Source organism: Cyprinus carpio, chromosome B7 (genome assembly GCF_018340385.1).
Source record: "Cyprinus carpio isolate SPL01 chromosome B7, ASM1834038v1, whole genome shotgun sequence".
NCBI lineage: Eukaryota > Metazoa > Chordata > Actinopteri > Cypriniformes > Cyprinidae > Cyprinus > Cyprinus carpio.
In genome coordinates, this window is record NC_056603.1 from 32,659,030 (window position 1) to 32,803,208 (window position 144,179).

The 144,179-nt window shown below is 38.1% G+C and overlaps 1 protein-coding gene, 1 long non-coding RNA gene and 2 other non-coding genes across 11 annotated transcripts; 1 reads left to right on the forward strand and 3 right to left on the reverse strand.

Annotated features, from left to right (window-relative positions):
• Positions 1 to 3,267: 3,267 nt before the first annotated feature.
• On the forward strand, positions 3,268 to 94,000 carry LOC109059989 (nuclear factor 1 B-type). Of its 8 annotated transcripts, none has more exons than XM_042728368.1 (12): positions 3,268 to 3,537; positions 22,180 to 22,711; positions 64,717 to 64,770; positions 66,087 to 66,155; positions 68,313 to 68,433; positions 68,641 to 68,753; positions 72,058 to 72,189; positions 72,526 to 72,701; positions 74,904 to 75,042; positions 75,265 to 75,347; positions 82,786 to 82,865; positions 87,978 to 94,000. In XM_042728368.1, the coding sequence occupies exons 1-12, from the start codon at positions 3,442 to 3,444 to the stop codon at positions 88,105 to 88,107; spliced, it is 1,725 nt and encodes a 574-aa protein (XP_042584302.1). In that variant the 5' UTR covers positions 3,268 to 3,441; the 3' UTR covers positions 88,108 to 94,000. The 8 variants fall into 8 exon arrangements, with proteins under 8 accessions (XP_042584302.1, XP_042584301.1, XP_042584305.1 ...); XM_042728367.1 differs by having other exon boundaries at positions 3,274 to 3,537; positions 72,055 to 72,189; XM_042728369.1 differs by lacking the exon at positions 3,268 to 3,537 and adding an exon at positions 16,219 to 16,610.
• Positions 11,285 to 14,738, reverse strand: LOC122138008. The gene is made up of 3 exons (XR_006155238.1): positions 14,573 to 14,738; positions 11,761 to 11,969; positions 11,285 to 11,523 (listed from the first exon to the last, which is right to left on the reverse strand). It is a non-coding gene; the product is annotated as an uncharacterized LOC122138008 (long non-coding RNA).
• trnah-gug lies at positions 11,772 to 11,843 on the reverse strand. The gene has a single exon. It is a non-coding gene; the product is annotated as a tRNA-His (tRNA).
• Positions 12,301 to 12,372, reverse strand: trnah-gug. The gene has a single exon. It is a non-coding gene; the product is annotated as a tRNA-His (tRNA).
• Positions 94,001 to 144,179: the final 50,179 nt, after the last annotated feature.

The following is a 144,179-nucleotide window of genomic DNA, read 5'->3' on the forward strand; positions in this document are numbered from 1 at the left end:
ATAGAGCATCTCTGGACATTGGTTATTATTAATTAGTAACAGACAATGGCTCAGCCTTAACTATGAATAAACCTTAAATGACCCTTAGCCATGACTGCTGTATTTGCTGTATTTGAAATGTGACTGTAACATGACATTTTAGAAGCATTATGAAGTACTCTGCATATCTTTTTCATCCTGAATTGTTTATAATAATGATATAAATAACATATTTTATACATTAGTATAATTAGATTTAAATACATAGATTTATTGAAAAAAGCACTTAACTGTATATGTCACAGTTGTGATTTGTACTAAGTAGATAGCACAAACCGATTTATGTACACAGTAAGTCTGTAGCAGCTGTTCACGTTACTTGGATCAATTCAACAATTTTCACTTCCCAGCCTTTCAAATTATTGATTTGCCTATTGATTTTTCATATAACTCTTACAAATACTAGACAGAAAGAAAGTAGAAATCCAATTAAAACTACAGTCTAAAAATGTAATCCTAATCCAATCAAGGCAGTGTCAAAATCAATATGGCCCAGGTGATGAAATTCAAGTGAAATGTTAAAAGAATGTCTTTCAAATGTTTGAAAAGAACGCATTTTCAGAAGACAGTGAAAAAAAAAAATTGATATAGCAGTGAAGTTGTTCTCTGCTTTCTTCAGTCTGTTTGCTTTCAGTTAGCATCCTTTTTATGGATCAGTCACCTTGTACTTTGGTTTATTATTATTCTGCTGTTTATTGGAATTATTTGTCTAATGCTTCCATCGAACATAATTTTTTTTAGGATTTTTGATGTAACAAGTTATGACCCTGATGTTTAAGAAAAGAGAATAACCTCTTTGGGAATCTGTGTGGAAATGTGGGAAAAGTTTCGGAAATGAATGGAAAGACACAACGCAAAAGGCGAGGAGGATAAACAACACTCTAGGTATTTTTCTGACCATAGTGCTTCTGAAATGCCACCTCGGCCCCTGAATGCCAGACGCGCTGTGCCCTGACTCGCGGGACGTTCTCACACAATCCCACAATTCACGTGGAGGGAAGCAGCTGCAGGCGGGAACATTCTGTGAGGAGGTGGAGGTTGGGAATGCGCTGCCGAGGGAAAAAGGTCTGGATAGGTTACAAAGAGAGTTCCAAACATGGAACAAAGCTGGCATTCAGCGTTAAATCCCACTACTCACAGCAAAGAGTCAGGTTGATGCGTAAATCTGCAAATGTCAAAAGCATGACTAGAGCTTCATTTGTTTGTATGTATGTTTATTAAATGTAATTCTGAAGGAGTGGGATGTGAGCATGCTTTACAGTGCTCAAACATAAGATTGTTGTGTGACTCGAATAAGAACTGTAAATCCGTCGCACCAGCACATCCATTACATCTCTCAGCCTTCTGATGCAAGAGATTCCTTATAATTGGTTAATGTCATCAAAGGTTGCTTTGCATTGCTTTAAACAGCCAAAGCTGTGCTAATGCTATTAATGCAAGCCAGTTATTACGTGCTAGCTGATGCCTTTGCACCGCACTTGTTTCTAGAATATTCTGATGACTTAAATATCTGTAACCTTCTAGAGGCTCATCAGATTTCCCAGCTGTGTTTATCTTCAGCTGTCCCGGGACTGCTGAGGGTTTTACATAGAATCTAGATCCAAGATGAGCAGCATAATTGGCCGTTATCATTATCAGTGCTAACAGTTTTAAAGCATCTAATCTGTAAATAAATGAAGTGACTTTGGGTTTCACAATCAGGTTTAAAAATGTGAATGTCTTCTCTTTTCCATCAAGTTCAATTGAACATTTTACATTTCATTTATGAACTGAAAAGTTTATTAACCATCCAGAGTGATCTGAAAATAACTAAATACTTGTGATATTCACTAATACATTTGTTAGCAAAATCTTTTAAAAATCTATTAAACATAACTTAAAAAAGGTAATTTTAGGATATGAATGTAAATGATAAATATATGATAAATATTGAATAAATATAGAAATATTATAATTATGCAAAAAATTATTCACAAAATTTTCAACCATTATAAGAAAGAACCTTTCTTAGAATCTACACGTTTTTTTTTCTTTCCTTTTCCCCCCCAAATAATTGAAAAAATTGTACAGTTCAGTTGGTTTAACAGTACTAACTTTAGCTTAACAAACCGTTCACTATTCCATTATTCTTTCAATCCTTTTACATCTATAAGGATTTTTCAACAGTACACCCATTGTCTTCTCCATCTCAAGATTCATCCCTCCATGTTGCATCAGACTACTCATTCTTAAAACTCTTGACATCTGTCAAATGTTTAACTAATAATGTAAAGATTATTTTAGAGCTTGCTTCATTGTTTATTTTTATATACACTCAATTTTATTAAAAAAAAAAAAAAAAAAATCTAGTTCTCTTTTTAAGGATGAATTCTGTTGACTGACTTTGAGCTCTAACTATTTTTCTGACAAACCATCTTTCTTTACATTAGCAATGTTGTTTGATTAACACTTCTAATGCGCGTTCCAGAGCTTTATAGAGTCATTTATAAAGAATCATCACATGGAAATGTTTTATCAACACCAACCTCATGTTTCAGTTCAGAATACGTCAGGGTAAACAATTTTCCTCACTTTTCCTTAAATTCATTGGCATAGCAACACACCTTAATTTGATTAACTACACTGTAAAAACAACTATAATTTTTTTTTTAAAGTATCAACTATTGAGCATGTTTAGTTTCTTTAATCCGTCTGTGAATGAAGATATTTAAATCCTCTTGCTTCTTCTGAATCAGTAGAGTTTGTCCTTTAATTTTTAGAAAGTGATGGTCAAAGCTTGGTGAAGTATGCCAGGTTTGTTAGTGAGTGGACTTGGAATAGGCTACCTGTTTGTGTTTGCGCCTCTCTTTCTTTCTCTCTTTCCTGCTCCCTCTCGCTCTCCCTCCCTCATTTGCTGTAAGTCTGTGATATCTGAACCGTGCCCGGCTCTCATGTCTATGAAACTCCCCAGTCTTTGTTTGGGGAGTATAATTCCCATTTGGGCCTCCCTTCATCAACATGAAGAGTGTATGGGGGAGGGGGGCCAAAATGTGTGTGTGTATTTATGGGGGGGGGGGGTTCAAAAACCATAATCAACAATATATAACCAATGAAAATGCAAAAAAAATTTGTATGCTCCTGTTCGGCGCAGCTTAAAAAATTAAAGTCCTGGCCGAGGTGGGGGGCTTTCTCTCTCTGTGTGAGTGTGTGTGTGAGGGATTCAGATCCTGATCCTGTCATTATAGGCAGCACTGGAGGCTGGAGTCATCGCTGCAGCACAGGGCTGCTTGCGCGTGTGTGTGTGTGTGCGTGCACTTTTTTCTCCCATAATGCAGTGTGATAAGGATTGGCCTACATGGGGCTGAGAGAGTGGCGTCTGATGAAGGCTTGATTAGTGTGTTATCTACTCCTGAGCTGCTCCTGATGAAAGCTACTGACGGGAGAATGGCTGGGAAAACGGCAGACAGCTCCATCAAATGGCAGCTATGTTATGACATGACAGCCAGGACCTGGTGGATGGTAAGTTTGGTGCTTTTTGGAGTTTTTTTTTCTTCGCTTTTTCCCACCAATTTTTTGAGTGACGTAACTCCTCCTTCGGTGCGATTCATAGCATGTCTTAGAGAAAAGGTTTTGCAGACTAGATGTTTGAATTTGAATTCTTTGTTTTCTCATTTGAAAAAGTTATTTAGCAGTATTTATATAATTATTTACAGAATCTTTTTGTGATTTGTAAAACCATATATGTGTATGTATGTATATATTTGCTTAATTTTTTTTTCTGCTGTAGTTTCATTTCTTTTACATTTATTTTAGCACATTGCGGTTTGTAATCCTGCTTTATACCCAGTCTTCTAATGTGTTTATATTTAGCAAAATGTGTGTTGTATACGGATGTCACTGGTGTCAGGTGAGGTCAGGACCCTGCGTTAAACTCTGTGTCAGGAGGTCAAGTTTTTTTCAGAGTCCCTCTTCTGTTTGCATACTGCGATCTATATTAATCTTAGGTTATAACTCACCTTTAATCATGTTTAAGGGGTCAATCCCAATTCTTGTTGTTATGGGGATTTTGAGAGTATATCGGTGATGATCCATCGCCACTTCAGATGAAAATTAAAATAAGAAGTATAAGAGATAAAGTGTTATTCCAGCTGATGTTTCTTGCATCCATTGCTCAGATGATTTATGATGTTTTTGATGTTGCTCGGTTGATTTTGTGACTTACTCCACTAGTTTTGCTCATGCCACTTATGAACACTGTCGCACAAGATGTGGTCTTGCCCTGCACTTGTTGACATTTTTCTCTGTGTTTGTCTATTTTCCCTCTTCACAGACAAAAGCCTCTTGTCTGAGTGTTGCTTTCAGTGAAGCTGCTGCTGGTTCTTATTCCACTATATGTTATTATTATTTATTTAATTTTTGAAGTGAAATACTTTTTTCCTTTTGCCAGCCATCTTGTGAGTTAACAGTTTATCACTGTTTTAATAGGGCAGTTACAACAATTAGGGTATAAAGGGATGCTTCAAAATTAATGTTTTAATTTTAATTTTATTATTATTATAAACATTAGCATTATAAACATTATTAGCATGATTTAGCTTTATACACATTTTAGAGCTAAAACAGTGTTTAGAAAGGAATCATTGTTGCACAAGATGAAGTCCAACATTTTATGATAACCTGCTTTACTTATTTAGATACAATATAACACTTTTGTGTTTTCAGTTATAGTTGTTAAGTAATTAGTCATTCATTTTGTGTAAAACTGTGGCTTCTGTCTGAGCCATCTGTCTTTGCGTCTATGGGACTCATCGACAAATGTAATAACAGATAAAAATTAAATTGTATAAGGCAGTGGTTCCCAACCCTGGTCCTGGAGGCACCCCATCACTGCACATTTTGCATGTCTCCTTTCTCTGACACACCAATTTCAGGTCTTGAAGTCTCTACTAATTAGCTGATAACCTGAATCAGGTGTGTTTTATTAAGGAGACATGTAAAACGTGCAGTTTTGGGGTGCCTCCTAGAACAGGGTTGCATATTGTATATTTTCTTACTGAAAATTAGAAACAAAAACGCAGTAATTGAATCTGGAACACTGCCACTGCATTTGGTTAATCATTAAGAGTACAAATGTGCCCCTGGCTGTAAAAACCCAGCTAAAGTCTCTATTTTTTCCTTTTTTTTTTTTTTTTAAATGTGTGATTTACTGTTTTCTAGATAAAATCATCCTTTATAAAGCAAAGAACATTCCGTGAAAATGTTACCTTGATATTTTTAATATTGACTGAGTAAGGCTGTGTCAAAGTTTGAAATCAGTGAAATTAATGGTTGAAATCAAACTTTGATGCTTGTAATCTAATAATTAGATTTTGAGACTTTAGCCTGGATTTCACAGACAAGGTCACAAATATTTCAGTTTATATGAATATTATACAGTAGACTTGTAAAAATTAATAAATTATATATATATATATATATATATATATATATATATATATATATATATATATATATATATATATATATATATATATATATATGCCATGTGTTTACCACTGAATATTGAGAGATGGGAGATCTGTCCTTTTCATGCAGTGTCCAGTGGAATATCAGAGTACAATCAAGAATTTGGAACATTTCACAATATTTCTATTTTCTGAAAATATAGCAAAAAAGACATGGTTTAATTTGAAACCAAAACCACTGAGATACTCAAGACTAAGAAACTGGCTTTAAATGTCAGAACTGTCAGCAGATGCTGGGGTGGGCTAGGAAAGAGAGGAAAGCAGCATTTATCGCTAATCCCTGTGGCCAACAGTCGTTCATTAAGGTACACACTACGGTCCCCCATTTTTTTTATTTTTTTTTTATTAAGGGCCTTTTTTTTTTTTTTGCAGTAGTCCCTCTGTCTGGCTTGCTTTGTGCAGCTGGGAGACTGATGTCAGTCTGCATGCCAGCCTCCCAGCAATCTGGCCTTCAGACGATGCTCCTGCTCTCCTGCCGAATGTGGGTCGAAGATTAGCATAATACCAACTAATCGTGAATAACATTAGCATTGAGTAAGGCAGTAATTAAAAGGATTAGCAGTAGGGGAAGAAATAAATGAGGAAATTCTGTGACAACTATGTTTATGATATTGATTGGATGACCACTGGGCTCCATTTTTTTTTCTTTCTTTCTTTTCTTTTTTTTTTTTTTTTTTTTTACCACTGGGCCCAGGTTACTTTTTTCAGGTCTGGTATATGACATAGGCTACAAAAATACATAGGTTATAGGCTCATAGGCATGCACGATTAATCTTTAAAAGATCGCGATCTCGATTAAAACACATGATCCAGAGAGAGCAGCTCATCATATAAGCTTTATGTTTGAAACAGCTTCACAGTCGACTTACACAGTAGGCTACATTTCTATAATAACGAAAGTATTGGGGATAAAAGTTTAGTCCGGACATAAACTTTGATGTTGCGGCAGATCAAATTGAGTAAATGACGTTCAGAACTATGTTGTGCTTCAAATATAGATTTTGTTGCATTATACCAGTAGGTGGCGACTGGTGACAGTTAAAATGTATTTGATGTCTGTATCATTCATTTAAAAGATGTGTTAAAAAAAACTGGATGAAACAAGTCTTCATTCAAAGATTTTCTCATAATTAATTCATTTAAAGTAGCCTAATAAATATTTTTAAATAGCCTCATTTATAACATTAAATATAATATTTTGCCAAAAACGTTTGTCAGTAAATTAGCCTACATATTATTTTGTTTGGTTGTCTTCAGAATCGGGAGAACTGTGATCCATATTCTAAAAATCAATTACCCAGAATCTTAGCTTAAAAATACATAGGCTAATATATATGGCATCTAGCTACTATTAGTAGGCCCACTGTTCTAATATTAAAATGTGCCCCCCCTCTTTTGGTTCGTTCCGCGATCCATGGGTCAGATGATGACCAACATGATGACCAGTTTATAATGGGCAGAGAAAGTAAACACTGCTTATGTTAGAACCTGTCCGTTTTTACGCCAGGTGTGGTGACTGTATTAATTATCCTGTAAATGTTGAGTCAAGCCAAGTCACTTTTATTTATATAGCCTAGCACTTTTTAAAAACAGATTGTGTCAAAGCAGATTTACAGTATTAAACAGGAAAATAGTGTGTTGATAATACAAGAGGACAATAGTAAACACTCGGTTTTTATGGAGTATGGATGAACAAATACAGGTTTTTGGTAAAGGGCATTCCTAAAAAGAGAAGAGTCATGAGGAGCTTTGGGTTTAACTCTTCAGTGACCAGCGTGAAACTTGATCGCCACATGGGATTAGTGTCAGCTGACATTATGACAGTAGTGACGTTGTACTTTTAGATAGGTCACCTTGGTGCTTTTGATTTAGACTCAAATCCTCAGACTGATCTAACAACTAAATGTTTTGTTTGTCTGGAAGCTAAACTCTCCCCGTAATCACAGTGTTAATTATTCCGGCTGTTAGGCACACCTCAGGTTAGTTTGATCATTATCGTAGGGATCAAGCTCAGCTTCCTCTAACTGCTCTCTGCCAGCAGTGTGTATTATCAGAGCAGCATGTTTAAAGCTTCTGCCACCTTCATCTCACCATCAAACTCTAGTACCTCTATTACTCTACCACCACTACTGCCATAATATTAATAATAATTTTAATAATACTTCTAATAGTACAGTTTGTGTCATTATCTGTAAAACATATTCAATGACAACAAATGTAATGTTATTGTTGTTGTTATTTGTTTAGAGTCTTTCCAAAGCTGAAGGACAAGCTGCAATCAGATTAATACAGAGAATTTACTTATTCTTGAGAAATAAATTAGATGACTGTGAGTAGAGCCTTTATACAATGACAGTGGTACTAAAAAAGCATTTCTTTTGCATGATATTGCACCCATAGATGTCAGTACAAGTCTGAGACAACTGTCATATCAGTTAGCAGAATACCATTAATATCTAGGTATTTCAATTGAATAATTAATTACTTTGTGGCTATTTAAAAAGTATAGCCCCTATATTTGGATGGGATTGAACAACCTTTCCTGAGTTTTCTGAACGACGTTTGAGTATATGTAATTTATTATAGAGACATTATTTAAATAACCCACGTAACTAAGCAGATAAATCTATACATATAGATTACCTGATGCTGATATTAAAATGTTCAGTCTTAGAAATTTAAGTGAGTTGGCTCTTCATAATGTTATATTTAAAAAATGTATATGTATTTTATATTTATATTATCTATTTGTTTCCTAAGATGCTGTTCAGGTGCAACACATGAAAGATTAGTGCACACACAGTAGGTCAGGTTAGTGAAAAACACACATGGCAGACATTCACATTCAGGATTAGAGGTCTCAGAGGACCACTGTGTTTGCCGAAAAAGAGTAGAAATTTGCTCTGGAATTTTTTAGCCTACAGAAGTTGTGTGAGAAAAAAACACAGACTTGGCAGATTCCAACGGGATTAAAATCGCAAAGAAAACTAGTCCTGTCCGAATAGCACTTATGTTCAATAGTATGAATGTAATCCAGATGTACTACATTTACCATGTTGTCATGTGACCTATCATTGTCAGAGAGCAACAGTGCCTGCACACTTTTTCCAAATGCCTTGGTTCCAGAAATATTTTTCCCATAGGGACTTTGCTAAGTTTTTGTTAAACATATACGCCTAAAAAGTATATATATAAACAGTAAAAAAGACAAAGGTACAAGACTGTACTTAGCATCTTTAATGAGGGAAAGAAATCCCGTACAGTCATGTGATGCATGGCAAACTTCATAATCGAATTAAAAAGGTTTTACTTGTCTCTTATGGTAAACATAGTAAGAATATAATATCTGGTCCTGAATTCCTCAAATGTGAATTTGGACATCCTACTCTTTTTACATACTTTTTCTTGCCTACTATATACTGTAGTAGGGAAGCATGCATATTCGGATGCAGCCTAAGTACTTATTGAATCCTTTTGGAACATTGGCACTTATGTGTACATGTGAGACTATTTTCAAAAAGCAGTGAAAAGGCGTATATTTGTATGCTTACTATCTGTTGACTTATCTTTGAGAGATCAGATGGAGAGCATTTTGAAGATAATGATTGACCAGGGGTTCTTTAACTGTTACAGCAATGTGTAGCCATGCCTGACGAAGATCTGCTTTGGGCAATTAGGAAACAAAAGGCCTCTTTGTTCTAAACAGGGTTGGGGGGTCGATGAGGGGACGTTAAGAAAGAAAGGAGCCTTGAGAGAGGAAAAAGGGAATCATCAAGGTATAGACCAGAACTGCCACATGGAGGAATAGTGTGTATTAATATAACCTGGCCACTTATATTAACTGCTCTCATTAAATATAGGAGAATTAAGTATAAATTGAGATTATGAATTAAGGTAATCAATAATAATTGGGTAGTAAGGCTGAGTTTAATGCAATAACAATTTTCTTGTTTATTCTTGTTCTTGTACTGCTCGTTGTCTTGTTTCTCTGTTTTTATCTTTTTAAAACCTCATGAAAAAAGAATAAAAACGGTTGCTTTTGTTTAAACCTTAATTCAATCAATGCAGACTTGCTTACACCCTAAATGCCTTATATCATTTGTTGTTTACCTGCAGCATTAGCCCTAGACTGTTGCATGAGTAGAATCATTTATATGAAGTATTAGAACTCTGAACTACTAGTATTAAAAATCTAGACTATTGTTAAAAAATGTCTTTCTAAAAAAAAAAACAAAAAAAAAAAATCTGCCTTCATTTACCCACCAGGTTGTTCCAAACCTGTGCGAGTTTCTTTCTTCTGCTCAACACAAAAGAAGATATTTTGAAGAATTTGGGTAACTGAGCAGTTGGTGTTGCCCATTGAATTCCATAGTAAGGAAAAAATTCTAAATGATCAATTCAACACATGCTTCAAAATAGTTTATTTTGTGTTCAACAGAAGAAAGAGATACAGGTTTGGATCCACCTGACTGAATTTTCATTTTTGGGTGAACTGTAATCTCACTGTAATCTCAAATGTATATATATATATCTTTATTAATCTCACTGCAGGTGCTTACCTTCATTCATATGCTTTAGTGCTGAAACTATCCAGTGCCAAATGATAAGACAGAATGTAAAAATACACAGTCATTAGATCCACAGACAGGAGAATCAAACATTTGAATGTAGACTGTCGTACTAATGCATATGTGATACAGTTATATATTATAGTTGTGGTAACTAACACTATTACAGGGATGTCTCTACTCTAATTTCTTGGAGTATTAATAGGACTCAACATTGCACATGCTAATATTATTGATATCCTTCAACATACCCTTCACACACAAACTTTTAATGTGATGTGATCACAAGAAAACAACTTCAGTATTTATACCACTGTTTGTGGAGGAAACCCCCTCTTTAGCGAAGATGAAAGATAAAATATCAGACCATGATCCTTCTATAGTTGTGGCTAATGAAGATGCACATTGTTACAGGAACATGTGTTCTGAGACCAGACAAAGGCCTGCAGGGATGCACATTTCATGCGACATAGGTGCATGCTTGTCCTGTCAATCAAGACCTATTGAAGTGAGGAGGGAGACAGACGCACATAGAGAGAGAAAGCAAGCACACAGCAGTTTTGCCTGGCTCTTCTGTGGGGGCCTGCTGCTTTTTTTCTCGTAGCTGAAGGATTTGCGATGCATGCACGGGTGTGTGTGTGAGTGTGAATGGGACGCAGTGGTTTTGGCAGGATTCCATGTTTACTATAAGCTTTCTCCTTGTTTATTTGAGCGTGCATCTCGTTGTTGCTCTTGTTCTTGGTGGCTGGTCTGTAGTAGCGAGGAACAAGGACAGTCTTTCATGGTTGTCAACAGGTGCAAAAGAGCTCCTTCTGCATCTCTTTGAGTGTGTCTTTGTGGTTTATGATGTGTAAGTGTGTGAGAGTTTTTGTTTTGTTTTGCTTTTAAAGATGAATCATTGGGCAAAGAGACAGGAAATAAGAAAACAAACATTAAATATAAAATGACATCGTAACAAAAACAACACATACATGTTTCTAACTTTAACTGCATTTTGCTACATTTGACTAAGTGAATGTGTAAAAGAAATCAATTATTTGACACTCCTTTGATGGTAAAGACAACACTGGTAAAACACTGGTTTGGGTCATTGTTGATGTGTTTTCATGAATAACATTAGCTACACTTTTAGTAGCCTCTACCATCCAAAAGTCAGAAATATCTGTGTCTAGAATTACTTCAGGCGCGGTAATCTCAACTGGACACAGTAAGGTAATTAATCAGTCTTTATCTCTGCCAAGTTTTCCTAATGATCCCTTTGTAGCAGTGGTTTCATATACATGGTCGTGTGCTGCCCTCTGGTGCCTAAATCGTCTGGTGCGTACATATTAAAAACTGAGGGTGTCTTAAAATATCCTAAAAACAAACAGGTCAGTCAGATGTTGGATATGCTCGTCTTCTCTCTGTCGTCACTGTAGAGGGAAAAATATATATTTATAGCCTATTTTTAGCATATAATTGAATTACAAGAATATTAATTGAAAGTAAATATTTCAATTAAAGAGAGGTTTTGAAGTGTAAAAAGACACTATATGGTAGACTACAATATCACCCATGCAGAATTTTAGGCGATTTAGAATTATTATTATTTTTTTCTTCATTTTCAGAATATGAACATATAATTTTGTCACTCAAAATAGCAGCCTTACATAGGAACGTTTGCCGTGACCCGGATTCGAACCGGGGTTGCTGCGGCCACAACGCAGAGTACTAACCACTATACGATCACGGCACACGGTTCGCCAGCAGCCAGTTTCCTACCGCATCCTTGTGGGCTGACTGGAAACTGCGCTGTACGTACACTCCGCCTCATAACCTCTGGAAGAGTAACACCCAAGAGGTGCTGGTGCCGCACATTCTGCCATAGAAAACGGTATTTTGAAGTTATTTACGTATAATTGACCAACAAAGAACAAAGATTTTAGTCCAACCAAATGTATATAGATAGATCTAATTGAAAGAAATAACCCCAATTGTTTTACTGATTAAAAGTTTGATTTGTTTAAAATCTATATCATAGATATTTTTTTTCTGTGAAGGTTAAATTATGTCAGTTTACTTGTATCGACACTCCGAGTAGCTCACCGTTTTTGAACAGCATATTATTAACTACTCGGTTGTTCCTAACCTTCTTTATTTCTAGCACATCAAATCAAGTAACGATGCAAAAGTTGCTCTTGTTCTTTTACTGCCGTGACCCGGATTCGAACCGGGGTTGCTGCGGCCACAACGCAGAGTACTAACCACTATACGATCACGGCGAGCTATGAGAGCAGATATAAGGCGAAGGTTCATTCACAAATATCTAAGGTTTTACCACTACTGTGGCAGCGCAACAACAATCTCTGAAATAAATATGTAGATTTCATGGACCTTATGTAATAATTCACTGATGGCTTTAAGTGGCTAATCTGTGGGCACTCTGTGGTCCTGTTGTTGAAGTATAAAACAGCAAAATTAAAGTGATAAAAGGACAGTTGTGTGTGCATTGGTTAATAGTCAAAACTGTTATTTGATGTCCAAGTTAGGTTGCAGGTTTCTAAAGCCATTAGACGATGTGCATTTTTGGAATTAGTGAATGAAGGGGACTCGAAGACAGCAGAGCGTGGTCACTGCATTCTATAGCTATGCTAGAACATGATGCAGTCAACATTTGTTCTTTTGTAAATTACCAAAATGCACCGCGTGAATGTGTTAGTCCCTCCTATATTTTAGTTTGTTTAACGTCACCTGCTTGCAGTCTAGGCCTTTCTGATACAAATATGGCCTTGTGGCTCGATATGAAAATGCATCGGATGTAGCTATTCAGGCCACTTAAGAGCAAAGACCATTTATATTGCAAAACTACATATTATAATAACCTAAAAAATTAAATAATAGTATAATAATCGACAAACGTGCGGCTTGTGGGCTGAACAAAAACTGACTGTGACGTCTAATTGTTAAACATTTGCGTTTTAACACAACTGTTTTAGAATTTAGCACTTCACAAAGATTCCAATTATGAAGTAGAGTTACACGAAATATGTAAAATCCATCCATCAATTTCCCAAAAAGCTTTATCGTCTTTAGGGTCGCGGGTCTGAACCCCAGCTTCTCGGGTCACAGACGGGGGGCACCCTGACAGGATTGCCTGTAATGTAATATGAAATTATAATATGAATTTATTGAAAACTGAATAGACAAAACATGACCATACAATAATTCTTGTTTTAAAAAAGAAAAAGTTATCCTATTTTATTCACCTGAAAAGCAGACTGAGAAAAAAAAAAAAAAAAAAAAAATTTATCATTTTCATATTCATACGTAGACATATTTATGTTCATCTAAATTGAGCATAATGATAAAATTGATAAGCTACAAATAGGCTAGCTGCAGTTTTTAGTTGATCAAAGTGGCCGCCAAGAAACACATCCAAATCCGGACATCCAAACCCAACATGCATTTGAAAGTTTGCTTGGTTAGAGAGGTAGTGTTATGGAAAACAATAAATGTGCATCGTCTTTTCATTGTCTTTTTATAAAAAAATCCTACCATATATGACTTGGCATGTAATCTAGACTAATTCATATATCATGATATGTATATATAGACTATATATATATATATATATATATATATATATATATATATATAGCCTAACTACAATCTTTATTAAATATTGATTGTCAATTCGGGCTCAAACGATTCAAAGCACTATAATAAATGTTACATTAATTAATTATATAACAAATGTAAAAATCCCACTAAAACGTGCTAAAAAAGCGCTTCTAGGTCTCAGAGTGAAAGGTTTAAATGGAAATGATGGGCTGGTAGCCTATCAGTTGCTTATAATAATAATAATAATAATAATAATAATAATAATAATAATAATAACTTTTAAACATCGTTGGCGGAAAAACTATAACGTATAACGGAGACGTAGAATAGATTAGACGGTAACGAGCTTTGGGTAGTCTTCAAGCACTTTTTAGACGGTCGTATGTCCCTTTGCTGCCCGGTTAACTTATTTATGGTAGGATAGACATAAAAAGGAGTGGCAAAGGCTATTTATTCAAAAGCCGCAGGTCATGGTTTCCATTTAATGAAAACAGTTCGCCACTCTTTGCCGGCTTTAGAAATCAATTTGCACGGTGCAAGGCAAATATATTTTTGAAACAATAAATACACTGATGTAGCATAGAGTAATATTCACTTGTAGGACTTGACGAATGCTTACTGAACAGCGAAATACAAGGTTTCCTCACCCTTCAGTCCCTGCTCTTCTTTACACAATAATTAGAATCTTTAGAAACATTTGAAACGAAATATCATCTTAATACAGCGCCCCACTGATCCGTTCGCTGCCCAGCCTTCGTACTGCACAAGTAAAACGAGAATTAATGACTGGGAAAGTTTGGCGTTGGATGTCTCCATGCAAGAGAATAGAATACCTATGTTCATGAAATGAAGTGAACTTACGGAGGCAGTACCGAGGCTCGCTGTGCGCACGAGACACAAATCCAAACTCATTTGAAACTTGACAGGCACAAGGGACCAGAATTAACTAAACTCTTCAGCTGGACATCGGTGATTCTATACGTTAATAGTGGTTTCCTGTCCTCCGCTCACAAATGAGCTTGCCAAAGTTTACGTCTAAGAATTTGGAGCCCTTTCGCTTCATTTCATATCACACTCCACCTACTCGATAAAGCTCAAACAAGCCGCGTGTTTTAGCTACAAGTGTGACGATGTAAACCTGAATAAAAGATTTATTCTGTAAAAGTCGTTTATCTTGGCAGGTTCATTTGGTGAGGCACGAGTAAAGTCACAACCAAAACGAACTTTCCGAGGTGACGACTTGTATCGTGAAGAGCAAGGATGTCTCCAAATGACAGTGTTATGTGGGTGCTCGGATCGGCACGCTTCATTGTAGGTGAAAGAGTTTTAAAAGTTCGTATATCTGACAGATAAAAAATACATTATATAGCTACAACATAAAGATAACTATGCAATTTCTTCTGTTGAAATTCTAAAAAAAGTCCTAGCCTACCGAACCATTAAACAATTTGTCACATTAGCCTACATATTGTTTAATATAAGTGATATTTCTCGATTGATTTTGTAACAACTGACCTAAATTAAAGACTCGATCTGAAAATTCTTTTGTTTAAGATTAACACATAAATTGCATGTATTATGGCATATATACAAAAATAAAATTCGTCAGAATAACTAATAATTCATAGCTATGTGTTGTTTGTGTTTTCTGTTATATGCCATTATTGCTATTTTATCTATAAATAAGTGATATATAATCCTTACTCCGTTTTAATACTTCTCATGCTTTGATGACAACGATAAACGCTCAAATGCGCGTTTCATTCTTGTTGGACTCGTGTGTGTGTATGTGTGTGTGTGTGTGTGCTGCGCTCTGGTGTTCTGGTGGGCTGGATCAGTGCCATCATTGTGCTCCCGAACAGTGGTGTCTTTATTTGCTATATCATAGAAAATCTTAATGTTTTAGTTTTATATATATATACATATATATATATATATATATATATATATATATATAGATAGATAGATAGACAGATAGATATATATAGCTAGATATATATAGATATATATATACTGTCTGTATTAGGCCTATTAGAACTGGGGTGTCCAATATTACGATGTTAGAATTATGTATCAAGATAGGACATATAGGCTTAGACTACACCAACAAACAACAGTGTGAATGGGAATTATATAATTATATATATATAATTGTATATAATTAAAATAACATTTATTTTTTTCTTTTCTTTTCTTTTCTTTTACATTTATTTTTTTTTTTTTAATTTTATTTTATTTTGTTTTAGTAGTAGTTATTTTTTTTGTTTTAGTGGTGGTTAATTAGGAATTCTTAATGACGGTAGCCAAAATACACACAGGAATTTGACCTATCTTCAACCACTAGTCTAAGTTTCTCTCGGTCTCGGTTTGATGGGACTTGGTCAATATTAATATGCAAATAGTGACACTGTCTGTCGAGCGGAAGTGAGGGGCCTAGGGCATGGAACGCAGAGCGGAGCTCCGCCGGTGCGCCAGCCAATCAGAAACGAGGATGTAATTCCAAATGCGCAGCTACGTTTGGCTGCTGCCTGCGAGCAACAGCGACGACAGACAGAGAAAGTGAAGGCGCAGACCTACCCACTTCCAAAACTCAGCCTATTCTGGACCGCGTTCAACTTCACCACCAAAAGCTATCCAAAAAGACTGACTTGCAGAGGAAGGAAGATAAAAAAATATATATATCAGAGGTGCTCGCTCAGTTGATTTTGCCGCCTGTCTGCCAAGAATTCTCTTCCGGTGTTCATTTTTGTAAGCACTACAACGTGAAACGAAAAGAGAGTGAGAGAAAAAAAATTAAAAGCACAATTTTTTTTTTGAACTTGAGACATGTGAGCGTACCGGCTTCAGTTTCATCTGGCCTCCAGGAACCCCCTTCAATTCCATGCAATACAGTGCAATGGTACGTTACGATGAAAAACACTGTCTTACTAACATTTGTGAATATTTTTCTCGAGTTGCTGTGTTGCGCGTATGTAACCTCAAAAGGGCAATAGCATTACGTTTAACAGTCGAAATGAACAAGACACTTTAAAACTGCAGACAAAATGATAGTAATGTTGGATTGTTTATTGGCAAACGTCCCATATGGGTCATATCATTGTGTCAGAAGTCGAGTTTGTGCCTCTTGGCATGCATCCTATGTTCGCTAAAACTCTCCCCCAGAATAGCAGTGCACTTCTGGCACGGAGCAGCAGCGCGAATACCTGGACAAGTCGTGTTGATATTTACTCACACTGTTCTCCTGTCATTTAAATGCTTGTCTCGCACTGTTTTACTTAACGGCACTTGCTGTGTTTATATATATATATATATATATATATATATATATATATATATATATATATATATATATATATATATATATATATATATTCATTGTATCAACTGTTTTCTTTCGACAAATGATACTTCATATCTAAGAAACGTTGCGTTATGTAGGCTACACGTCGATGTTTGTCTGCAGAATAGTTTACGTCCGCAGACCGATCCATTGTTTTACAATTAACACGTTTGGAGTTTGTTGCGTTGCGCTTTTGTTGCGGTCCATTGTGTTACATCTTAGTACTTGATTCAGTCTTCTTCATGAAGTCATTGTTGAACGTTTTGGACTTATGAGTTGGACGGAGGGGCTGGGCTTTGGCTTTGACTTTGACACAAGATGCCGACGTAAAGCGAAAGGAATCATTATCTGTCCAGCAAACAATCTGGCCCTTTGCAGTACCACAGACTTTTCTCCTTTCTCCCAAAATTAAACTGTTGTTATGTAGTAGTACTTTTAAATCGCACTGAAATCACTGTGGACATTTGTGATAGAATTCCTTTATTCAGTTTTGACTTCTTTTGCGAACGCTGCAGGCCCAAACATGCATTCGCATCTGTAATAATCCGTGCATTTCAAAGCTTATGATGTAATAAAAGAGACTTGATGTTTTAAAAGTAATGCCTTACCTCTGTACTGGTTTGTAATAGCTGATAGTGAAAGTAAACTTAAACCAATGTCAATGTCGCAAAGTTGTCAAAAATTACTTTCTTTCTTTATCCTGATATGATTTGATCGTATAAGCAATTTTGTTTTTTATTAAGACGGTGACCTGTAAATGTAGTTAATCAAAGTCAAAGGCATATTTACAATTCAAATTCAAATGTATAGCCTATAGGCTAACTTAAGCAATAGGCTTTATGGACGCAAAATAAGATCAATGAAAAAGCTTTATGTATTTGTTGTTTCTTTATTGTGAACAGATATAAATGGCCTAAACTGTTTAATTTGTAATGGAAGAAACCAGCAAAAACCTTTACATACTGTATTGTGCTCGCACGCTGTGCTTTATCGTGTTTCATAGTTTTACATGCCTGCCTGAAGTGCTTGCCACGAAAAATAATGACACTTGTATAAAAAGTGGTGAATTGCTTAAATCTTTGTCAGTGTCACGGAGGTGCAGTCGAGGTGGGCTGGAAATATGGGATATGCGCTTGCTGGAAGAGGAGGAGTATGACTGTGTAATTAAAGGCGAAAAAAAAAATCTTCAGACTGATTTGTTAGGCTCCAGCAGACTAGAGGGTGTTACCGGCCCATAGTATATCAAGTTTGAAAAGCAAACACATGATCAGAAATTAGGCGCCTTCAAGTTTTCCTATTGCACGTGCGATATAGGCCTATTATTTAAGATTCCTCTTTAAAACTCAGCTCTCAGATTCCGGTAGCTTTTTACTCCGCGGCGGGTTCAGCTCACGCGCTTTGGATGCGTCTAGATTCACTCCGTTTACAATCTTTTGTGCTCTTAAACAGCGGTCAGGATCGGTTAAATGCTAAGTGTTGGATCTCCAGTTGTTCTCTGGTGCCGGATAGGAGCGTGTTTTTTTTTTTTTTTTTTGAATGAGGATATCTTAGTCTTAGTCAAACGTGCACGGAGCAGTACGAGCTCTGAAGAATGAAGCGATAATATCAATCATCTGTGATACCCTTCTGGACTTTGAATATCAGCGCGATCTACGATGTATTCGCCGATTTGTCTCACACAGGTATATTATTGAATTATCACTCTGTAGGTGATTTCTGATACTTTTTCTTATTTACATTATTCACTGTGCTTTGATTAATTGAAGAACTGCTGCAGTTACATAGTCTATATGCGCATTTATTGTACACTTCCCTCTTGTCTTTTCCTAGTTCAACTTCTTCGACGTCGTGTCTTAAAAAAGGCATTTAAGAAAATCGATGCATTGAAACATAGCCTATCTGCAACCTTTAAGTAACACTCCTAAAAATAAAGATTTAAATTAGAACGAAGAAACCGTTTTGAAGAACCTTTTTAAATTCAGTAAAGAACATTTACTCTCTAGTTCTTGAAAACCATCTACGTACTGGTACTTTAAATTACCCAAATCAGTCCCTAATCTGACAAACCTATAGGTTAATGTACAATAACTTTTTTTTTAAACTTCACGGAGCCATAACCAATTTACACAGCGATACATTGTTCTTGATAAGATGTATCTTCTTTGAAGAGACATTGAAGAACTCTTTTTATGAGTGCAGTAGATTTTAAATTTAAAGCAGTTTTATTTAAAGTATCCAACAGGCTAAAGATTGGGTGATGTGATACAATGCGCACATAAGCGAGACAATGTTTACTTTGTTAATCTCTGAACAGACCAGTGTTCACATAAAGTTGATCTAATTTGATGTCGTCCGTTAATTACTCAATTTATTTAGCTATGAACTTGATTAAACAAAGCAACTTTTTATGAGGTGAACAACAGGGAGATGTCTCAGTAATGTTAATCTCAACTGGTAATTTCAAACGCGAGGTTAGGACAGTGAAATCACTTTTGAAGAGCTCAGTGTTTAGCCTTACCTTCAACTAAAGAAAACTTGCTTTAGTTTGAACTGTGAGATCCTCTCAAAGAGTGAATTAAGATTAAAACAATGATAAGGTTGATTCAGCGGTTGGACAGAGTCCGCCGGCTTTGGCTGACACAATTTTACTGTTTATATTTTCCTTGGCATCAGAGAGTGATTGACTGAGATATGGTGAGTACAGAGGACCTCGAGCCTGCGCAGCCCACAACCTTGTGTTACACTTTTAAAATCCGTGTGATTTTTTTTAAAGACATTTCCTAACATGGTGATATGAGACCAGTTTGCATAACAACTACTATGACAACAGATAAATGTAATGTTTTAATTTCGCATTACATTTACAATGATTTTATTGTTACATTGTTGGGATATGTGATCTTGCAAGGCCCCAGTAATGTATTTAAATGCAACATGACAAAAATAGTAATGAAATAGTAATGGCTTCTTTGTAGTCAAATAACATTTTTTCTTGTCATTAGATTTATAGTAGAACAAAACCAATTGAATGAAGATCATTTTTCCATATTTTCTGTATTGTTATTTGACTGTGTGTATTTTTTGTTGAGTGGACACTGCAGTGTGCATTTGGTTGTAATAGATTTTTAAAATTTAGATAACAGATTTGTACACACACACGCACGCACACACACACACACACACACACACACACACACACACACACACACACACACACACACACACACACACACACACACACACACACACACACATATATGCTAAGTTAGCTCTTTAAATAATATGTCTGATCTGATTTGTTAGGAAATTAGCACTTTGAATGTATTTGAGTTTTTATACATTCCAGGACTACACCAGATAGTGTGAAAACTCACACTCTTCAGCGAGTTCGATTTTTCTTGAGCAACACACACACACATTGAGCACATTGTCATGTGATAGATTTCAAATACATTTCAAAGTTGTGTAGTTTGTTTGTATTTATACAGTGGTTGAGTGTGGGCTATGTGTGTGGGGCTGTGACTGAAATTCAGGCAGTGGTGTGCTGGTTGTGGTTTCCCAAAGAGCTGCCGCCCGCCTGCACACAGAACAATATGTGGTTTAACTCCTCTTAGATCCATTCACTGCAGTCCTTGTTCATATTTCAATGTGGCAGTGGAAAAATTACAGAGAAGTTTGCAGAGTGTGTGCATAAAGGTGGTCTTCTCTTTTTCATTGTGTTGAGATTCTCACACATAGCTCTCATTGTCTTTTTACCTCTTAAACCTTCTTGTCCTTTAATAAGAATTTACAATGTTTATGGAAATTTTGACTGTAAAAGAATAATCTATTTTTTTCTTGCATTAAAACTTATAATGTGGACTCAGAAAGTGGTGGTATTTGTCTTTCGGTGTTTAGTGTGAAAAGTTATTCTGTTCTGTTTTATATTTTTAAATGTGATTGAAATTGCTCGGTAATATTAAATCTTTTTTTTTTTTTTTTTTGCTGAGATGATGAGGAGATTATATGTGTGGAAAAAAACTGAGCAAATGTTACTCAATAGTCTGTAAAATTGGCAACTGTGTTTGCTCAGTTTGTAGTGTAAAGCTATATAACAAGTTGAGGCATATGAAGACAAAAAGCCTTACGCTGAATAAGGGAAGTGTGAATTAGCTGTGCCGCTTGTTTGAGGAGTCAGGCTACTTTGGTTTTGGTTTGGCATTTTTATGCCACACTTACCCAAATGGATCTGGGGCCCAAACAATGTGACTTTTGTGCCAAGATGCCATTTTCATTGTCCATCTTGGTTTGGTTTGGCCTTGGAATAATGGTGGTACATTAATACTAACAAATTAAGTGATTCCCAAGGACCGCGAACACCTCCTCATAGATAAGAGTAAAAGCTGAAGGTAAATGATCGTGCCCTCAGTTGTCCTTGTCTAAGGCATTTAGTGACTCGTTTTTCCAGGACTCTAAGAGGTTCTGCAGGGCTCTGTGGTAGGGGCTGTTTCAGGAATGCAGGGCGCTTTGATAAGAGATCTGGAAGTATGGGGGATGCATGCTCTCCTGTGCCAACACATGGACTGGTGCTTTGAGCTTGGCTGGAGAAGGAGAGCGAGTGAGTGAGAGAAGGGGGTTAGAGAGAGAGAAGGGGAGAGAGTGATTGGTGATTCTGGAACTGTCTGCTCTACGCTGGCACAGCGCGGGCAGACGCAGTAAACAGTGGCATCCTTTTTCAGCGTGCCTTCGACACCTGCAGGCAGGCCAGCGCTGCCTGCAATCGCAGTGGAGATGGTAGATAAACGTGTCATGTTGATGCTTTAAAATCTCATTTTTAAATATCTTTAGTGCTTAAAAGTTCTTTAAAAGCAGGAAATGGAATGCTAGAGTTAGAAAAATATATTTGGTACTGGTATTTGTAACTGCAACTCCGTTTAATGCTTTTTCTGGACCATTAAATGGTCATTTTTTTTTATAACTTTTGTTTACTTATAAATGATTTTTATCTGAAATGATTTCTAAACCGCTTTTTTCCTCTTTCGTTTCTGGCTGCACGGGCTGTTGGCTAATTCAAACGGCAACCCATGCCAAAAGGTCACTTCTGCTCCTGCTCAATTTTTCTCATTTTTCCCTCCCTCTCTCTTCTCAGGATGAGTTTCATCCCTTCATCGAGGCACTGCTCCCTCATGTCCGTGCCATAGCCTACACCTGGTTCAACCTACAGGCACGAAAGCGCAAGTACTTCAAGAAGCACGAAAAGCGAATGTCCAAGGATGAGGAACGGGCAGTGAAAGATGAGCTGCTCAGCGAGAAGCCTGAAATCAAACAGAAGTGGGCATCCCGTCTCCTGGCCAAGCTGCGCAAGGACATCCGGCAAGAGTACCGGGAGGACTTTGTGCTCAGTGTAACGGGCAAGAAGCACCCATGCTGCGTTCTCTCCAACCCCGATCAGAAGGGCAAGATCCGCCGAATCGACTGCCTGAGGCAGGCTGACAAAGTCTGGCGGCTGGACCTGGTGATGGTCATCCTGTTTAAAGGTATTCCGCTGGAGAGCACAGATGGGGAGCGGCTAGTCAAGTCCCCGCACTGCACCAACCCGGCACTTTGCGTCCAGCCCCACCACATCACTGTCTCGGTGAAAGAGCTGGACTTGTTTCTGGCATACTACGTCCAGGACCAAGGTAAGTCTGATGAGAGGTTGGGAAATAACATGTATTCAGGTGCTACTCTTAACTAGCAGATTGAAGGGTGTAGAGACAGAATAAAATAAATGTAATTTCCAGTTGTTGTTATGTACATAAGACTAAGGGCATACATTTCTTGTGTTACATGCAAAGAAAGTTTCAAAAAGATCTAATTTGGTACATTTAAATAGTATTAAAATGGTTGTATTAAAAGATTTTACATTTCACAAATTTGTTGGCATATAAAAGTGACAAATATTTCAGCGTAATTCATATAAACATAAATTTCCCTCATTATATATATAAATATATGCTAAATATTATCATATTTCCTAAGGTGGAGAATTTCTGCAAATGGCAAAATTACACAATAATTTTCTAATAGAAATAGTTTTGTTTTTAACATTTTCTAAAAAAAAAAATATTTTCAAGTTCCCAGCTAGATTTGTTCTGGTCATTTTTTATTATTATTATTAATATTTTTTACAGTTATTTAACTCTTGTTTTTCTTTTTTTGTTTGAGTACTTGTTTATTTTAAGTCGGCACACTTACATGTACCTTCACATTTATTCATTTAACATGCACTTTTATCCAAAATGATTTACAAATGAGGAATGGTGCCACTACAACTATTCCTTGTATTTCCTGTTTAAGTGGTTTTCTGTTTCAGAAGAATTTCAACGTTATCCATATTTTGTTATTTTAATAATATCAAAGTGTTTCTTTTGTGACTCTGAATGTTTTCACAAAGAGTTGGTTTATAGGCAGGCACGGCACCTCCATTTTGTGAAACTGAAGTGCCAGGGTAAGCAGAAGGCAGAGTGGAGGGACAATAATGGTTGCCACTGGCATCATGGTTGGCATCAGAATCTCTTTTGTGTCTTTGTAAGATGGCGTGCATTCGCCTGTTGGCACTCACACGGCAACCTAAACCTCTCAAGCACTTAATAGACCATAGCCTCTACTTTTATTTATAAAAAAAAAAAAAAAAAAAAATATATATATATATATATATATATATATATATATATATATATATATATATATATATATATATATATATATATATATATATATATATATATATATATATACACATACACCCGTTTGTGACTAACATAATCATTTGCTGCTGCTGACTGATGTTATAAACGTTACTCATTGAAGATATTTCTGACCTTTTTATAATCTAAAAAAAAGAAGAGTATGGAAGAAAATAATCAAGTAAATTAGTGTCAGCAAATGAATATTGGGTTCTCTGTTAAGGACTTAACCATGGCATTGCGGCATGTTTTGCCTCTAGTATCCAGCGCCCATCTCTAGACAATGCTCTCACATTGTGCCAGTGCACCCAGGGCGGCCATTTTGTTAGCGTTGTGCCAGGAGAGTGGTAGGGACAGTGCCAGCAACTGAGGATTTGGTATCAAACCCTCTTTGTCTGCTTGCTGCATGCCTTTGATTCGTTAGTTGGCATCCGCAATGCAGTGGGCATGGAGGAAAGTTTCCTGATGGCAGCGGAATAGCAGTTGACATTATTCACATTTATAAAATCCAGCAAAATGAAACCAATTGTAAAACAAAAGGAAAATCTTTACCCGCATCACAAAGGAAATTGTGGTTGTGGTCCCTGGCTGTGAACTGAAAAAGTAAATTGTGTTCAGTGATTTTCATGTTTTTATGCCAGCGAAAGGTCCTTTGTAAGGTGACTGCAAAACATGTTCTATTACATGAATCTATTACTGTTTTACATTTTCACAGTATGATTGTGCATATTTTTACAGTACAACACAACTACTGTTGTTTGTGTACAATTTGTAATTGATTGCGTGTTCTGGTTTAAATTTTAAGGTGTTTTAACTGCTAGCCACAGCACCTGATATCTGTAGGACATTAAATGGTTTGCCTTGGGTTTAGGCTGACTCGCCTGCGTTTGTAATAGCTCCTTAGTAAATGCCCAGCTGAATACCCATTGAAAAGGTGGTTGAGAGGACAGGAATGAGGGGCGGCAGGCTTGTTGGTGGGCATCGTGCCATGCCCTGCCTCTGCACTTCACCAAGTCTGGCCATGTCATTGTGCCTGCGCTTCTACGAGCGCTGTTCAGCTCCATTCTCTCGTGAAATAATTCGAACATTATCCAGATCAGATATTCTCTGTGAAAACAGTTCAGCAGAATTCACTTTTGATTATTTGCATTGCTAGCAAATGAGAAAGTAATGAGGAGAAGATATTTTGAATCTATTTTTTTGTGATTGTCCACATTGGCCCCTGCAAATCAATCCTGTTCATGTGAAGTGATGCTCTTTTCACTTCAGAACTCAAAGCATAACTCTCATTTACCAGCCCTCCTTTTAGACAGGGAAAGATTCCTAATAGCTTGTGTTGTATGATGATGACGTGTTTCATTAATGCAACTTTGTTTTTGAGTCATGTTATACTGCACAGGCTTTTATACTAGAACAGTGACTAGGCAGAAATAGATTTCAAAAGGGACCAGCTGGTTTATATCAAACAAGCATTTTTCATTTTAACCTAAGCTATTTATTTTCCATCTCATGCTGGAATATGTTCACAACCTTTATCTCAGTGTTTACACTATCCTAAACATACGACATTACACAAAACCTCAAAAATGCCAGTGTAAAATAAGTGCTGGTTCAAGCCTCTAATAAATATTTACATTGGTCTGGCAGTTGGTTTGTTTCAAACACCTAGCTGTCCTTTTGTAAAGCTAAATAATTAAAGAAAATTAATTAACATTTAATATATAGATTTTACTTTTTCTTACAGTTTCCAGTTATTGAACACCAAAAACAAAATATCATGTTTTGTGCAGGCACAGCAAGCGTTACTCAACAACTAGAAGGTGTTACACAATCACAAGAGCTCAATGTATCAAGTACAGTGTGAAGGTGCTGGGATTTCCTGCCCCAAGCTTCACAATGTTTACACTCTAAAAAATCCTGGGTAATTTTTTTTAACCCAAATGCTGGGTTGAGCCTTTTGGGTTATTTTTTCAGTGTTTGGGTAGTTTTTGTGTTACCCAGCTCCTGGGTCAAATGTAAAAACCCAGTGTTTTGGTTGTTATTGTGTTACTCAGATCCTGGGTCAGACGTAACCCAGTGGTCGAGTTATATATCGTAAGGATTTTGTGTCTTCTCTTCGAGAGAGCAGTTCTATGTGCCATCGAATTGATGCATTCATCGGTAAAATACAGGTGTGTGTACATTTTATTTTATCTATAAGATCATTACTGTGCTGTATATTGTTCAATTTTATGCAGAGCAACATACAGGTGTGCAGTTTGAATCACCTTTAACGAGTGTCGCATTTTTTTTTGCGTGATGGAAAAGCCTGATGCTTTGCATAAAAAACGATTTTATTCATAAAGATACAGAATATAATACTTTAGATGTTAAAACATGTCCTCAGAGCTGTTTACTGTTTGTTTATTAGCAGGTTATGGAGTCACAGCATGTTTCGGCTATAAGTGAAATGCAGGGAGGCGGTCCATTAATGTTAGCAGTTCCCTGCCGAACAAGACTTCAGCTCGAGCACGAGAACCAGCACCGTTATGGTGGAAACAGAATAACAGCGACTGGTCAATTACACATGAATTACTTCTGTTTAATGCTGAAATTTTCTTCTAATGTTTGTTAAACGAGTTTAAATATAGGCAATATGTATAGCCTATTAAAAACAATATAAACGATGATGTAAATGATAAATAAAGGAAGTTATCATGCAAACCAGTGGTTGTGTGGAGTATTTTAGAAAAGTTTAGAGGATTAAGTTAATCTGTAAACATTATTTAATGTATGAAGTAAAAAAATAAGATAGTAATATAATAAAAATGAATAAACCCATTAGCTGGGTTAAATCAACCTATTATGCTGGGTTAAATAAACAAGCCAATTTGCTGGGTAAATTTAACTCAAGATGGGTTCTGTCCTATATTTACCCAGCCCTTGGGTTAATAACAACCCAAATTGGGTTGTTTTTAACCCAGTGTTTTTTGGTGCCTTGTGAAGTAGGCAGTGTTTTATTGGCTGCTTTTCTGGTGTCGGCCGGATTATTTCTCATTTGTTCTAGCATGTTAAAGAGGTCTTGTTTTATGACTGCAGGACATAGCTTTTGCCCCTGGTGTCAAGACCTCGCTAAAGATGCGGAAGGTGTCACGTGAAGTTTAATTGAGCACAACAGATCTTTGAAAACAAGGTGGCGGCCTGCGGCACGTGGGGGCAGGCCAGGGGTCATTTCAGGGGGCACCTGGACCCCCAGCTTGCTCATGACATTTGGATGCCTGCGTCAGTGGAGCGGTTGCCAACTCCTTGAGAAGAGCTGGTCATTCATCAAACTCCCTCTCTCAACTTGCCAGAACCCCCAGCACACAAATACACACACACACACTGAGTTCCCTATTGGGCCTTTATTAGCCGTGTGTGTGCGCACTGTAGAAGAGCTGTTTGCGCCTAGTTTTCCAGCTGGCTGAGTATACAGCAGGGTCAAGACTAGCCACATGACCTGGAGGTTGTCACCCCTGTCGGTGACTAAGTACAGATTGTGGTTTCTCCACTTTCACTTTTTCTTGCTGTCTGTCTCCTCCTATATAATTCGCTTTGTCCCTGATGTCCACATACATGGAAAGTTAGACCAGAATTATTCCTGAAGCCACCATGTGATTTTTCTTCCTGATTAAGGGCACTAGAGAAAACTCTGATGGAGTGCTGGACAGTTTGTGTAATTTTATTGTGTAAGCGTAAGAGGTATTTAGGGTTATGGCAAGATTTTAAATGAAGCCAAAATACAGCACATTGGATTTGTATCCATTACACAGCCAGTGTAGTCCCATTTCTGAATAAACAATTCTTATGAGTCATTTTTTTTTTAATTGAGTCAAACATCCAAAGTTTGTGAGACTTAAATCTTCCTGCTTGTTCATATAACAGTGTGTAGTTAAAAGTGCACATCCTGATTATAAGTTTAATAATCGTTTAAAGTTTTGGTGCCTTTAAAAAGTCTGTTTAAATGTACCAATTGTGAGAACTGATTTAAATGTTTTTATTTAAATTATCTTACAATTTGACTGTGGAATTGTATTTCTTTTTTTCAGAAACATTCACTTTTTACAAATACTAATAAATCATTAATGGAATTAACTGGAGCAGTTAACGCCTTTACAATTACCATCCCTATTCTCAACTTTTGATATGGAGCTCCGCTTTTGTAAACCCTTGCATTTTTTTCTTTACGTCCATGGGACACATCTTTCCCATTGGCAGTGTTTGCAGACGCATTATAAACTCCAGTGTGCTGTAATAGTGAGAATTAAAGGGGCAGCTGGCTGGGACAAAACACACACACACACACACACACACACACACACACACACACACACACACACACACACACACACACACACACACAAACCAATTGACAATTTGGGGCCCTAGCCGAAACTTAGAAAAAGAGTTACAGAACTATGAGTGTATGGAATGCAACAGGGCCACAGCATTTGTTTTTGTCTAGTCATTTATTTATTTATTTATTTGCTGATTGTTTCCATTGGGTCCTTGTAGCAGAGGCAGTCAAGAGTTTGTCCTTTTTGAGAGAGACAAAAAAAGTGTTCAGCACATCCACTTGATGGCCCGCAGCTACTGACTCGCTCCCAAAAATCAGTACAGATGGTCTCTTTTTCCACTCTCTCTTTTTCTCTTCCTTGCTCTCGGTTTCTCCTCTGAACCACGCATTTGTTGGTGCTTTGCTTTCAAAAAAGAACTACAACGCTCGACTTGGTTTCAGTTGTGGAAATGAAAGGCAATAGCTTCTGTTTGATGTTTTAGTATACTGGTGTACCGCCACATTAAACATAAAGAGGGAAAGAGAAGGAAGAAGGGGGGTAGCCGTGGAGGAGCAGTGAAAGGATTTGCCACTACGACTTCAATCCAGACGATAATCTTAGTGGCCTGTGGGTGTTGTGAGTTCTTTTCTGCTGAGTTTGCTCTGATTAAAGAGCCTGATTGACTAAAACACACATTTCTTTGCATCTCTGTTTATTCTCGCTTGAGAAATCTGTACTAAAAGGTGGATTAAACAGGTTTTTATTCCAGAAACACCCTTTTCTTTAGCTACTAGTTCATTTCAAAGTATGTAAGCTGCAATTTTATGGTGGCATATACGTAGATCAGCTCATGCAGGCTGTTGAATACCAAAGCAGAGATAAAGACACTGGCCTTATTTAACCTACGCCATCCATTTGGTTTTCTTTTGAAGGAACTTGATCCCCTTCTACTCCTAGCAGCCCAACGGTACGAGGCCATCTGATCGCATCGCTTTGGACGAGTTTATGATGTAAGCATCACAGGAATGTTACTGGAAAACTTTGGGATCCGCAACAATACTGCAGACAATTCTGCTGTACAAATCTACAGATTCGTCTATGATCTCAGAGCGGGAGCAGAGAGGGGGATGAGGTCGCTGTGCATTTGTGCTGAGCATGCAGTGAGGTCTCTGAAGCAGAGACTGCAGCACTGATTAGTATTCTGCATGGCCCGCGGTGACTAGCTCACGCAAAAGCCATAACCTATCGAACACATTCCCTTAGTCTAATCCATTTAGAGCTCCCTCCAGCTCTCTGGCCTCCCTTATTGATTTCTCCCCCTCCCCGTGCTCAGTCTCTCCTCTCAGCCTTGGTGTTGGTTCAATTCAGCGGTGTACTGTTACTCCACATGCTGCCGCAAAGGAAATCTCCCCTCACCCTTTCATTTGTTCTCTCTCTCTTTCCTTTCTGTCATGCTGTCTTTTGCTCTGCACTTTGTTTCTCTTCTACCTTGTCGCCTGTTGCTTTTCTTTTTCTTTCTTTCTTTCTTTCTTTCTTTCTTTCTTTCTTTGTCTTGTGTTTGTTCTTTTTACCTTTCATTTTTTCCTTCTGTTTTTTATTATTTCTTTAGTTTTTTGAATGAATTCTTACTTGAGTTCTTCCTTCGTTGTTTTTTCTTTTTGTTTTTTCTTCATTGTTTCTGTCTTCTTTTCTTTTAAATAAGTTGTTTTTGAAGCAAGTTGAGTGAAAAACAAACCTTGAATTAATTTGCTTTAGATATCTTTTTCTTTTTTTTGTTTTTCTTTTTTTTGTTTTCTTTCTTTCTTTCTTTCTTTCTTTCTTTCTTTCTTTCTTTCTTTCTTTCTTTCTTTCTTTCTTCCTTCCTCACCACACAATTTCCGTCTAAGGTGCTGCTAGATTTTATAAACAGTTGATGTGTGTGTTGGAGACTGTGTTTGTGTACGCGATCTCTGGGACTCTTTGTTGACTGAATACCCTCAAGCTCAAGCACACTATAACCTCCCTCGCCTTCTTTCACACACTGTAATGTGTACATAAATCTCCATGGTTCCGAGGAGTGTGGAAGGGTCTGTGCTGCAGTGTGGGTGCAACTTCACCCCGTGTGTGAGGGGGTGTCTGAGTGTGTGGTCGGGAGAAGGGATATTCCCTTTGGAATGTTTTATCAAAAGTGGTGGAAGCGCAGCCTATCATTAATGTTGACGTAAATGCCAGAGTCTACTATCATGAAAAAATGGGAAAGTATGTTGGAAAATGAACTCTCTTTTCAGGGGTCACAGACTTTCCTGCTTTGCCTTTTTTTTTAAACAAAGACTAATCTTGCATTACTCAAAGCCGCTTCCATACATCTCCACATCATCGGTGCAGACGGAGGCTTTATGAGAACCCGGAATACATTGCTTATCCCTGGGGCCCACTTGACAAGAGAACCAGCATTGACCCCTCCTTCTCTCCAAATGAAGATGGATGGCCCCATCCTCCCTTACTGTATCTCACTGTATGGGGTGTCTGGGTCTCCCCCAACACCTCCTCCCCCAAACCCCAGACTGGACCAGCACCACTCCATAATGGCCTCTTCTCCTCTTTGCCATTAACCAAACGTGCTTATCTTGCAGCTGCGCCAATGGAGATCATCCAGAGAGGGCCAGACAAAAGGGAAAGACAGAGGGGGCTTAGGGTGAAGGTAGCAGGGAAACTCATATTGAGACTTGGAGAGCTGAAGAGGGCATGAGACAGACATGAAGAGAGAGAGTCTGGATTCCACCGTGGTGGGACATTCAGTGTTTTTTTTACATCTCTACACTGATGGGCATCCTTCATTAGGGGGACGGGCCCGATGAATAGCTTCCAGAGAAGGCCAGAGACAATCGAGGAGGTTGCCATGGGAGACAGTGACTTCTCCCCCCTCAGCCCACAGTTGAGGTCTTTTCATGGCAGACAGGATTCAGAATGATGGCCGTCTATTCTTTTGTGGTGTCTGGTACAGTACCCCCCGCCAATGAGACGGACGACCCAGAGGTAACATTGTGGAAGAGTTGGGAAGCCACAATGGGGTCAAGTCTGTCAAAAAGATGGCCCCCAAGACGTAAAACACATTATGAATAACTTTGTGTGGGGTTAAAAGTTTCTGCAGAAGCATTATTCATAGCACAATATGTCACACACTCTTTACTGGGCTTATTGAATGCCTACATCTAGAATAACCTTCCTATACAATCAGGCATAGAATTGTTACCTGGATGATAAAAAGGTGAAAAAACTGCATTAATTTACTTTAAAGAAGGGACCCAAGCCATATCTTGGGTCCAGAACACCTTATCAGCCTCAGAGAAATAGAGTAAAAACCACTCAGAAGACCTTAGCAACTGCATAGCAACTGTTTGGAAACCATGTGTAACACTAGTATCATGGTCTCATGGGTTTTTCATGGGCAGGCACCACTCACATTTTCTTCGGATAATGTAAAACAGTAATTTTTCTAAAGAAAATAAGTAAGCAGTTATTTCTAGTCCCTTAAGTGCAGTCACAGGAGTGATCTAGTTCTCTGTAGCTGAGTGCCCAGTGGGTCCTGTATGGGCATCCTGTGAGGTAGATCAACATAAGAACTAACCCTCTGCAATCATGGGAACGACAGATGTCAAAACTTTGCTTTTCCAGCCGCTTTCCCCCAGTGATAATAGCATCCTGTTTTCACATGGCTTCATTGTATAAGGGCAGATTTCAGTAAAAAAGAAAGAGCAGGAGAGAACAAGAAGATCGTTGATAGACCTGATAGTACAGAGAGCGAAGCTGCCTGGAAAATAAGTTAGTGAGTTCAGGTAACACAGGGTTTATTTCTGAGTCAGGTTTGCACAGGTTTGTGGGAGTTAGCAGTTTCTTTCATTTCACTAGTAATCCACCCACAGAACACATTTTTTTCCACAATTTAGCGTTAATTGACAAAGATGAGCTGGGATATTATAGTCCTACTAAATCAGTGATTCTAAGTAACACTTTCTTACTTGATCATGAGTAGTTTGTGTATTAGTGTTTGCATGATACCACAATTTCGGACAGCGAAATTTCACAATTCATGATACCAGTTTGATTCCACTGTGAAACTAATATGTTTAACACATTCCTTTTTTCAAAGGTTAAATATTAACAACTTAAATGAGAACACTGGTATGAAACTTTCCTGGTATTACTTAAGCCGCTTTTCCACCGAAATTACCTGGAACAATTTGTCCCAGGAACTTTTTTATCCCCAGACCTGTTGCTGTCTGCGTTTCCAACGCGGTCTAAAATACAGAGAAGATTAGGCAAATAGTCTGGTGACGTAGGTCTGCGTGTGTTTCTCAATACCAAGTATGCAAATTTCAGACTTGCATCCTCGGTAGTTCGGATTTCGCATGTTTAAATCGGGAGTGTGAACTCCCGGGGATGGGACGACGCAAGTCCGGTAATTCTGCAAACAGCAGTGTACCTGAAAATGGTCAGCTCGCCTTGACTACTGCAGTTTTCCTCACTGTATTTACAGTAAGACAAAATATGATATCAAACACCAGTGCCTCTTTTAGTTTTCATGTAAACATATTAATAGCCGCAGAAATGTAGTTCAGGGAACGTACATATATTACAATGAAACTAAATATTATATCAAAGAGTAGGCTATTGCCTCTTTTCATTTTAATTTTAACATATTAATAGATTAATAGAATAAAAACCAAAGATTACCTGTTAGATTTACCCAAAATGAATTATATCTTAAGTTTAACCACTACAGAGCCATCAGAGCCAGTGGCAAATGTCAGAAGGACTAGCTGAGTTGAGGCTGCTCTCATCAGGAAACATGAGCATTGAGCGTCCGCTAATCGCATGGATCTCACATCTCCAAAATTGGCGAAGCACATTTTCAAATAGGCGCTGTCTTTATAAATAAACCGCAGATTTGCGCTATAAAGAAAATCTATATATTTATATCTTATATTTTAAAAGATTATGCGAATATATGGTGGTTGAAATACAATGCTGTGTGAACTCAACCAATCAGCATGTTCAGCAAGTTCCACCCCCAAAAGTTCCGGACCTTTGAAAAAGTACTACCTCGTGAGCAGGGACTTTCTGAGGGGCAAATTTTTGGCCGGAACTTTATTTAGATCCTGGTTCCTGCGGTGGAAACACACCGAGTACCGGCCCAAAGTCCCTAGTTCCTGGGGAAAGTTCCTGCAGTGGAAACGGGGCTTTACGTAAACCTTACTTCGGGATTTTTGAGTAATTAGTCATGTAAACATTAAATAATGACAAACAGAGGTAAATTAAGAGCAATGAGTGACTTTCTTTATAAGCATAATAGGTCTTTTAGGATAGAAAATAGCACTACAGTTCCAGTTATTTTGATTACAGAAAGATTTAATAATTTATCTTAAGTATAAAAGTATTTTATTTTAGTATCGTCTTGGCAGTAAAATGTCGCTCATTCTTGACATGCCCAGTGTGTATCCACCTGTCGCTGATTGCAAACTTGTTGCTGCTTTCAGCTCTTAGTTTCTGAAGAAGTCTGTTCCTGTAATTTGCCCTATCCGGTGACAGTTCAGGGCCGAAGGTTCTGGGAAGTTGGTGTGTTAAACGCAGAGTGCTTCGGAGTTAGCAGTTGGGCGGCTGTGATTAAACGCACTCTGCCGGTAACGGGGCCACTAATGAATGCAGGGCTTTAACGGCTACGTATGTGCCTCATTATGAAAGCCTGCACTGAAAGGATATACGCATTGGCTCCAGATTACTGGAATTTTTCTCAAATTGGCCTGCCTTTCTGCTGGCCAAGGAATCTAGTTGCTGTTTTTTCCCTCTCTCTCCTTCTCCCCCGTTGTGTCTCTCTGACTTCAGTAGAACATGTACCCACCCACATGCATACTCTCTCACATATACATGCAGAAACACACATGCTCGCCCACACTTCAGTTCTTGAAGCCTGCATTTAGACAAAATCGAGCGTACAGCCTTGATAACCGCAGCTCCGCCATGGCATTTGTCAGTACTGTGTATTTTTGTGTGCAAGCACTTCAGATTTGGGTCCTGAGTTCAGCTGTGGAAGTTTGTAATTAAGGCTGTTACATGTGCATAGGCCCTGAACCCACAGTTACTTTACGGTTCTTTCCCAAAATAATAATGTAATGATGCGGTCCAATGAGGTTTGCCGTGACAGAGAAGGCATACTTAATACAGCTATGCTGGGTCAACAGCATATGCAATGTGTTTTTACGGTTCACCCATGTCAGTGTACGATCAATAAAACAGATTGTGAGGACGTCATAGGCTGTAAAGTAAAGGCATGCAGGAAGGGGACACTTTATAGGTCAAAGTAGGCTTTTTGATTACTGGGTTGGAAACTAGTCCTGGCTTCACTTTTTTCACTTCAGTTTCCTGATACCCACTTGACCACATTTACCCTCCCCGAACCTGAAAACATCCCAATCCATAACTGCCAGCTGGAATTTCCTGCAGCTCATACATTTGCCATCAGTGGGGGATGCATTACAATGTTTTGTAGTGTCTTTTCCGAGCACCAGAACAATGCCACCTTTGCTCAGACACAGACTCTGAACTTTTGAATCTGCGTTAAGAAGGATTAGAGGAAAGTTGACCATTGTTCTCCAGAGAGGATGTATTGTATTTAACCTTTTCCTTACATTGACAAATACACAACAACTAAATTTTCATTTCTAAATAGTGCATGTTTGTGTGTGTGATAATGTTCATTTGAAACAGAAAGAAATATTATTTGTATATTTATTTTACTTTATTATATTTATTTTTTATATGCACTGCTGTAAGTAGGCTACATTGCTCAAAAGTATTGTAAATATTTGTGCTGCACTTCTTTAGACAGAAAACAGAGGCAAACTGATGGTGTATGGAACACAAAGAAAGCTAGATATCCTGTGCAGTAGACAGCAGAAATATTTTCTGTCTGTCGATTGTAAAAAAAAATCATGTTAAAAATAGTCAAACTTTAAAAAACTTTAAGTACGCAAGAGCTTGTGTAAGCTAGTTTTAAGGAATCAGTCCTATTGGGGTTGGGTGATCCCAAAAAGCACCCTAATTATTCAGGACTTCCCTAAGACCGATTAGATGCTAATAATAATTTTGGCAAGTTGATTTTGAAAATATGTAGAAAAAACTAAAACTAAAGCTGACTTTGCTTGCACAGAGAGGAGCTACAATAAGGAAACCTTTTAAGAAAACCTAGCAATAAAGAGTAAAATGTTCTTCAAGGACAGTGATGTGTTCTGGTATCGAAACATCTTCATTAGCTAACGGTAAAGTATTGGGCAGTATAAAAAACAGAAAGAAGCCAAGACTCTTGTGGCTTAAACCACAACCCACCATGTGTGCCTTGTTAAGGGCAGTTATGACAAATGGCAGCAGCTGTACAAACTAATCTCTCTGTAGCTTTCACACATGGCATTCAATTAACAATGGGCCACTGTCAGACTGTAATCCACAGCTTGCCAACCTGCCCCTACTCCCGCTGGCCTAGCAAACCTCTGCATGTGTGGGAGTGTGGAGAACTTTCTTAAAGTTCTTGACGTGTTTTTATTGAGCTGACATTAGCTTGGCGGGTCTAGGTCAATGAAATGTGGGTTTGTGTAGGTCAGTCAAGTGCGCGTTTGCGTGATATAGCATTAGCACATGTACAATGTTTATGAATAGAAATAGTTAAGGTATTTAGGTCACTATATTGTAGCCCAAAGACGCTTGTGCATGCACGCACACTTACACAGCTGCTGGGGCTTGCTTGTGTGTACGTGTGGCGGGAAGTGGCTTGTCAGGGGCTACATTCCCACTGGGTTTGTAATGATGAAGTGTACGTTACAACTTACAGTGGTCACTGTCGGCTCAACTCCACTCAAATGAATCCCTTCAAGAGACCAATGTCCCACCATTCCACAGAGGATCAACAGTTTCACTCAATTACCTAAGCGGTACTAGCACTCTAGTGTTAGTAATTTATATTTTGGCTTATATTTAATAAACACTAGCTACGTTCCACAACCAAGTGTGCTACCTACCTAGTTACAGGGATCAACCAGAGATCTGTGAAGGTCCTGAAAGGTTTTGTGGACAGCTATATAGGACATAGGGTTTTTAAAATTCTGTGGTACATGAAAGTTATTTAAAATGTAATGTTTTTTGTTTGTAAACATTGAAAACCCTTACTTCAGTTTCATTTGCTATGGTCGCTCCCTTAGATGACAGCTAACTATGTTTTGGAATAAATCCATAAGAACCATTTGTAAATTTGATAAGAGGGCCGCAGTTTTGTTAAAATCCTTGAGTGGTTGGGGTCATGCATGGAAAGTTGGTTTAGAAGCGTATTGTAGAAGTAAATAAAGAATAAAAAATGAATGACAGCCTGATATGAGTGTTTCACTGTGCCAGGCTTGAAATGGCTGAGTAGTACCAGAATGCATGAATGAAAAACCTGAATGTGAAAAGGGCTTGACTTTTTTTCTATGCTGCATCCAAGAATAATTAAGCTCAGTCCCTCTGGCTGCGGGCAAAGCCACAGACTTACTGGAGAGAGAAAGAGAGAGAGAGAAAGTCTGGAAGAGAGTGGGGGAGTTGTAACCAGCCCTGACAAGAGTAGTGACCAACCCAGTGCTAAAGGCACACACACACACACACACACATAGAGTAAAGGATTCACTCATTAAAATCTTTCATTCTAGCTTACATGTCGAGGCTGTTATATAGATAAATGACCCTTCATCTTTTTAGTCTTTTGCTAAAGGATTAGGATAAACATTGGGCCTATTTGATGGGTCATATTTTAATGCATGGTGCTGTGGTTTTGAACATTGCTCTTTGGAATACAGCTACCCTGTAAGAAAATACTTAACATTTTCTTCAAAACTACATTACAGATAGTGACCTAAATTATTTTCATTTAACTCAGAAGACCCTACTAAGTGGAACATGCCAGTCAATATTACCTCCAACACACACACATTTACCTTCCGTCAGAGATAGCTCATATACATAATGTTTTTCTTGGTTAAAAAAAAAATACCTTAGCATTTCCCTAGAAATACATTAAAGGACACTTAGAATGTCTTAGCAACCACATAGAACTGCCTGGCAATCACCCTCAACAACCTGGCATTGTGGTAGTGGGTTTACACAGGCAAACATCACCAACATTTTTTTCTCTAGAAAGCATAAAAAAATCTATTTCGGCTTGTGTTTTGAAAAGTGATCCCATTCAGTTGGATAGGATTGGATAAGTTAAAGGCTTTGAATAACATTTACACAAGGATCTCCTGGCATGCGTTTTAATTTTATTCACCTTTTCATAAGAGATCAGTACTGATTCAGAGTGTTGGCTTCATCCAGGTGCAATTTCTTTATTCCTCAACATTTAGTGGAAAGCTCTTGCTCTTGTTATTTCTCTCTTTCTCTTAAGTTATCTTGTGGGATTTGGACAGTCAGCTTTGTTTAATGTTGCGGTTTGGCTTGAAGTTGGTAAGGCTGGTGCTCTTAATGGAGGATCTGATCTTAGATGAGCTGATGTGTGAGTGCAGCAAGCAGAACAGCACAGGCCTTTGTGACGACATGCACACACACTCGTTCTTCTCAGTAAGGGATCCGCTGCACCTGCGGATTCACAAAGTATAAAGGGCCACCGCCAATCATTCTGCTGCCGCGCTCGTCTGGCATCTCCCAAGGAGATCAGATCACCCTGTGAGAGAATGTGTGTGTGCGTGTGTGTGTGTGAGAAAGGCTGTTTCAACAGCTACATCACTGCTATATAATAAATCACAGGATTTTACAGCTATTATGGCATCAAAATCTCTTTAAGAGCTCAAGCATGCTGATGGAGTGCGTATGTGTGTTTCTCTTTTTATATATACTTAAGTTCAGAGAAGTAGACCGACAGGCATTTAGCATGTGACATGCCCTCCGTCACACACACCCACAGTGCCAACCTCAGTATAATTCACAGTATGTATAGTCATGATTGTGATTAGGGAAAATGTTAAAATGACACTTAATATAGTGGGTCATCAAGGTGAATTTATTTAAAAATTCAGTACTATTCTATTTAAATAATTAAACTAAAAAAACTCAGTTTTAAATGCTGCAAGTAAATTTAGACATTACAACTGTATAATAAATCAAATATTAATTTTGATATTTCCATGCTTGATCCACTACTCAATGTTCTTCACTTGTCAAGTGCACATCTCTTTCTCACAGGCATTGCTGAAAAGTTTGTAGTTCGTTCAGATATGTCAATAGCAAAGAAAGTGAAGCACATATGATTACTGTGCCGCTGCACTGGAGCGGCTCTACATGTGTGCTGTGCCATTAAATGAAAAATATGACAGAACCATAGAATAAACAGCAAAAGTAACATGAGTAGAAGCTCAAGCAATAGATTTTAATAGGAATAATTAAGCCTGAAATAACTGAGGGAAACATTTATTTGCAAAACAAATTAAGTTAACTAATATGATTCAATTCAATTTAAGTTAATTTGTATAGCTCTTTTCATGATGCAAATTGTTGCAAAGCAGCTTTACAGAAAATTAAAGTTTCTACATTATGTTTAGTAATAGCTTATCAGTAGTGACTATCTCAAGTTGATGTCCATATGGCAGAAATGTACGGTAAAAATCAAGAATTCATATTCTTTTAGTTCTAAAACTTACAAACACAGAACATACAGGTATTGGTAAAAGGTACTGATATTGTTATCATAATCTTTCTGGAAAAAGTGGTATTGATTCATGCCTTGTTTTTTTATTTTTTATTTTTGTAAAGTTTAACTTTAAGTGACAACAAAGTTAATTTAGGTGTAAAAACTGTGGAAAAGATCATGAGCAAATAAATGTTGAATTTCAACAAATTTCAATTAATTAAAAAATCTGTACTATATCACTGATATGGTGCACCTCTAACGATTTTCAAATGAATTTAAATAGCATTTTCCGATAATTTGCTTTTGTTGTTGTAGAGAAGAGTTCATTTTATAGTGAACTATGACTTTTGTTTGAAGTCTTTATCTGGGCAAATATGAGCACTGTTTGCTTGATGGTTTGTTGATCGTTTATTTTTTACTGTAACTAGAGGGGTAGAGGGGTCTTGTTCTCTAGAGACAATTTGAGAAGCAGAACACTTCAACTAATTTGCTCTAAATTTCATGTTGTTACTGTCTGTGAGAAACAGTTGAGATCTCATTAAAGAAAATGATTTTTTTTATTATTGACTACGGTTTGACAATAAATTATTTTTGTTATGGAATTTGACTTCCCAGTGCAAAAAATTCTCCCCTGTCTGGTCTGCCGTGTCTTCACAAAGAAACTCCAGCTCTCACCGTAAGCCGCCATGTAGTCAAATGACACAGACAGTCTTGTTGTACTACACCAACAAAAGCTATGAATTCCTTAAGAATGGCCTTGTGTTTGTGAGCACACCCCCGCGGGACCTCCGCTCTGCGTCTATACATCTTCATCGACAGCCTTTGTTGGGGTGTTGCGGCCCTACTGCCTGAAAAGACTCTGCCGTCACCTGCCAGACTGCAGGAATGTTAATGCTGTGGCCTTGATAATTGGATTTTACTCACACAGTCTGCAAAAAACACACAGACACACACACATCTGCGGATAGACGTTCTGGCCTGCTATTGTTAAGCAGCCATCTCAATAGAGAGCTCAATAGAAGCTTGCTGTGTTTGCATAGGGCCTCACGTCCCCTTAAAGAGTGTTTACAGTCTGTGTGTGTGTGTCTGAGTGTATGTGAAACAGCTTGAGTGCCAGGCACTTGTCTGTCAGCCTGCTGGTACTTATAGGTGTGCAGAGCAACTAAAGAGAGGTTTAAGAGTGAAAGAGGGATACAAGCAGAGAGAAATGTCTTCTGGATGCACACAAAAACCAACAAAACCAAAATAGTAAAATACACAATCATATGACTCTTTTAAGCAGTTCTTTTTTAGTGAATCAAATACATGCAACATGACCAGTGTAGCTAGATTCTTATGAGTCAGTTCTTTTATAGGGGTCATATGATGCGATTTCAAATTTTTCTTTCTCTTTGGAGTGTTACAAGTTCTTGGAGAATAAAGAAGATCTGTGAAGTTGCAAAGACTAAAGTCTCAAATCCAAAGAGATATTTTTTATAAAAGTTAACACTGGTCCACGCCCCCCTGAAACAGCTCGTTCTAACACGCCCCCACATATCTATGTCAGTATGTGGGAAGATTTGCATAACGCCGCCCAGATGTTCATGCAAAGAAAGAAGGCGTACCTTTTATTCTCGTTGTAGTATTCGTGTTGCCACCGCCGCCATGTTGTATAGATGCTGTGTGTTTCACTGTGAAAGCGAAACTACTTTGTTTGGCCTTCCAAAAGAGGACGATATCCGCTTCGTCATGCCTGGGGCTGATCCGTACTGGTCGCTGAGGAAATACATCAGCTTTGCCCTGTGGATCGCTGAATTGGCTTTCACCATGGACGAAGCGGAGTCCAGCCCGGGGTCGTCACATGTGGTTGCTGCAAGGCCAAGGTACGCTCCTTCGTAGAATTCGCCTGCCGCACCGTTCTCAATCCGCCCACCTCTGCTCACTCAAGCCTGCCGCGGCTCACTCTAGGCCTCCGGCCTCTGCTCACTCACTCACTTTGTGTGTGACGCTGTTTCGTTGAGAAAGCAAAACTACTTTGTTTTTGCCTTCCAAAAGAAGGCATGATTAGAAATCATGTTTATATCACGTTTATAATGGGTTTTATGTTTATGTCTCGTCGCTCTGGCCGGACAAGGCATCACAATATGACTATTAGGGCTTTTCTAGGTGTATTTATGGAGTGTGGGGTGGGATCAGTGTTATGACTGTGTGTGTGTGTGTGAGCCTGGGTTTGTTTAGGATGCACAGGGCACACCGGGCACAGATCCGTTGCATGAGCTGCTCACACATCTTAGCTGTATGACTTCTTGTAGAAAATTATTTTATTTTACCTTAGAAGACCATCTACCATTACCTTCCAAACACACACACACATACACACCCACCTATGTATGGTGGGTATAAAATGTATTTTTTGTTACATAAGAGCAAGTTTATTTATAAAACCTTCTCACTAGTCTACATTTTTTATTCTCTCATTCCAAACACTTTAAATTTTTACACACAAACACCAGTCCAAGTATAAAGGATGTGTTGTGTTTGGCATGCAGGCTTTATTTTGCTGTAATCTGTGACAGAGCAAAGTGTTTGAAGCAGTTGCCTCAGTGAGTTTCGGCTTGTTGAGGTGAACACACTATGATGGGTGGAGCCACAGCTGCATTCCACCGAATCTGAGGTGAGCTCTGCTTCTGACGGTGAATGACATGCCTACAAAATGGTGGGAACATACAATGTCTTTATAGTCTTTGAAATTCCTCTGTAACTCAGTGATAAAAAGGTGAGCTAGGCTGTCAAGTAGTGGGTTATTGCTTTTTATAATAAAACCTTAAAAAGCTCAACATTTATATAATATAAAATAAATACATAAAGGCATACATTAATGTTTTACAATAAAATAGCATGGTATTAATGCAGTTTGCAGTGAATGTTTGGCATGATTGTTATGAACATTTACAATTTTTGTAACTTGAACATTTACAATTTTTAATTTATTCAATACTTTTATCTTGAGAGTTTTACAGATGGGGAGCAAAAATGATTTATCCTAAGGAGACAGTAAAATGAGTTCCAAAAATTGCTCAAAATAAAATGCTGACTATGATTAATTATTACTGTGAGTAATTTTCAGTGGCCTCTCAATGGATGTTTGTATAGTGGGTTTCATGGTGGTTTGGTACTTGTTTTTGGAGCAATCTGCTTTTACTGAGCAGTGAAGGCAGCTGATTGGATGATTTCCACTCGCCCCCTCTACATGCTTCCCATCAACCCTGATCATAAGCCTGACTGCCAAGATAACCCTCCTTCAGTCTGACCACAAACACTACACATATATAAGCACAGAGTTTCAAACACCTCTGGTTAGACATAGACACTGTGCTATTCATTGACAGACTGCTTACACACTTTAAAAGCAGTATATACAGTATATCGTGTAAACTGGGTCTGGCAACATCAAAGATGCCACATATCAAAAGGTTCAAAGGTTAGTGTGTGTTATCAGCTTATAATGCTTTGGTTTACTCAGTTGAATACTAGTGACAGTGAATACAGACATGCTTATTAACTTTCTTGTCTTAGCCAAAGAATAGAAGCAACAAGATGGACAAAAAGTGCCACTTCTTTCTTTAATGCAGTTGCTTGTACAATATACATACTCAGCAACAATTAAAAGTTTATAAAAGCTGTCATGAGTCCAATGACAATAGCCATTTAGTTTTCAGTGGCAATTATTTTTAAATTTGAAAGTCAAACATTTATTTTCTGTGTTTTGTGCATTTTGTGGTTTGGATGTGAGGTACGTGTATGTGCACGGCATTATTTATAGTAAGATGCTGCGGAACGCACGGCTCAATCTGCTAAGCTCGTAAAACACCTGTGTAAACACAGGGCCTATCACTCCTCTCCTCTGAGGAAAAGATCCTGTCAGCTCTCCCTCTCTCACTCACTCTTTTGCGCTGACTTCCATACCAGCTCGCTGTGTGGGGGTCTCTCTTGTCCCTCCCTTCTCTGCATATGAAAAAGTTCCTCCTTTCTTCCCCCTTCCCTTTTTCCAAGAAAGAAGAATGAAGGCACACGCGGAATGACCCTAAAGCCAGTGGTCAACTGAGAGGTTGTCCAGAAAGCATGCATGTGATCTCTGGAAATTTTGTGAGGGGTGAGACTAAATGTTGCGTCAATTTAAGCTCCTCAAAACAGCCCATCTCCAACTGTCACACACACACACACACACACACACACACACACTTGGCCGTTTCACTTCACTAGATTAGCAGTGCAGGGGAACTCCAAACCCTTACACTCCAGTCCAGGCCTCCATGTCAACAATGATAAACAACACACACAAGACAGATAAGATCATAGCACAATTGCGTTTGAGATAAGTCCCCTCAGTCTAGCTGATAGCCATCTACTGGAACTGTACACATACAGAGGGCTGCATTTGTGGGAAATTAAATGAATGCTTGTGGATACTTCTGACTCACATTGATGCTTTTGCTAATGTAAATTCTTATAACATCAAAAATAAAGATCATATGCGTGTCAAAACTGGCCATTTATACTACAAACCATTATTGACCTGCTTTACAAGGTACACTACAAACACTGATTTCTCTGTATATGGAACAGAAATATGAAGTATTTTAGTGTCACAAGATCTTGTGTCAACCCAGTGCGATTCCATGTTCCACTGATCCAGCCATCTGCATTCCCGCCAAATGACATCATCTCCTCTCACCGGCTGGTTGCTCGTCCCACTCTTCCGGTGGTACAGCACAAAGCGCACACTGAGGGAGTAAACGGAGTGCACATGTATCGCATGCTGCTGGAGGGCGGAAGTACGCTAATCGGCCCTGCGTTCTCCCTCCACCCCACCCCACCCCACCCCACCCCAGCCCTGCAAAGTTGTGTCTGGGCTGCATGTAACAGTATCTCTAGAAAGGAACACAAAATGGAGAGCTTTGTGAGGAGAGATTAGCTCAGGAGGGGGATTGATAAGGGAGAAGCCAAACAAAAGAAAACTGAAAACTCTACAAGCAGCCAGGCACAGCCTGAACACAGGTGAAATGTGGTGCAGAAAATGTGTGTTACATATTAGGCACAATAATTATACTGCTTATAGTTTGAGTGAAAATAGCTCTGATTAGATCAAACAGTTCATACATTTGCTCTTTTTGAGAAATAGGAAGTGACACCTTTGTATTTGTATATAAAAAGTGGTTTATAGTTAGTTACGTCACAGAAACAGTGGGAGAAAAGTAATATTTCTTGTACAATTGACAGTAGACCTTTTGCTCAAGATCTGCTGCCATCCAATGAACAAGCACAGATAGAACCAAGTCTCAGATCTTTCTCCGATTTTTATTTTTTTGATCATTCACAGAAGAAAAGTCTGTCACTACTTCCATTTCATCAACTTTAAATAATACATCTATAAACCTCAGTGAAAGTTGCAATTATTTTTTTTACTAGATCATCATTCCCACTACATGATGTTTAACATGTGGCTCAGTGACGTGTGACCCTTCCACCGGGGATACATCTCATGTTCTGGTGGCTGAGGCCGTTTCACTCCAATCAGGCACTAATATAAACCAGCACTATTGTTGTAACTTTACAGAAATAAATCTCACAATCTTCTCCTCTCACCCGAGCATGGAAGCCACACGCTACCACACACCATATGCTTCAACCAACCGCAAAAACACGCTGGCCATTATGGCTCTCCAGACTTAAAATTGAAAGCAGAGATGAGGACAGGAAAAGTACTTTGGAGCAATACAGAATCTGATATTGTACCCGTGATGTTAAAACAAGCGCATTTTCTGGTCCTGTATGTTGTGATTATATTCATGGTACAAAGATCCACCGTTGGAGCTCTGTTTTTAACATCTCACCACAAATGCTGCATTTTTATAAATACAAAATAAAATAAAAAATAATAATAAATTATAGAGCCTCTTGCATTCAGAACCATTCCCTTGCAATGCATTTTTTAACAGTACCAGTCCCAGATAGGATCAATAAACCAACTAGTGAATTTTGAAATTGACTAGTTGTGCACATTGCTTGTTTCATTACTAGTATCTTTGACAAAGTTCACAAGATTTCCAGTGATCTGTAAAATAGTGAACACACCTATATTTGACTACTGAATGGCCTGTTGGAAAGCTTTTGTTTGTTCTTAGAAGATTTTAAATCCGTTTGGTTATTGGCAGTATACATTAGCCTAGCTTTCAGTACTTTAAAGGAACACAAGTACAAACCCTTCTGGACACACATCCCAGTGGAGCTTGTGGGATTTAAAATCTTCTAAGAACTAACTGCACTCCCACCATCTCACTCAACCTTTCTTTCTCTTACAGCTTCACTTGCATGTACTTGTAATCAGGAAATGAGCTGCATACCAGGCTAAAGGGTTGAGAGTCACCTGCTGAATAGCTGTAAGCTGCACTGTATACATGACTGTCAAGCTTGAGAGGCTCCTAGTGTTTAACTCTTTCTGTCCTTTCTCTCGCTCTCTTTTTTATTGGTACCCTGCGGGACAACGAACTAAAGACTCGTTGACCTAACAAATGTCCACTTATTCAAGTTTACAGGGCATGGTACTGGTTCTGTTTAAATGAGGAGTGTAGGAATCACTTTGACTGTATAAGAATTCTGTTTTATTTGGCATTTTAGTGATCTGTAGTGGTATTTTATCATCTATATCCAATAAGACCCAGCATGTAAAATAGCATGTACTGAACTTATTAGTTCAAGTTATTGCATTACATATACTACAGTGTGCGTGATGTGATTCTTGGCTGAGTTTGCTCAGTTGGTAATGAGATGATTGAGAACATGGTGACTCGTTTAGCCCCATTTGAGGCACCGTTGCTGTCTTATGTTAGTCAGCATGTACACACTCAGGAATTTGGTTGGCAGTCAGATGTATGTTTATGCTGGCAAAACATGATCTGTTGCAGTGAAATGTGCATGACATAATTAAACAACATTGCACAAGCAGCTTTACTGAATATCAGCATGGCTGTGAATTGCCTGTAGGCCAAGTGCTGGAAGCAATCACAGAATTGTTGTATAATGTCAACAAATAAAACTTATTGTAAAGCAGTGCTAGCTGTGCTCCTATGTCAAATTTAGTCCCTATTGTAGTCACAATACTTACCTATTAACTTTATTTTGGGTTGACTGGAAAGTCCATAAAATACATGGAAGACTGCCATTGATGCTTTTGAAAGTTACTCGTGCAGTTTCACTGTGATATGCTTCATATCGGGAGCTTTGCTGGTCGCTGCACTTGAATGAGTAGACATATCTCACATACACATGTCTGTCATCTGGCAGGTATAAAAGAGTGCTCTTTCAACCCCCCCATCATCCCCTGCAAGAGGTTCCCAGAATTTTTTTTATGCAGCATTGTTTGTACGCACTGCTTAATCAGTTGGTGCTTAATGGAGTTGGTCACCATATTAAAACTATGGTTATTGTGGATAGGACGTAAATGAGTGCCTGCTTGTTGTTTGTGGGCAAGCAATGGTAGTAGGAGTTTTAGAGAATCTAAAATAAATTTGGACCTCTTTTTGTAAGGCTTAAATGGGTTTTAAGCCACAATTTTGATTTAGTTCTAACATGGAGTATAACCTAATGACCTCCCATCTTGACGGCATGCCTTCACCCCTTTTCCAACAGAGGCCTCTAAGACCTGATTACACAAATGTTTATGTCTTCTACAGAGTGCTGCTGGCTAGAGATAAAGCCAGGCTGATGCTTATCCTCTTTCCACACAGTAGAAACCACTAAGACAGAATGTAAACCAAGTCTAGCGCCATGACTTTCATGTGCTCTAATAGAATTGGCCCTACTTAGACGTGATTGACAGCGTTTAAGAATTAGCTTAGTGTTATCTGGACTGCTTCTATCACCTTCTTGTACCAGTAAAAAGTGAAACTGCCATTGACATCCTAACATCAAGTGACATCAAGTCATATCAAAAGGAAACACTATTTGATGCAGCCGAGTTACATGAAAAGAGAGAGGACAATGTAAAACCTTGAGAAGTGGGGAATTTATTTCCTTGTTCCAGGTTAACTGAGGAAAGAATTGAGTTGAGTGTAAAATACTGCCAGAATGTTTACTCCAGCCATCGGTTGGTCATTTACCTTGATATATTTTGCCAATCATAACACTTCTTAGTTGTATCACCTATCTTAGCACGCTAGCCTAATATTATACTTGGCCCTTTTTCCTAACTAACTATGAGCACAGTGATTTCACTAAACAGAAGTTAGCACTGTGTTTGCCTTCCTTAAAACCTTTCCATTATTGTTCTATATTGTGAAGACATGGCAATCAAAAACCTATTACAAATGTAGTAAGATATTTAAGTTGGTTTTGTCTTTAGGCTGTTAACTAACTTTAATGTTTAGTATCAACACTGAGAACATGTTCAACACTAATCACACTGAGACAATGATGTTTCAGGTTCTATAAATAATGTCTGTGTAGTTTTGAACCACTTTTGATTATACAGTCCACTTAGGAGAAAAAACAAATGTTCAGTAAAGTATTTTTTCTTCGCCTCATTCATTAAATAATCAACAATTACAATAGCTGATAGCAGCAGCACTAATTGAAGAAAACAATGGTTTCTATGCTGTTAAGGCATATGATTATAAGGCCCAGCAGAAGGGTCACAGTGAGGTCTGAAATAAGCAGCTCAGCAATTAGTGTTCTTGCTACCATTCTCACATTTCAACATGACAGGAAACAGTTAATATGTCAAAGGCCAGATATCATCAGTCTTTAAAACACTTTACTTCAATGTGTATAGTGTTGGAGGCTGCTCAGTACCTATGAAGTACTCTGGGGAATGTGACTTACCTGCTAAAGTCATTATTTTGTTATTTGCACAAAAAAGCAAAAGAAAGAAAGAAAGAAAAAAATGAATTTTAACAGAGCTCTATAGAGAATTTATTGTCACTATTTCAAATCCTTTAGCTATGTTTTTAATGAAACTATTTTGGTCTTTTAAAGCACTCAACGCTCATTCCCATGACCAAGGCCAGTGTTTTATGAAGTGCTGATTCAAGTACACAGCAGCTCAGGGATTTTACCTCATGTGAACTAAGGGTTAACACTCCAGACGTCTTCCAGTGAGCTTTAGTCGCAGCTGCCAAGGTTATATAAGGTGATAGCAAATCGTTTACTTGCTGAAATGTTCCATCACATTTGGCTGGTTTGTCATTAAGCCTGCCTACTTCAGATAGTTGGGAGGGTTGTGTACAGTAAGTTGTGCTAGCGGTGTATTATCAGTCAGCCCAGCAAGTGGAGTGATTACAACTTCCAATAAAAAAAGATTAGTTATTGCCTTTGTTTCAACCCTCCCCTTTCAGCAGAAGCAGTCAAGATTAGATTTTAATAAGAACGACGAATTTGTCAAAGAGCAGCCAGAGAAGATGGCTAATAAAACCACAGCTAATCCAAGGAGCAGTCACCCATAGTCTCTTGTGAAATTCAACAGTTTGAGTAAACATCTACCAGTGATATCTAATCCATATTTGCTTCTGTGTTGCAGCTGAGGTTCCTTGAAATTATTGGAAAGCTGTTGTGCCTTGTCATGATATTTATGACCTAGTTTATCTTCTACCTTACAGTTAGGGCTGGACGATATGGCCAAAATTTATATCACAATATATTTCTTAATTTCAGTCGATACGATATAATTCCAATATCGATGTGAACACTATCTGAAATAGAAATCTTTTGTAACATTATAAGTGCCTTTATCATGACTTTTGATAAATTTTAAGCATCCTTGCTAAATAAAAGTATTCATTTCTATAACCCCCCCCCCCCAAAATAAAATAAAAATTATACTGACTCCAAGCTTTTGAATGGAAGAGTGTATGTTAATAAAGCATTTTATTTCAGATAAGTGCTAATCTTTCGATCTTTCTATTCATGAAAGAATCCTGAAAAACAAATATACTCAACTGTTTTAAATATTGATAATCAGCAAATCAGTATCTGAAGGATCATGTTGACACTGAAGACTGGAGTAATGATGAAAATTGATAATGAAAATGGATAATGAAAATTGAGCTATGATCACAGGAATAAATTACATTTAAAAATCTATTCAAATAGAAAGCAATTTCATATAGTAAAAATATTTAAAAATTTTACTGTTTTGTTGTACTTTGGATCAAATAAATGCAGCCTTGGCGAGTAGAAGAGAATTATTAAAAAAAAAAAAACATTAAAAATCTTACTGTTCAAAAACTTTTGACTGGTATTGTAGGCTGATTATTCTTATAGATTGAATCAAATGTGCTTTAGCCAGAAAAAAAGGGTATGAAAAGTGCTCCGAGTCGATGCAGACAACAACAAAAAAAAAAGAACAACAAAAAAAAACTGGAAATGTTACTGGAGACAGGCTTATTGAAAATGCAAATTAATTCTCTGTTAGCAGGAGGCGCTTTTAGAGTGTTAAAACTAGCGGTTTCCCCAGTAATGGCTTTAATCAAATCAGCTCCGCTCATGAATGCTACTTTATCAGATAAAAATTAAAATGCCATCAAAAAGTTTCTAAAGACAGTCGGTTCACTTCAGAGATACATTCATATAAAACACCCGCGCTGTATTTTGATTTTGAAATGTGCAGTGCTCATGTTTATTCAACAGTTAATTGACACAAATCATTTAATGTATGTGAAACACTGGTAATGTATATTTTGAAATATCGGAAATGTGTTTAAAAATCATATCACCGTTATTGAAAAAAATTATATTATGATTAGTGGTCAACCGATATTGTTTTTTTGACAGCCGATGCTGATGCCGATATCTTGGAAAGCAGGGGGGCCGATAGCCGATATAAAGCCAATATAATTAAAAAAAAAATTTTATTCATATTTAAGAAATGGATTAAAAAATAAATGTGTCAAATAAACATACTTATACTTTAGATGACAAAGTATTTTTCACAAATAAATAAATATTTAATAAAAAAATATAATTAAAAAGGAAGTAACCAACAGGGCACTAAGTATTCTGGGAAGTTTGTGTGCATTGGGAATAATATTTTTCAAATAAAGTCAGGGTAACACTCATTTTACATACAGCACACAGAGAAAATGACATGAATATGCATAATAATGCATAAAGCACAGCATAATTTGAAATCACGAGTTTAAAGTTTGAGGCATTCAATTCACACTGACCGACCGTCACACAGAGAACATGCGATCACGCTGGTTAAAAATGCACACTTCACAAAATCTCACAGCTGGATTCGACTAAGTTTGCAAGGTTGTTAAATAAAATGTTCATTAGTCATTCAAAGTTTTGTTTAAATGATATAAATGCGTTCTATAGGATTATCAGACAGACTTCTATCCGTATTAGACAGAACTGTTAACAACAACAGCAAACAAGAGGGAGAATGTGAGCACTGTGTGCTCAGGCGCTGCCGCTCTCAACGCTGTCAAAATAAAAGTCCCGCCTCGAACACATCGGCCAAGCAGAAAAAACGTATTGGCCGATGCCGATATTTGAAAAATGCCAAATATTGGCTGTGGCGATATATCGGTTGACCACTAATCGCGATACATATTGATATTGAATTATTGTCCAGCCCTACTTATAGTCTCTGTTAAAAGCGCCTGAAACTGTCTAAGCTTCTTTCACTTGTGTGCTCTTATCACAAGACCACTTGAGCTGAAGACCTTTTTACCAGGCACCTGAAGTTTCTTACTTCCCCATCCGTCTGCACGCTGCAAGAATTTATGACATGGTAAAATGGCATGAGCCATGATCGAGTGAACATGAATGACCTTCTCTTGAATGTCCCACTCTTCTAGTGTCTGTGGATCTGGAGAGACCAGAGATTCCTTAGGCTGATATCACAGAGCCCCTTTCCCACTGTGAGGTCTAAGATACCTGTGGCAGATGAGTTCCTAGGCCTGGTTTTATGAAGACGGGGGTTAATCTGTAGTAAAACTGAAAAGAGCTTCTTTACGAGGTGCTAATGGTCTGTTAATGCAAAGGAACCAATTCATCTACCTGCTTGTTTATTTACTGCCTATCGAGGTATGGCTCTATTCAGACCACGGAAGAAATGTTGACAGGTTAACCACCCCCTAATGAGAGCAGGCTGACAGAAATCCCCCAGCAGTTCATATACTTTGCTGTGACCAATACAAGTAAGCTGGTAATATCATCAAATCATTTCTACTGTGACATATTCCTTTATTTAGACTTCATGTTTCTGTTTTAACTGATGATTACTCCTTAATAAACTGAACTCATCTGTGATTTGCCCATCCTGGCCCTGATAGTATCTTTTTTTTATACAGATTTTTGTCTGTAGATGTTCAGGCTTTGTTTACAGCACACTGTAACGTGATGCCACTGAAATAGGCCATAGCGTTACTCAATTAGTTGCCTGGTTTTCCCGAGTCCTCTAATGGCTGTGGGCAGATACCTTTACAAGCCACTGTTGTGTTTATAATTTCCTCTTGTGAAACTTGCATGAAGAGCTGTGCATGTGATTTAGAGACCCGGTCACAATGCAAACCGCTGTGGCTGACGTTTCCTACCTTTGTGTGGATGAGGGCCCAGGGGTGCAGCAACGGATGCTCTGCCCCGGCGCTTGCCGCTTTGAAGGGGAAGGAAGCTCTGTGTCAAAGGCAGCAGTTCAGCTATCTGGGGCCGAGACAAATCACTGCCATTATGAGGCATCCGATACGGCAAACTAAGTGAATTCCTTCTATTCAAATCATCATGGAAATTTTTGTTTGACTGTGTGGGGCTATTCAGTAAGTTCCCATCAAGTCACAGACCATGGCAGAACTCTCTTGAAGTTTGCTTCTGCACTGTTTGTTTTTGCACTGGCTACTTGGTGTACAGGATTTTCTAATAACCTTGAGAGAAGCCTGCACAGGCCCCAGTTCAACGAGTGCATATGGCATATTTCTCTTCAGCGAGAAGAGACCGCCCCTGCTGGAGGCCCCCACCCCCACCCCACGTGCACTGCAAGTCACTGGAGTTTTTTCTCTGTCCTAAAAAGTGCTCCCTGTAGACATGCTATATGGCCTCTCACAGACTGTCTCCATGAAGGAAATGCATTATGTGTAAAAGGAATTCCATATGGTGATATACGATCTGTATAATTCCTTCAAATGATAAAAAACCCACCTTGCATGCCCTGCTCTTTGTGTGCTCGGCATGAAAAGCTTAAATAAAGGCCCTTCCCCCAGAATTTTTCTTCTGTATCTGCTTTAGCTTTATGGAGGATCTGTTTTACTGTACTTTTAGCGATGTGACACTATGGCCTCCTGGGTTTGCCATAGTAAATGTTTACGAATGGAGGCATGGGCTGTTCCAGGTGAGGCATGCCAAACTCGAGTGGCTTGGATTACGGCCCTAGGCCACGGATGGGAAATGTTGCAGCACCTCTGCCAACCGCCTGGGAATGTGGCCGAAGCCCTGCTGCCTGACGCCTGCCACTGGTGTCAGCAACAAGATTGACCTCACTTCTAGGGAACATTTGAAAAAAGTAGTCCAGTATTGAAGGCTGGGGGCCTACGTACATGCAAAAAGTTGCCAAGAGTGTGGATTAGTGTGTCAGATCCAATGGTGGCTCTTTGATATCCCCTCCAGTTCCCATGATGCAATGGCATGTCTAAGCCCGGCACAGATAACATTTTACAGCCTCTGCAGGGAAGCGCTAGGGGAGTATCACTTGAGCATCAGTCTCTAATTTTATAAAGCAACAGGATTTATTGTGGGGAGAACAATTTTCTGACTGTTATTGCTTACATTGGTTACAGACTAGTTACATTTGCAAAAGCCATGCTAATTGGTTAGAATCAAGTGGGCAGTATATTATTACATATCAGTTAGAAGAACATCAAGAGTTATAGAACGTGCTGTTGAGTGTGTAAAACATGTCCATTTCTAGTTTGGTGAAATAGTTATGAACGTGTAGTAAATTAACACCAAGTGCTGAGCGAAGGCATTTGTTATCATTTCTTTTTGGGTCAATAACATGATGTTCATTAAAAAAAAAATGATAATGAATAAAATAATATGAAAAATGTGATTCATACATAGGGTCTTGAATTCACACATATAAACGTATTTAATTTGTAATTTAAAATCAATTTTGATAATTTCAGGAGGGACATTTTAGTCGGGAACCACATGTACCTTATAGCGTTGTATAATTATATTACAGTTACAATGATGTATCCATTTGTGTGGTGTGCAGTTTTACTCTGTAATGAAATGAAAAGGTAGCTGATCAAACGTTTATGTGTTTATAGCAGTGCCATACAGGGCAGAAAAAAGGCAGTAAAATGTAGCTGGGGTTTTTCCTCAGACGATGGAAAATTGCCGAAGGCAATAATAATTAATGCACATGATGGTAGCATACCTGGGCTGTAAAAAAGCTTAAAAGTGTTCTGGCCATTAGAATTCTTCTTGAGGTGAAGAGACAGGGTGTGCCTCTAAGCCCTGATCTCCCAACGTGCAGCAGTAACTGAATGGAAACAATGTGTGTATTGTCCAGAACAGTGGCAATGTGTTGGTGCACTGGAGATCTTCAGAGGTGTGTTGGAGGGGTGGTTGCTTGGTGTTGAAAAACTAGATCACATCAAACCATGTACAGTGAGCGCATCAGGTTGTTTTCCTCCGCTTCCTTTTCTTCACTTCTTTTACTTGAGCCCTGCCTCTGAATCCCACAAAACACAAAAAAGAATACCTCTCTCTCCTTCATGTTGTTTGTCTTCCTGAGTCCCGTGTGCACAGCACTTCCCATGTGTGACAATGCGGTCACCTTTGACCCATTGATCAGCATTGCTAATAAAGTGAAACTGGGACAACGGAAGGTGACAGGTTTGGCTGTTAAGAGAAAAAGGTCTGCTTACGTTAGGTCAAGTAGAAAGTCGCAAAGAACAGAGGAAGTGGGAGAAAAAAACAACAGGAGAAGAAAAAATGCCGGACGGGAAATTCCTGAGTTGGCTCTTGGAAAAGTTGACTGTTGGGACTAAGAGTTCCATCCGCCACTTCATTCTTATGAAGGAGAGGCTACAACGTTTGCACAAAAGAGCTCTTATGTGATTAACATGTGAACTTGCCTTTTGAGGTCATGTGAACAAAAACCATGAACTAACATCTCAGGCCTCCTAATGCTGCTTTGAGCTCTCCCCCTTTTCTTAAGCTTTCCTTAGCTTCCTTTCCCTCTGAGAGGTGTCTGCTAGGAGGTTTGTTAAGAAATGCCACCTTTGTAGGTGAAGGAAAATTAACAGGCCTCCACTGAATTCATCTGCATGACAGCTTGGCATTGTTCTTTAAATCATTTTAGTGTTTTGGAAACCTGCCCCAAAAACGAAACTGCACACAAAGGCCTTTTGCATTCCATCCCCTAAAGAGAGGGAGGGTAGCCGTTGCCACACTGTGCGTGAACGCCTGCTGTAACTTTCATTCTAGACAAAGTATGATTTATAAAAAAAGTTGAGCACTGTTTGCTTGATGGTCATGTAACCTCTCACAAGCCATTCCAATGTCTCCTTTTATCTTTCTACTGTATATGTTTGCTTAGAATTGATAAAACCAGAAAGACAGCATTCAGAGGAACTGTGAAAATAAACAGTCTTTTCTTTTTGTAATCTCTCAGACGGCACTCTCAAATACCCTACTGAACATACTTTTAATGAGATGTTTGTTGTGACATTTAACTAGAAATAGATGCAGTCTTTTTTTTTTTTTTTTTTTTTGGAGAGATTTGCAGGTTACAGAAGGATGAAGACAGAGCTGTTTACATAATAGTTTTGTGATTGGAAGCATTTCTCATTTTGCACCGGGGCCCCATTCTTTAATGCCAGGCTTTGTGTAAAATTGTTTATGGTTTTAGAACAACAGAATCTGAAATTCATTTAGTGGTTCCTCTTCTTACCATCGCCCATATAAACTGAGCACTGGAGCCAAACCACATGTTACTGTTGAAGCCCAAGGCCACCCCGGCAAGCCAAAGAAGCACATGGAGGATTTGCCTGCCTGAGCATCTGCCAGGGATGAGGGATCCTGCCACGTGAATTATGGAATTGCGTCGCTCCATTCTGGTGAGCTAGCCAGAGTTCTTTGAGGCTGTTGGACAGTTGCTGCTGCAAGACCGGTCAATTGGCCGATCGCCTGCTTGTTGACCTTGCGGCGGTCGTGTGCACTCTCCAGTGTGAAAGAGAGCCTGCTTTATTATGCTTGTATTAATCATCAACCGCTGGCTTTCTGACACTCTTCACAGGAAAGGCTTTGTCAGGGGAACACCATTCTGTCTTTGCAAGCTGTTTCATGCACTTGCTACATTTGCCAGAAAGAAATATTGTAAACTGAAGCTTTTTGTTTTAAATATGACAGCTTTCTCAAGAAGCTCAATTACATAACTGTCCCTGGAAAAAAATAGAGAAATGGTACTTATGGTTAAGGTCACTGGTTGACCATATGCTAAAAATACAGTTGGTTCTTATGATGGCTTTTCAGACTGATGTTTCCTTCATGCTATATCAAATACACCTACTGAAAGACAGTACCTGATAGTTACAGCAGCTGTTGGCCAAATCGTGGCTACATGTTAATCTCAGTAATACTTTGGTTCTTTGTGCATCTGTAGCTTGGCAATGAGGTAAGCATGTTACAATATTTAAGAATTTTAGCTCAGGCTGTTCTTGGGCCTTATGTCAAAAGAGGCTGTAGAGATTTTATTCTTGAATATGTATAATTTTTCAGAAATGGTCACCATAAAGCAGGGGTGCCCAATCCTGTTCTTGGAGGTCCACTATCTGCAGAGTTTAGTTCCAAAGAAAATTGGCATATCATGATGAGGCATATTAATGTAAAGAAATTCAAATCTTCAAACAATAGCTGACAGGATTATGTATTGTTAAGGACGCACCTTTTAATGCCACAACCAGTAGCGACATACTGTAATTTCAGATACATGCATTTTAAATTCGATCCTTCATCTTATATTGGCTTATGAAGATCCTTTCTTTGCACCAGAAGCATGTCTATTAATCAAGGGACTATCTGACTAAACTAGGGACATAAGGACAGCATTTTTTTGTAGGTGAGAACAAGGCACTGAATGTCAAGAGTGGTTTACAGGTAATAGATTGCTGTTGCACTGAGAGACACCTGCAGCCTCTATTTTAGCCCTGGCTGAGGTTTTTTTTTTTATGTGTGCACTGAAATTAGTGGTGTCGTAGCACTATAAAAGTGCTCAGACATCTGTTGGCTATGTTGGGAGTCAGTTTTTATGTTTGTAATGACACATTAAACTCAGTGTTTCCTCCCATCTTGTTCCAGAAACGTGTGCCAGTGGAGCTGTCTAAATGAGTGTGTGCTTTGTTTCTTCTTTGTTTCGGGCCAAGATCTTGCCTTAGATGTGGCATTATATGATCCAATAATTCCCTCAACATCCTAATTAGGTTGCGTGTGTGTTTGCGTGTGTATATGGGTGCTAAACAGTGGCTGTCTGTCGCCTCTGGCCCAGCTGGAGTGAGGCCATACTTGGGTACTGTCTCTACTGTGCTGGCACATTGCCCCGCCTCCTCATGCTTGAGCTGACACCCCATTGGCCCTCACCACAAACGGAAGCTTGGCTATCAGCTGAGGTTGGCACTGTGATGACTTTTAGCTGAAGGAAACTCAGTTGCAGAAGGGATGCTGTTCTGTGTGCTTTTCCATCCTGCATCCCAGTTTGCATACTGTGCATCCTAAAAACTACTAAGATTAGAATTAGCACCACCTGGATCATGTTAAAATTGTAAGTCAAAAGTGTGTTGATGATATGCTTTTCCGTTGGATTTTAGATTTAAAGTGTGAATCCATCCATGCTGATATTGCCCACAACCCCTTATGCAATGTAAGATGACAGTTTTGTGGAAGTGAACATGTCAGTGAACATGTAATGCAACTCGTACAGAACAACTGGATTTGAAACACAATCTTTACTGATTTTCTTCACCAAGATATTTATCTTTTCTTCACTTGTAGTCAGTTCTTCAATATTGAATCTGCTGATTCTGGATTCCACTTGGTTACCTTGTTAACTGGTAAAGTAACTTAACATTTTAATTGAACAATAAATAAAAACTATTTCTGCACTTTGGTTACTAGGCGCTTATAAATAATCAATATCGGTGCCAATCGTATAGAAACAATATTAGTTCATTTTGAAAACATATATTTACATCACTACTGAACTAGCTTAAAATTTGCAATGTGGAGTGCAACTTCAGTCTGTTCTCAGCCACAAGTGTGTCCTCAAGTGTTTCTCAGTTTTTATAACTTTTAATTGTTGTTTTAAACCACAGAAACCCCTGAAGCATTCTGGTGTAGATCTTGACTAACCTGTTTTGGTTTGCTACAATATGCAAATGTTGTCTCCTAGACTGCTAGTATAAAAATGCACATTCTATATTGAAGAGTAATTGAGCTCATTCAACATTGTCTGACTCGTCATTCCTCGGCATGTCAATTATTTTGTTCATGTGAATATATCTTTAAGGAGTAACTGCACATTGTGTACAAGAAATATACACTTTTTATGACATGTCCTGACAGTGGAAGCATAGCGAAGTGGTTGAACAGGATTTCTTCTCACACTGTGAGTGTCCAAGTATACATGCACAGATGTGTGAGCAATGCTAATTTGGCTTTTAATTTAAAATTTTTGAGAATAGTGCCCTGGTGAGCTTGTAACTGATAGAATAAGCATAAACTATTGCTTTAGATGATTGGTTATGTTTTGAACAATAAACATTGAGAGCTGTGACCTGTGCAGCACGTGAAAGATTAATTCTTGCCAGGACTTGCACTGTGTAAGCCAACACTCCTGAAAGAGAAAAGTTTGTTCGTAGCTTGCACTCTTCCCACCAGGTAAACATGAGATGAAAACAGAAGACATCATGGTCTGTCTTAGTTTACAGGTTTGCACAGAGCTTTTTTAGAATTAATATTATTATTATTATTATTATTATTTTGATTTAATTACTTTTATTAATTGTTCAAATTAATCATTAAAGTCATTATTATGTTTTTATTATTATAATTTTTAGTTGTAACTTTGTTTTTACTGTCGGGTAAAAAAGGCATCTCAAGACCCCTTTTATAGCACGTCAACTAGTCGACTTTGAATGTGTAGTTTTGCACAAATTTTCACATACACTATACTGCTACTGATCATAAACATACTCCACGCAGGCATTGGCCTCCCGTCATGTCATTCACAACTTTCTTTCTCTGTCTGTCTTTCTTCTCCTTCATTTTTCTCAAGCCATTCCCCTCCCCATCTTTCCTCCTCTTAACTACTTGTGCGGAGTTAATGGACTGTTTTGGCTGGACTCCAACCACTGAGTGTCACCTCATTAGTGTTCCTCTCAACAGGAGCTACGTACAGCAGAATGTCATTGGTTCCCCCCTTCTGCTTCCTCCGGCCTCGTCCGTAGAAGCCTCCATGAATGGGGAAATGTGCATGCATAATTGAATCTATAGTCTCAGTCTCTCCATCCCTCCCTCCCTTTTTCTCTTCACTCCTCCCTTCCTCATGTCTGATGGCTACAAAAAGGCTTGGACATTTGCCACAGCTACGGATGGATCAGGCTGATGGTGGCATCCCACGACTCCACACACACCAGGGGCGGACTGGGGCTAAAAAGTGGCCCTAGAGTTTCTGGCACAGAGCGGCCCACCACACCATAAACCCACCCGCTCATTAAGCACAGAGCAATTTTTAAAACCACTTACTAACATGAAAATATAACTCAATACAGAAATAAAAATGCTATCTATTTTTTTTAAATTGAAATTCTTATCATTAACTAAATCGGTCTCTTTTAGAGGGACAGTTTAATATCCCTAAAGTTAAATGCATACCATAATATCAGTCCATATGACACACGTGGAAAACTCACGTCGGAAAACGACACTTGGGAAAATTCCTGGGAAAACTCACTGGGAAAAGCACACTTGTCAACTTATTGATGTGTGTTATGACTAGGAACTAAGGTCCCTTTAGAAAGAAACTGTGACTAAAGTTTGTAATGCCAGATGCAGCAGTTGTAGACGAGTTTGATTGATATGACCTCTATAGGCTTCCTTTGTTACTGACGTGAAAAGTGCACACACACACACACAGACACACACACACAGTGCTGTCACAGTGGTCTGGTTTTTTTGAATGTGACGGATGAGCCACCCTGGGTTCAGTGTTGTGCTGACATGGGAACATGTGTACATCAGAGCTCTCTGCGTGATGCAGTGTGCATCTCAGTCATTGTGTACGCTTTATGGCTGCATGTCTTTATTAACACAGTGTGTTATTGTGAATACGTGTGCCCGAAGTTGGACATGTGTGTGTGTGTGTGTGTAAGGTGCCCTGAGTGACTTGTTTTCCCAGACACTTCTTTTATTTCACTTTTTTGAGCTACAGAAGGCAGTCTTAAATGCACACAATTTATCTTTTGTTTCAGTCTTGCGCTCTCTCTCTCTCTCTCTCTCTCTCTTTCTCTGTCTAGTTTGTCCTAGCATGATCCACCCCACTCCTATTTAACAACCCGTTCTGTCTCTACTATTGTTAGGTTCTTCTTTTCAACTCTGTCTCTCTTTCCCACCCCCTTTCTTTCTCTCTTTCTGCTCATTCATTCATCCCTGGAGATTCTGACTTTAGCCTCTCCTCTTCATGTCTGCAATCAAGTGCTTGAACTCGGGCGGGAAACTGAGGCCAACTGAGGATGTGTGGCTGGGGATAAACTTTTCTTTTTTTGGAAAGGATTGGGGGGAGGCGGGGTGTATGTGTCTGTCATTCGGGCTTTGGTCCCACTTTCACACCGTGTCTGTGTTGTGTGTGTGTGTGAGTAGATAGATTGTGTCTCAGAGAGGGTCAGTGTATGTTTCAGACTGTGTGTGTAAAGTCCGATGTGTGACGTGCAGACCCTTGTGAAAGGACACTTGATAGGAGAAAACTCCAGCTGTAATCTAATCAGAGCCTATAATAAAAACAGTCCAATTATAGACCTAAGGATTCTCAAATACAGGAAACCCATTAAACATTTACATTTACAAGAATATACATTTACATGTATTTTAAACAGGCCTATTTACATAAATATTTAAATTAATATTCGTTTGGGGTAAGGTATTTATTTGTTTCATTACTGTGCTAATAATAAGAAATGTTTCTTTAAAAGCAAATCAGCATACTAAAGAGTCATGTGACATCACAGGAATAAATTAATTTCAAAATGTATCAAAATAGCAAACAGTTATTTTGTTATTGTTGTAATATTTTTTAGTAGTTTTTGTTTTTTTTTTTTATTTTTTTTTGTATATGTGGATTTTTTTTATAATGTTTTTACACTTTTTGTGAGTATAAGACATTAAACATCTTACCAACCATCTTAACAAACTTTTGAATGTGTAGTGTATTATATATATTTCCTTATTCACATTTGTGTAGTATATTTATGTTATGCCTATTTATATTTTTAAAAAGTCAGTTTGTTAAAGCAGAAAAAACAATGCTGCAATGCAGTTTTGAGCAAAATTGCAGCAATGCAGTTATCAAATTGAGTTTCAGTTTTTTATTGTGTGAGAAGAAATATAAGAAATGTATGGTTTGCAATCATTATACAAGAAAAAAAAAGAGGATTTTGACCAATAACAGTTAAGTATTCTAGTGTGTGTTGTGTAGTATTTATGCAGAACAGAGCATTTATTTATTTATTCATTTGCATTTAAGATTTTTGCATTATATAAATCATAAAAGCATCTAATATATGTAGTATTAATTAACAAAATACTTTGGCATAGACACATTATGCTTAGCATGCATAATATTTCTTAGAGTTGACATTTCGCCGCTTTGGAATTATAAGGTTGTGTCTGCATTCTGAGCAGTTTTGAGATATTGAGCTTCAAAGTTTTTGTTTGTGTTTAGTATTTTTTTGTTGGTAGAATTTTTTTTTTTTTTGTAAAAAAGGAGGAAAATGTTGTAAAGCTTACAAAAGAGACCCCACATAATGTAAATAAGTTGTGACAGAATAAGAATATGTGAATAACTCAATTTTAACAAAAATGTCAGATAGAACCTTATAATTCCAAGGCAATGATTTGTTAATTAAATGGTTACATAAATTTACAGAAGTGAGGTGGCATTAACTGCGCTATGAAATGACCATCGGCTTTTCTAGTTGTGCTGTCAGATAAAATGCCCGCTGGCATGGGTCTTATCTGACATTCACTCTCTAGAGCTCTAAAGCTGGCATGCTGCTCACTATATCTGTGTTTGGGTTACAGCAAACTTTGATAAAGAGCTGTGATTTATCAACAATTGCTGTAATGAAGAGAGGGAGAAAGTGGATAGAGTAACAGATAGAGAAAGATACACATCTGAAAGACTGATGTAGATAGGCACTTTTTGCTGTATGTGCACTAATGTCACAAGCCGTAGTACGAGGTTACAAGAGTGGGCGAGAGACCAGAACACACAAACACACTCTCAGTCACTGGGTGTCACTCAATCACACACAATATTTACAAGACTGCAGCTGTACCGTTCAAAACATTTCGGCCAGGACTGCCCATAATTAGGAGATATTTTTGCCTCTTAGTCTCCTCTGCTGTCTCTTTCTCTCTCTCACTCTCCCTCCCTCTGCTTGGCTCAGGACTCAGGATAGAGTAAGAGGAGGAGAGAGAGCATTCTTGGCTCAGGCCTGGTTTCTTTGGCAAACAGAACAGTACATGTGTGCAGCTTTCTAAAATGGCTGCCAGACGCCTCCTCCTGAAATGTCGACGGTATGCACGCGCCAGGTCTGTTTGCGCGTGCGTTTGCGTGCCTAGGCTGGGGGTGTGATACATTGAATTAAAGTTGCTGAAGTATGTGATAGCTCTCAACCACGCACAAAACAAAGACTGCTTAGATTACACAGGAATGGAGCCAAGTGTAAGTGTGTGCGCTTGCGGGTTCGGGTTTATAGATCCCAGATACAGGTATTGGAGGTATTTGTCTTGCATAATGACATTACCTTATGTTGCGGGTGGAAGAAGTGCAGAAGGTATAATTGTGACAGCTGTATGGATGCTGTCCAACAGATAAGGTGGCACAAAGATACATTGATGCATCGTATTTATGAAGCTCACGCGATCTGCAATGAGCTCATCATGCTTCTATTCACGTAGACATGATCCTAGATCAGATGTCTTCATCTTAGATTTTAAGTTGCCAAGGCAAGCGTCATTATTACTTTTGACTATTCAACAAATCCATAACTTTAAAGGGATAGTTCACCCAAGAAGGAAAATTCTCTTATCATTTACCCTCCCTCGAGTAGACTTTGCTGAACACAAAATTTATTTTGGTATCCAGTGACTTTGTTTGGTGACCAGTTCTCATAATTAGCTATTAACTACGATTCTTTGCCTCAATAAACTCCTAATTTGCTGCTTATTAATAGTTAGTGAGGTAGTTGTTAAGTTTAATTGTGGGGTAGGATTAAGGGATCTAAAGTAAGGTCATGCGGAATAAAGCATTAATATGTGCTTTATAAGTACTATTAAACAACCAATATGCTAGTAACATTCATGCTAATAAGCAACTAGTTAAAAGTGAGAATTGGTCCTTGGTCATAATCAGAATGATAAACAAGCATAAGACTGTATATCCAAAGTCCTAGTTCCAGTTTTCCGTTTTGAATGACAAATATAGACTACTGCTACCTGATGGTATGGAGAGTTATTTCCTCTCACACAGAACGTATGGCCGTAGGCTTTCTTTGCCACTAGTCCACAGTGTGTTACAGCCTTTAAGGAGAACTCAGCTGCTGCTTTTCTAACCCATCAGGCTTTTAATTGTCACCTGGAGGATGATAATACAGCTGAAAAAATACCATCAAGTTTTAAGAGAACAATATCATGGGACTTGGGAGTGGGTTTTTTGACTCTTATGGGCCAGTGAGCAGTGACCTAGCAACCCTAGGAATAGCAACCGCATATGCTACAAACCACAACTTTAGAAAATGCACTGCAATACCCTGGAATCTATTCAGAGCACCCTACCATCATGGCGAAGAGTTTTTCTTTAGAAAAATCAAATGTACCTTACTTTTCTTATGGGTTACTGTGCAAAGAAGGAAAAGATTAATTTCCCTTCCTCAGTCTGCCCTCTCTCTTCCTTGTTCTCTCCTTGGACTGTTTATTTGTTTAAACAAGTGGCAGGGCTGTTGGGTGCCAAGGGTTGTTGTGCTTGGAGAAGCTTAGAGTGTTTCTGGGAGCTGTCTCTTTTTTACACACAGACACACACAATCATCTTCACCCTGGCCAAACTGTTTAGCCAAATGTTGCTCAAAATTCCTTACCACGTGTAACACACCACCGTGTGTGTGTGTGTATACTATATATATATGTTTGTATAATTTAATTTATATAATTGTGTACCGTAGCAGTGTATCTGGATCAGAGCTGTTTAACTGTGTGTGCCAGCTGTGCTCCATTGTTGTGCTCTCTGTTTAATCACTCAACATCCATGCAAGTCTGTATTTAGAGATGCAAACTATTTATTCACCTTCCTCCTTTTTTTTCTCTCTTGGAGCATCGGTATGGTAGGAGATGACTTTAAGCAGACTGATGAATGGTGCAGAACTTATATATGAATTGGGGGGTTGGCATAGGAATGGGCACTGTCACAATAGTGTCACGATAACGCTTCTGACCAATCAAAAAACCAATCAAAGAAAAAAAAGTCAAAGCTTAATGCAGAAATAGCTCTTAAAAATTCACACAAATGCACTAGAAAAACTGAAGTTTTCTCTGGGCTTTTTTTTCTTATTAATGTATGTTGTTCCCTTCCTTCCTTTCTTTGTCATTGTTGAGCCGAAGCCAAGAACATTCCGTATTTGCAGCTCTGTTTAATGGTCATTTTTGAGGAGGTGGGATTTATTTCTCTCTCTGTTTCTTTACCTCTCCCCTTTAACTTTCACTTCTGAAAAGGAGCCCAAGACGAAAAGGAACTAATTTTCTCTTTTGCATTTTGTATTTACTGGCCAAGCCAATATATTGGCATCTTAAGATTGCATTGGCTGATAAGATTGTCGAATGAATGAAATGAAATGAAAAGAGTTATTAGTTATTAGTTCCTGAAAAGACTGGATGAATGTGCTCCATTGGAGGTGTGTCATTATTAGCAGTATAGAATCAAGGGAAGACTCTCCTAAAGGTTCTGTAAGGTAACATTATTAATCATGTGAACATTAAAGCACGCATCAGCAACAGACAGGATTCCTCTCCATCTTTTCCTCCCCCACTCTCTTCTTTTGCTCACACCCTACAAGGTGGGGCGAGTGTTGAACGTGTGTCTCCATTTTAATTTTGCGAGGAACGTTTCGGCTTTGCCTTTGCCTGTTCTTACATTCTGCTTTTCTCCCTCCCTCTTTCGTCTCTTTTTCCCCCTTACTAAAAGAAACAAGTATGTTTCTGCACACATCTGGCCTGTCCTGTCAGGACCCAGTAAATGTAGTTTCCTTTTCACGAAGCAACGAAGGGGCAGCAACGACCATAACGGCTGTCTACTATAACATACTCCACACACTTATGTAAAACATGATGATCATGTTCTTCAGCATGACTATTTGTATAAAATTCACAAATGTGCAACTAAAATCCATTTAGTAAAATTTCAGTTTATTTCTAGGTTTAAATGATAAATATCCCAGTTTTAAGTGTGGTCTTTTGAACCGTATTTATTCTTTATACATTATGCATTTCTATTGCTCTTATATTGATTTTTTTCTGATTTGTTAATGTCTAAAAACCAAAAGAGCTAAACAAACATGAGAAAACACTGCAAGTGGATGATAAATTACAGTCAAGTGCTGTACTGTCATCTGTAGAGCTACTGATCATTCTGGGTTTTGTGTGTTTTAATCCACCACCTTTATTTGTGTTTTCAGACTTGCAACAGTCAGGAAGTCCTAGCAACAATGAGCCTGGCAAGAACCCTCCAGGTATGTCAACACAATATAGAAATGCACTAACTTCTGCAGTAAACTACTGCCAGGTGCTGGTGTACCCTTAATAATGACACACCATAAAACAATTAAGGTCTCATACAGATAAATCTGCAAACCTTCCTGCATGACATCCGTGTTAGGTGATTGTTTCAGTCTCATTATTCATTATTTCATTTTGGTTACCACAGTCATAGAAAATCTATTTTTAAAATTGTGATTTTTTATTTATTTATTTTTTTTATTTCTGGGGTGGAAATCCCCAGACACCCCACGATGTGATATTATTGCTGGGTATTGAGAAAACATATATTACAAAAGTTGACATTCACAAATCCTTCAAATGAGGTCTCAAATAAGCTCTTCAAATATATTTTAATTTGAATATTTAGCAGCTGCATTACAGCTAAACTTTGAACTTTGCACAGTGCCCCAAAAAATAAAATAAAATAAATAAATGCCCTCAAATTCAACTCTTTCAGAGAAACAGGCTTATTTGATCAGAATATGTTGGTTTTGACCATAATTATACTTAGTTCTCAGCACAAATTAAAGTCAACTGCAACGCCACCATGTAATGTCTGTGATTTTTACAAGAAAAACAAAAATTTCTATTTACATAAAACAAGCCATGTCATGACATCACCAGTCCTGTCAGATCTTAGTTTGAGCAGGTTTTGCTGATGGCATGTGGAGTGAGTAGCGGTTCCCGTCTAACAGTGTGTATCTGTCATGCCAGCTTAACCTGTGTTGGTTCCTTTGGACTCACCTGTGTTTTCCTTTCTTTCTTTTTTTTGGCGGTTAAAATAATGGAGAGTGTAATTAGTTCTTTACCTCAAGAGTAGGTTGTGCGTTTGCCCCTGCCAAGTAAAATAAAGCTCTCGGGCCACAACTCAGACCCAACTAGTACTGCTACTATGGAAACCCGTGCCCTCACTGCACTTCCTATTGGGCTTTGCGGTGCATTGTGGGAAAGACTTGGACATCCTGGCATGCTCTGTGAGGCTGACCCTGTGGGGCTGGTCTTTTTAAAACATGATTCTGGAATGCAGTGTTAAGTATTAGTTGGCTTTCTCTGAACCTAATCCATCTAGTCTGTACATATTACAAGTCACAGTCAGTGTTGTCATGTTCCTGAAAGAAAAGATTAAATGGTAATATGGACAAAATATTATTTGTTTAATCTAATCTGTGAAAACTAAAATATTTTCACTCAGATGCCTGCTTACCAAATACACAGCATTTGAAATGTCCTCATATGTATGTGTTAAGTAAGGACATGTGTCTGAAGAAAATTCTCTTGTCTCCCACAGTTTACTTGGAAGACAGCTTTGTTAAATCAGGGGTCTTTAGTGTTTCGGAGCTGGTTAGAGTATCCAGAAGTAAGTCTTCCTCTCTCTACACACACACACACACACACACACACACACACACACACACACACACACACACACACACACACACACACACACACACACACACACACAAACACACACATACTGATTTTAACACATACTGACAAGCTAACATTTTTGACTATATGAAGAATGTGACTCTCACAAGTAATAAAGAAAAGCATAAAAACATAAAATTGATATCCATTTTATGATCATATTTGTTTTTGTATAATCTACAAATGAATTTAGCAATGATGTCTTCAAAGGCATTTTCTGTAAAATATATAGATAGTTTTGACAGTTTCATCCCACAAGTATAGCTAAAGTAAACATACAGAGCAACACAACCAGCATGCTTTATGCCTAAGCATTCCTGATTTAGCAAGGGAGGGACTTGCCCAGAACATGTGTGGAAAATCCAGTCTGGCGAGTCGTGTGTGTGTGTGTGTGTGTGTGTGTGTGTGTGTTCACTAGTTTTGGTGCACAAACACGCAGTAGTTTATGTGTCGACATGCCTGCCTTCATCAAAGATGATGACAGATGTTCCAGAAGGAATCTTTCTCCGATGGCTGAGGACAGTTTTGCCCTAAAGCAAGATTTGTACAAATTGCTAAAGGGGTTATCAAGGCACACACACACACACACACACACACACACACACACACACACACACACACACACACACAAACACAAAGACACTCGTATTCACCTTAAGGGTGAATGTACTCAGTGACGCTGTAACTGATCCATGTCACACCTAAATGTAACACAACGCTCGCAATCTGTCCCACATACACACACACACACACTACCATCAATGTGGCTCCTATGATTCTCTGCTGTTTGGAAAGGCATTCATGCATTAACAGCACTATAGCCATATGACTTAGAGAATACTGCATGTACCACCAAAAAAATAAAATAAAATGTGTTGATCTATCATCTCAAATACAAAAAGCCAGTTTACTGCATACTTAAGGTCTTAAATAGATAATGTAGTGACCATTGTGTCCTTTTGTAATGCAGTTCAGATAAGGTTATAGTGAACACTCTGCGTATTGTTGTGATTGCTCATTTTAAGTACAAATGTCATACCTGCTCACTGCATTCATGTGGCGGCAGCAGGTCCTGGGCTCATTGCCAGCAGTGACTGACAGTAATTTCACATGTGCTTCTTTCACCTCAGACCCTCAGGCCATATCATGTCATACATGAGAACACACATTCTGCTAAAACTTGATGCTACCTACCCAATCTACTGCAAAGGAGAAAACAATATATTTGTGTGTGTGTGTATATAAAAGCAACAGACATTTCATTTTTTTACAGTCTACAGTTACGCAAACCTTGGATATTAATTCAGTAAGAATGTTTTTGGTTTTGCATGGATAAGACATCATAATTGATATCTTATTAAATAACTGTGATTATTTTTATCCTGTTTTATTTTCAGGGACAGCTATACAGTATATAGTACATTTAATATATGTTCACTTAATATTTACATTTTAAAATACTTTTTTTTTTTTTGTAGTTGGCAAATATTTGTATTCAGAGAAACTTATGGTAACATGGTATTATCAGCACGTGTTCTCCCTTGAACACAAAACCACTGCCGTAATAAATAAACAAATACTGGCAATGAAAGATTTGTCTATTCTACAGTGTGCACTAGCCATCTAATAAATCACTTATGCATATTATGAAAGATACGTACATAATTTGGTATATGTACCTTTCATAATATAGTATTGAGCTCTCTTTTCATAAAAGATTAAACTAGCTGTGTCAAGCTATTGTATGTAAACAAAGAGGCTAGTGGCAGTGGTTAGACCACTCAATGAAGCTCTGGCTCTTGTGGTTTCTCTGTAGATATGATATCACTGACACACTTCATACTGCTACAGCTCCTTTCATTCTGTTACCGGCTGTTCTCTCTTAGATTGAGTTACAGCTACAATCATGTTTGGGTTTGCCTTCATGCAAATGTTACCCTGAAAACAACATCTAACCGAGAGCAACAAAGAGTGTTTCAAAAGTGATTTAGCCGATTGACTCTTCATGCCAAATGCATGATGTAAGATACTCCACATTTCGACATATCCCATACCACTGTTTTTTCTCTCTCTCTTTTCTCACCAGCTCCTATCACACAGGGTGCAGGAGTGAACTTCCCTATGGCTGACATGCCAAGTCAGCCATATTATCAAGACCTGAACTCAGGAGTGAGTTTACACCGGTCCCTCTCGTCCCCTCATGGCAGGTTAGCATGCATGTTCAAACAACACATACACAATTTGCATCATTTTGATCCATTTTCAGTAAAGAAAGATTTTGTAACCAGACTTTGCCAAGATCAGTAATGAAAAATATCACAGAAGCTATTTTTGTCAATTGAACTATTTTATAGAAATAATTATCTGTGAAAATTTGACGTACATTAAAAAAAAGGTTCTTCTGTCCTTCGCAGTAAGCGGCCTAAGACGATCCAAGAGGACAGTATGGAGACTAGTCCCACTGGGCCAGACTTCTACCCGTCCCCTAGTTCACCAGCCAGCAGACCCTGGCATGAGAGAGACCAAGGTGAGGGAGAGACCATTTTTAGTCAAGAGTTACTCCTTAGAGTTATTCAGCACTGTTTCTCTCTTAACCCTCCCCTTCTCTCTCTCCCCTCTGTGTGAAGATGTTTTCTGTGTGATTTTTCCCTCTCTTCAGATCTCGGTAAAGTGTAATGTTGATAAACTGGTCTTTACTCTTGAAATGCTTTGTGAACTCTTCATTCAAAATTGAACAAAACATCAGTCAGCATAAACATGTGGCATTCACATAACCTCTGCTGTTCTTCTGAACGCTTATAAAACATTTAAGCAACAAATAATAATTTCCTAAAATTATGACCATTGAAAATTGTATTGCTTTGAAATGTCACTTACAATGTATATGACTGCACACTGGAGTATCAACTTTTACAACTTTTAACATTAAATCATTCCAGTGTGCTGCTGTTAAACATAGCTAGAAAAAAGAGACTGTTCTCTGTTCTGTGTTATTTGTCCTGTTCAATGTTTTGAGTGAAACCTTCGTTAATTAAAGAGAAGTGTCACATTTTTGCTGGGTGGATCTGCCCAGTCTTTGTTTTGTGTGGGCATGTGTGTATCAGAATTGGGTATGGTTTCATTCTTGTGTAGTTTAATGGCTACATTTACAGGAATGTTTTTTAGGCTCAGTTTAAGCGTAGTGTAAACAATATAGTGATATGACATTTTCTTAATTTTTGTGGAAAAAAAGAATTTCATGAAAAACTTTAATGTATATGTAAGAACAAATCCTTTAGATTTAGATCAGACAAGCCTGGTTTCCTGTCTGCATGTGTTGGTAACTGATTAGCCATGTTTTCCCCTCATAAGGGGGATTTGTCTGGCGTGTGGCAACTATTGAACTTGACCTGATCTATAAAATGGATGTGTCAAAGGTCAGAGCAGGGTTGTGACCTTTGAGTTTAGACACTGGATCCAGATGGGAACTGGTTTAGGGGGCGAGGGGGTTGTGGGGGTGGTTGGAGAGAACTCACCATTCTTCACCATTAGTTACCCTTATTACTCACATGCTCATATGTCTGTCGCCTATTTTGTTTAGTATTATTTTTTTATAGTAGACAGTTTAGAATTTAGCCAAAGGATTGCTATAAGAAGGTTTTAATATATTAAAAACTTTCCCTGGGAAACATTTGGTCAAGAGAGATGGTATTTGTATAGTGTGTGTGTGTGTGTGTGTTTTCTGGTTTATATGGTTTATGAGAACATAATACTGTCTGTGTATTATGACATGGGTACTACAACGTAAACATTATTTATGAGGACACTTCCAGTGTCCCTGTAAACTAAATGGCTTCAAAACATAAAATGGTGTTTTTATTTTTTATTTTTTTGGAAACATTGAAAACTCAGCTGAATCAGTTGCTGTAATGATTCACTCATCTGTCAAAACAGTGTCTTAAAATGATTTTAATTTGGGGGCGTTTCTGAACAAATATTGACTCATTTATTCAAGTAATTTCAATTATGTATTATTTTTCATCTTTGTTTTATTTTCTGGATTTTTTTCTGATGCCATTGTTTTTCTGATGAGCTGTTGTGAGAGATGGGAGGACTGAAGACGGGGATAGGGTAGAGCACATGAGAAAGTGGTTTGTTTGGTAAAACCCATATCAGAAGCAGCGAAGCATGAATATTAAAGCCATATGAGGCCTTAACAGAAGGAAACTGCCTCAGCCAAAACCCAGTCTTCATGTGCAAAGAAAAACACAATGAAACAGTAATGTACCTTTCTGATTTCATATCAAATCAACCTGAAAAGAAAATGTCATTGGAACACCACCTTAATTCAGTTGCCAAGCTCTCACTCTCTCCTCTTTTTCTCTGGTATGGAACAGCCCTAGGAATTGATGATGCGGCCTGAAAAAACAAACAAACAGATATATATATGTTTACCTGATGCGTGTTGTTGATCCCTTTTCTCCACACGCTTTAGGCTTTTTGTGAAGGTTTTTGAGAGAGCAAATTTTCCTCCTGTCACCTTCTTTCTCTCAGTATCCCTCCCAGCTTCCTTCTCTACTCCTTTCCTCCCCCCCCTCTCTTCTCAAACACACATAAATACACTCCTGAGGGAGCACCATTTTGCCTGCGAACAGCTTATTCTTTTACATTTTTTCAATGTTCTGTTGTTACAGGTGGGACAAAAATATTATTCAAAAACTTTGTTGAATTTGAACATGTTGATACAAGAAAATGCAGTCCAAATTTTGTTGAGAAAAAAAAAATCCATATAATCCATAACCATATACAGCCAACAGTGTATCCAGGCTCTTTGTTAAAATGCCCCAACTGCATAGATAATGTTTAGGAAACTTTGTTTTTATTGTTTTATGTGATCATCATTTTCTATATGGAGCAGGGCATTTATGACTCTTTAAAAATGTATTTATTTATTTTAATATACATTTTAAAATAAAATTATCCAAATATTTTAAAAATAGAATTAAATAAAAAAAAAACTACAAAATTCTTTTTTTTTTTGGTTAGAGAATTTCTGCCAGCTGAATTTTAATTTTAATCTTAATTGTCTTGTCAGAGGCTGTAGTGGTAAAAGTTCATTTTGGAGCATGAAAGGACACACAGGCACATGGAATCCCCCTACATTCCAATGCCTTTGTGTTTTTTTGTGAGATCATTTACCCTTTTCCTGCTATCACAACGAGACTGAGAAAGAGTGAGAGAGATGGAGCATTTATTTAGTTCAGTATATAGCATCTGAGCATGCCCAAACACACATTCTAAGACATCATGAATAGTGCTTGCTGAAATGTCATTAGCTCGCGGCTCCCTCCCTCAGTTTTTATTATTTTATTATTCTGATTTGACTATGTGTGCCTCCCCTTCTTTTCTGTTTTCTCATCTCATCTATGATTGTCAGGGAGCAGCGCCAGAGACACACAGGCCAAGCACTATGTCTCCTCCATGTCTGCTGATGAAGAGACTTTTTTGACTCTTGTTGGAAGCAGATATGAAGTTAATGTTTTCCTTACACAATCAAACTAGATAGATTTTACACTGCATTGCACTACAGAGAGGGAACGCAAATGAGAAATGGCATAATGAGACATGAAAATGTCAAAAGAAATCGTGTCAGTATGTTGTTGACTCTGTTTACTTGGGCGCTCAGTTCAGTTTATTTTTATGATGATTTAGTCAACTTTTTTCTTTTCTTTTTTAAGTCAATTTTAAAAAATGTGCACTTCTGCTCATCCTGTAGATTTCATTTCTACACTGTTAATGCTTTGTGCAAGAAGCTTATATCTGACCTCCCCTGTCTTTTTTATTTTCAGCAGACATGTCCTCTCCCACCATGAAGAAGCCAGAGAAGCCATTATTCAGCCCCACATCTCCACAAGACTCTTCACCTCGGCTCAGCACCTTCCCCCAACATCACCACCCAGGACTGACCACCGTTGGCCACAGTGGTATGACTCTTCTAAAAATACTTCTCACAATCTTTCCTTGATTCTGCACCTGAACAAATTTTGCTCACCATTCTGAATGCTTATTCTGCCTCAAAATACGGGGTGGAAAGACAGTTTGTCACCAACTGTACGAAAGCATACAAAAAGAAGTTTGAACTGTTGAGAACTGTTGATCGGCACTTTCTGCAGACTAGGGTGTCTAACAACTCCCCTTTTTTTTGGAATCCAAAAAACTCCTACTTTTTTTGGTGCGGGAATTTCCTCCGATATGATTTTTTTTTTCATTGAGTTTACATGTTTACATTAGTAAAGTATTTGTTCTCACTGCGTGTGCAGTAATTTCCACCAGGAGTCCACCTCCGCTGCAGTTCTCAGCCCCTGCCATCCTTCCCCCGGCCCCCTCGCCCTACATCTCTCATGGCGCCATCCGCTACCCGCCGCACCTCAACCCACCCGACTCCCTCAAGAACTACATGCAGCCTTACGACCCGTCCAGCCCACAGAGCAGCCAGGTAAGTACTGAATGCTCACGTACATGCAAAAAAAGACTAACGTACATGTGCATTAACCTCAACCCTAATGCAATCATACATAATTAGTACAGTTTATCTGTACTGGAACGGAGCCTTTAAATCTTGTGACTGTGTGTGCATTGTCCACAAAGCATAATAGATACCAGCTGTTAAAATAGGGTTTTGGTTTAACGTCTCGGTTGAAATGCTCCTTTTCCACAGACGAGCAGACTCACATGTATAGCATACTTGTATCACGTGTGCCATACACACTCCAATCATGATCATTGTCACATGTGTTAACCATACTGCAAGCTAAAGCCGCTCTACCCCTAAAACTAATGAGACCCTCATTGTAAGAGCACATGCTGTAAACACAAAGGTGCTTTAGCACCATTTACTTCTTTTTCTGCCTCTACCTCTGGCTGCTTGTCTGTCTTGGTGTCTTTGGTTGTTCCCACTGCATCAGGCTCAAGTTTGATTAACAGGCCACATTATTTCAGCACGGTAATTGACCCAGTTTAGCTAACGAACACAAAATCATTAGTGGTTTTCTCTGTCGGCGCCTTGTCTAAATCAGCTCTGAACCGAGTGTAGAGCCAAATGACAGCTCTCCATCGCTGTGGTGACTCTGTTTATCAGCAGCGGCGTAAATGAAGCGAAGGGGAACGAAAAGAAAGAGGGGGAAAAAACGCAACAACAAAAGCAAGTCAATAAACACTCCAACCAGGGCAGCCACTGCGCATTAGCACAAACACATATGCGTTCAATGTGTCTCCAACTCTATGAAAACTACTGTTATTGAATGTTTTACTAGAGTTGAGATTCCCTAAAGTAAGAATTCATAAAAAATGAGTGGGAATAGTTATTATATTTAGTGTGCTATTATATCATTCAATACCATCATATAGGCCGTTATGTCTTCATAATGAAGTATGTAGTATGAAGCAGAAAAAAAAGGAAGAAAAGCTTTTACCTCATTCCTGTTAATTGAAGGACTTCAAACATGCTGATTTTTTTGGACTGTGCTGTGGTCATGGTGGCTAACTCCTCCTCCTTAGCAGGTGATTGATGGGGCTTTTGGTTAGGCCACATTTTAAAGAACTTTCTGCATCTCTGCCAAGCAACTCAGACCGTCCCACTCATCTTAATTAGTACCACAAAATCTTTAAAAAGGCCAAGCCTCTCCAAACATTTTGTTAAGGGGAAATTTAAACTCCTTTCATTTTGGAAGATATTGCGGATGGTTAATACTTACAGTTATCTTTTGCTTGAAAGCAGTTGATGCATATTTTGTATGAAAAAGTGAAAAAGTGTGGTACATCAACAGAAAAACCTGGTTACTTTATTATGGGTAATTCAGTAAAATTATCTTATTTAGTGTAGTATCAGCATTAACACAACACAGTCCCACTCTCCCATTGTTCTTCCAAAATAATTCTGAATTTATTAGGAATTATAATCAAAGCAGTGTAAGAAATATCTGCTGTAATTTGACTTGTCGGGAAACACGACACTGATTGTCTGAGGGATTTCTTCTTTCACTGTGTGACTGAAGCAAGGTCGTGATACTACCGAGTTTTATATCCCCACCGCTCGAACCGTAAACAAAGGGCTCATAGACTGGACGAGTCATAGCGCGCTGGAACTGTTACTCGGGAGAAACCGCAGGGAACGATAAAGGTCGTAAATATTTGCCGTTGCCGGGGTCCGGCGCTTGGGTGGGGGGCGATCGCTCTGCAAATAACACGGGGCATATAATCGGGTGGATGGGAGCCAGGATGTTTTTATGCTTGCTTTAACGCAGATTATATTACACCCTAATTAAACATTCTATTCACATTGGGGAACCCCATGGACACCATTCTCTTTCATAAAGGCCTGTTTGAGTTTTGAACTTAGGGCCCCGCTATGTGAATTCAGTCGAGTCTGTCTCCTGCAGTCAGGAGTGGAAGGAGGTAGACGCTCACTCTGTGTCTGCCTCTCCATCCTGTGTTCCCTCAACCCCCTCTATTTCTGGTTTTTGTAGAAACTTGGAATGAGTCATGAAAAATGCACATTCAGCTGTCTAGCACCTGTGTTGGAAGATGGGAGAACATCAAAAGATTGCATGAATGTGTTAACATGATCATTAGCTTAATTTAAAAACATGTCACTGTTTGGCCTGGTGTGTTAACGGACTGCTTTTTCTTTGAATGCCTCCCGAACAGCAGTGGCCAGGTACTGGGGAAAGTGCCCGGTCACTTCACGCCGGTGCTGGCCCCCTCGCCCCACCATGGCACTGTCAGACCAGTGTCTCTCTCGATGGCTGACACCAAGCCAATCACCACATCCTCAGAAGGTGAGTTAATCTCGCTTCTGCACTACCGTTAGAAATGTCATGATGAGAAACATTTCTTATCACATTTGAAAACAGTGTTCTGCATAGTGTTTTTGTGGAAATTGTAATTAAAAAAATAAATAAATAAAAAATACAGACCCCAAACCTTTGAATACTGTCAACTTTTCAACACAAGCTGTATTAATATATTTAATACTGACTGAACATGTGTGGTATATGTAGGTTATTCTGCTCCAGGCACTCCCACTGCCAACCGTTTTGTGGGACTGAGCTCCAGAGACCCAGCCTTTCTTCACCAGCAACAGGTGAGACATGACTCATCCCCTTTACCTTTCTCTTTGATCCTTACCTGTCCCTTCCCCTGTTCTCCCTCAAATCCCCATCCAACTGTTCTGTATTCCCAACAGGGGTCAGAGCTGTCAGACAGGTAGCCCATCAATTAATGTGGTCATGAAGTTTAGGCACTGTTGTGGCCGTGTAAAGATACAGGGTTGTTGAGAAAGAATGAGGAGGAAACTCCTGCTGTCTGAAAGTTTGTTTTGTGTCAGCATTTGTTAATCAACTGTGTCTGCTGGGCACATAGCATATTCTGAGATGCTGCATAGAAAGTATTTAATACCATAGACATTCCTGTCTAGATTTTCTCTGTTAGCCACTGTTATTGAGCATGTCTTTCCACTTGCTCTGTAACCACAGTCACGTTTAGAGGCTTATGGTTTTTGTAAGTGTGGGTGAATGTCACTTTTATGTGGAATCTGTTGGTTTCCATAAATTCATAGATAAAGAGTCCAAATTCTCAGAAATAAGCTAAGACTAAACCTTTTATAACGTTTTTCCATATAAATACTCTCTTAATACAAAATATCAAACCAACAAATGATGCTAGACATTTTCTCAGAACTTTTTTTTTCTTTCTATGATTAACCAACTGGTTTCAGTCTGATTTTAGTGGGTGTATGAGGTAACTTGCCCTCAAGTACACACAGGTGTCCTAGCAGAGTAACCACAGGTGCCTCACGTTAGGACATGCTCCACCATCATTTGACAACCAGAAAGTGTTCAAAGTGTCAAAATACTTTTTGGGGCTGTTGTAGAAATGTTGAAATGACATACATAATATGTAGTACATAATGCTTATACTCAGTATAAATTCGTTTTAGACAGTCCAATTTCATTCCATTTTCAACCATTTAGTTTATGTTAAAAAGTAATTGATGGTTTTATACACAGCAGGGGACGTTTGTTGAACTTGAATTTTTATTGCGATCACCTCCCTTGAGACCCATTCCAGCATAAAATTTATCTTGTCTTGCAGTGTTAAAACTACTGCGGAACAATAGCTAGCATTGTCTTCAGATGGACATAATGATATATGGCTAAATGCAGTACTTAACTTGAGTGATTCGGTTTATGTCGGGGCTGGCTTATAAGGCATTTAGTGAAATGATCTTTTTTGGCAAAACATTTAGTATTGTAAAAGAGTAACAGTATAGTGTGTGTGTGTGTGTGTGTGTGTGTGTGTGTGTGTGTGTGTGTGTGTGTGTGCGCGTGCGCGTTCAACAGTCATCTACAGCATGAAAGGGCTGGTCTGAGGCCAGTATTTTCCACCCTCCTCTAATTGAATTCATCTGCACATGGCGACATCATAATTAGTGGTTTTCTCTTGCCCTGCTCCTGAGTTACAGTAATGGCAAGCCTCGCTTTTATTACTCTCTGGTTTGGCATCCTTGGACAGGGCCAAGAAATGCACAGCTCACCAACAGTGAGAATGCTGCAGGCCTTATTTAATAAATAAATAAACAATCTGTTTTCTTCATTGAGAATTACTTAATAAAAATGCAGAAGTTCAAAGCTATGGACAGAAGAGGAACTGATATTGATAAAAGTGGTTCAATGCATGAGATGGATGAATGAGTGATTAGAATATCTTCTAGCAGGTATCGCATACAGGCACCGCAGCTGCTGTAGCGTCTCATACGGCTTGCTTAATGCCTTTTGTTTTACCTCGAGTTCACTTAACCGGGAGAGGGATCCGATGTAGACAGGATGATATATCAACCATCCATCATGTTTATATGAGCCGGAGCTTTTGTTTGTCCTTGAAAGTGAGAATTGTATAGCCAGTCCCGACCCGAGTTAACCTGCGGCCATTGAGCAGGCGCTTTCGTTGGGTAAATAATGTCTCCCGTGCACAGCAGCCTTTATTCTGGGTGATTTATCATAGGATATTATGAGATGTATTGACACCTGTGTTCCCCTGCTGGGCTTTTGTCAGAGCGTGCGGTGTGACACGTGGGGCGTATGGATTACAGCCGTCACCGTGGCGTCACCTTACAGACCCGTAGCGCTCCTTTCCCAGCATGCTGTGGGGCAGGGTGCTGCCTACAGCTCAGCTAGGCCGTCTGGAAACTGAGAAAGCTCCAGACGCTCAGCGGGACACTTTCTTTCTTCCTCTCTGTTGCTTAAAGCCTCCTCTCGTTCTCTGACTGTTCATTCAAATCCAAGATTTTTTCTCTCTCTTTACTTCATTTTTGTTCTTACTTTCCTTTCTTCCTTTTTTCTTTTTCTCCCTCTCTATCCCTGTATTTCTCTTCTAGCATAGAGAGGGTCTCTGTATATGCTCAAACACACCATCACTGTAATGACTCCATTACATAAACATTCATGCCTTGTCTTTAGCCTCCATATACCGGAGTCAGTAAATCAATCGGGTGTGTCCATACATAAATAATCACTCCTCCTATTGGTCCCATAGCAACTGTTCGAGCTTATTTCATTTACGAGAACCATCTGTATGCTTATAGCCCCTATGTGAGATGTTGAGATGTTTCTCCTTCATATAATGTGCTTATTGTCTGTTGTCGCAGCACACATGATGTATGACACTGTATGATATGGTGCTCATACAGTGAAGTGGCAGCTTTCGGATGGTGGCCATTAGAGTAACGGACAGTTTCCTCTGATAAGCCATAAAGAAAATGTATCCAAAGTAGCGATAGTGTTGCATAGAGCTGTGGCCATGTGTTCACTGGACCTAAAAAGAAAGCTTTAGTGGTCAACCGGGATTGGCTTTTCAAAGGCTTACTATCTAGAAAGTAGGATTCAGAATTTAATTTAAGGCCAAATGAGACCTACAACATAAATTCTGAATTTAAATAATTAGCCCAAATTTATGACAGGCCAATATTTGGCTATTTTGAGTTTATCAGCTTTAGATGATAACTGAAACCACCTGGCTGATAAACATAAACGTTGGGTATGAAGAATATATATTGCTTGCTTAAAGTAAATTTTTTAAATAATATTATTTAATATTACTCACTACTCTAGATTATCAAATTATAGAAGCTAATCATTTAAAAAAAAACAATATGTATGCTTATATATCATTCCACCCAATCTTATTTTTATTTTTTTTAATTTTTTTATTTTTGGCTGCAAAAAGATAAATAGATAAAGAGAAGATAAAATAGATCGCAAGTGCAGTTAATGAATGGACATGGGTTTTGTCTAATGATTTGGTGGTATGATTTTCGTAGAGCTAGATGTGCATATTTATATCTATAATGCATCAGATAGATAGCAGGTCATTTATTGACAGATGTCCTTATAGTGTGAACATCATGATAGCACTGTTGTTAAATCAAGTTCATTCACAACTTACTCCAAACCCAAACACACAGGGGAGAATGACAGATGAGCATTCATGCACATAACCCAGCAGCACCTGCTCTAGACTGATACCCCTGTGTATTGTGTTTGTGAAAACACCAATGAGGAGAAGATTTCATTAGCCGCTTTCCCCAGGGGTTCTTCCCTTTCTCTTTCAGCCCTTCCCTACCGTCTCACCCTCGACCAGTGATCACAATCTTATTTGGCTTTATCAGATGCAAACATGCTAAAGCAGCCACAACTAACAGCTGTGAAGGTGCTAGCTGTGCCGTGGTGTACCTTTGTGATACTCTGGTGCCAGTGACAGATGGCACCCGTGATGAGAACACCACCGACCTCGAGATTAGAGCCTATTATGCATTTAATGCCAACAAACTATGGCATTTTATGTGTCACTGTGGCGTTTTAGATGTTCCATTGTACATGAGACCGCTACTAAAATAAAAGAGAAAGCGGAAACATCACACTTGTGCTTAGGTTAAAATTCAAGGTATATCTGCAATATAGAAACTTTTTTTTTAACAAGTAACATTTTTTCTAGTTTTTCTTACACTTTATAGTGTATATGTGGTTTGTGTTTTCGACCTGTTTAAACTAATTTGAAAACCTGAAATCACCTCTTAATTTCCACTCTTAATATCCTCAGTAAAATTGTACACTGAGAATACACGCAATACAACACAACTAGGAGCCTTTCAACACATATTGTATGAGTGAGTGTTTTTTCAATGTGTGAGGTCGACCAAAACAGGATGAAGGAATGTGCACTACCAAAACAGTCTGATAGCTGACCTCAGACTTTGCCCCAGTGCCATTGTTTTCTGGCTGCAGGTCACTCGAGAATGCTCTCTCTCTTTCACTCTCTCTCTTTCATACACATACACGCATATTGCTAAAGTTCGTTAAAGTATGGTTGGCAGTACTGACGGAGGTGGATATCCGCACGTAGCAATGTGAAAATACCTCACATATTTTTCTATCAGTCACTCTTCAGAACAAATCAAACTTTAATGGCACTTTTTTCAAAAGTTCGAGTTAAGAGAATAAAATTCTCTCCGTCAGAGAATCCTTTGGTAAAATAATGTATGTGACTCGCGCTGGCATAAAATTACTCGGAATGCGTGTAATTTTGAGTAAACGTACAGACGAAAAAAGGGAAACATTTCGATTTTGATTGAATTTCAGGTTTTCACAAAATTAGTTCATTAAGCCCTCGTCTAGCAATCCCAGTGCCCCAAATAGTTATTAAACATCTAAAATTATCTTTATTTGTATGTTTTCTGAGAGGAGTACCTTTTTCTCTGCTCGCTTCTCGCGCTGCCACTGACTGACATTTAAATCACGCACATAAAGGCGCTTCCGCCAGTGCACGATCCCAATAAATATACACACTCTGTATACACAAAATAAAAGTATTTAAATAGGCTATTCACGCAAACATAATCTGTTATCATAAACTGTTTGGGGAAAACATCTGATGTGTAACATTATATTAGATCCATGCAGTACAGTAGGACTTACTATATAGGCCATCTGTCTCATTAATCTAACAATAATAAAAAAGTTTTTGCAGCTCTTGATTGAGCTGCTTTTGTAGTTTTAATCATCAGTTTATTTGTAATAAAGACACAAAGTGATTTTTACAATTTGATTATTTGCTTTCCTTACTTGAATGCTTTTGTTTAGATGTAAAATGAAAAAGAAAAAAAAAAGTAATGCATAGGCCTATTTGTTTCTTTCTTATATTTGTTCTGCTGTTGTAGTTTTTGCATCTGTTCTGATTTTTAATAAGAAAGATAAAATAAAATGGCTATATTGTGATTACTAATATAGTAATTCATATTAAGAAAGGAAGTGGAGGAAACAATGCAATGTTGCTAGGTGACTTTGCTTTGGAACCTTCAGAAAACTAGATTTTTTACTCATTGTAAATCATTTTGACAGCACCAATGAGGTATACTGATATAATCGAATATATTGAAGATTGGTAATAATAAAAACTGATAGTAATAACAAATGTTACTTGAGCACCAAATCAGTATATTAGAATGATTTTTGAAGGATCGTGTAACACTGAAGACTAAAAATTTAGCTTTGCCATTACAGAAAATAAATTGCATTTAAATATATTAAAATTGTAATTATATTTAACAATATAACAGTTTTACTGTTTTTTTGACCAAATAAATGCAGCCCTGAGCATAAGAGACTTCTTTCAAAAACATTGCAATCTTACAACCCCAACTTTTGACATGACCCCCAAGTTACTATTGAAGTTCCGTGTTAGGAGTTGCTCACCTGATTTATGTTTCGTTCACCCTGGGAAATATCAGATTATCAGACTAAATATTCGACTATGTGCATTTCAGCCACCCAAAACTCTTCGGCTGAACATTAATCTTTGAAGTAAAAATAGAAAATCAATTCACCTTCCTAGTTTTATTGCAACAGAATACGGATTTGATTTGGGAGTGTACAGGTGCTTTCCAGGAATGGCAAGAGCTATTGACAGTGTGCCACTGAATATTCAGAGAGTGGCTGCACCTGATGAAGGCTCGTTTACCACTTTTGTATGTGACAGGGTGGCATTAGCAAATGGAATGTTCCACTAAGTGTCAGGATTTACTCTGGTGTTGTTTTTTGTGGATGGCTTCTCACACTTTCATGCATACAGCTTGTTGCATGCTTGTGTGTAAATATGACTATTTAATTTTTCCCCCGCTCATCCACATTGACATATGGCGAGACACTGCAGGTGAATAGGGTAAAAAAAAAAAAAAAAATACTGTAACTAATAGTTATTGCCTTACTTACCCAGCTGATTGATTACATTGATAATTGCAAAATTTTTGTATTACAATTTTTCTAAAATGTTAGGTTTAGATATGCAAATGAGTCATTATTTAATGAAATATGAATATTTCTAGTACAAATATCTAAACACTGGATGATGTCCGTTTCAAGATTGTTGTTTAATTTTTTTGACATATTAGACTCAAAAGTTTTTACAGAGGGAATTTTGGGTATCTCATTTTTGTCTCTCCATAATTCAGAAAATGCTTAGAACGGACAGAAAACACTATATTTTCACAATTTTGTGGGGATTAAAATGTTGTATATAATCAAGCAAATTATATATGAACAAATCTCTCTTTAAAAACATTCAGGATATAGACAGGAATAAAAAAATTAAGTTTGGTGTGTGTAAGTGCTACTGAAATTAGATTTATGGCTCAGTGTAGGAGAAAAAACTCCTTTAACGGCCTTTAAGAATATGTATTGTAATTGAAATCTATTGACACAAATAGATAAAAGTGCAATTAATAGAAACAGTGTCTTTTGGATGTTTTCTTTCTACTAGTCTGAAAAAAAGACTTTATGAAATTCCAAAAAGCCCAAAATCTCAAACTTGACAGGTGCTTGAAAAAACTGTGCTTTTGCCTGCAGTGTCTCCCCTTAAAATAAAAATAAAAAATGGTGTTTTATTCAATTGTGACCAAAAACAATCTGACTCTACTATACCAAGATCAGTCTCTCACATAGCATGTTTCAAGGTATGCTTCAGTGAAAACAGGATGCTTTGACAATTTCTAACAGCAATTAAGTGATTGTAACTGCATGTACCACTTGGAATGCATGTGCCTCCTCCCATTCCAGTGCATTCTGGGATAGATGAATAGCTTCCATGTAACCCAGCCCCCATTTTTGTATACTAACCCCTTCTTTTGCTTTCAGGATGTTTAATAATTTGACCACTAATGGTATTGCATGACACTTGTGACTATTGCCTTTTGTTTATTTACATTTTGATGGCAACTTTCTTTAATGGAATCTAATTGTAATTTCAATTAGGCCCAGAACGTAAGATTTAAGATCTAATTTAGAATTATTAATCCTGACCATTAGTGATGATGTTATCTTAATCTATTCATGTAAGATTATCATCAGATAAATGTAAGAATATATGCTGAGATGAGCTTAGGTCTTGCTCCAGGTCTTGTTGCATGCTAAATGTGTGTTAGTGCCGTTGTGCTAGCCCAGTTGTCTGACTGAGAGGTGTTTGATTGACAGCTGAGGATTTGTGACTGGCCCGTGAATCAAAACATCAGGTCATATGGCTCAGAGGAGGCTTTGGGGATTTCTTGGCAAAGGTAAACGTTTCCTTTATTTTCAACCCACCTCTCCATTAAATATTACCATGTACAACCTATATCTGCAATTGTCCAACACCACTTCCAATCCAGTCCAGATCAAGCCCCCCCTTTTCTGTGCTTTTACACTCATCACAAAAAAGAAAAAGAAAAATACAGACAAAAGCAAGAAGTGTATTTGTGATGAATTTTGTTCATGTATTTGTGTTTAAGGCCATTAATGCATCACTCATTTATATAATGGCTAAAATTGTCATAAAATTTTCAAGATAAAGATGTGCGGACAACATTATAGAAAATTTGATGTGCTTATTTGCATTTTGACTTCTAACTATATTTCCAAATGTTTTAGGTCCATCTCATTTGCCCTTCATTAAACTTTGTTTTCTCAAAGTGTCATTAAGGGAACTTCACAAACCTTTTTCAGGCTGTTGCAAGACTGTGAACATCTGGATGAGCAATCTGCGGCCAAATTCATAGGAACTTCACAGTGAAATAACATGAGAGATTTATTTGCTGAAATTGTTGGATTTGATGGTTGTAGGTGCTACATGTGGATGCATTTAGAGATACAGCTTCTCAGAGGCTTTGATATACTTGCAAAAAGCAGTTATTTTAGCATGCTAAAGCACAGCACACTAGAGCCATCTTCAAGTTAAATCTACTAATTTATTCACCAAATGCTGCTAAAAATATTTGAGAAAAAGCTATACTAAGATAAACTTATGAGATAAACTTACGGAGGTTGGATGACTATAGCCAGTCATCCTGATCTATTGTTACCTGTTTCAAAATAGTCATAAGACATAAATTTCACTAAGAGATGAATTTATCCCATGTTAAAAACTATCATAAAACTATTAAATTATTATTTTTTCATTTACTGACAGACAGCATTTTTTACAAATGGTTCTCAGAGGCAAGACTTGCTTTCTGACACCTTATGTGCCTCTGCCCATCTGCCCAGACAATATTGTTTATTGTTTATATGATTTTATTTAGCAGTATATTTTGAAAGTCACACTTTCAGTCAGCCTCCCTTGACATTTGTTGTCTGACTTCTGGAAGTAGGCTATATTCATCAACTTTTCTTCTTTATAACTACAGTATACTGTAGTTATAAAGAAGAACAGTTGATGAATTCATTAATCAGAGAAATTAATGGTTAACATCATTACCTTCCTGAAAGTCAGGAAGTTAGAAAGATGATTATTTCTGGCAAAGAGCAGAACTCCAGCATTAGTGCAGCAGCATCTGTCTAAGGCTCACCGACAGGAGAGAACTGCATATTTGCAAAGGTCACCGCTAAGCTTGGGTTTTCAAAGCTGAGGCAGTCAAGACTGTTTACTCTGGTTAATAACCTCATCTGCCCTTCTGCATTAAAGCTTTGCACTGTTCTCATTTGTTTTTTAAATAAATGCTTAACAGTGAAAAGATTTTATATTGGAAGCAAGATCAATTAAAGAAAATTGTATTTCTTGAATCCCCTCTTCAGATGATAATGCATCATACAGGGCTTACAAATTTTATGTTGCTGCCTTAGGCTAAATGTTTTTTATTTTTAATTTATTCTCCACATCAGTCTACACTCTCCAAATAAAAAAAAAAAAAAACTGATTTGTGATAACTTCTTGTGTGCTTAGGGTGAATGTCTGTTGGAAGATAAACATCTGAATACTTTCTGAATCCACTGTAAGCATTACAACATGCAGTATATATATATATATATATATATATATATATATATATATATATATATATATATATATATATATATATATATATATATATATGTGTGTACACACAAATATATTGTGCCTATAAATTTTGTTATTCATATATTATAGTCTATATCATTGCCATATATTTATGGCATTTTAAGGGAAAGCCATGTATTCTAAGAGTAGTCACTGCTGCTATATGCAATCAAATCTTAGTGTAAGGTGGGCTTAGTGTGAGCAATATGTCCTTGAACCATATCCTCTTTCTTCCACTTTTGTAGTCTCTCCAGGTCTCTGCTGTGGGAAAGGACTTGCTCAGCACTTCCTCACTGCAATAACTCTTTGGAAAAGCAAAGTCGCACTGAACACACTCTCACTTCCTTCTGTAGGCATCAGGGTTACAGGCCCCTGCTTTCTTTCCAGCCCCTTTTCTGGCCTCCTAATAGACCACACGGAGTATGAGGGGAAAATGTTCCCTAGCAGTGGCTCACCCTTTTAGTTTTTTTTTTTTTTTATGGCTTACATTACTGAGCATTGAAAAACAATGCACAGATGTTACATTTAAAATATTCAATAAAAGTTTACTAATTATTATGTTTCTGTCAACTGCAAAAAAACAAACTTGCAACACAGTTGATAGAGGCAGAATGTGTGCTGTGTGCTTCAGATGAAGACTAATGCAGTTAAAGAATTGACTTCAGGTCATTGACATTGGAAATGTGATTTGTCGGTTGCATGTACTAGCAAAGCTGCAGTGCCGCAGTGTGATGCATGCCAGTCCACAGCTCAAAACAAATTGAATTCAAGCCAGACTTGCTTGTTGCCATCCTGTAGGAATTGGGTCAGCAATCCAGTAAAATGGCATTAGATAATCTAATTTAGCATCTGATTCCAAAATGAAGCAGGCCCATGCTTGCTCCTGCAGGAGGGTGGACCTTTGAGATGAGAGACCCATAAGCGACTCGTGTAGAAGCAAGAATCTGATAAGGGAGGAAAGTTGTTTGTTCTCCCTTTTATCCCACATAACACCCAACTCCCATGTGAAAGGGGCCCATCACATCTGCGCTTGTCTGGTAGCCGGGGAAACCAGACAGTAGGTAACACCAGACTGAACCTTGAACTTGGGAAACAAGGGGTAGTATCCCACTCCATGGCAATCCATCAGACACTGTTTATTGATGCTCTGCAAAGGCAAAGTTTAGGGCAGTAGTGCATGAGACAGTTTACGAGCTTGATGGGTGGTAGTCTGCTTTTATTTTTTTCTGGCCCATTAGTGATCCTTTTGCCAGATTCTTTTATTTCTTTGTGCTCACTTTCCCTGTCTAAGAGACCACTATGTTGTGTTTGGGATTCTTGTATATATGAACCAGCTCCTTAACAGCAAGACTGGTCAGAATTATATATTAAAAAAAGTTGCAAGTTGCAACTGGTTGATTGGATTTTTTTGCAGATGAAAATATGAAAATGATAGTCTTTTTATAAAGGTTGGTTAGCAAGACACCTTTAATTGTATTAAAGAAAGAAAGAAAGAAATAAAGAAAGAAAGAAAGAAAGAAAGAAAGAAAGAAAGAAAGAGAAAAAAATTGAATACTACATATTTAACGTAATGTTTTAACAGAAAGAAAACTCTTATGCTCACAAAGTCTGTACATTTTTTTCTGTGATGGCAAATATGAATTTTCATTACTAGGTATTGGTAGATAATATCACTACCTGGTACATAACTGCTTGATTTTTTCAGTCTGGAAGAAATAGGAGGAAAAAAGAATTTTCATTGGAAATTACGAGACTCTAGTCATCAGCTCAAGTCAGGTAAATGCAACAAAGTAAAAATCAAGCCTTAAGTACTTTAATACTTAGCAAGTCAAGTCATAAATCCAAACAGTGATTTAAGTCTGATTTGAGCCTGACTCTCCTGTCCACATCTCTAAAACACTTAATCTCTAGTTTCCTGTTAGATGATTTCTAGCAAGCCAGGACAGCAGAGGGGCTGCAGGAAAGAAGAAAGACATAGCCCAGTTAGTCCTTCTTGTTATATATTTAACCCTTTTTAAAGAGAGTTTAGTCCACATTTGATTTGGTTTCAGATGATAAAAAAACTTTGTGAATCTCTTTGTGACTCTTTCTCCTTAAAGTCTGACACAGTTTGCGCTGAAATCATAATTTGCAGCTCTGTTGTTTAAACAAGATTTCAGGCATTGGCTGCAAGTGATTTGTGTAAATCTCAGACTGAAGCCATATTTGCATTCAGGGTGACAGGCAGCCGTATAACCCCGGGCTACCTCAGGAAGAATAAAGTCACTGTTCCACATCCGCTGGGTCCCTGTCCTTCACCAGCCACTGGCTTTAGCCCTTGTCTCCCCCTCAGAAAACAAACAACAAACTCCCAAAGAAAAGCCCACTAAAGCTTTGCACCTGCATCCAAAGCAGTGAACCCAGGGAAAAGTCTTTGCACACAACAGTCTCCTTCCTTCTCCTTCAATCAGCCCACCGCCCTCCACCCCTCCCCGTGCCAGTCCCTTTTCTTTTTCAGGGGCAAAAAAGAAACGAGTGGGGGGGGGGGGGGACAAAGAGGTAGCTGTGTGTGCCGGGCACTGTTGACAGAGCAAGAGTACAGCCTGTAATCTGTGAGCAGAAAGATTGTGTTAGGCGATTGGGTGAGACAGGTATTTCAGACCAGGGCTGGGGAAAAGAAGGGGGGCATACCGGGGCTCTGGATTCTGGCCTGTCTAATTATTCGACACATGTACGCACCATTCAGCTCCCCTGTCCTCCCCCCAGGGAACAACATGCTGTTTGTCCACCCCAGTGCTTTTGCAGCCGCGATTCGCACCACGGCTCGCAATTAACAGTCTCGTGTTGTTGTGTCGTTAACGTGCTGAATGCAGATAGGAAAGTTCTGTAGACAGTCTCGCTGACTTAACCCTATTGATCTGAAAGTGGGTGTCAGCTGCAGGGAGCTGAGATGGGTGCGTGTTCTTGGGGAAACTTCCCCCATGCATTTGCATTATGGGTGCTTTGTTTCTCTGGGATATCCTGTTCTCTGACACAATCCTGAACTCATATTATTTGTGTGTGTGTGTGTGTTTAATGGAAAGGGGTATTTTTTAAAAGAGAGTGGAAAAAGTCTAGACCTGACATGGCTCTTTTATTAACTGTTATATAAATAATTTGATGTTTAATAAAAACTAAATAAACATGTGATGTAACTGTGTATGTTTCATGCCCACAGTAAGGCATCTAGAGTTACTTTGTAAACAGTATTTGTAATAAATACTGTAAGTTTTGTTTGTGATTATTTGCGATCAGTCAAATGCATTTATCTTGTGTAATATATTAGATTTTTTTTTTAATAACTCTTATAATCTGTCTTTCCCCTGTGTGTCTGCAGTCCTGGTACCTGGGCGAGCTTAATTCCATTCCAAGTGTCGAACGGGACTCCGATTCTGCCAACAAATGTCCAGAATTACAGCATAAACATCATTGGTGAACCCCTCCTCCAGGCAGAATCAAGCAATTAAAGGGGGCCTAAAATTGGACCCAGGAGTGACAGGTCCTCGGACAAACCAGCAAGCAGCACTTATACAATCGACATGGACCTTTGTCCCAGCCTCTCAAGGACATTGGCTTAGCGCAGTAGAGTGAGTTGGGTCAAAGCGTTCTCTTCTGATATGAGCCACTCCACACCAGTCAGTCATTGTGTAAGAAAGTCCCTGAACTGAGATACTGTGATCTTTACCATACAAACTTTAGATGCCTTACTGTATATGCATGACATGCTAGTCTCTTGTTAGTGTTTCTCTTGTTCTCATGTCACGATTACTAGTTTTACAAAATGATTTAGAAGGGGGCGATCACACAAGGGCTGGCTGATTGGATGGTTTGTAAAGCAGGCTGCAATTGGAATGAACTATCATCAAACAAAGGCTCATCGTATTCGTTACATAACCATAGGAACAATTTTCAATGAACTGAATGTTTCTATTTTCATATTACCCTCAAAATTTAATTTGCCCATGGTGCAAAATCTTTTGAATATGTAATCATGTCAATCTTGTACTAATTTTCTTTAAAGGTAAAGGTTGGAATTTCCTATCCAGAGTTAAGAACTCTGAAAACTTTTTTTCCTTTAAGGAAAGAAAAAGCCTGAATTACTAGGTAAGAAATACTACCCTTTTTTAATTTCCTTCGAAAACAATTTTGAGAAAAATAAGACAATATCTCACAAGAGGCAAGTGCAATTTAAATGATTTTACTGAAGGGAAGCTATCACAGTCTGTCTGCCCTAAGACTCTAAAGGAATGGGGAGTAAATGTTAACTAAAAAAAAAAAAAAAACGACAACATTTTTAAAATGAACCTAAATCATAAAAAATAAAAATTGCATCCTTGATTCGGGATACTCGGGAAAGCTGAGGGTGGAAGAGAAAAGTGGGATTGACAGCGAACGTTTACGTGAGCATAACTGAACACGAACAAGACAGCACTTACTTTGAGCCGTACCCAAACATGCGGGTAGTTTTTCTTCTTTTTATTTATTAAAATGAAAACATAAAGTCGATGAAAAAAAAGACTCAGACACACAGTGTGTATAAAATGGCTTTTTTTTTTTTTTTTTTTTTTTTTACATATTACTCACCAATCTAGTATGCATGTTTAGTCAGATGTTGGCTTGTAAAGCTACTGTTTACATTTGATATCATGAGAAACAAGAGGATTGCAGGCTGGTGATGTGTATGTGTAAAGCTGTACTCATTTCAACACTAACTTGCAGGTTGAGGCGAGGTCTCAAGGTGCTTATTTCAAACCCACTTTGGTAGTTTCAACTGTCGCAGTCCCAGAAATCGATGATTGCTTCTGGCATTTGCAATGCCATTGCCTCTCCAATCAGACATATTTATATAATTAATCTTTCCAATAATCTTAATTTGCACGAAAATATATAGTCCACATTACGTGCCTTGCGTTCGACTATAGAAAACATCACTACACTTGTTTTTGCTGCATTTATTACCGTTTTAGGGGAAAAAGTAACATTTTTATGATGATAAATATTTTGTACTCTGGATGAAATTGTGACATTGATTTTTAGCTTCATTTACTACTTTATCTCACATTTACATTGCGTATCAAGGCTGTATAGTTGCCGTTCTAAAGTTTATAATCAACCAGCATTATTATTATTATTTTCTTTTTTCTCAGTATTTTGGTGGTTGTCATTTTTTGGTTTTGTTTGAATTGTGTGTTGTTTGTTTGTTTTTCCATCTTCCAGTCATTATTGGGGAGGGCGGGTCCAGATTTATAAGAATTATGCAATACCACATTTTGCCTATATACTGTAGGTAGTGCTTTTAGCTATGTAGATTATTAGAAGCTAGTACAGAAATACACAGTTTAAACATTTAATTTCTTTCTATGTTGTTGTTGATGATGATGTTGTTGTTGTTGACTGTTGTTATTTTCCTTTCTTTCTTTTCTTTCTTTCTTTTTTTATGGTCATTGACCAAAGTGGGAACTGCTTTCTATGCAGTATGCGACAAGGTCTTTTTTCCCTTGAGTGTACCTAAAGGCAGAGAGGTGCATGAGAGATACGTTTGTTTTGTATTCTCTGTAAGGGGAGGATTTTTTTCTACACTTTGAAGCATGTTTGCAAAGAAGGCACTATTTGGTCTAATATGGCTGCAAAGTCACTGATTTGTCTACTGTGACTAACAAACTCCTTCAAACTTCCTACCTGGGGTGCTAGTTTGACCTTCGGAAGAAGATGACTTTCTTAGGGGAGACAGCTTGACTTGAGAGTGACAATCACCGGCGAATTATGCACACTAGGGCAAAGTGTTAAATACTGGCATTTTTTTTTTTTTCAGATATATTCCCTACCCTGTTCACCTTGTCCGGTTAACAATGTAGCTATATGCAATTCCCAAGTAAATGCCTTAAATTTTTACAAACAAGTGACTTGTTATAAAATGCGCTACAATCAGTCACGCAAGTTACTGCGTGTTAGATCTGTCACAATCAGTAAATTTCACTGTTTTTTATTCTTCCCTTTGAAGTGTTAAAATTTACAGCCTTATTGACATCATAGTCCATAGACGAATACCCCCATGGGGAGAATCAATTTTTTAATTGATCTCAAGTTATATGTAGTTATTTTCAATATTCGGTGAAAGGGAACAACTTAATGCTCTTATGGTCTTGAGGATCACAAAAATAAAAAAATAAAAAAATGGTTTTGCACCTACAGCATATAGGCAATCATCCACCCATAGTGTCTTTCAGTTAAACACAGAAGAAGAAGAAAAAAAAAACCTCAGGCGTTTTGCTTAATAGGGCATTACCAGCATCAATTAATGGATGGCCTCTTTATAATAACACTTCTTATCACCATGGTTTTAAATTGTAGCCCTTAAATCACTATTCAGTCTGTTTCTGAGACCTCAAGTCAAGCTGAATCTCTCCTTGTTCACCAAGATGTTTTTTTTTTTTTTGTCATATATGTGATTAAGCTAGAAAAAAAGCCACCCCGTTCAATGTGCACTGTTTCAGCTTTTTATTGTTGTTCATTTGCGAAAAATAAGTGCTTTGCAGCCTTCTGGCCGTTGGCAGTGCCACTGAAGTGCATTTCCTCCTGGAGTTGTGGGAGTGTCAGGGTCATAGAGTCATTCTCATGCTGGAAGACGTGAAGGAGGCCATAGGTAGGGGTCATCTTGATGGCCATTGTAATAGTTTGGCAATAGCAATAGTTTTCAGTAGTAGTCAGTATGGGTTGAAAATCAGCTCTGGCAGTTTTGTGCACTGTGTTTGTAGATGAATACGTCAGTGTGTGTTTCAAGATGATTCTGACACTATGAGAGGAGAGTACATGAGGCTCTTTCTATTGAAATACCTGCCTTGTTGACAAAAGTGTGTACACTGTAAATTTCTCTTTCCCCGTTTGTAAAAAGAAAAACTTTTGACATGTATTCGTGAATTTAAGTGATGTCCATATTTTTTAGTGAAACACAAAAGCATTCAAAAAATACAAAACTGTTTTGACTTTAAATTCGTGTTCTGACTTAACAGCTGTCCGATACAGTACATAAAAAGGTTGAATATGTAATTCTTACTTCTTCTTTTTTTCCTGTACTTATAAAGTGGAGTGAATTCCTGTATGGGACTGTAAATGTTTAAAACAAAATGATGAAGGCCTTTTGTTGTTTTTTGTGTTGAGTAACTTGGATCCTTGAGACATTTCATAAATGTTTGAAGTGTTGTTTTGTTAGTGTGGCCATAGAGTGTGTGTGATGTGATTATGTGATACTGAAAACAGGACAAGATTAATAATGTTAAAATTTGTAGGGTCATTATTTTGATTATTTTATTATCTTCTTTTATTTTTTATTTTGTTGTTGTTGTTGTTTTTGATCCGTCGGGGAACTCCTAGTCACTTTAGTATAAAGCCACCTGATTTGAGTCTCCCAACAAAAAATACCAGGGTAATGTCGCTACACAACATCACAGATTGTTCTGCTGTCTTGTGCAAAATAAAACGTGCATTATTTCCCCCATCAATAGAGGCTGACCCATCACACCATGTACAGAGATTTTTCTGCTGTGCAGACACCGGGACGTAGGCACCTCCATTCTGCAGTGTTTACATATGTCTGCCATGGGCAGCGATGAACATGTTAGAATGGATGCTGCATACTTTTCAGGGCAGGCTCGGTACTCCCAGAAGCCTTTGTGTGGACCCACAGATGTCTTTTTCATGTTGCCATCACGGGAGGAAAACAGATGAGCATTTGCACTTTCTGCAGTTCCCACTAGCCCTTTCACTGGCACATTGTTTGTTGTTTGGATTACGTCTAGCTAGTGATGATGCTCTTATTAGCCTCAGTGTTTGTATCTAGTTGGACTGAATGTTGTCAAAGTAGCTTGGAGCACTTCCCCTCGCCATAGTAGTGATAAACAGCAGTTTCTTTTTTCAAAGGGCTGATCTTTTAGAAAATAGTCTTTGTTGCAGAATTCAGTTGTTGAAAGCAGTAAGGCGATGGCCTGGTAAAGCTGTAAAAGCCAAGGTCATGGCTTTTGAGAAGCCACATGGAAGTAACTTATGCAAGGAGGACTAGTGGAACTCATGCAATGTGTATTTTCAGCTCTTCTGTGCGTCAGTGCAGGGAAATCACAGAAGGACATTTTGGTCCACATCTATTCTCATATTTCCATTTCTAGGGCATTTACAACAGCATGAGTGATCATTGACATAACAGTAACATAAAAACCAGCATATTATGAGATGTTTACCAAAAAAAAAAAAAAAAAAAAGAAAAAGAAAAAAAAAGAAAGAAAGAAAAATATTTCAAGCAGTGCCTGTTTCAGCTCAAAGTCTCAGTGGACTTCCCATTGTAAATATGAAAACATGACATATTCTTTAGGGAATACAAAAAACAAAAACAAACAAAAAAAAAAACACAAAAAAACAAAACAAAACAAAACAAAAAAACAGTCAACACAGGATTTATGGGATGCCTCTTCCCATGTTTTAATCCCCCCAAACGTTTCTGCTTTTATTTTTTATTTTATTATTATTTTTTTTTTTTTTATTATTTTTGTCTGTCTTTGTTCTGTTCTGTTCTGTTCTGTTCTGTTCTGTTCTGTTCTGTTCTGTTCTGTTCTGTTTTTTTTTGTTTTGTTTTTGTTTTTTGTGCTTTGTTCGATTTTGGATAATTTTGTCAAATGGGATACCCCAGTCTCTATTTAACAGAGATCCAGTAATAGTTTGGCAGTGTATTTCCTAGACTACACTTAGTGCTATAGTAGATGACAAAAATGTCAGATATAAAAAAAATAAAAATAAAACAATAAAAAAAAGATTGCCAGCTCCACAGCAGAGTTTTTTTCTTTTTTCTTTTGCTTCCATTGCAAATTCAGTGGTATTATGGTAGGTGGGTTTATAGCATGTCAACAACACTAACACCAACAAATGTTGTAAAGTCATAACGGTTATTAGTAGTGATGTGGAAACACAGCATTGTATGCAAATATTGATGTATGTTCTGAATGTACATTATAGAATCACTTTATCAAGTTTTTGTGCTTTTACTCACAGTTTAAGGAAAACAGGTGTCCTTCAAGAAGCTGTATAGTGAAGGCCTTGTTTTATTTTCTTCTGTTGATTTCAAGCTTTTCCGTTTTCACAGCTATAAACAGTAGGCACTGCCTTGCCTTTGAGCTGGTTGCAGTTGTTGCAGGGGCTAAAAATGCCACAAGATTAAAAAATGAGTGTAAATAACGCTTGACTTTTTTGTGATTGTTACTGTTATATCCAGCCTATACTGCTAGCAGCTGTTTTTACTGCAGTCAATTACTGGAAGTGGATATATTTCCTATGCAAAACTGTTTAAACAATAAAATGAGCTCTGCTACAAAGCAACTGTTGTTGGGACTCATTGCTTTTTCATTTGCACATTTGCTGTGCTTCAGTATGTTTTTCTTGAAGAGGTAATAGCCTATATCAATGACCAGATATGAAACTAGTGTATTGTTTGTAGGTAAAATAAAATGTCCCATATTGCTTCAAGTGGGAAATATAATCACACTGAAACAGTTCCTTCTGTGGTTTTCTTTAAACCAAACATAGCCAAAACATCAAACAACTGGATGGGAGCCTCAGGCAAATCTTGGTATTTTGGGTATTCTACAGTCTATGTGCAGGACAAATGCTTTTTTCTTAACCAGTGTTCAAGTTTTTATGGATAGGAAGATGTGCACACAAAAGCTAGACTGATCACACCTAGAAAAAGAAGCAAATACACACCAGAGTCCCCCAGATAAGCTATAAGCACCAAGTACACTTTGTATCATAGCACAGCATCTCTGCTATAGTTCACTGAGGCCTGAGAATAAGACAGTTTAGGCCTTTGTGGATGTCATGTTGGAAAAACATGAAAACCATGGTCCTGCTGTCTGCTTATCAATTAGGTCGAAACCAGCACCTGGCCGTGGGCACAAACAGAGTTTATTTGGCTGCAAAAGAAAAACAATGTGGTGCTGTGCTGATATAAAATTACCCCAATGCATAATGGTTATCATTACACCATTTATCAAAATTGGCCAGTTAAGTAAACATCTGGCTTCAATAGTGCGGCTGAAGTCTGTAGGGTTTTGGCTCTCAGAGAGTCCCACATATTTTCCAAAGCTTTCTTTTTTCTATCAAGGCCTGCTGTTGGTGATCTGATGATGTTGATGACCGATAATCTTTGGTGGGGCATAGACATAGCAGAATTCTGGGTTCTGGGTGATTGGTTTGCAGAGAGAGGGGCAGCTGAAGTTTGGGTGTAGTGAGCCCCGTAATGAAACACAGAAGATACAGAATGGCCATGGAGACATCCAGGGGACCAGGTGCATAAACTGCTTCATAAAAGACTTGTCGTATAAGTTAGTCTCTTCTCTCTCTCTCTCTCTCTCTCTCTCTCTCTCTCTCTCTCTCTATATATATATATATATATAATTATATATATATAATAATATATTATTATTATTAGCCAATACAGTAAGAATGCATATAATTGATAAAAAATTATAATGTAAAGACATTTACATTGTTACAAAAAATAAAAAAAAAATACATTTCAAATAAATAAATGCAGTTTTTTGAACTTTCTATTCATTAAAGAATCCAGAAAGAATCTATTACAATTTCCACAAAATATTATGCAGAACAACTTGTTTCAACATTGATAATAATAAGAAATGTTCCTTAAGCACCAAATCAGCATATTAGAAAGATTTATGAAGAATCATTTGACATTGAAAACTGAAGCTGCTGAAAATTCAGCTTTGCCATCACAGGATGTTGTTTTTTAAACAAGGCAATATAAATTAATAACAAAGAAAAACTAAAGTTCATCACTCCCCTTTCAAAATTAGCTTTATGTAAAATTATATTTTGTCACATACTGTACAATGCAAGATAAATATATATATTTTTCTATGTGTGTGTATATCCGTCATGAAATGTCTTATGAACTAATTTCAGAAATACATAAGACTCTGTAGTGCAACACTTTTGATTGCTAGTGTGGGATACCTATAAGATGCAAGATTAACTTGAGAATATTTTAGTAATTAATGTGCTGAATAACTTGTCTGTTTTGTGAGGGGTCCACGGTAGATGGGAGCGTGGGATTTTATCATGTCTCTGCATCAGCGGGATGTGTGTGTACAGAAACAGGTGTTCAGCATTAATGTGTTTGTGTGTGTACAGGGGGTGGGGTGAGAGGGGACTTTGATACAAAGAGAAAACACAACGTCCTTGTCTTGAGAAGTGGCATGCAGTGAGTTGTAGTGGTGGGGTGGGCTCTTGGGAGGGACGGGTGACTGAATGGTCCTCTCCTCCCCTGTGAAACACTCAGGATTAGCTCCTTCACTTTCCCACAGACCGACACCACTAAACACACACACACGCACCCCTCCCACTCAGGCGATTTGCATATGCCACAGACAAGGGAGGCAACAAACAAACTTCATATTGAGCCGTGACTGGCTGTTCAATAGATTTCACCCACTCCCACAGCATCATTCTCACACAGCCTTGGGTTTCTCCTGCAATGAGCAGGGATGCTTTGTTGGGAAGGGGATTTCTATATGGTGTGTGTCTGCTTGAGGTGTAGCACAGCGAGTGATCTGCAGATGAAAGGCAGCAGATGCTGACACGGAAAGATGTGTGTATCCCCACAATGATCTCAGTAATTATCTACTGCCGGAATGTGGACCAGCTCTCTGGATGGCAGTGGCCGCAGTGACATGAAAGAGGGACGTTCTCAAATGACCACTTAATTAAAATGGTCCCTCCCTCTTAAAAAATCTATCCCTGAACTTTTTAGTAACTTATAAACAGAGCCAATTTACTGTAATGTCCACTTTACTATAACATTACATCGAAGCACTGCTGCAGCTGCCAAGTTTCTATTAAGGCCTTGATTTATGATTCCTAAGACATTCCGCAGCCTCAGTTTAAAACATTTTGCTGTTGGTGGAGCAAGGGTATTGCTCTCGATACCAATGGCTAGTTTCACTTATGCAGCTGTCATGAGCCACTGTAAATATACAAGGGGCCTTATGCTGATCCAGATCTCTGTGAGATTTCATCTGAGCAGTGAACACCGGATGAGGGAATAATTCACGTCGAAATTGATTAATATTACCATCATAAGGAGGAGAGAAATTTAATGTAAATTGATAGATTTTGAGGTTTTTACCAGATAATTGTGTTGAATGTCTATAGTACCTCAGCAACATCTGCAGTGGAGAAATTGAAGATTAATACATTTGTTGAGAGCAGTCTCCAAATGCACACCTTGTTTTGTTGTAACTGACATGTTTGTCTCTATCAGACAATTAAACTACACACAAACTACAAATTATATCAGGCAAGTTAACTATAACCCCCATTCTTCCAAAACCCAGAGAACTTGCTTTCAGCTGAACATTGACTTCCATTGTATGGACATAGAGGGTTACTAAACGATAACAGAATTATCTTTTTTTTTGGTGAACTATCCCTTTAATAAAGAGGATTATTTCACTACCCAATCCACTTACTGCTTTGCTAGTCCCAAAAACCTAGTACATGCTATATTTACAGTTGCAATTCAGAACGGCCATCTTAGCTCATAAATCACATTCCAAATGGGCCCTGACTGGGCTCATTGTGATGACAAGGAAGGGGAAAGCAGGCAGCTGGGGTGTGCTGGGAAATGGCTGTGGATTAGGTTACCTGTGTGGAGTCAGGGTGATGTCTCAAGTAAGAAGCTGATGGGGCTTACGGCCTTATGTCTCAGTGCAAAAGGATTAGGACTCCTTGCCAAAAGAAGAATATTAAATTTCAATACAAATTAAGCTTCTTACCAATAATGAATACATTACAAAAACAGAAAAGTTTCAGACTGCACTGTACCTCTCTTCTTCAGGGAAACATTATTTTGATATGAAAACATTGCTAAAAAGTCTATAATAAATTATTTTAAAGAGGTAGTTCGATTTATTATGTTCTATCATAATTTTCTCACCATCATGTGGCTTTAAACCTGTGTTAATTCTTGATTTTGTGGTAAGATATATATATATATATATATATATATATATATATATATATATATATATATATATATATATAGTAGATCTTAATAAAAGACATTAATAATTTAATATTATTCAAAGAAATTAATCATTTCAAACTAAAGAGATATTTCACAACATTACTGTTTAACTGTATGTATCAAATAAGAGACTTATTTTAAAACATAAGAAAAAATCAACCCACCCCAAACTTTTAAATGGTAGTGTGTATTCATATTAATATTTACAATATTTATATTTACAATATTTTATGGGCCAGATTTCATACAACAGGGTTATTAGCGTGAGAGCTTAATTCCATAAAAGCGCCAATGGGAGTGGAGCGTTCTGTGCCAATCTACGAAATGTAGCACAATTAAAGTTAGGGTCACAAACAAGCAGAAGCAAATGATAATCAAGTGTGTAATCTACTAGCAAACAAAGAATTGGTTTTTAAGTTTTTATGGGTGTTAAATAATGGCACAAATATCAGTAGACTGACTAAACATTTGTAATTCACCATGGAACTAACCGGTTCTTGTCATGTTCCCACCATATATTGCTACAATACATCTTAGCCACTTAGCCAGGCTAAATAAGACTAGATCAGCAATGCCAATGATGTGTTTAGTGCTCCAAAACAAATGTATGTGAGAGTCAAAACCAGACAACCACCTGCTTATGTCTGCAACGGAAGATATACATGGCTGATTTTTCATTTATTTTTGTGTATGGGATGAGTGGAAAAGGGCTTTTTGTCTAGGGCTTTTTGGCTATTTTGATTTGTTGTAGATTCTCATCTACTAACAAATGTAAAACAGGCAGCGCTGTGACTCTCACTCTTTTTCCCACATCTGAGAGATCTTCTTCAAGGCAGTTCACATGGTGAAGAGAGAAGGAATTCCTCCCCCACTCCTTCCAACAGACATTCATTTTCTCATCCCCAATACAACACTGCTGCTGCTTTATTAAGTGCTGGGCTGTTTGGGTCTAAGTTAAAGCAGATGTCACCACAAAGTCTGTTATTATAGTGCTGAAGAGCAGTGATTCTCTGGAAGCTTATTGTCCTGGTTTTGTGGCTCACTGCGTCTTTAGTGAAAAAATATGGAGGACGTACAAGGCAGGCAGCAGATGATTGCTTTTTATCATTGTAATGCTGACGTGATGACCACTTTGGCAGAAGTGCACCTTTTGCTATTGTGGATGTTGCATTTTATTAGCAACCACTGTGTATCATCAAGCAATCAATTTTTTTTAAACAATTAACTGATTTAATGATTTAAGAAAAAAATTGTCTCACTTCAGCAATGTTATTAACAGTAATGCATCCTGGATATGTACTCTTTAACATAAGTAGGTTTTTAACTAAGGCAACTATTAATAGGTAAATATCTGCTGTGGCAGAGCAAGTACAGAGACTTTCCAATACATCCACAACATGCTGCTGTAAGCATGAAATAATTGCTGCTGCACATATAACATACATGAAATAATCCCCATATAGCATACATGAATCCAAGGGCATAGTTTTGGTGTGAACATCGGGGGGTTGAAGTTTGAACTGTTTTAGTAGAGTACCGGGTCATGCTACCTCATAAGGTTTATTTATAAACCCGATTCCAAAAAAGTTGGGACACTGTACAAATTGTGAGTAAAAAAGGAATGGCACAAATAAACTCATAAACGTATATTTTATTCACAATAGAAAATAGATAACATATCAAATGTTGAAAGTGAGAAATTTTGAAATGTCATGCCAAATATTGGCTCATTTTGGATTTCATGAGAGATACCACATTCCAAAAAAGTTGGGACAGGTAGCAATAAGAGGCCGGAAAAGTAAAATGTACATATAAGGAACAGCTGGAGGACCAATTTGCAACTTATTAGGTCAACTGGCAACATGATTGGGTATAAAAAGAGCCTCTCAGAGTGGCAGTGTCTCTCAGAAGTCAAGATGGGCAGAGGATCACCAATTCCCCCAATGCTGCGGCGAAAAATAGTGGAGCAATATCAGAAAGGAATTTCTCAGAGAAAAATTGCAAAGAGTTTGAAGTTATCATCATCTACAGTGCATAATATCATCCAAAGATTAAGAGAATCTGGAACAATCTCTGTGCGTAAGGGTCAAGGACGGAAAACCATACTGGATGCCCGTGATCTCTGAGCCCTTAGACGGCACTGCATCACATACAGATGAAAACATTCCAGAAAACATTGTCGGTGAACACAATCCACCATGTTTTCTTTGGGCCAAGGCTCATTTAAAATGGACTGTGGCAAAGTGGAAAACTGTTCTGTGGTCAGACAAATCAAAAATTGAAGTTCTTTTTGGAAAACTGGGACGCTATGTCATCCGGACTAAAGAGGACAAGGACAACCCAAGTTGTTATCAGCGCTCTGTTCAGAAGCCTGCATCTCTGATGGTATGGGGTTACATGAGTGCATGTGGCATGGGCAGCTTACACATCTGGAAAGGCACCATCAATGCTGAAAGGTATATCCAAGTTCTAGAACAACATATGCTCCCATCTAGACATCGTCTCTTTCAGGGAAGAAATTTGAAACTTCCACATCATTGCATTCTGTTTTTATTCAAAATTTGTCGACTGTCCCAACTTTTTTGGAATTGGGTTTGTATTTGTTTGTTTGCTTATATATTTATTTTTGTGAAATTGTCTTTTGTGCTAGCATCTATGCAAAGTTGGTTGATAACATAATTGCAATACAGTAACACACTGTTAACAATAACTTGTATTGTAAGCCTACAATAAAATATGATAAATTCTAGTAAAGGTGGTCATGAGTAGTTTAAAAAGATTTTAATATTATGTTAGTTGTAATAAATTCTACTGGTTGTGAGGAAGTGAGAACCCAAGTCCAGCTAAACAAAAGTAATATCCAAAATACAAAGAAATTTGAGTTGACTTGGCTTGGCTTGAACAGTCAAGTCAAGTCAAGTTGAGCTTTACTGTCATTCCGCGACGTGTGGATATACAGTGGAACGAAATGTCGTGCCTCACAGGACCACGGTGCTACATAAATACAGACATACAACACTGAAGTAAAACAGTATAAACCTATAGAAAACTAACCTACTGACATATTTTGACTATACTATATAATAATGTTTACCTATACATAAACTAAAAAATACAAACTATACAAATGCTTCACATAAATACTGTACCTATACACAACTAACCTACTGACAGATTTTGACTATAAATATACTGTAAACTAAAAAAAATACGAATACGAATACGAAAACTATACAAATGCTTCACATAATACTGTACATGTGCAAAGAGAAACATCAGAAGAATATTAAACATCAAGTCAAGCAGCTGGCTGGGGAACAGTGCAAGATGATTTGTAGTGCATGAGCATTTAAACATACACGTATTACTAAGTCTTTTGTGAGATTATGTACACACAGCAGTGTGTGTGAAAAGTATGTAGTGCGCATAGAGGAGAGTGTGTTACTACAGGTGGTTTGTACAGGCCCACTCACCTGTGTGTAGCACACTTCGAATTGCACAAAAAAAAGAAAGTTTCAGACAGTTTTTCCTGTGATGTGGTATGGTTGGGGGGTGGAGGAGGTGAGATGGTCCATGTTTCAGGAGGTAGGGGGTTTGTGTAGGGTTTCAGAGGAGGGCGGGGTGATTTGAGTTCAGGGCTCTCACACGCTGGGGGAAAAAGCTGTTGAGCAGTCTGGCGGAGTGGGCTCTGATGCTCCGGTACCATCTTCCTGATGGTAGGAGCTGGAAGAGACTGTGGGAGGGATGGGTGGGGTCCTTCACGATACTGTTGGTTTTGCTGGAGCATCGTGTAAAGAAAATGTCCAGGATGGAGGGGAGAGGGGCACCGATGATCTTTGCAGTTGTGTTCACTGTCTGCTGGAGGGTCTTGTAGTCTGCTGCACTACAGTTCCCGTACCAGACAGTGATGCAGCTGGTTAACACGTTCTCAATGGTTCCGCCACTGAACTGATCTCAGATGCCTGTCTGTGTGACGTCACACAGACAGGCCCCTCCCACGATAGTTTGATTGACAGTAGCGTTTTAGCAAAGACTGGACTGGCGTCTTACCCTAGACCCGCCCTGAGTGAGCTGTCATCAGTCCACCATTGTTTCATCGCTGGAGCAGATGTAGACAAGAATGACTCCTAAGAGATTAAGGTGTTCTGTTGTTGGATGTAATAATGAACATATAGCAGTCATCATTTACTCCCGACATCTGAGCTGCTGAACTTGCAGAGGATTACATATGTTTCTGAAGGGAATGCGCCCCAGATCTGGCTAAATGCGTCTATGTTTTCGCGAATCATTCATGATCCAGTCTCATCTACAGAAGAAGTGAGTATAATGTTTTGTAATGAATCTTTGCAAATAGCCTTTCCTAATAATGTGCTAATTAGCAAGTTTCACAATGAATGCGGCTAAAGTAAACAGTCTCTCTGAGAGCAGCTCGGGAGACAGGGGCAAGGTCAGCAGAGCTCATAACATTTAAAAGGAAAATGCTACAAAAATGGCTTGATCTGAAAAGAGCTGTTTTTGACAGGGAAAAGGGTGTTTTTTACACTACCATTGAGAAATTTTAATCAAACTATGTTACAGACATTTCATTAAGACCCTTAAGGATCATATCAACTTGTGGAAAATAGGCATTATATGACCCTTTTAACAAGAGAGGCCTCTGGGGCAGACTTGTGGACTTGGGTAACGGAGCAGTAAGTAGCCCAAACACAAAGGATGGATACCACCATAACGTAAATCACCAAGGATAGGTCCACAACAGTCTCTGTGATAGCCAGTGCTGAGGCCCTGGGGATGCCAGCTGCTCTCACTGACAACAGAGGTGGGTCTATCACACTGGCAATCAGTCTTTTCAGTCCTGGACCAAGCTCTGCATCCGCAGGAGCTTGGGTACTATAGCTCGCCCCCCCCCAACAACAACAACAAAAAATCCATAGGGGAAACTTGCATGGTATCCGTGGAATGACAGGATTCCTGACCTGATTTTCAGGAATGGCAAAGATCTTGGCCGGGGACTCAGACGTGGCAACCATCTTGGCCGGGGACTCAGACGTGGCGGCCGTCTTGGCCATGGACTCAGGCGTGGTGGCCATCTTGGCCGGGAACTCAGGCATTGCGGCCATTTTGCAAAGAGACTTTGGCTGTAGGCCTACTTGGAATCTACCTACCATTAATCACCACGTAGCAGATCTATACAGGTGGAGTTGGGGAAGGTGGAGGGTTTCTGAAGCACACTGCAACTGCTACAGCAAGCACTAGTCATATATTCGAATGTTGAGCAGCGAGCTTATTGGCTACCGATACAGGAGAGAACCAATCAGCTGTGCTATGTCATAATGATGTCATTATGTTACCATCTAGAGTTTCATGCCAGAACTTTGTATTTATGCATCAGTGTTAGTGTTCGGTCAAAGATCTTGACATAAAAACAAGTATAAGTCTATTGAAATTTAGTGAAACGTAAAAAAAAAAAAAAACCTGACACGCTCAAGACAGGATTAGTGATTAAATTGGACTGTTAGGTGGTCTGCAGTGTTGTTGTTTTTGTGCAGTAGCCTGTCAACTGAAAAGCTTAAAAATATCCTGCACGAAAGAAGGGTATGAGACTGTACACATTTCTGTGGTGCCATCAGTCATTTAGAGCTATCATGGCATCATTTTTCTTCTGCTCTAGAGTGATACACATGGTATTTCTGATTGGCTGAAAACAAACTACTCATGGCAACAGAACCAAGCTGCCATGAGTAACATACAGATTTTATACCACATTCTCTGGTTGAGATGAATGTGTATGATATGTATCCATATAGATCCTTAGCTCTAAATAAATAAATAAATAAATAAAACGTAACACCTGGTTTATAGATGTTATAAATTCAGCTTCAGTTCTTAAGTGTTTATTCAAAGGTTCTTCTCTCATTCCATCTATTGAGTGTCATTGGCATATAGAAGTTACAAGAATTTCATTAAATGAGCATACTGTAACACTGGTTGAATGAACATTTTAGAGTAACATAATGAACTGGCCACAACAGATTGTCTTGCACATCTTTGCTCCTACCCCCATTCACTTTTTCTTCAGATCTCCTGTGATGTATCAATCTCTTGGAGTTGCTCTCATGATATTTCCCAAATACTATTAAAGGTCTTAAAACTTTACAGTTTACTTTTAGTCCCTTCAAAAACAATATTTTGATAGTTGCACCAACCAGGCTCAGTCTGAGAATATGTTCTCCTCTGGCCTAAATGAATGAAAACAGTGTGATATTGATTGAGGTATGTCACACTGGCAGTAGGAGGGAAAATACATTTTTTTAGTCTGTTTAGCTGGTTGAAATATGAAGGTAGAGCTGTCATTTAGTAGTGGGCTATTGGCCTAACAGTGGCCTAAAGCAGAATGAAAATCCTTCTTGTTAAAGCTGTGTTTCAGTCCCAGTTGGTCCTGGCATGACACGTTCAAACCTGGGTGTAGGGATCTGTACCCTGGATGGATGTTTTTAGTCCAATAAATAAAATCTCTGTTTTAAGGTTAGTAATTAGTAGTAGGAGGTTACTAGTTAGTTAGCCCGAAGGGAAATATGTTATGATTTATGATTTACGATCAATAAAAGCATTTGGATCAAGTAAATGAGTTAGGGGATTTCTGACAGAGTCAGCCTTAGCTGTTCCACCAAATCTCGTCCAGCTAATGTTAGTGAGAATGTCTATTGACTATGTTAGGATATAGGATATTAGTATACTCTCTTAGTCATAGATAATATAATACTTAACACTTATATGAGCATGTACCTCTGATTGTCATGATTAGGGACTCCATTTATGAGCAAAACACTAAACAACCTGTGTGATACAAACAAGACTTTATTAATTAAACACTTAAACTATTCTAATATACAAATATACAGTATAGAAAAAGGGTTTGAGGGTTAATTGGATTACAATTTTTTAAATTTTTATATGATTCTTTAAGGTCTTTATGAAAAGTCTATAACAGACTTTGGTTGAAACTTCTCAATGGTTGTGTAAAACAACACCCTTTTTACCTTGTCGAAATCAGTTCGGTTTTGAGCAACCCATTTTAGCACATGCTCCTTTTAATGCTAATGAGCTCTGCTCACCCCGCCCCTCTCTTCCGTGGGATGACAAGCCGTTCTCATGAGACTATTTACTTTAGCCATGGAACTTGCTAACTAGCATGTTATTAAGAAAGGCAATTTGCAAAGATTCATAAAAGAACCATATACTCACTTCTTCTGTAGGTGAGGCTGGATCGTGAATGATTCACGTGAACACATTTAGATAGATCGGGAGGTGCATTCCCTTCAGAAACAAAAGTAATCCACTGCGTCTTCAGCGGCTCAGATGTCGGAAGTAAATGATGACTGCTATGTTCATTACATCCAACAACAAAACACCTCAATAGCTTAGGAGACATTCTTGTCTACTCCAGCTCTGGCATCGAAACAATGGCAGACTGATGACAGCTCACTCAGGGCGGGTCTAAGGAAAAACATTAGTGTCAATCAACAATCGTGGGAGGGGCCTGGGTCTGTGTGACATCACACAGACAGGCATCTGAGAATGGCAAAAAAAAAAAAAAAAAAAACACTGGGTGGATTTTTATCATTATAGAGTGGTTGTGTACACACACTGCCAACACACATTTTAGTTGAACAAGTATTCTGCTGGTGTGCCCTAGATGGCCACCACAAGACATTGTGTTTTATGTGAGCTGATCCGTTGTTTTACGTCAGTTGTACTCGTAGTGTGTATTATGTCTACCCGTGTTGCTGTTCCCTGCCTTGCAGTGTTATGCCTTGTTCCTAGCCTGCCTGCCCCCACTCCACCAGGGTAATTTTTGTTTGTTTTGTTTCATTTTATTATTAAACAGTACCATTTTTCTATTGTATCTGAGTCCTCGCCTCATCACTCTCCAGTACCATGACAAAACAGATCAGCTAAATGAGGACTCAGGAGAGAATGGTCAATCTCCCACTGCCAGCCTCCACTACCAGCAGCCCCTTCTACCAACGTATGCTCCAGTTATCGGCACTGAGTTCCACCGGCAACGGGGGACTGACCTGAGGCTATTCGCCTTGGAATTCAGGAGTGCTGTGGAGGGGCTGGAGTATAATTATGTGGCCCTCAAGGACTTTTCTTATGTCCTTGATGAGCCCATCAGCACCTGGAGGAGGTATGGCACTGAGCACCACTGCTTTGGAGCGTTTGTGGACTTTCTAGCCCACAACAGGAGACCATCAGTTCCTGAACAGAAGGGGCCTTTTCCTGACATGACCACCTGTTCAGAGTCTCATCACAAAATAGCCACCAGTCCAAAGCCTCTTTCCAGAATGGTAGCCATGGCCACTGCCCAAGAGTCTCGTCCCATCATGGCTGCCTTTCCAGAGCCTCTCCACAAGATGGCAGCCAGTCCAGAACATCTTCATCAGGTGAGCCCAAGGTTTTTCAGACTGGCTTCCAGTTTGGCGGATCCACCACTGATCTCTTCCAGAGCGGCTGGTATCTCAAGGGCCTCAGCACACATGGTTTTCACAGAGCCTGCTCCAATCCAGGAGCTCTCAGTGTCCACTCCAGAGTCTGCTCCAGTCCAGCAGTCCTCAGAGTCCACTCCAGAGCCCCCTCCAGTCTAGCAGTCCTCAGAGTCCACTCCAGAGCCCGCTCCTGTCCAGGAGCCCTTTGGGTCCACTCATAATCCAGTCCGGGAGCCCTCAGAGTTTGCTCCAGTCTATGAGTCCATTTACAGCCCATTTATGGTCAGGGAGACCACTGCTGAACTTTCTGCCTGCCCCATTACGGTCAAGGAGACCGTTGCTGAGCTGTTTGCCTATCCTGTTGTGACTGTAAAGGCTGTTACTAACCTCTTTGTGCTCTTCTTTGCAGTCCTCCCTGAGCCGTTAGGGGGGTCAGCTGACTTATCAGCTCTGCTGAGGTGGTCTTTAGCTCCGCCCTTGCTGCCTGGCACGCTCTCAGTTCCGCCCTGGTTGCAACTGCTTTTTATCACTTAATTAGAAGAACCAGAAATTAAAGTGTGTCCCATCAGGTAATGAAAAGTTGTACACACACTTGTGGTCTTCATCCTCACTTGAACACCTGTGCCAAATACAGGAAATATGTCATATAAGTAGTCAAGTGATCAAGTGAAAAGACCGCAAGTGTGGGTATTTGGACCAGGCACTTGTCTACCTCTGGCTCTAGGCCCTCTTCCGCCACACATGCAGTTTGACAATGTATGCTCCATAGTATTTATACTTTATATGGAAATCAACTTACAAATGGCTTACTTACAGTATATCTGTCTGTGCACAATAAACCAAGATACTATGGTATGTTTTTTATTTAATTTTATTTGTTAACACAGTAGTTAAAAAAAATAAGCATAGATTGTTGTCTAGCAGTGAAAAGAAAGAAACAATAGAACAACTAATTGTTTTCTACTTCAACTCTGTTAAATTTGATTATAGGTGCTCCAGCTGAGATTGCTGGCTACATAAGTGCTAAATGTACTCCCAGATCGCCTAGCTGAACTTTGCTCAGGCCTGTAGTAAGAACTGGGGAAAACAAGCTGCACTGAATGAACGTGTGAGAGCTGAATTAAAACCATTACTATGTAGTCTAGTTGAAGTGAAAGATAAAGGATATGAGAAATATACTTCATATATGTTGCTGATATTTGTGTGTGCATTTGTGTTCTGAAAATTATCTTTGGTGTGTAAAGACAGGGCAGTGCATTTAAAGACATGAGGTTCTCTGTGCTGAATAATGTTTTAATTACCCTGTATTTTGGATTATGTGTCGACAGGTGTGTATTTGTTGTGTGAATTTGTGCTTTCTCCCAGGCCGCTGCCTGCAACACTTTCCCACCTGCGCTGCATTAAGTACCTCGGGCAGCATAATGAGTTGCAGGTGTGCGCGCTGGTCAGAGATGAGTGGCGCGCAAGTCACCTGCTGTTTGCCATTTGGCATCAGTGAAAGCGTGCAGGACGTGAGTTAGGACTGGTAGCTGCTCAGCACTTGGCATGCCATTACTGTCCATTCTTCAAAACAATAAGATCCCAATTGCAAAACAATAAGATACCAATTGGAATGATTGAGTGAATGAATGAATGAATGGCACGTTTCTCTTTTTTTTTTCGTCCATTGGCATGCACCCTTATTATTTTTCAATATCGTTCTGCTTCAATAGCCATATTGGAGTTTCACAGCAGGAAAATGACTAAAGAGATGCGCTTTTTGACTAAACACTGTAAGAGTAAATGTGACAGTTGGTAAGAGGAAATTGACATTCGTGTCCACCTAATTGCGTGATGAATAACTTGAGTTATTGACACTGTCACCCACACATTGCATTTACCTCTATTTGCCTTGATGATGAAGAATCTGTTCAGTAATTATGTTTTATGTTAGGCAGCCAACTTCTGCTTTAATACAATTAAGCCATTCAGCAAGCAAAGTGGAGTGTTACGTTATGGAAAATTATAATTGCTTAGTGCCTAGTATTAGAGTTTAGACTCAAATTGACTCAAAGCCTGTTTTCATCATGGGTAAAATTTATTTCTACAGATGCTTGAGGCACAATTTGGAGTTCTTCAGATTTCCATTCTGGTGAAACAGCCTGAAGAACCCCAAATTGTGCCTCAAGTGTTTTTCCTTCATGTTTTTCACTCCAGATAAAAAGGGCCACCAAAAACTATAACTTTAAATCTATTACATTTGTATTTTGGGAACTTTTGTGTTATTTATGATCTGTTTAGTTTCAAAACTGAGACTAATGTATTTCGTTCTAAATAAGGAGTTATAAGTCATTTTGTTTGGGTAGACATAAGACTTAGACCACTTAGATGTTCTAAAGTCTTTAACCTGGAGTCTGAGTCAAGTCTCGAGTGGTCACAAGTCCAAGTCGAGTATCAAGTCATTTAGTGGCTCGCTAAAAAATCCCATTCATAATCCTCATGTACTGAAATCTTCCTATTTACGAAGCTGTTTTATAGGCTATAGACAAGATATATGATCTGCTTTGTAAAAAAAAGAGGTGTTAAGATGTAAGATTAAAGGGGTCACATGATGTTGCTAAAAAGAATGTTATTTTGTGTATTTGGTGTAATGAATTATGTTTATGCGGTTTAAGGTTAAAAAACACATTATTTTCCACATAATGTACATTATTGTTTCTCCTCTATACCCCACCTTCTGAAACACATGTTTTTTTACAAAGCTCATCGGTCTGAAAAGTGAGATGTGCTCTGATTGGTCAGCTATCCAGTGTGTTCAATGTTTCAAGCCTCTGACGGAAATATTACGCCCCTCAACATATACTGTTATGGGATGTCCCTGTCAGAGCACAGCATGACAGGACAAAAACAATAAAGCACATTACAAACGAGGCAGTTGTTGCATCCAGTGGGGACATAATTACTGATTATAATGACTTATACTGTCTTTTTACGCGCTGCGTTGCATATCACACCATGTAAACATACTGTAAAACCATGTTTGCATTTGTGATCGGGGGAAACGACAAACAACAAGTGCTACTCTACACTGCTCAAAATTCGCATTTGAATCATCAGTGGCAAATCCTTTACATACCGTGAGTCAGAAGCACCAAACTGTCCTTACAAAGAGTGAGGAACAGCCCACGGCTTGAGTAAGCGGCGAGGAGTGGCTGGCGGATTCGATGAAGGAGCAGCTGGGGTTACGGCAACCACATGTGATGACCCCGGGTTGGACTCCGCTTCGTCAAAAGTAAAAGGCGATCCACACCACAAAGTTGATGTATTTCCTCAGCGACCAGCACGGATCAGCTTAACGAAGGCATAATGAAGCGGATATCGTGCTCTTTTGGATGGCCAAACAAAGTAGTTTCACTTTCACAATGAAACACACAGCTTCTCCATGAAATTGCGCCGGCAGCAACAGCAAGAATAAAAGGTATGCCTTCTTTCTTTTGCATGAACCTTTGGGCGGCATTTTGCAAATCTTCCCTCACAGTGACGTAGAGATGTGGGGCGTGTTTGAAATTGCATCATATGACCCCTTTAATGTACATCCAGCCTGTTATGTTTTAAAGGGGTCATATGATGCGATTTCAAGTTTTCCTTCCTCTTTGGAGTGTTACAAGCTCTTGGTGCATGAAGAAGATCTGTAAAGTTGCAAAGACTTAAGTCTCAAATCCAAAGAGATATTCTTTATCAAAGTTAAGACTCTGCCACAGCCCCCTAAACGCCTCATTCAAACACGCCCCCATATCTCTATGTCACTATGTGTAATATTTGCGTAATGCCGGCCAAATGTTCACGCAAAGAAAGAAGGCGTGGTTTCAGTAACCACAGTGGAGGGGGGGGGTCGTCATGTGATTCTCACCTTCATAGATTATGACAGATAATATGTGATGGTCAAAGTAGCCTAATAATGTAATCTATTAACTATGCATAAAAACCTGTCTGTTTACTTAAGTAACAGATATGGGTGTCATGCCATAACATTTTAAATACGACTGATTTTATATTAAATGTGAATTTAACAATGAAAGTTAATGTAATATAAAAACATTTTAGGTTAGGCTACTAATCTTTCATTGTACAGAAAGAGAGAAAATAACATTTACATTATCAAAGAAAATTTTCACTGACAGTCTAGAGTTCATTCACTCTCTAAAACTTACTTTAAAATCACTGAAACTGTTAACACTGTGAAATCAATATCTTATTTACAGATTCGTACACACATCTGCACTTTGTTGTTTCTGCCGAGAGAATTTGCCAGAAAGAGGTATTCAGTCAGCGAGCGAGTGAAGGAAGCACCGGCATTTTAGCGATGACTCATCGGAACTCCTCTGATTGGCCATTGCATTCATAAGCTCAACAGAATCTTGTGTGAGTGGTAATAATGCGCAGTGCTGTAAAAACGCATCTGTCTCTGGCTCAGTGCCAGCCAGCGAACGCAGATCTGAATTTACAACTGATGTTTTACCCAGGATGTTTGATGTGATGTGTGGCCAAGCGGAGATCAACTTCAGCAACTCTTCCTGATTGTCCCACTGTGTAACCTCTGGGGTGAAGGACATGAATTTGGGAAGTCTGCCAGTTAGTGGTAAGGCATTGTATAGATTTAATTTAGCAGCTGTAAGGGAATGAGCTTGACCCAAAGGCGTAGTTAGACCTGCTGGAACCTTTGATGGCAGGAAAGGGTAATATGTGTATCCCTTTCTAGATCTTAAGCCATACCTGCCTTGTCCCACTTCCAAAACAGCTCCAGTGATGTTCAGGAATTCCAGCTCAGCAAGAAGGGGAAAGGTGAGGTGAGTGTTTTTCAGGATATAGGTGTCCACAGTGCACTCTTGATCATGCTAGTGATACTGTAACTTTTGCAGGTCTCTGGACTGGTGAATTGTTCCATCTGCCATAATGAATCTTTGAGGGGTAGATGTAATGACTGATGGACTCTCAGTCTTCAGCAAGTTCTCCTGCATCTAAGTGTAAGACCTTCCCGTGTCTACTACTGCCTTAACCTCCTGTCCATTCACCACCCTTACAGGAGCTATGAGGAGAGATGTGACTGGATGGGGTTGTGCCAGGGTTGCTCCAGCAAGGTTTTTGCTGTTGGTACGCTCTGCAGACTTCTTTGTCTTATCTTTGCTACCCTGGGTACCGACTTTCTGCCAGTAGTCCTTCACTCCCATGCAATCCTTTTCCACCATTGACCCAACCTACACCAGCTGCTCCACGGTATTCATAGACACCTTGCAACCGTAGGGTTGATGTTGTTCAGGGTGCGGTTCACCAGCTCTTCTTCTGAGATCTCTGGCTTCCATTTCAAACAGAGAACCTGGTAATCTTAAGCGAAGTCCCTCAGGCATTGTTACGGCTGCTGGACCAATGTCCTCAGCTTCTACTCCACTTCAGAAAGGTAATCATCTGAAAGAAAAGCCGCCAGGAATGCCTTTTTGAAGGATTGCCAATCTGTTACCTTATCCTTCTCTGCTTTCCACCAGCTCAGAGCAGGTCCCTTCAGGACTGTACTCAGAGTTCCGATGAGCTCAACGCTGGGAAGAGGCCTGATCTCCAGAATGTTCTCACATTGCTCGATGAAATTGAGCACTTCTGCAGTCTCACAAGAGTCTCCCAATTTAATGTACTGTCCATTGACTGTTTGGAATAATGCTCTAGATATTTTACTTTTTGATTGAAAGCCAATAAAGCTTTTACCTGTGCTATGTCTGCTGGCATTGTTTGTACCATTCCAACATTTCCTCATGTATGAGTAATTGTATGTTTGTTGTTTAGATTATTTTTGTGTGTTAGTGTTTAGTTAATAAAACTTTTGTGCACAAATTCCACGAGTTTCTGGCCCTGCTTGTGAATAATGTCCCTTTATGATTTTGATCCTTGCTACATGCTCTAATGCATTAATACTGTAGGAAAGTATTTTCTGTGGCCACGAAAATATCAATAAATGATATGAAGTTAAAATGTTTGCTGGACGAACAAATTAGTTGATGTAAATTTAATCCTGCTACAGTTACTTCTGGCAGCTGATAGAAATAATTGCGATTAATCATGATTAATTGTAATTATTTATATACATTTCCCTTTTGAGCTAATTTGCTACACATTATTTGAGATCTGAAAACACTGGATCTTTTTTATTATTTTGACCAGTTGTCATTATATAATATATATATAATAAATAATATATATTATAATATAATAATAAATAAAAAAATACTGAAAACTAACTAATAAAAATCAGACATTGCTTTTAAATTGTGGTTCAAAAGAAGCATTAAAAAATAATAATTATAATAAAAAAAAAAAAAAAAACTAGTGAAACTGACCTGGACAAAAATGCTGGTACCCTTAACTTAATATTTTGTTGCACAACCTTTCGAGGCAATCAAGCAATTTCTGTAACTCTTAATGAGACTTCTGCACCTGTTGACAGGCATTTTGGCCCATTCCTCATGCGCAAACTGCTCCAGCTGTCTCAGGTTTGAAGGGTGCCTTCTCCAGACTGCATATTTCAGCTCTTTCCACAGATGTTTAATAAGATTTATATCAGGGCTCATAGAAGGTACTTTCGGAATAGTCCAAATGTTTTGTTCTTAGCCATTCTTGGGTGTTTTTAGCTGTCTATTGGGTCATTATCCTGTTGGAGGACCCATAACCTAAGACTGAGACCAAGCTTTCTGACACTGGGCAGCACATTTCACTCCAGAATGCCTTGATAGTCTTGAGATTTCATTGTACCCTGCACAGATTCAAAACACCCTGTGCCAGATGCAGCAAAGCAGCCTTCGAACAGAACCGAGCCTCCTCCGTGTTTCACATTAGGTACAGTGTTCTTTCTTTGTATGCTTCATTTTTGCATATGTGAACACAGAGCTGATGTGACTTGCCAAAAAGCTCCAGTTATGTCTCATCTGTCCAATGGACATTCTCCCAGAAGCTTTGTGGCTTGTCAATATGCATTTTGGGAAATTCCAGTCATGCTTTTTTATGATTTGCTTTCAACAGTGAAGTCCTCCTCATTCGTCTTCCATTATGTCCACTTTGACTCAGCGATTGATGGTGCAATCTGAAACTGATGTACCTTGACCTTGGAGTTCATCTCTACCCTCTTTGGAAGTTGTTCTGGCTTTTTGGTTATTATTTGTACATTCTGTCTCTTTGATTTGTCATCAATTTTCCTCTTGCGGCCACATCCAGGGAGGTTGGCTACAGTGCCATGGACCTTAAACTCCTGATGTGCAACTGTACTAGTCACATGAGCATTGTAGATGGTCTTATAGACCTTTAACATGCATGTCTATAATTTTATTTCTAATCTCTTGAGACAACTCTTTCCTTAGCTTTCTGTGGTCCATGTTCAGTGAGGTGCACACCCTTATACAAAAAGGAGAGTGAGTACTTTTCACCTTTTAAATAGGCAGAATGGCTGACTACAACTTTGAAGACACATGTAATGCTATGGAGCTAGATTGATCGCAATAATAATTCATGCAAAAGACATGATGCAATCCCAATTCACATTCATGAAACCTAATTCATGTGCACGAAAAAAAAAAAAATTATATATATATATATATATATATATATATATATATATATATATATATGTATATATATATATATATATATTCACAAAAAGAAATTCACATGAGCAAAATAAGAATATATATTCATAAAAAACATTTAAAAAATGCAAAACACAATTCACAGATGTACAACTGTGTAGAATTTTTTTTTAAATTCAGGAGTATTTTATAGACTGTGAATGTGAATCGCCTTGAATTTGTGTGGATTTGGATTATATTTTACCCTCATTTCTAGTTTCCATATTAAGTTTGGAACCACTCTTGAACAAGTCCCTTTAACCATTCAATACTGGAATAAATCTTATATAGCGTCTGTAACAATTGACTTGTTTTTGAATTTTTTAATTCTAACATTAAACCAGAGCAACAAGAATAACATTTAACAATGCATAACAAGGCTTTACGCCTTGAACATTTAGGTCATAGGTACTATTCTACAATAAATGTAGATAAATGCCAGCTAGAGTTCTTACTAGACCCAGGAAGTATGACCAGGGCTTAATTAGAGCCTGCCAGAACAGGATCCGGGACCTCTCAGGTTTTGACTGTCTGTGTTCCGGTACCTATTTGCACGGATCCGCCACCTCACGTGGTATAAAAACAACAATAACACAAAACACAATATGTTACATATATATATATATATATATATATATATATATATATATATATATATATATATATATATATATATATATATATATAAAAGGTTAAAAAGAACTGCATTTATTAAAAAAAAAATAAAAAAATTCTAATAATATATATTCTAATAATATATTTTCTTTACTATCACTTTTTATCAATTTAACACAGCCTTGTTGAATAAAAGTATTGATTTTATTTAAAAAAAAAAAAGAAAGAAAAAAAAAATTACTGACCCCAAATTACTGACCAGTAGTGTATATTGTCATTACAAAATATTTATATTTTAAAAACATAGCTTCTTTTTTTTTTTTTTTTTTTTTTTTACTTTTTATTCATCAACGTATCCTAAAAAAGTATCACATGTTCTGAAAAAATAATAAGCAGCAGAACTGTTTCCAACTTTGATAATGAATCATCATATTAGAATGATTTCTAAAGGATCATGTGATAATGATCCTAAAAATTCAGCTTTGCATCACAGAAATTTTTCTGTATTTTTGACCAAATAAATGCAGGCTTGATGAGCAGAAGAAACTTCTTTCAAAAACATTAAAAATAGTAATGTTTCCAAACTTTTGACCTGTACTGTGTATATGTATGTATATATATATATATATATAAATATGTATATTTATATATATATATATATATATATATATATATATATAATAAATTATACATATGTATAATATGCACATTTTTAAGTACATTTCACATTATTTATTAGTTTCAGGATCAACAGCAAGGTGAAGCAGGCCTACATTGCAGCTTGGATTTGGAGGGAGAGGAGAGTGCTTGCAGCGGAGAAGAGGTTGGGACATCTGGCGACAGGTCAGGGATGGAATGCACTATTTGGACAGAAGCTCAGTTCAGTGATAAACAGTCCTGCTACCCCTGGCTTGTAATGGACAAATCTAGATTGGGCTGCACAACATGTAAAGCGGTGGGGTCATTAGGGCCAGAAAAGACTAGGGGAATGAAACTAGCAAAGAAGTGGGACATGTGCACCGTGACCTCGTCTGCTTCGGATATTAAAAAACAGCAATGAGCACCCAGAAAAAAAGTATTTTAACATGCCCGGACCAAGGCTCATTTAGCAGCTGCAGACATTCTTGAAAATGCGAAAAGAGACACGGTAGTACAGGCTATTGTTAATAGTCAGTCGGAACAGATAACCACTACAGCTAGAGTTTTTCGCACAGCCTACAAGGAAGCCAAACGTCACAGGCCCGCATATGGCTTTGAACAGGAGATTGACAGCCAAGTGTTAAATGGAGTAGATATGGGTAGGATTCTGCATTCTAATGTTGTGTGTTCAAATATTCAGAAACATATTTCAGAAGAAATGAAAAGAAAACTATTTGAAAAAAAAAAATAGTACAGTGTGCACCTAAACTCAGTCTAATGTTAGATGAGTCGACCAGCTTAAATAAAAAGAGTGCTTTGATCATATACGTTAGGGTTCAGTTGCCAGGTATGGACATGCCTATAAACATTTTTACTGAACTTGTAGAGCTATAGATGACCTAACTGCTGAAGGAATTGTCTGTCATCTATTATCTGCTTTGGAGCGTTTAAATTTGACAGGAATTTCTTTCTAAAACCCTCATTGGAGTAACATGTGAAGACGAAGGAGATTGTTGTTGACTTCAGGAGAGCGCACACTCAGCATGTTCCTCTGACCATCAACGGTGCGACTGTGGAGAGAGTGAGCAGCACCAAGTTCCTGGGTGTGCACATCACAGAGGACCTCTCCTGGGCCGACAACACTGCAGCACTGGCCAAGAAATCACTACAGCATCTCTACTTCCTCCGCAAACTGAGGAGAGCCAGAGCCCCACCCCCCATCATGTACACCTTCTACAGAGGCACCATCGAGAGCATTCTGACTAGCTGCATCACTGTGTGGTATGGCGCCTGCAACGCGTCCTGCCGGAAGACTCTGCAGCGCATAGTGAGAGCAGCTGAGAAGATCATTGGTGTCTCGCTCCCCTCCCTCCAGGACATTTACGGAACCCGTCTCACTCGTAAAGCCCTCTGCATCGCAGGTGATCCCACCCACTCGTCACACAGTTTCTTCAGTCTGCTGCCATCAGGGAGGAGACTGCAGAGTCTCCAGGCCAGGACCAGCAGACTGAAGGACAGCTTCATCCATCAGGCTGTCAGGAAGCTGAACTCGCTCCCGAACTTGCCCCCCCGTCCCTCTTCTGCCCCAGGCACCACTGAACTATGAACCCCCCCCCCCCCCCCCCCAGATCCCACATCCCCAGGTCCTTCCACACCCCCTCCCACTAAGATACGATGGCATGCACCAGTCACTTTGTGCAGCATTGGTCTGCTCACTACCTCTTTCACCATGGAACTGATGTCATTCTACCACCTTATCAGTCAGTTTAAATAAAATAACTGCTCTTGAGCCCTTTTGTCACTTTAATCAGACTGAATAAGCTTTTTTTATGCACTAAAAATCTTTTTATCTGCACTGTTTGTTCACTGGTTTGCACTTTATCTGTCATGTGCCTTGCGCTGCTTTATTTAACTTTATTTTTATTTTTTATTATATGTATTTTTTTACATTCCCTTATTGTATAGTTATATCTTATATTTTATATTTGATCTAGATTTTAAGGCTCTACTGTTAGTGTTATCTGTATGCACCGGGGGTCTGAGAGTAACGCAATTTCGATTCTCTGTATGTATGTACTGTACATGTGGAAGAATTGACAATAAAGCAGACTTGACTTGACTTGACTTGATATGATGGCGCTTCTGTTATGTTAGGGCGCAAAAGTGAAGTAGCAAGTAGGCTCAGGGACATTTTCCCAAATATTACTGTCTGACACTGCTCAGCCCATAGGCTTGAACTTGCAGTAGGCAACGTTGTGAAAGAGATAGGCACTATTAATTATTTTAAAATATTGATGGGCAAACTGTATGCAATTTATAGCGCATCTAACAAAAACCGAATGGAGCTAAAGGATGCTGCAGAGAGTTTAGATGTCCAGCTATGCAAAATTGGTCAGATATTAGACACAAGATGGATGGCATCAAGTTTTAGAACAGTAGAAGCTGTGTGGAAAAACTACCCAGCACTTTACAAGCATTTTAAAATGGCTTCAGAGGATCCCGCTCGTGATAGCATCATGAAGAAAACATACAATGGACTTGTTAAGCGCTTATCTTCCTTTGCGTTTGTAAACAACCTTGGCATTATGTGCGATGGATTGCAAGAATTATCTGTACTGTCACTTGAGATTCAAAAATGAGAAAGTAGCATAATATCTGCCCACAAGGCAATTTGTAGGCAAATCAGGGTATTTGAGGCAATGGCTGAAAGGCCAGGGCGCTACACCAAACTTAGCCAGAGGGGAATTGATGCCAACTCATTCCAGGGCGTCCCACTCAAGAAGGAAAACCCAGTGACAAAATGTTAAACCAAAGGCTGTTTTTCTCAAGTTTAGCTAAGAACATGGAGGAACGTATGTTATCTCAAGGTGGGCAGCTGCCGGATAAGACTGGATATAACAAGTTTATTGAGGAGTTGAAGGTGCTTTACACACAGTACTGGCCCGAGAACACTGGTGCGATGTATGGAGAAACTGAAGTTGAATTGCTCTGTCGGCGCTTTGACATTGACAGCCTGCGCACAGTCATTCGGGCCTACAGAGAGTACAGAGATTCGGATGGAAATTGCATCCCTGATAAACTGAAGGAGCTGTTTGCGGCTGTCAATAGCATTTCTATATCAAGTGCAGAGTGTAAGCGTGGATTTTCCCAAATTAACTTGATTTGCTCCCCGAACCGTGCTTCTCTGCACACATCCACCATATCATACTTACTTTTTCTGAATCTTGTTGGACCCCCCTGTCGAAATTCAATCCAGTTCCTTATGTAAGGTCTTGGATAACCAAAGGACACAGAACTGCCACAGACATATGCAGTAAAACCCAAAACCGGGAGGAGGAGAATCACAACATGGCTTTGGTGTGGGGTATTTTAGACAACTAAATTAGGTAAGTAAGCATTTGTTTATCTATTAATATTATAAACAGCTTTGTCTAATTGTGAACTGTGAAGTATGCTATACCTGTTGCAAAATTAATTGCTGACTCCAAAGTTCAGCAGTTAAGCATGAGGTTGATGTGGGCTTTTAAGTGTTGTGAAGATTAGTATAATAGTAAAAGGGTAGACTACTTGAGCACATAGCATGCTGTTTTCAGCACCGTTTTTGTGCATTCCGGGACCTGCACCTGGCTCGTCTCCCTTCCGCTCTAATATCCATTTTGCTTTCCGGCACCTTTTGATTTACAAATTAAGCACTGAGTATGACCATATTAGCCCGGTTCTGTCAACACTGCACTGGCTACCTATTAAATATCATATAGATTTTAAAATCTTGCTTATTACTTATAAAGCCCTGAATAGTTTAGCACCTCAGTATTTGAACGAGCTCTTGTTGCATTATAATCCTCCACGGATTCTTCATTATTGACAGTGTGTTCTCAAAACTCTGGCAATTTGATAATACCTAGAATATCAAAATCAACTGCGGGTGGCAGATCCTTTTCCTATTTAGTGCCTAAACTCTGGAATAACCTACCTAACATTGTTCAGGAGGCAGACACACCCTTGCAGTTTAAATCTAGATTAAAGACCCATCTCTTTAAACTGGCTTACACATAACACACTAATACGCTTCTAATATCCAAATCCGTTAAAGGATTTTAGGCTGCACTTCCTGGGACCGGGAACACTTCCCATAACACCCAATGTACTTGCTACATCATTAGAAGAATGGCATCTACGCTAATATTTGTCTGTTTCTCTCTTATTTCGAGGTCACCGTAGCCACCAGATCCAGTCTGCATCCAGATCAGATGGTCACTGCAGTCACCCGGATCCAGTATGTATCCAGACCAGATGGTGGATCAGCACCTAGAAAGGACCTCTACAGCCCTGAAAGATTGCTGAGACCAGGACAACTAGAGCCCCAGAGACAGATCCCCTGTAAAGACCTTGTCTCAGACGACCACCGGGACAAGACCACAGGAACCAGTTGTGTCCTCTGCACAATGTGACATTGCTGCAGCCTGGAACTGAACTGCTGGTTTCATCTGGCCAGAGGAGAACTGGCCCCCTGACTTAGCTTTGTTTCTCACAAGGTTTTTTCTCCATTCTGTCACCGATGGAGTTTTGGTTCCTTGCTGCTGTCCCCTCTGGCTTGCTTAGTTGGGGACACTTAATTTACAGCGATATCGTTGACTTGATTGCAAATGATTGCAAAGATACTATTTAAACTGAACTGAGCTGGATGATGACATCACTGAATTCAGTGATGAACTGCCTTTAACTGTCATTTTACATTATTGACACACTGTTTTCCTAATTAATGTTGTTCAGTTGCTTTGACACAATCTGTTTTGTTTAAAGCACTATATAAATTAAGGTGACTTGACTTGACTTGAATGTAGTAATAATGCATGACTAAAAAATATCTGTTGAAACTGTCAAAATGCATGGCTTGCAACACGTTTTAAAAGAGTTAGTTCCAAATGAAACATCAGGGGTCAGTTCTTTGTATATTGCTAACTCAGTTGTATATTGCCAAACTAGTCAAAGCTCATCCTGTATTTGCTGTCATAGCAACAGATCCGTAAGCTTAAACCTGCTTGGGAGCAGGCTTCATGTAAATAGGATTAGATTGCATCTTTTTATAAATTTTTGATTGTTATGATCTGTCCCAGCCACTGCTACTTTATTAGAAGAGTACCCTACTGATCCAGGGACAGTAATTTAAAACAATAATAACTTAAAAATGATTTGAAAAATAATACAATAATGTTGTGTACTGTAGTCTATAATACTATAGACACAGCCAGTTTTACTCATTGAAAGATTTATTTGTGATAAAATAATTACTTTATAATTGTATTGGAGTCTTACACACATGCTATATGTCTCATCTAAATCATGCATTAATATGAGTGGTGACAGATGTTATGGGAGTAGCTTGATGGAGCGCAGGAGATGCAGATAACTTGATACTGACCCTTAAGAAACTTTAATTAATGCTGTCATGTAACAAATCTGTAACAAAATTAAAAGATAAAATTGAATGAATTGCTAATTACAACATTGAAATAAAAATATGAAGCCTGTACAAATACTAGAAATCGTGATATATACAATTGGGAATCATGTAAAAAATAAATAAAATAAACACAGTGCACATATCATTTATCTATTATACCATTTATGTAATTTTGTTTGCTTGGCTGTTTCCTTATAAAAGTCCGGAAATGTGTCAAGTTTTTTGTCAGGTGTCTTTTTTTAATTATATGATGCCGTTATGTTGCTGTCTTGCAGCCAGCCAATCGCTGCATTGCTGATTGTGGTTTGGAGTATCAATATATCTACCCTTTTTGGGGAACACGAGAGCACACAGTAATCTTAGACAACTTAATCCAGATATTTTAATCAAATACGCAAATATGTTTGAAGAACCAAATAAGATCAGTTATCATGATTACAAGATCTGGCATCTCTTACAAATCATCTCAGATATATTAATCGAGGTATGAAGAACAGGCCCCAGGAGTTTGCTGCCAGGATAGTCTCAAAAATACACACACACACAAATCCAAAGCAATTCACATTCGCTGTACACATTCCATAATAAACTCATGAATTTTAAATATTCTATTTTTTTTTCTGCACAGTTGTACATCTGTGAATTGTGTTTTGCATTTGTGAAATGTATTTTATGAATATATATTTTTATTTTGTGCATGAGAATGTATATATATATATATATATATATATATATACAGGTGCTGGTCATATAATTAGAATATCATCAAAAAGTTGATTTATTTCACTAATTCCATTCAAAAAGTGAAACTTGTATATTATATTCATTCAATACACAGAGACTGATATATTTCAAATGTTTATTATTTTAATTTTGATGATTATAACTGACAACTAAGGAAAATCCCAAATTCAGTATCTCAGAAAACTACAATATTGTAAAAAAGGTTCAATATTGAAGACACCTGGTGCCACACTCTAATCAGCTAATTAACTCAAAACACCTGCAACGGCCTTTAAATGGTCTCTCAGTATAGTTCTGTAGGCTACACAATCATGGGGAAGACTGCTGACTTGACAGTTGTCCAAAAGACGACCATTGACACCTTGCACAAGGAGGGTAAGGCACAAACGGCCATTGAAAAGGAGGCTGGCTGTTCACAGAGCTCTGTGTCCAAGCACATTAATAGAGAGGCGAAGGGAAGGAAAAGATGTGGTAGAAAAAAGTGTACAAGCAATAGGTATAACCACACCTTGGAGAGGATTTTGAAACAAAACCCATTCAAAAATGTGGGGGAGATTCACAAAGAGTGGACTGCAGCTGGAGTCAGTGCTTCAAGAACCACTACACACAGACGTATGCAAGACATGGGTTTCAGCTGTCGCATTCCTTGTGTCAAGCCACTCTTGAACAACAGACAGTGTCAGAAGCGTCTTGCCTGGGTTAAAGACAAAAAGGACTGGAATGCTGCTGAGTGGTCCAAAGTTATGTTCTCTGATGAAAGTAAATTGTGCATTTCCTTTGGAAATCAGGGTCCCAGAGTCTGGAGGAAGAGAGGAGAGGCACACAATCCACATTGCTTGAGGTCCAGTGTAAAGTTTCCACAGTCAGTGATGGTTTGGGGTGCCATGTCATCTGCTGGTGTTGGTCCACTGTGTTTTCTGAGGTCCAAGGTCAACACAGCCGTATACCAGGAAGTTTTAGAGCACTTCATGCTTCCTGCTGCTGACCAACTTTATGGAGATGCAGATTTCATTTTCCAACAGGATTTGGCACCTGCACACAGCGCCAAAGCTACCAGTAACTGGTTTAAGGACCATGGTATCCCTGTTCTTAATTGGCAAGCAAACTCGCCTGACCTTAACCCCATAGAAAATCTTTGACAGTGCCAAAGCTTCCAGTACCTGGTTTAAGGACCATGGTATGCATGTTATCTGAAGGCCACTATCAGAGCAACCTGGGCTCTCATAACACCTGAGCAGTTCCACAGACTGATCGACTCCATGCCATGCTGCATTACTGCAGTAATACAGGCAAAAGGAGCCCCAAATAAGTATTGAGTGCTGTACATGCTAATACTTTTCATTTTCATACTTTTCAGTTGGCCAAGATTTCTAAAAATCCTTTCTTTGTATTGGTCTTAAGTAATATTCTAATTTTCTGAGATACTGAATTTGGGATTTTCCTTAGTTGTTAGTAATAATCATCAACATGAAAAGAAATAAACATTTGAAATATATCAGTCTGTGTGTAATGAATGAATATAATATACAAGTTTCACTTTTTGAATGGAATAAATCAACTTTTTGATGATATTCTAGTTATATGACCAGCACCTATATATATATATATATATATATATATATATATATATATATAGTATACATGAATTAGGTTTCATGAATGTGAATTGGGATACGCATGTGTGCATATTTTGTGTGAATTATTATTGAGATCAATCTCACACTTTAGTTTAACACATCCCAATGGTCAAATTATTATCAATCATTTCTAGGATTCTTTTTTTAAATGCTTCTGCTGAACCACAATTCAAAAGCAATATCTGATTTTCATTAGTTAATGTACAATAATTGTTTATTTATTATTACTTTTTCAGTTTCAAGTTATTTCATTGACCATTGTGGATTTTTCTTTCTTTAATGGAAGGGTACCAATTTGTATTTTTTTTTTTTCCACTTACAGTATATACATATTATTTTATATCACCGATCAGGTATAACATTATGACCACTGGCAGGTAAAGTGAATAACACTGATCATCTCTTCATCACAGCACCTGATATTGGGTGTGGATATATTAATGAGCAAGAGAACATTTTGTCTTAGAAGCAGGAAAAATGGGCAAGTGTTAGGGTTTGAGTGAGTTTGACAAGGGTCAAATTGTGATTCCTAGACATCTGGGTCAGAGCATCTCTAAAACTGCAGCTCTTGCTGCATGTGGGGAGCGAAGGTTAGATAGATAGATTATTTCTAGTTTCCATATTTCAAGTTTGGAACCACTCTTGAACAAGACCCTTTAACCATTCAATACTGGAATAGAAAAACAAATTCATACCGTCTGAACAGGGGGAAAAGTACTGTTAGTGCAGAAACTGGTTATAGGTCTGCTGTAAGAAATGTAATTTGTTCCATGCTTGTTTTGTCTTTGTTGATATTAAAAACAGGAATCAGAGAGCCAAACACATGGCAAAAAGACAGTGAGTGTGATAGCCAGCGGTCAGGCCTCTCTGGCTTGCCTGTAGTGTTGGCTGTCTGTTCCCATCATGTCCCTGCTGCGTGGTGTCATTCATCATGATGCCCATGTTACTGAAAAGATGTGGATGAAAACACATTTTGCTTTTATACACAAAACCTTCTACTGTACCACCACGTCCTCTCTTTGACTGCCCTCTCCAATAAAACAAAACAACACAAGCTTGAATAATAACATAACGGCTGTACAAAATTTTAAAGTCCAGTTCTTCCATTTTATGGACATGGCACACTATGTCATTAGATACCGTTTGAATTACAGTAAAGTTTGAGTAACAGCACAAGAAAAGCCACACACTTGCATATTGTGAAGCTCTGGAAGATGTCAAGCCCCTATTATGGGTATTTCAAGATGGTTCTTGTGTTTTATTCCTCATTTTTCTCTTGGGAACCTAAAAAAATCCCATGTAGCTAAGCCACACTTTGCTTTCCCCTAGAGCATAGGTGATTTCATAATGGTCTGCATCAGTCCTGCATATAGACGTACAGTAAGGAGAAAGAGGAATGGAGAAAGTAAGCAAAAAAAAAAAAAAAAGGGAATGGAGAATGCCTGCAAACGCAGCCACATGTTGGACCTCGAAGACACCCGCATTATAGCTGTCAGGTTGTGGGGTTCACAGGATGGCATTGTGTTCCCACAGCGTGAAAGAGGAAGAGGGCAAGAGATGCTTGAAGAGGGTTGTCCAGCCTGGTGCATGTGGTATTAATACTGAACCATGAGGGGTTATAGTGTTAGGACGACTGCACACCCATGCCTAGAAAACCACAAACAGAAAACCACTGATTACATACTCTCCAAAAGAAACCTCAGGGCGAGAGATAGATATCACTGTGTTAGTTTACTCTTGTTGGAAGTGTTAGAAAGTTTCTGAGCTGTACTGCTGTACTGCATGTGTTCCATAGAATATGAATTTTTTTTTTTTTCATTTGCAGCCCAGCCTGTCAGTTCTGATGGAAGTCTTATCAACGTTAGATCCACCTAAGACAACTCCTATCATTCTATGTGCTGCAAAGCTTCTCTTATCTATCACATTTCACCTTAAACCAACTCTGACTCCCTTTTTTGCTCTCTCCTTCTTTTTGGCTCATAATTGGTTCCAGAGACCTAGAACAGTCTCCAGCGAGTTGCACTGCATCATAACGTTCTGAAGGTCAGTGGTTCTTCCCTTTAAGATTACTGACTTCAACATTTAAATACCAGTGCTGTAGAAATGCATGAAAATATTGCATTACTATATAAAAAACGTAACTGATTGTGTTACTTGATTAATATTTATGATAGTTATGCATTACTTTTGTGTTACTTTTTGTCACCTGAGCTGGGCTGGCTTATTTATTTTTAATAAAATAAATAAATAAAAAAAGAGATATCGTTTGTCTTGTTTAGCCAATATTGGCTTCTGTGATTCTGGACAACATATAGACTTTCTCTTTGAACTGAACTTCAACAGCCATCCAAATATACGCACTTAACTAACATAATATAATTTGTCTCGTAACAACACTTGTATCGCATACCATATTGTATATTACACTTGGGTTTTTCATAACATTACAAGTCTGTGTTCCATCCTCCATGTGGACAGCTGAGCATATACAGCCCACTTAAGACCCACTTTCTAAAATAAAAAGATAATGCAGTGTAGCGGTGCCTACGGCGTAGGCAGAATTTTATTTTTAGGCGGGCCTGGGCAAAAGTGAACGGGAACTAATGGACGGAGTCTGGTGGCAAAGCGCAATCCGCTACCCCGAAAAACGAACTCAAGGGTCGGTGAGTTGGGGAGCTGGATTCGTCGCAATATTGTATATATTTGTCCTAAACCAGAAGGCAAGCTGTTGCAACGTGCAAACTTTGCGCAAGAGTTATGATAATAAATAAATAAAGAGAGAAGAAACGTATTTCGAGTCAAACAGGTGTTTTTTTTTTCTTTTTTTTAAAAAAAAGTATGTGCTTGAAATAAAGCTTTTTCATTGATGACTGCAGTGTTAATATTTTTAATTATATGCCTATACTTCATTGTACAATAAACCTGTTTTAATAGACCTTTTTAAAATAATAAGCATTAATCTTTATTACCCTCGCAGCGCGTCAGTTAGCCTTTGCGGCGCACTATGAAATTAATGCGGGCTAAATTAATTGTAGGCTAATTAATCATAAAAGTAACAATAATAATAGGCCTAATAGGCTAATAAAAAGAATGAAACAGGCCAATATAAATTGAAAATGCCAAATTAGATATAACTAAAGAGTAGGCTATAAAATTAGCTAAAATTTATTCAGAAATGTTTGTGATTTTTTTTTTTTTAATTATTATTTGTTAATTCATTATTTAAATTAATAGGTCTACAAATTAGGAAACACTAGGTGCAGGTAATCGCCGGCGTCAGTCACCAAATTTATATATATATATATATATATATATATATATATATATTATATATATATATATATAAATAGCCTAATCTTTGTGAGGACTAGCCTACTGGCAATTCTTTAGACACGCAATACCCAGTGCTTGAAGTAGGCCGGTACACACAGAGATTTAGCGATTCTGAATGGATCCGTATAGTAGTAAAGGCAGGCGATTTAGTGGTCTTTGGCATCTCCCTGTGGTCCTGCTTGGTATCGCAGCTTGACTTGTGCTAATTTGTATTGAAAACTTTTATTTAATTATTGATTGATTGATTGTGGCACTGTACATACTGTACATTGCAAAATATAAAATAATACTTATTTATTGAGTACCGGCATTTTTTTCCCCACTTCAACACTCCGCATATCAAACGACTTTGAAGACCGACTGATACACTGACTGAGCTCAAATTACATTCGGCCTGATACTGTGTTCCCGACTTCACAGAATGAACTGAATGAACTGAATGGGTGAACACGCACGTATTTACATGTGCAACACGCCCGAAACAGCCTGGATAACACTTGGCTAACACTACTGTCAATCAAACTCTTTAAGAATTATGCAAAAGCTGTTTTATTTATTTTAGTTATTTGAGATGTTATAATAGTTCTAAAATTGTGTTAAAATAGATTAAACAATAGTTAGTTAACAAAAATTATATTTGTTTAATAAACTGGCCTACGCCCCTGAGCAGTGCTCTGAGGCAGTTGTGGAGTGTAACCTTGGCTCTCATGAGCTCATGGCAGAACCAGAGCCAGACCAGAGGGATCTTGGCTCACTCCTCGGCTCTTGGATGGAGTGTTCAGAATGCGTTAGGAGCTTCCACACTCTCACCCACTCCCATATGGTGTGTGAATCTGGCCTAAGTGCATGTTTGAGGACTAAAAAAACGTCCCATATGTGTGTCAGTTTCTTTTCATTTGCTCCCAAACCCAACAGAAGCCTGTCTTCTGTGAATTTAACTATGTCTTCTGTTTCCCCCCTCTCCATTACCATAAAGAAAATATAGATGAAAAGTGAAATTTAGAGTAATAGATTACATTTCTTCAGTACACAATCAAAGAACAAGCATTCAGTTAAGTATCTGTATGAACTGTCTATGAGGCTGTACAATTCACTATTGTTATCAATCTTGACTGGGGACAAATAAAGTAACACAGTTCATATAAAATAAGAACATGAATGGAATGAGTAAGAGCATGAATGAGGCTAGAGAGTCTCATGTCAAGCTATTACAAAAGATCCACATGTAGTGTGATCTGTGATGTACATTAAACCCATTATCAAAAAAAATGTCAAATCATTACAGTAATTTCAAGATGTACTAACTATTTAAAATATTTAAGCAATAATAAAATTATGTAGACTCGCATGACACTCCAGTCATATAAGTGGCCTAGAAAAAGCTGTTTAATTCTATTAGGTCACCTTTTATATTGAACATGAACAGTACATCACAAACAATTATATGCTCTCTAACAATAAATGAATAACAATCTATTTTTTTTAAAACCCCACAGGAAGGATTGGTCAGAATGGCTATTAACATGAAGGATGTATAATACCTGGAGGAAACTATTAATTAGTATTCTCATTTATCCCATAGTATTCTAATTTTACTATTTATATAAATGTCAGAGCTAATTTTGAAATGTTATCAATGGTGAAAGATGGTGGAAGAATGGTGGAAGCAGAATCATGCAGTAATGACATCTACCAGGGTTAGCAGGCCTCAACTGAACCATGCTTACCAGCTTGACCCTTTGAGTGAAACATACAAAAATTACTTTGTGTTCTGTTAAATATTTTTCAGCACAATTCAGAATTTGTTAATGCAAGTAAAAATTCACCCAGTGCTCAAGTTCATGGAGAGCATAAACTTAGTCAGCCATTCTTACTTAAGATATTCACTGAACTGTACAGTTTGACTTTGTTTCTTACTATAACACTTAATCCATAAATAGTTAGATATGCCCTCTGACCTGTGCCAGACCACAAACAATAACCCTTCCTCATATGACCACATCTCCAATCACATTCTGCGAAATTCCCTAAGGGGCTCTTTAATAACTACATAGCGGAGGACAAAAGGCACTGCTTAATCTGTCACCACGCACTTACTGAAAGAGTTCTGTGGTCAGGAGGCTCATAAATCTACTAATACAAGGCCAAAATTCAAGTGGAACTTCTAAAGTGCTAGCAGCCATTTTGTTCTGCTCATTGTATTTACTTAATCTGCAGCATGAACGAAAAGCGTGATGTTGGGTGTGAGCTCTTGGTAGCACTATAATGTGGAGCCTGTGCAGATTATACATTGATCCTGTCAGACCAAGGCTCTGGCCAAAGTGATTTCGGTCACATAAAATTGGGAATAAGAAAGTAAATCAGTAAAAGGAAATAATTTTCTTGTTTTGTCCATACCTTTGGTGCAGTTGTGCTGTCTTGTTTTCTTCTTCAGTACTTCCTTCTTTGTGTGTGCACTTTTTCCCTGTATGTAACAAAGAGGACATCAATGTGGAATTGTTCAAACTGTTTAGGGTTTTATGGCATATCTGATGTTTCTTGATTTTATTTCTTTCAATACAATGATATAATCACAATTATTTAACCCCATTATCTAATGATTAATTAGTTTTCTGACCACTCTTTCAAAGTTAGAATGAAGAATGAAAAACTTTTTGATACATTTACATAAAAACAACAACAAAAACAACCTTAACATTTTTTAACTAATGTTTTAAGATTGCAAGTTATGTTAACTCTGACAGCCCTAAAAATATATATTTTTTTTCCCCTCAAATTTTCCTGTTTACTTTCTTGCATCCCATTGCACACCTGGTGCTTGGCAATCACTAACATGGCAAAAAAAAAAGAAATATTAATTCTTTTTTTATTATTGTATCAATGTGATGTAACAGTGATTGGATCATAAACGGGTGACTTTTCATAACTGCATCACAAAGAAGCTAGGTGACTGAATGGCAGGGGTTGAAAAAGTGATTTGTGACATCAGCTGAAGAGGGAATTTTTTCAGGCAGTGTAAATTTATTACATTTTCATAAAAGAAGATAAATGCATTATGAAGACAAACAATATTTTAATTAACATGCAGTTATAAGTGTGCACAATAAGATCAAAAAGATGCATTAAGAATGTAAATAGGGTTGATTTTGTTTCTATGTTGACTTAGATCACAATGCCTTTGGAATGAAGGAAACAAAAAAATGTGAAACACAACGGTCTAGCCATATTTAGGAGGTTGATTCTGTTTCTATTTGTGGTAGATTCAAAGCTTTTCCAAGAAATGTTGGTCATCTTTGATTAAAGGGAACCCACAGGCTCAGCAGACACACTAAGCAACACATTTACACACCAACATCTCCCATCTCGACCTGGCCAGTGTCCGGGCTCAGTCAGGAATGGCCCCCTTTAAGCCAAAAGCTACATAAGTGTTGTGCCAAAACCAATGGTTTGAGCCAAGGAGTGCTGTTCCATTAGACCGACTCTACACTGCTGCATCACACAGGCAGATCTGAGCTGTGAGCAAGGCTGGATTAGAAACAAAACTCCCAGGCCATGTCCGCGAAGGCCTGAATAAAAAAACAGAACTGAAGCAGGTAAATTTTTTTTGCAAGATTAGATTGCATGTACTGTCCCTTTTGTTGAGGTATAACACAACATTTTCTTTTCTTTTTTTTCTTTTTTTATGGAAAACAAAATATTTTAGAATATCCATGTCCAAATCCTAAATTTTATTAAGTGAAGTAAGATTTGTGTAAAAACACAAGATAATAAAGAGAATTATTTTATTTTTAAATATTTAGATTTTAGTATTTCTTTTAGTTCATTCTATTTTGGCCCTCCTAGCATCCTGTAATCACCAATGCAAGTACATTTTTTTTTTAATAATATTCTTTCATTTATGTATAAACATCTATCTCAGAGCTGATTCACACATACATTTCTTGCTCTCCCTCTATCTCACTGACTGGGACAGTCATCAACTGTTTCATATCTGGTTATATCAGAAATAAAGATTGCGGTATTAAAAGTAATAATAAAAATATGTAAAGAGCTGGGGATTTCCTTCTTTTTTTTTTTTTTTTACATTAATCATTTTATAAACGTAAGACAGTTTTCAGACCAATACATTTGAAGCTGTTATGTGTGCTTGTGGTTTTTGATGTTGTTGCTCCTGAACATGTTGGTCATTTTGTAAAAGGCCTTTTAGATTAGCATTAAGAGGATCAGCTGTTTGATCAGTCCACATGTGAACAGACAGAATGTTCCTTTCTCCTCTCAGGCTTCCTGATTTAAATGCCGCAGCACAGCAGTGAGTAAAAACACATCACGCACATATGAAAGTCAGGATCAGCCCGCATATCCACTGCGTTGCTGCCTCAGTCTGAACGCAACTAGCCTATAAAGGTTGATTTTAATACCCCCTCCCAACTTGCACACAAATGCCCATGCCATATGAGGTGAGGTAGTGTACGAGGGTGGAACTCCCATCTGCTGAAGGCCTGTTGTGGCAGAAGGTGCTGCTAATGAGGCCTGATCTGCTGCTGCACCTGCCACTGATTTAAACAGACTCACATACATGCGCGCACGCGCGCACACACACACACACACACACTCCCTCACTCTCCCCTCCAGGTGTAATCATTGTTTATCTTTACAGGAAAGCACAGGATTCCAACCTGGGGAATTCATTACCGGACGAAGAAGGCTTCCAGTGATGGTAAACTCTGACCTACCTAAACCACCCCCCTCCAATGCTACTATCCCCCTGAGAGAGAAAGAGAGAGGCCAAGAGACATACACAAACTCAGAGCCATGGGACATGTTGGGACATCTTTTTGTGTACCAAAGTTTTGATGTATTTTTCGCTTTTCATAAGTAAGTCCAGATGGAATCTGTGGCTGATTTTTTGGAAAATGAGTGGAATGGAATTAAGCATGGTGAAATATGTTAAATGGGGCTGAGAGTACTACATTCTTATTGATTCAGAGCTAAACACATAATCAAATTAGCCAAAATACTAAAAAAAACAAATAAAAAAAAATTAATTAAGTACATATAGAACTGTATTATTGTTGTACCTCTTTTATATTTTCATTTTCTGTGGCCAGTGGGTGTTGCTTTGTATAGTGAAAGGTTTTTATTAGACTTTGTTTATGAGTATTTATGTCTGCAGAGTGGTCAAATAAACATGTTTATTTATTCATATTTATGTAAACAGTGTAATGTTCTTCATTTGTCAGACCACTCTTAAACAATAAAATAAAAACCTTAAATGTTAACATAAATGGCATTAATAAGCATTTTTATTCTGATCAGAGCCTGCAAGATGATAATGTTGAACTCATGACTTTAGCCAAGGCATTTAGTAAAGCACTAAGCTTGCATATATATCAGTTTATCCTTTTTGCAGTGTAGGCTATATTTTCTAACAATACAAATGTAAGTAGATTAACACATCTACTTTATCCATAAATTTGCTTTAAATTTGCTGTCTGGAGAACTAGTGGCTTTCTAAAGTCTAAAGACAATGTCCCCCTATAGTAACTAAGCACTGTATAACTACAAATTATATTCAAATAGCTTATCTTGGCATGCAATTTCTTGGAAAAAGATATGTTTAATCTATAGACAAAAATAAACCATTTGAATTCTTCTACTAAAAATGATTAATTGGAAAATGACCATAGTATCAAAAAAGATGCTATCAGCTTATAAATCAAACACCTCGACCTACGGTACACACAAGCTGTGCAGATACTGCAGCTTAGGATCAGGACAGAAAAAAGACAGCAGGCCTCAGATCAGCTTATTAGCTCTTAGTATTTTAATTTATCTTCCTCTGGCCTCTACTGACTGGACAAAAACAATGTCGATGAGTAGTGCTAGTTGCAGTGCCAAGACGATTTTGTTTGTAGAGATGGGGACTGCCCTCTGCTGGAAAGAAAGAATAGGTAAAATACTTGTGATATCTGCACTGGATCTTTAGAGAGGCTTATCTAAACTACACTTTAAATAGCTCTCTCTCAGAGACCTATTGTATGAAGGTTCTAGGATATTTTTGCATTTATATACTAATCTGTACCATGCTAAAAATCTATTGCACAACAGTAAACATATTTACTCTTATGAGAAGTATTCATCTACAGAAATATATTGCATAGTGCACACTAAACATTGAAGCATGCAGGAAATGTGGGAAAATTATGTCATATTATGTTCACATCTATGACACTTTATTTTAATGCATTGCCCTTGTTCAAACAGTGTTTCAAGCATTGGACCTGTATACATAGTGAGTTTGTGATATTCATGGGGTGAGCTCAGATTTTGGCATGCTGTGGTTTGGCTCCTGGGCGCAGTGTGAGAGATGCTGACAGTGTGACTGAGCACTTCTCAAGGACAGAGAGGACAAACATGCTAGAACTGGTATAAATCTGGTCATTCAGGTCTCTACACCTTTCTCTCTTTCTACCCTAAAATTAAGGGAACATTTAAAATGAAAGAGAAGAATAAATATTCATAAACACTTGTTTGTTTTAGAGACAGTTAGCCTTTAATTAATTGTATCGACTGAATCCATTTATGGACCATTACAATGGCTAGATTACTGTCCGAAAATCAGATTTTGGTTTTATTTAATCACCCTCATTTTATTCTAAACCTTTATGACTTTATTAACTTCATTTACAATGCTATTCAGTTATAAATGTTTTTGCTCTAGCACACTCATGACACATCTAAATTTCTGATTTGTGAACAAATTGTTAATTTGAGTAGAATCTTCTCTATGAATGATTCGCTTACTAATAATTTTGATCCAGTCACTGAGTTTAACTGCCTCATGATTCAGTCACAATGGCAGTCCATTGTATTAAGTAGTTTTTTTCATTGATTGTATTATGTTGTTTTTGGATCTGGTGTTTGTTTGATTTTTATAATAAATAAATAAATAAATAATAATTACAGGTTCACCGGCATTAAGATGGAGAAGGCAAAACACAATGTAGCATTAGGTCAATGTACACTAAATTATTAGTTTAAGCAAAACAAATGAGATATTTGAGTCAAATGTAGAGGAAAGATAAACAAGTTAGTAATATCAGTAATAATACTACACATTGAACCATGCAGGAAATGGGGGGATATATTTATATTATGTCATATAATGTTCATATCTACAACACACTTTATTTTAATGCATTGCCCTTGTTCAAATTACTTTTGCATCATTTTTAAATGACATAAAATTATTATTATTATTATTATTATTATTATTATTATTATTATTATTATTTTAATTACAGGTTCACCAGCATTCAGAATGAGAAGTCAAACTAAACTACAAATTATTTCTATTTAACCAAAACAAATGAGATAGAAATTGCACAAAGTACTTAAGTCAAATATAGAGGAAAGAGAAACAAGTTAGTAATATCAGTTTTAAATAACTGTCCACTAAATAATCACTATATTTTTTGGACAACCCAGATATTGATATAATATTGCCATCAGGTCCCTGCAGATTCTCACCCCTCCCCAAAACCTCCTAAATGGTTTTGTATTATTAAGCATGTGATCCTGAACTATGGTGAAGGGACGAGCTGTGGAAAGTACTAAAACACCAACCCATGGCATAGCACGTCCCCTTGCCAAAGAACCCTTCAATTAGAACCCCAAGCCTACATTCATAATCAGCTGCCACTTGGTGAAGAGGAAAGACAGAGACAGAGAAGGAGGGGGACCAGCTAACAAGCCCTTTGTGGAGACTGATCTGTTCACAATAAAACAAGAGAGAAACGTATGACTTCTCAGGGCCCAAGTCCTCTATCCAGCGCTAACGTGCCTCCAGGCAGGCGCTCGAAGAACAATCAGGCCTGATTTCCAATTCTACGCTCATTAAGATGAGGGTGCGTTCGCACAGAGGGGAGGACTGAGGGGGAGTATCTGTGTGTGTGGGACAGTGGCTGTGTTTGAGACTCTTGAAGGCCTGGGAATTTTGACTCTCACAAGGTTGAGTGATTAGTCTTAGACCTCAATGCCTGGGAGCGAATGGGTACTCTGAACTCATAACAATTCCCAATATTCCCATCAGCTGTCATCTTCTCCCAGCCTGGAGAATGAATTGAAAATACTCAGTTGTTTAGTACCTTAAGTGGTTTTCGAAAAGGTTTTTTGAGAGTGAGTTTGAGTATACATTTTTTTAATTCCTGTACCACTGTACAGAGAGCTACAGAAGTTCATTTTTGTCTATGCATTTAAATCAAATAATAAAGATTTCAAACAATGCTTTAAAACAATGTGCTTAACCCTGATATACTGTGTGCCATTATTCAATAATCTTCAACTAACTGTGTTAAGCCTAACTTACTGTTTACTGGTAATGGTTAATGGTGGCATCTTAGACTGTAACCAAGGTCCAAAATCATTGACTGGCAACATTAAAAGTCGCACTGATGCTGTCCAGAGCAAGCAGAGTGGGCCAGCTCAGTGGCTGATGACATTGTAAGAGGCACTGACACAATGTGATTAGGTTATTTAAGACCTGCAAGATATTAGCAGCAAGTCACAACACAACTATGAAATATTGAGAAGTGTTATCTACAGAAAAATGCTGTATAGTGCACACAGGATGAATGTTGTATAGTGCACACTAAACACTGAATCATGCAAAAATGGGGGGAACATATTTATATTATGTCATATCATGCTCATACAATATGTCTACATATGACTACACACTTTACTTGAATGTATTGGCCTTATTGTCCAAACTGTGTTTCAAGCAACTTGTTTGGTCCAGGACATCCTATAGATGCTCAATCTGACAGATCTGGGGAATTTGGTTGCCAGCATAACACCTTTATTTTATTTTTTTTTCTTTCTTTCTTTCTTTCTTTCTTTCTTTCTTTCTTTCTTTCTTTCTTTCATTTCTTTATTTTAGTTGTTTGTATTATGTTTGTTTGCCATTTCTTTCTTTCTTTCTTTCTTTCTTTCTTTCTTTCTTTCCTTAAACCATTTCACAATTTGTTTTTTGAATGGATGTCAATGGAGGAGAGCCTTTACTACGCTGAATATCAGCTTTTTAGAGGAAACGGCTTATCATTTAATGAATCGACAGCCTATCTGCTAATCTTCAACATGTTTTACACTAAACAATACTTTTGGATTTAACTAGATCTGCCATCTCTTCTACAGGTAAAATGACAAACATTCACCTGACTATCCACCTGACCTAAAAACGTTATTTATCAGACCAGGCAACCTTTTTCCTTTGCTCCATGGTATAGTTCTGATGCTCACATTCTCATTGTAGGTGCTTTCGGTGGTGGACAGACACCATCATGGCCACTGTGACAGATCTGAGGCTACGCAGGCCAATATACAGCATTATCATGGCCAGCATTAAGTTTTTCAGAAATTTGAGCTACAGTAGCTCTTCTGTGCCTAGCCTTCTCTCCCCATGTGGATCAGTGAGCCTTGGGTGCTATTAGCCTTGGGTACCAATTGTCATTGCATTCCCTGAACATCCTACAATACTTGCTATTTTTGAGCATTGCATGATGGCTGAAATACAATAGTAATAGTTGAAGGAAATGGGCAAGATCCACAGAATAAGGTTGAAAAAGTCATGTTGCTCCTTTGGATGTCAGAATTGGAACGCAAAAAAAGATCGTCTTCATTTTTATAGAATACCATAATTTTTAAGGATCTTAAAAAGCAGTGCAGCTGCATGGCTGCAGCCTGACCCTTGACTTGCGATGATTAGCATACAATAAATCTTGATGTTAATGTAAACAATAGTTACACAGCATGAAATAATATTTAAACATATAACATTTTACATAAACTAAATAGTACTAGTATAGCAGTAGTTATAGTGTTTTATCATAAAAGCCAGTTAATTAGGGGCCAGTTAGTTAGGGGGCAGCTATTAGTTAGAGAATTGGACTTGTAACCAGAAGTCTCGGTGCTGGCAGGAGTTGTAGGTGGGTGGGGAGTGAATGAACAGCGCTCTCTTCCACCCTCAATACCTATGGCTGAAGTGCCCTTGAGCAAGGCATTGAACCCCCAGTTGCTCCCCGGGCGCTGGATATATAGCTGCCCACTGCCCCGGGAGTGTGTTCACTTCTCACTGCTGTGTGTGTGCACTTGGATGAGTTAAATGCAGAGCACCAATTCCGAGTATGGGTTACCATACTTGGCAAATGTCATGACTTTCTCGACTTTCTTTCTTCTTCACTTAATACTAACCCAGACATACAAGCGCAGTTTGCTATTAGTATATACCAGGGATAGACAACGCTGGTCCTGGAGTGCCGCTGTCCTGCAGAATTTAACTCCTACCCCAATCAAACACTCCTAAACAAGCTAATCAGTGTCTTTAGGATTACTAAACCTGCTGAAAAATACAGCACTGCTGGAGAAGCAGGTGATGGTGGAGCAGCAAAAGTTTTTCACGCTGGGACCAGCTTGGGATGCTGGTGTGCTAGTGGATCTTTTGGGTGCTGGTACAATCCCAGCAAAGCCACAGCAAAACTTTCATACTAATTACATATCATGTTTCTTAGTGTATGTGTATGGTTAAAAAAAGACCAATTATCCAATTAATTTTAATAAATTATTTTGAGAAATTATTATAAGAAAAACACAAGATGCAGGTTACATGTTAAAAGACACAGCAAAACCCTTAGTGTTAAAGTGATGCAGTGTTACAGGTAGTGAAATAAAGTAGATTCACTTTACAAGATTAGTGATGACACTTGCAGTTAACAAGCAGAATCACTGAAGAGGAACAACAGTAACAGAAGCAAGAGAAGAGATGAGCAGAGAGCAAAACTACAACTGACTCACAGTCACTCAGCCTTTTAGATAAAATCAACTGCAAATAAAATCAGTGATATCCCACTAGAATATGCTTAAACAACTCCAAAAACATCATCAAAATGTTAAATTATTATAAACCATTTTGGCTTTTTTATGCTGTTATTTGATATTTTTCTTTGTTTTCATGTCTCTGAATGTTTTAGCTTTCCAATGTACACAAGTTTTTTTAAACTGATTTTAAACTATTTGTGCACAGATCCTTTGAAACTGAACATAAATCTTTGAAACATTTCACTTTGACGTTTTATTTTTTTTATTCAAAACTTCATGTAACATTGATTATTAATATAAACATTACTAAAACAACACATTTTCAGCTCTACTGTCAACAGAGGGAGGTAAAGAGGTTACAAAATTCTACATATAAATTACAATAAATCATGTTTTAATCTTATATGTTTCTCCATCATTAATCTGTTAAATATAGAAATATGTTAGTTAAAACAATGCTTGTCCCCAAACACACTGCTCGCCAGGGGCGTTGCACAAGATCCCGGGCCCTATGCATAGGCAGTCCTGATGGGCCCCCATGCCACCCCCCATGAAAATATCCAGGTAAAATAAATTATATTCCAGACTTTTCAAGGGCCCTCTCTTCCTTTGGGGCCCTGGTAATCAGTACTGGTTTTACCCCCAGTCCGACGCCCCTGCTGCTTGCATACAGACAACTGGCTTACTCATACTTAACCCTGCAAGACCATGCTGGTAAACCATGTCCACCAGCTATACCAGTAATGTTGCCTGTATATACATACATACCGTATATCCGTATATACAGTAGTTGTTTTACTAGTTTATAATAACCCACATATAGCTGCATTTTGTGTCTATGCCGCTGGGTAGTACGTCGGTCCCTGTTACACACAAATAACTCAACAGATATTGCTTTTCAATGACCTGGACATGAGTGCAAAGTACAAAATTGTGTCAAAAGATTTGTATGGCTTGAGCTTTTATTACTTCATTTTTTTCTCCACAAGGTATACAAGGATGCCCTGCCACTGTAATTTTGGCCATTTCGTGGAATCCGTGACCCATAGACCTTAAACTGAGTATGGAACAGGAAACCTCACACCATTGCTAGGGTAGGCATATTAGTGTAAGACCTGTATTCTACTGTCATACCATTGAAATAATTGAAGAAGTTACAGTAGGATGTGGAGACATAATGGTATAGTCTTGTTTTTTAGGCGTTGGGCTAGACTGATTCTTACTCAAAAATTACACCATTCTAATATTGTCTATGTTTTGCCATAATTAGCTTTTTATATACAAATAAAGATTAGTGATTGCACCATAACATTAGCTCTGCATATGATTTTTCCAAAATATCCAAAATGTAACCCTCACCGCCACATGGCATGTGATGAGACATTATACTTTGCTGTTCAATTTAGCCTGTCTGTGGGTTTCATTTACATTTATTCTTGTTCTTTTTTCTCCATCTCATTACCGCTGCTGGCCAGTGATACCTAAAGGTCTTCCACTCATACACACAAAGACAGAAGGTGGCACAGGCTGCCCATATGGCTGACCTGGTGCAGAAGGGCACATGAAACACTTGTCTCTGATTCGCTGCTTTCCTCTTTGCTAACACACATGTTATGATTGGCCGTTCATTATCAAAAGATGTAAGAGGTAGTAGGAGGGACAGGCAAAAAGGTAGATGAAGAGGAAAATGAATAGCTAAGTAGTGGACCTTTGCTAAGTCCCAGTGAGGACCTATTGTTATTCATGGCTATGATATGGGCTGTTCTTAAAATGCCATTACCATTCAAAGCTGATTATTTGGGAACACTGTATGCCAGGGGTAGGCAATGGGAATTTTTTCAGGGTTGGAGCTAAACTCTGGAGGACATCGGCACTCCAGGACCGACGTTGCACTTGACCTCTAGAAGGACAACCTTTGGTCCTTAAAAAGGTATCTCTGGTGTAATTTTTGTTAACAATAGGGTTATGGAGACAAGTACTTTCAATATTCAGGTGTAATTCTCCATATCAAATCAATCTAGACATCAGACTGTAGCTACTATGACAGCTGGATGCATCACAGTAGTGGTCAAAGGTCAAATTAGCTGAAAAGGAGAGTGAAAATTTAAGAACTATAACCCCTTTCCTCCTATCTCTGCACATGTTAGTATGTCTCTGAACATTTTGCAAGTATTTCACACGCTCTTTCAAGTGCAGACAGGAGAGGGGCTTTTTCCCCAGTGGGGGGCTGCTATTGAGAAGACGCCCCCCTTCCAGCTTCTCCAATATGATTGCTGTATGGGGTGTTTGGCTATTCAGAGCTCAAGGGGAAGATATCGGCCTCGGCATGACTGAAGTGGGAAAAGGGCAACTGGGAGCATTTAAGGGATCTTCAATGGAGGAGCGTGGGCATACATGCACGGCTGGCGTAGGTAGAGGACAGATTGGTGTGAGCGGGATGGGGGGAGGGATTGACAATATGTTGAGTGGGAAAGAAAGAGAGAGGGCCAGATGGCTTCGGCGAGGAATCACACACTGAGCAAGTGTGGAGAACGAGTACCAGGGTCAGGCTTGATGTTCAGTGTTCCCCTGAGCGATCTCTTTCCATCCCTTCAAGTAGCTTCACAGACTTGTTCTCTTTTTTCTCCCCATCTCCCATACGCCTCAACTGTGTTGCAGTTACTTTGCTCTTGCTTCCTTCTCTAAATCCCGACATATGTTATTAAATATGTTGAAAACTATGGTGCTATAACACACATACAAAGACACATGTGTCTCCTGTGCTACGCAAGCCATTGAGGATATCTTGATTCAAGGTCAGGGCTTCATCAAAATGGGAATCCAGAGAGGGAGAGAATGTGGCAATTGATTTTTTCGTTCTCACTTTTACTATGGACGTGTTATCATAGTACTTTCACAGAAACTCAGGGCCTCTAGAAAAAAGGGAAAATAGAAACGTGCACCTGTCTTTGCAATGTGTTAGGCTGTAACTCACACCAGATTTATAGCCAATTAAATCAGAGACAGACTTTGACCATCTGGAAGTAGAGATTAGGGTTTGGAAAAATAACTAGATTTTGGAGTAAAAATATGCTTTGAAAGTCCTTATTAACAACAGGGCAAGTGAGAATAATCCTTTGGTCATATCCATAGAACAAACTGCTAATTAACTTAAAAAAATAAAAATAAATGGGATAGGAGACACAGAATTCTACACCTGCGTTTGGTGTAGAGGCTTTACTGATAGTGATCTCATCCATTATATTCTCAATAAAAAGAATCAGTGATTTGAAATACACACCATAATATTCAAAGGAAATGATCTCAGAGCTATTAGCATCCATTTTAAAGTAAAAGATGCAGCATATACCCACAACTTTTTGTAGTGCTTCAGAGCAATACTATGGGAGGAAAGTTGATTTATTTAAAAATATGTTGATTTAGACTTTGGAATTTTCTAAAATAAGATGAGGTGATTGTGGTAACAGACCCCAACTGTCACAAAGAGAATCACACTGTGGTGTAAAAATGGAAAGCAAGTTGGATTCCATATTTAAAAAACAGGTGCAAAATGTGCAAATAAATAGTGTATAAGAGCATATAAACATCATATATATATATGCTCTTATACACTAAGATATTTAAATATGGACTCCAACTTGCTTATATATATATATATATATATATATATATATATATATATATATATATATATATATGATGCTTCAAGAAACCTACCTGCGAAGCTACAGTACTGTTAAAAGTTTTAGGCACTTGTGTAAAAATACTGGAAAAAGAGGATGCTGTCAAAAATAATGTCATAAATAGATTTTTTTTTCTTTATTAATTAACTTCTATTAACTATATTAAATCAACATTTGGTGTGACCATCCTTTGCATTTAAAGCAGCTTTTGCCCTAGGTGCACTTCAATTAGTTTTCAGGTAGCTTTGCAGGTAATTTTCTTGAAGCATCTTGGAGACGTTGCCAAAGTTCTTCTTGATTTATCACTTTGTTCTGTTTGTTCAAGCAATTCCAGACAGACTGGATGATGATGAAATCAGGGCCCGTATTCACAAAACATTTTATCTTACCACTAAGAGATCTCCTAAATAGCAGTAAAAGTTTTTAGCTAGGAGTTTTCTCTTAAAACCTATTCACAAAGATGCTGAGACAAACTTTTACTAAGGAATAGACAGGAGTCTTAAGCTAGAGTTAGGGCAGGGTTGACCTTGTAGCTATGGATGATGTCAGCATACTTACTAACTATACACACAGTGATTGGCTGATAGTCTCTGTCAGAGATTTATTCATAGAAATATTGTAGAGCGCAATATTATGTTGCCATATTCACATAAAGGTTTTAAAATGAAAATGTTAATTGCCACATTCAAATAAAGATTTTAAAATGCAGGCTAAGTTTAAGTTTTTTTTAATGTTTTTTTTATTTTGTGATAATTGTCAGCCTCTGTATGCTTCTTGTAAACAATTAGTCAATATGCATTAGGGCTGCCCTCGACTAAATATTTCTCTGGTCGACTAGTAGTCGTTCATTTTAAGCATTAGTCAACTATTGCACTTTTATTAATAAACCATATAAATCATAATAATGAGTCTTTAATTGCCTACATAGCCCAATAAGCGCTTAAGCGCACGCAAAAAAGGCTTGCCACAGTGCACCGGCAAATAATAATTATCAATGTGTTAGGGAACAACAGCAAGTACACTGCATTAACGTTTAAAAAAATGTATTGTTACACTGGTGCTTTCTGTTTTCGGTTTAAAAGATGAAGTACTAACTCATCATCTCCGTAGTATGCGCCTGTATGCATGTTTCATATGGATTACATAATCTAAGAATATTTGTTTTCTATTTGAATTGGTTCATTTAAAAATTTCACTCTCTATAGATATATTTTTCATGTCTGTAATAAGGCAAGCATACACGGAGTTTCGAAGTGACGCGCTCAAGTTCACAGAGTCCGAGACAGCAGAAAGCACATCCTGTTAGCTTTCATTATTTTACAAAAGCGCAACGTTTCGTTGTTATTCTGAGTGCACACAATTAAACGTAGAGTCTTTACAGATAAAACAGATGCATTACTCTTGTCTGTATGACCAAAAATGTTGAAGTATTTTAAGAGCAAATGATCACACCGGCACCTCCATTTGTCATGCAGTAGCTTAAGCATGCTACTGTTCAGCTTCCACACGCCGCACAAAAGTGAACTGCGCACTTTTTTCTAGGCTAACATTAGATTGAGCTGCCATGTAAAGTTGCTACTACATACATATTTCAGATGATAAGCCATATTTGAGGTTGATGAATGTTAGGTGAGCATGTGGATGTCCTGCCCGATGTACTATAACTATTACCACATAGACCAGCCGTTAATGATTTCTCCGTCACGGACTGCATGATTTCGCCACTTCATGTGGAATGTTTTTTTTTTTTTCTGCAAATAAGCGGCTAATAAAATTTTGGTAATATGCATATAAACTACGGATTGTAGTTTGTGGTGGAAAAAAATCAGAGTGAGTGAAAAAATTTGGGATGGGAGGAAAATTTTTTTTTTTATTTTTTTTTGTGTTCTCTCGCAAAATTATTTGCGTTCCCTCGCAAAACTTTTGCGTTCTCTCGCAAAACCAGCTGAGGTCGGACAAACACTTCCTGTTTACTTTACAGCTTGTAGTGGTTTATACAGCTCCATAAGTTCACAATGGAGCGGTTCATAGAGTTTTGTTTTGAACTTATAGAAATAGTCAGTGCATGCTTATTACGGCACGGTTTTGGGACATACTAAAACGCTTAATGTAAAACACTGTGTGAGAGCCGTGGGAACGGAGCGAGGGCCGGTGGAGCACTGCGCCATTCACCGGTAACGAGTCCCGCGAAGGAGAACTGAAGGAGGGACTGATGACAGTGTTGGACGATAGAGGACCAGGCTCGGACTTTATTTTGTCTTTTGGTTCTGTTTGTGTGCGACAGTCGTCCACGAGTAGGGCAGTGGCGCCCCCAGAAAATTTTAATAGGGGTGGCCAGATGAGGCCACAGTAAATCTTGGGGTGGCACATCAAAAAATAAATAAATAAATAAATAAATAAAGGGTTTGCAATATTGAAAAAAAAAAAAAAAAATGATATCTCTGTGATTTCTGGGATTTTATCGATAACGAAAATTAGACAATATTTTGCTGTGTGTGTTATTGTGCTGATATCTTATTTCTAAGTGTGCTGACAGCTGAGGCTTTTTTTTTTTTTTAAACTTTACACCATTTTTTTTCTAAAAGTGTGCACCATCTTTTAAGTCAGACACTTGCATTTGGGCTGTTACCAAGCAAATGCAATCAGTATCAACAAAATTGATCTTTGCAATGCAGAGAAAACAGAAAGTGCATCTGAAGTGCCATTTAGATGTTTTTTACACACTGTTTAATGGAGCTCTGAGGGACATGGAATACTTTAACCTGGAGTTACAAATTAATAAATAATGTTTTGATATTTTAAACATAAAACATTTAAAACTGATGTTTGAAATTGTTTAAAAAATGAAATGGTACCTTAATTGTGAAATTAAAACAGCCAGTAGGTGGCAGCGAGTCACTGTTAATAAGTGAGTCATTGCGATTGAACCGAATCATTTAAACGGTTGATTCATTCAGGAACGAAACACTATCATGTTGCTCAGAGACGCAAAACAGTGGCTGTGTTTGGAATGATTTTTGTTTTTAGAAATAGAGCGCAAAAAGTGAATATGTTGTCTAAAACGTAAAACTCTTGATATTAACTTCTTGTTTATTGAACTGTTGTATGAAATCAATGTCACTGTTGCAATTATGCAGACTTCTAGAGAAAAACGTCACTCTTCGTGTGATAGTAACTATATTAAATGATATATAAATTATATAGATCAAAAATTAATAGATTTAAAATAGATTTAAATTAATAGTAGCCCCTGCAAATCATCCTAGGGGTGGCCACAGGGGTGGCCAGAGTTTATACAGAGCTTTATAGAGCTTTGCCTATAGTTTAAGACAT

What these genes read in the sequence shown, in the direction of transcription:
- LOC109059989 (XM_042728367.1), top strand. Translation starts at nt 3,442, where the DNA reads ATGAAAGCTACTGACGGGAGAATGGCTGGGAAAACGGCAGACAGCTCC. An exon ending in AATCACCACATCCTCAGAAG is followed by an intron (nt 75,043 to 75,264) that starts GTGAGTTAATCT and finishes TGGTATATGTAG; the next exon opens with GTTATTCTGCTCCAGGCACT. An exon ending in CCTTTCTTCACCAGCAACAG is followed by an intron (nt 75,348 to 82,785) that starts GTGAGACATGAC and finishes TTTGATTGACAG; the next exon opens with CTGAGGATTTGTGACTGGCC.